At 52.7% G+C, this 142,361-nt stretch overlaps 1 protein-coding gene across 7 annotated transcripts; it reads right to left on the bottom strand.

The window, feature by feature from the left end:
- Positions 1 to 49,579: 49,579 nt before the first annotated feature.
- BCOR (BCL6 corepressor) lies at positions 49,580 to 132,113 on the bottom strand. 7 transcript variants are annotated; one of them, XM_074814555.1, is made up of 15 exons: positions 132,018 to 132,113; positions 88,623 to 88,752; positions 87,056 to 87,134; positions 83,316 to 86,144; positions 82,565 to 82,618; positions 81,930 to 82,113; positions 73,693 to 73,974; positions 72,940 to 73,293; positions 67,095 to 67,423; positions 66,494 to 66,763; positions 60,633 to 60,799; positions 53,491 to 53,636; positions 52,249 to 52,326; positions 51,889 to 52,039; positions 49,580 to 50,699 (listed from the first exon to the last, which is right to left on the bottom strand). In XM_074814555.1, the coding sequence occupies exons 2-15, from the start codon at positions 88,706 to 88,708 to the stop codon at positions 50,405 to 50,407; spliced, it is 5,304 nt and encodes a 1,767-aa protein (XP_074670656.1). In that variant the 5' UTR covers positions 88,709 to 88,752; positions 132,018 to 132,113; the 3' UTR covers positions 49,580 to 50,404. The 7 variants fall into 7 exon arrangements, with proteins under 7 accessions (XP_074670656.1, XP_074670653.1, XP_074670651.1 ...); XM_074814552.1 differs by lacking the exon at positions 132,018 to 132,113 and adding an exon at positions 108,109 to 108,153; XM_074814550.1 differs by lacking the exon at positions 132,018 to 132,113 and adding an exon at positions 107,489 to 108,044.
- Between the last annotated feature and the right edge of the window lie 10,248 nt (positions 132,114 to 142,361).

The following is a 142,361-nucleotide window of genomic DNA, read 5'->3' as shown; positions in this document are numbered from 1 at the left end:
GCCCATTAAGCAGCACTTCCACAGATCGTAACTGACTTTGGAATGAGACCTGGCTTGCCAGAAAAGACAGGAGCAGACGCAACTTCACACACCAAATCACCCACAGCCCTCTGGGAGGGCAACTGTTTTCATGGTGAGTCCTTCCCGGGCTTCCCCAGCTGCTGCCACTAGCAACCTGATGTACTTCACTCGTGTCCCAGGCACTGAACAAATACTCAGTGGGTGGAACAGAAAGTACCATCATCTCATGGTGATAGGCCACCATGTGCCTTTCAAAATGTGAGTGCAGAGACATTCTGGAGAAATGTGTACTGCTTGTGCTGTCCAGCTCTAGAGATAAATAGAGGACAAGTCTCCATGGCTGCCAGTCTGGCACCTTTCACGGGTAATAAAATATGCTCAACGCTTTTCAAGCTTTTCTACAAATAATCAGAACTGTTTGTCACTATGTTGAAGGAATTAGGGTTTTTAGACGCTGCTGGAATATTTAAATAGAGGCCTTTCTTTCAGAAGGGCATGAAATTAGCTGAAAAGCAGGGTTTGTGAGTTTTCCACTGGGCAGACAAACTAGCCAGAACAAACTAGCAGGAGGAAAGGTAGGCTCTCCAAGGGGGTGGATTTCCCTAAGTGGCGCAGGAGCACAAAGCCCACTGACCTTGAGCATGGTGGCTGCTCCTAAGCCTGCCCGTATTGCTCTGTGGGATGAAGGGGACAGAGAAGACACATTACAGTGAGTCAGTCAGCCTCTGGGACATGTTGTTGCAACTCCCATGGTGGCATGCAAGAAAGGAGAGGACTGAGGGCCAACCTGGGAAGAGACATTAAATCCTCACTGAGGGTGATGGTGGTGGGACATGAAGGAGAAGGTGCTGCAGAGCTGCTGGAGAATGGACTAAATGAGTAAGTGCTGAGGAAAAAGATCTGTGAGTTGTCAGCACAGAAACAATCACTGAAGTGTGAGGCAGGATAAAGATACCCAGGGACAAAGTGAGGAGCGAGGGGAGGCACTTAGGCAACGTCAGGAGCAGGAAAGGCTGTGGAGCACCTCAGGAAGAAAGCTTTTCAATAAAGGAGGAATGATCCACATCAAAGGCAGGCAACAGACTGGGAAGGAGGCTTCAGAGTGCCAGGAATAACAACTGTGCCTCAGCTCATGTTGTGTTCCCTCTCCCCCTGCAGCACCGTCCTCTTCTTTACATTTCATCTGTAAATTCTTCAGGGCAGGGACCTAGCCCTCCTTCCTGTCTAGCAGTTCTAGCAATCATTTGCCATTCACACCAAGAGTATTAATTGGATGAATGTGCATATGTGCTTTTAAATTCAAGGGGTGATATACCCCTGAAACCACACTGTCATTGATTTACTCACTGCACTGCCACTGCCTGCCCAAGAGTTCAAAACCCGGCATCAGATCCCTGCCCTCCTTCCCCTCCATGGATATTGGGAGACTGTATCAGAGAAGAAAAGAATACATCATGGGGAAAAAGAGGGAATGGTTTTGACTTCTGCTTTTTCAGTTTCCCAGGATCACCCTCAACACAGATGCAACAATCTCAGTACATTCAACCCTAAACACACATAAAATACCTTTGTAATTCTGCAGACCCTGGCTACCCTCTCTTCACTCACTTTTGCTCTCCTGCTGCCACAGAAAGCCCCCTTCCCGTGCTGGCTGTCTGCCTCCAGCAACTACCATGCACCTCAACTTCCAATGGCAACTTGCAAGATCCCAGTTCTTCCAGTCCCTGTCTATGCAGTAAAAGCTGTGTTCAGCCCAGAGAGTCTTGAAATATATTCCTTAATATTTATACTGTAGTTAGCAGTGATCCAGGAAGGAATTTAAGTGTTTCTTTGTGTGTCTCTAGCTCCAGTGGCACTTAAAGCATGTACATAAGGGCTTTGCTAAACGGGAGTGGGCCTTAATGCACACTTAATTACTTTGCAGTCTGGGCCCAAATGTTTGCCTATATTGCAGTGATCAAGCTCTGTCTCTTGATTTCCTGTCTGCAGTACAGGGATAAAGAGAACAGATGATGATGTGTGATGGAGACTCCATTGGCCTGACCTTGGGATTGCTGAATAACTCATGACTGGCAAAATCCTGGATTGATTTCAGTTGGGTTTTATGAGGCATGGAGCTGGAAAGACTGATTTTTTTCCCTCCTCATTACATGGCAATGACTAGCCTAGCCATGGCTCCTCATCCCACATTCAGTATTTCCCATCTCTGCTGGATGCCAAGTACTTTCCTCTATTCCTAGTGCCCTGGGTTTTAACCTTTTTTAATTTGTAGACCTTGCATATTTTCTAAGGTAGAAGTGCCCCCCCTTAGAAATTCAGTAGCCATGGGGGTGTCCACGCAGGACAGAATTTATGACAATGCTGAAGCTAGTTCTCCTTGCTGCTTTCCACAGACCCTTACAGGTCCACAGAGAGCAGACTGCCGAGCACTGCCCCTGGCTCCTACAAAGACTTTTGTCTGCACTCAGTTTCAAGTGCCACCAATGACCACCAGTATATGAAATGCATTTTTTGGATTTAGACTGGGACAAAGTCCCTGTAAACCAAAATTCCTTATCATTTTGCCTTCCCTGTTCAAGTGAACCTATTCTCCGCTCTCAGTAAATTCAAATTTTAACACTACAGATTTTCTGCAACAGAACACTGCCTTGATAACCATTTAGTATGTAGACTAGGAAGCCATTAATAGTGAGCAACAAAGAGGAAAGAAGATTACTGCCTTTTAATCTTTCATTTATTCTGTGGGTAGCTAATAATTACTTAGACGTTATGGCCAGTTACTATTACTTGCTAAGTTTCACAAAGCCCTGTTTCTGTAGCTGTCTTTGAAAACAGCAAAGGAAATTACGTATCTAAGAGAAAGCAGCAGTTTCTGAAGGTATAGTCACAGAAATCCTAGACCAGATAGTAAAGCTTTTAGACACCTATCACTCACTAAAACCAACAAAAATTAGACACTGTTAATGCCCTTCCAAATCTGGATCCTCATGACTACAGCACTCGCTGTTGAGTGTTATGATGGTAGAAACCTGAGATGAAATTAAAGCCTACATCTACTCACAAGGGGCACAAGCTGTTTCTTGTGGCTGTTTTTATTTTTATTTTTAAACCAGAACTGCAGGACAAGCCTTTTCTTCCCATTGCCGCATTGTTAATAGAAGCCATATTTTCAGCTCTGATAACAGTTAAAAAAGAAAAGTGTGGCAAACCATTTGTGACTTATTTGCTTAGTATCAAAAGCCATGGAATAAACCATGTAACATCTGTGTCTTCAGCTGCCGTTTTGGGGAGCAGACCCCTCCTTCCGCCAGCCAGCAAAAGAGGCCACGACAGCAAACTGGCATGTACAGTCAGAGCTGGAGACCGAAGGCGAGAGCTGGGTGCTGGGCCCCAGCAGCCCAGGCTATTTCTGGCTTTGCTACCGGCTGGGTGAGCATGAGCGAGCTGCTCGCAGCGGCGAGGCCGAAAGTCTTTGCTGGCACAAATCACCTGCTTTACATTCTGCGAGGGGTTTGCCGTGGCTTTGCAGAGGGTTTGCACAGCATGTGGTGCCCGATCCTCCTCTGCGCTCTGCAGGCTTAGCTGGAGCGGCCTGGGCATGCAGGTCAGTCTGGAAGAGTTCAGACCTGCTGGTCTTCCAGGTAAGCCACAAAATCTGCCCCTTTTCCTTGGGTTTTGACAAGGGAGGGAAAATACAAGAGTAGTGATTGGCAAGAAGCAAACTGCTGCTGGGTGAGAGCTTTATGTCATTGTCTCCTTTAATTTCACCATCACTACTATGTCAGTGAGTTTAAATATGAGCAATGGTGTTGCTCAGTATTGTCAAGGGCACACAGAGTCCCAGACCGGTATCTAAATGAAATCCACTGAAAAATGACTAAACAGGATTAGTACAACCTGAGTGCAGATACAACACACACGCATGCTCATGAATCATCCTACACCTATGTGCAGAGGTGTAACAGCCCCCATCAGAGACAGCAGAAGAAACTGGTGTTGGCATAACAGGATCAAGCCCTTCCTCCAGGCAGGGCATCGACTGTAGCCCTCTGCAAGGGCAAACACAGCCCTGTAAGGGTGCTTCCACCCAGGCAGCCACCTCCGGACAACTGAGCTACCTGGGGTGCATGGCTGGGCTGGCGTGGTGGGGGGGACTGACCCTTGATCCACTTGGCCCTGCTGCAGCCCGTCTGCTGGGGCTGGCTGTAAACACTCCGAGGGCTCCTGCACCTCAAAGCAATCATGCACGTGTGGGTGAAATCCCTCTCCGTGAGAACACCTGGAAGCCAAGGAGAGAGGAAGGAAACTCTCACAAGCTCAGGGTCCTGCGGCAGGCAGCTGCCCTCGATGTGGTCCCCTCAGGCTGCAGGCAGGGAGCTGGCATTGCAGGCAGAGCCATTCACGCTGGAGCAAGGCGTCTTCGGGGGAGGGCCCCGAATTCTGCCATTTGTTTCTCTTTTCGATCTGACAGGGCAAAGACAGATTTTATTGAGCTGCTGAGCAACTCGTGAGGCCTGTCTGCTCACTGAGGCTTTTCTGAGAACGTGGCTTGAGAGGTTTATTGGATCAGGAGATAATTTAGTATCCATTTTTCACAGCATGTCCATTCATATTAACCTGCCCTCACAGTCTGTTTCCCTCCCCGCTACCCCTGGCACTGGAGGGATAGGAGTGGAGGGAGTGCCTTGGCTCTGGCTCTTCACTTGCAGTGGGACCCCTGGGTCCCCAGGAGCATGGTGCTCATGGGGCATGGGCAGGAGTGTTGGGGCTGAATCACCTTATTGGCACAACTGCTCCCTTTTTTCAGGGTGGGAGAAAGGGGGCCCTGATGACATCTGTCAACCCACCCCCTAAATGTCGTTCTGCTACCCTGCACTATCTCCTCCCTGCACACATGAGGGGGTATTTCTAGAAGACACAGTAAGTGTAAGAGAATCCGTGCCTCCCAGACAAAGCCATCCACCCCACCAGTTAGGAGGCACACGAACATGCCTCTCCTGCCCAGCTGCTGAGGACAACCCACAGGGAGACAGGCAGGTCCTTGGCAGAGCTGCTCTGAGTTCAACATTGGGTGCGCCAAGTTTCCCCTGCATGAAAGCTTTCACCGCTGCACACCTGCTGCTTTAGACAACGGTATGAGTTCTCCCCAGGGATCATTTGAGGCAGCACCCTATTGCATCAGCCCACCTCAAGCCGGGACTGGAAGCCCAGCTCTTTCAATGTGATGAGCTGGTTGCCTTTTCGAGAGTCCCCCATAGCTCCATTTGATCCAAAGCTCACTTAGAGTTGTCACTTGGAGGGAACATCAGGGATGACAAGAAGAGCTTCTACTACTACATTAGCAATAAAGGTTAAACAGAGAAAATGTACACCCATTGCTGAATAGGAAAAGTGATTTAGTGACACAGGGCACAGATAAGGCTAGGGCACTCAATGCCTCCTCTATCTCAATCTTCATCAGCAACGTCTTGCAGGCCTCCAGGCTCAAGATGAAAACTACCAGCAAGTGGATAGGCATTGACTCAGGGACTGCCTGAGAGATCTTGGTCTCTTCAAGTCCATGTGACCCAACAGTTGCGTCAAGAGTGCCAGGAGAGCTGGTCCATGTCCTTGCAAGGCCACTCTCTAAGATCTTTGAAAGACTGTGGAGGTCCAGGCATTTCCCTGACAACTAAAGAAAGGCAAATGTGAGTCTTACCCATGCCTATAGGAAGGTCATCAAGAAAAGGGAACTTGGAACTTCACCAGTGTGTGTGGCAGGAAAACAAGAGACAAAGGGCATAAATTGAAACAAGAGAGATTCAGATTAGATGCAAGGAAAAAAAATTCCCCATGACAACAGTCTAGCAGAGGAGCAGGCAGCCCAGGAGGCTGTGCAGGCTCCATCCTGGGAGGTTTCAAGACAGACACAGCCCTGAGCAGCCTGGTCTGGCCTGGGGCTGACCTTGCTCTGAGCCTCCCAGGGTCCCATCCAGCCTGAATTATGCTGTGATCCCATGCTGAGTTGAATTGGACAGCAACAGTAGGAAATTAAAAATACAGAAATATAATCCTACTGTTGACACAAATAGCCCCAATTCTCCAGACTGCTTTCATTCTCAGTCTGCTCTGACTTATGCAGGAAGCCAGACTAGCTCTCAGCCAGGGCAGCAGTACAGGTCTGTCCTCACTACTCCTTTGCCAGTCTGAAGGCTTGAGGCTGCTTCTGCTAAGAAAAGAGTCAGATGTGTGCAAAGCAACTGCAGAGGCTGGCTGCTTCTGTGAGGAATCAGTCGCCATCATCTCCACTCCTTTTCCCAACTCCCTTTCTCTCTCTTCCCTCTCCCATTCCTCCTTCAGTAAAAACCCAAACAAGAAAGCAAGCCCCCAGGACTCATCTGAGGCTCTGAGGACTCATCTTACAGGCTCGATGTCCCACCTCTCCCTTTCTCCCTCCACTCCCTAAACCTAGAGGGACTTGTACCAGGCCACAGTCCCTCTCCTGAGGAGTAATGGCAGTGCCCTCCAGCAACTGCAAGTTGAGGAGCCTGATGATATTAAAGCTCATTTCACCCTCCTATCCTAGCTGCAGCTGAGGCTAAGCGCAGTTCAGCGAGCCATCAGGAACAGGAACCTCATCACAAGAAGCCCTGGTCAGAGCGGCAATTTTGAGGGAAGGCTACAGCAACCTCATGTTTATAAAAGATGTTTGAACTCCCCTCCTAAGTGGTCATGGAAGCTATTTTCATCTTCAGCTGCTGCAGATTTGTTCCTGGGATGGTGGCTGTACCGAGTGGCTGACACAGACCTGAGAATCAATCAAAAGTAATTGAAACAGAAGAGGCTCAGCAATCAACCTATTAGGTTGCTGGAGCCAGAAAAATGCTGCTATGAGGAGCCAGAGAAAGGGGAACCGACTTTCCTTCTGAAAACTTAATGCGAGGAAGAAGCTTTGACTGTGTCGTCTTTTCTTACAAGTAGAATGAAAATCTGTGGAATTCTCTCTCTGTATATTGTTGACCCCTTTAATGGGAAGGGGAGAAAGCAAAGAAACCATTAAACCCTTAGCTGTAAAAAATGCCATCTCATTCTCTTTTCTTTCCCTCATTCCCCCCTCCATATGCAATAAAATGATCCTTTGCTCTCAATTGTTGTCTGCTGTGGCAGTGGTTGGAATGGGATTTGTTTTATTTCACTTCACTGCTCCTCACCGGAGGACTTCGCTGGCTGCAGCAACCTATTAAGCTGGTTGCTGGCTCTCTTGTGTCATAGTGGGAGTTGCTGCCAGAGTCCAGTTATTTCCAAACGCCTGCATGAATCGGCTCCCACAAAGCCAGACCTCAGAGCCATCGACAAGAGCATGAGCTGAAGTGTTAGGGGGTTGCCAGCCTCCACTAATTAACAGTGTACACCCCTCCACCATCCCTCAGCCAGGTTTCACAACCTTCTGGCAGGTGCCCCAAGGGGATTTACAGTGGTGAGCTTAAATATTTTATCTAAATTATTAGAGCAAAAAAGAAAAATTAGACATGATCTTTAAAAAGGAGAAGGAAAGCTTAAGCATTTGCATTCATGATAAGTCATATGCAAAGAGAAAATGCAGCACTGGGAATTCAAATCTGGAAAGGACTGCTGTGTATGCCAGTAAGAAAAACCTTACCAGCCGCCTTCTCAGAGAGCTGAAGTTTGAAGGGCCACCCAGCCCTCTCTGCTACACAGGTAGTGTGCTGAGCTGAGTTACTTTGGTTACAGAAGATGTACTGACTTGACCCTGATACCAGAGAGTCTTGTTGACTCTGAATTCTGCACAACACATCCTTGGTAAGATGCAGTTATGAAATATAATAACCCCTGTTACTATCTGGATGAGTCCTCCCCCCACGTGAATTTCTAATTAATTTGAAGGGAGTGAAAACAAAGTTTCCCCTTTCCTCCTCACCTAGATAATATAGCATGGCAGGGAGGGGGGGTAAGATTTAGTATTATGATTTAGACTTGTATTTTGATCTGTGCAGTGGGAACAAACTAGGTGACCAAGGGGATTTGGCTCCAGTTCTGGGGTGACTAGAGCAGTTTTGCCTTCTTCACACTGTCTGAAGAGCCTGGATGCGCAATGTTGTACATGCTCCTGGCAGTCCCCTACACCAGGGACCTTTCCACGGGCTGGTCAGGCTGTGGAGAGGGCACTTATTTACAACAGTGAGGTTTACTCAGGGCAGGGTTCTACCTGACAGTGGTTTTATAGAGTCGAAGGGAAGTATGTCCTGGGCTCTACAGAGCAGTGCTCCAAGTTCTGTCAGTACTTACTGCCTTCTGAGGGTACCACTGAAAATGCCTAGCCAAACTGCAGATCTGGGGACCTTAGCAATTCACACCTGCATCTAGCCAGTGTCTGTCCAATGGTGCAAGCACTGTCTAGATTCACCATCAACCACAACTTAGGTGAGGGATGTCTTCTCCCTGTGGGCTTAAGCAATAACACGCCAAACACACCTTCAGAAAGACTATTGCTTTCATGAGACGTTTACATGAAATAGTGGGGGGAGGAAGGGGGCGTGAGAAATTAGAAGCTGAAATTGTGTCCTAACACTGCTAAGAGAAAAAAACTGATTTTTTTCCCACTAACCCCCTATAGCAGTGCTTGATCCAGTTTTACCTTCCTCCTAGGGAGCAAAGATGACAATGTCATGCGCTGCCCAGGAGTAATGCTGGAGCAACACGGGAGCTCATAATTGCAGAAGAGCTATGTCCTAAAGCAAGCCTCCCCTGCAAATGCTGCGTCATCAGAAATGCAATGCCCTTCTGCAAACAGCGTCTGAAAGAGGTGTGACTAGACCACAGTTTGGAGCTGGGACCATCCGAATTTTGATGCTGGTTCTGATACGTCCCTTACATGCACCTGGGGAGTGTTTAATAGGGCTCAGATGTTCAGAGGTTCTTCACAACTGTCACCCAAAGACCTTCAAATGCACCATGGGTACTTAAATCCTCCAAAAAAATGATATTTAACCTTCTGAAAACAGGCAGAAGAGGAATTAAGGTTAGTATTTGTAGTAATGTGCTTTTAAGAAGAGAATGGACTGAGTATTAGTTCTTCATTACTTCATGCAGTAGAAAGCTGGAAGATATGAAGATGAACAGCAGGATAGAACTAATATTAGTACTAGGAGTGTTGTTGGGTCATTTCTGGGTTTTTATGGGTACCTTTATCAAGGAAATGGATGGATTATATGCACCATGAAAGAATAATTCTGGACAGGTGATATTTGTTCCATCAAAGGGACACTGTCAAAGGACATGTAAAGTCCCCTAAACTTTCCAGGATTAGCAATGAGTGACCTAATATCTCCTCCCACCACTGGTGCCTAACACTTTACAGAAATTTATGCACAGAATGTGACAACTTGTCATGAAATGCTCAACTTCATGTATCCCATTTTCCTGTAGAGTTCTCTGCATAATATATAAACAGAGGGGGGTGGGGGAAATCTCTCTGAAAGCTCCTGCCAACTCACATCTAGTTCATTCTTTTCTTTTGAAAAGAAACCTATTCCAGATGGTTTATCATTAGAACTTTTTAAATCTCTGACATTATGAAAAAACAGGGGAGGGGGGGGGGCGGGGGGGGAAAGTAAGGTCAGTTATAGTACAGCCTGGATGCCCTCCTGAGAACTTTTCATAGTGAACCTGGGCTGCAGATGCACGTCCACCACCGGAACCAGTGGACTGCCCCAGGTCAATACAGCGAGCCATTGGATATTGCTGACAAGGCAGGATTTGGGCCAGCCTGTGACAGGGCAATCTGTTTTCCTGTCCTCAGAGATCTTATTCTTCCTCGGGCTTGGGCACCCACTGTACCACATGAGCAAATATGCTCAGACCAATGCCAGCAAGGTCCTCCTTGCTGTGACCTGGGCAAGCTGTCCATGTTTATATCAAGGCTACCATGACACTCTACAAACAATATAGTGAACAGGAGCTGCAGTATCTCCCCCTGAGCTGCATGCCCTCTTGGGTGTCAGGACTGCAGCCAGGCAGACAGCCAGCACGCTGAGGGATGTTTTAAGCAAGGCCTCTGAGACAAACCTCTGCTTTCAATAAAGTGCCACAGGATTTTTAATGCCCATGCACAGCAAGCAGCTGTTACCCAAAGGACATTCTCCACCCTAAAATTACATGGAAATTATTTGCCTCTGAAGCTATGTTTAGCCTACAGAGATTCAAACATATAATTCTAGGATATCTAGTTGTTTGATTAAAATGCTAATATAGCCACCTAACTGCTAATGCTGCCAACCAACCAGGCTCCCTAGGGCAGCGCTGTATGTTTGCTTTTCGTGTCTCACTCTAAGCCAGGGTCTCACCCTAAACCAGGGAATCGTGATCACTACTTTAAGCCCAGGGGTTCAACCTTCCCAGCACAGTGACTCAGAAGAGCAGTCAGCTCAAAGGCTAGAGAGGATGCGTGGAGATTTGCCCACTGCTTCATTCCAGGCAATTTTCCTCTCCTGCTATGAGCTCCCAAGCAGCAGCAGTTGTGGCAGGTTCCTGAGGAAGGTATGCCTGCTGAGGAGGCACCCCTTCTTCTGAGAAACTACAGGGTTTTAGAAGAAGCAGCTAAGTATGTGAATGGGTGCCACGAGCTTTCCCCCAGAACTTTTCTTAATCACCTTTTGTTCACTGTCACTACAAGGACTGGGAATTGTGCCTTCAACATTTTCCCTGTGAAGAACAGCTGTCTTTTTATCCAAAATCACTCTGTCCAACTTGATTTAAAATTCGTAGTTTGTCATAGTTAATTATTTCCACTGAAAATCCACATACCAAGATGCTCAAAACCAGTATTAAGTATAAAGGAACTCACTGCACATCATTTTAAGCTCCTGCTATGAACAAGTACCCCTTCATCCTATATCCTTTTCCCGCCTCAGGGTCTCAGCAAAGAACTATGCCCCAGCAATACTACAAGTTTTGATGATAAATAGATCTAAGTTCTTCTTCTAATGATTCCTGGGGTTTGTCACAGCTGCTATTCATTTTTTAATAGCCCCTTTTGCTGAGAGGGCACAGAAATGACGACCATCCCGATGGTGCCAGTCCTAGTGCTCCAGTCTGACAGCACAAGGCTGGCAATGCTCCGTGCTTCACAGTGTCTGTATAAGCTGCCTCATCGCTGGCTCCACAGGAATCGGGAGAGTCTGAGAGGGTACTTTCTCAGAAGAACAAGGAGGGGAAGGATGAGTGTACATGCCTGATTAGTTACAGGCAATTAAACACGTCTAGCTTCCCCTTGCCTCTCATCCCTAACCTCCAGCCAGTGGAACAGCTCACCTAGCAGAAATCCAGCACAGCCATCTCCCAGTGCATGAACCCTATATCCCCTCGCCTTTATAACATGGTGCCTGAACTCTTTCAGCCCCTGGGCATCAAGGCATTTACACCCACTGCACACCGGAGAGTGAAGTGCCTCAGGACTGTGAGGAAAGAGACCACTCCTTCCCTGCCAACCGATCCTGCCTCCAACCATAGGGCAACACCCTCTAACCCGTTTCCTGAAGCTGCCGTTGCTCATCTTGAACCACAGCAGAGGTGGCTTTCAGAGTTACAGGCTTGCAAGAAACTTCTGTCACCCTCTGGTTTGCAGGCACTTGGGCTTCCCTGGCTTCACACTGATTTGACCCAGGGCTCTTCCCTTACAGAAACATTCTGTCTCAACCTAATTTAAAAGCTGCTTGTGCTCCAATACCTGTCCTCCCTGACACTTTTCTTGACTAAGAACAGCATAGTCACAAGTTCTCCCCTAAGCTTGTTGCTGTCCTGGGTTGGGAAGGATCAGGATGCTTGTCCCCTTCCTCCTGTCCTCCCCGCCCCCGGGGCTGCCATGTAGCCAGCCTCCTAGGACCCTATCATCCCCTCCCTCCCAGGGTTTCTAGTACTGTGGCCAAGCTCTCCAACAAAAGTCACACCAGGGCTGGGTATCATCCTCACCCACGCTCCCCATCCTGCTTCTTCTGCCACTTCCACCTCCAGGCAACAGGCTCTAGACTGCTCCTGCCAGCGAGGAACGCAGCCTCTTGCTGTTTAAGGAAAGAGGTGGGTGGGAAGAGAGTCCCTCGTGCTAAGTGGAGAGGCAAAATCTGCAGTCAGAACTGCAGAAACTGTTCCTCCCCGGTGTACTTGTCCCTTCCAGGCCACAGGTCTGGCCTCCTCCCCAGAATACATTTGACCCTGCTGCAGTAGAACCTTCCCCACCTGAGACTCCCAGACCACCTGGTCCATTAACACTGACAGAAGAAAAGGAAAGGTGTCCAGTACTTCACTGGCATTACGCACCACCTGCTCTGTCCATTGAGCACCTGGGCATGCTTTCACACCCCAACAGATCTGCAGAAGGGGGTCACAGATCAGCCTCCCCCTGCCACTCCCTGGACTACTTTATGCATCGGGAGCCCTCCCTAGTCTGACAGAAAATCCCATGTACCACAGATGATCTTTTTCTCCTTCCAGCCACCACTGTTCCTACTACTGCTGAAGCTGTAGTAAGAGCTGGCAAGGCCAGTGCTTATTTCACTACAGCCTGAATCTCCTCTAAACAGGGTACAGGTACATGGATGGAAAAGATAGAAGAAAAAGGTCCATAGGATTAGTCTTACTACAGCATGTAACAGAGTGTGAACATGGTCACCACCAAAAAATCACTACAACTGAACACACTTTAAAGCTAAAATGTGTTCAGCTGTAGTGATTTTTTGGTGGTGACCATGTTCACACAGGCAAGAGCAAATCAGGATCAATTTTAACCCCTATGTTACCCAGTCTTATCATGTTACCAAAGACTTCGTGATACCAAATACTCTTTAAAGTCTGTGTTCCAAGATTTGGGTTACACGAGAATCTCACCTTGGTCTCTTTTCCACATATACTTCTTCATGTCTTCTTTCTGCCTCCCCCATATAGCTTCCTGACTTTGTGGACCTCAAGGTTTCAAAAAATAGACAGACACCCTCTTTCTCACTGAGTTTTTTCCTCTCATGACCAAGGGACCATCTGGACTTCTGATTTTATACTAGTTGGTCTCAGTAGTACTATAAGCAGAGCAACTCAAACACAGACAACAGGTGAACTTCCAAAATGCCTTTTCCTCGCTGACTCTGACCCAAAAGCAGTATCTAATGTTATATCAAATAACACAGCAAACACAATTGTGTTCAGATGTGAGAAAATATTGAACTGAAGGCAGACCTTAGCACACAGAATAGGGTTAAAAAGAAGAGATAAGAAGCTGAAAGCATCCTTACTTTTCTCTAAGGTCTCTCTTCATGCCCAGCATCTCACGTCATGGCCCAGATCTACCTCACACAGCCCAAACCTTCTGTCCTGCTCTCCCTGCATGTCTTTTTAGCCATCTGCTGTAAGTTACTTTTACTCAGAATAAAACCGAGTTTTACTCCAAGTTATATGCTGTCAATCCAAAGCATCAGCTCACTCTGTTTAACTACGGGCATGGGGAAGATTAGAAACTATTTCCATAAAAGGGTACTAGGCTCTTATTTGATACAGAGGTCAGAGTAGAGGACATGGTCTAGATTTGACCAAGACAGAGTTTAAAAGTGGTCTGGATAAATGGAGTTTCACTGTAGAGTAGACAGGGTTAGAGGTCAGCCTTTGCAGAGAAAGAAGAAAAGAGTACTGATCCAACTAGGTAATTTCTGCAAAAAGCAGACTTATTTATCAAAAACTGAATTGATCTAGCTTGCACAACATTAAAGCCAAAGAATAAAAAATAAACAGCACCTCCATTTGTCACATAGTAAAAAGAACAAAAGTGCACAACTGGGAAAATGTAATTTGGAGAAAAGTCCAATACGGAAAAAAATAAGGCAGAGTTGCACTAGCGAAATAAAACCAACCTGTGATTTATTAGCGACTATTGTGTGCTCTGTGCTGTATTTCTTTATTCAAATAAAGCCCTGTTCAAATTCCTCTGAGATGACTTTTCAGCAACATTTAGCACATTGCAAGGCAGGGCTTGAGGGTCACGAGTTCAAGAAAGGACTTGTGTTCCTCTGTCCTTCAGCCACCTGATCTGAGCTACAGACATGACTTATTCAGCTGTGGTGATGCTGCTGGTGGGAGGGAATAGTCTGCCTTGTGCATTAGCGTCTCCTGTAAATTATCTTAGGAACAAGACTGATACAGCTACAGACTGAAGCAGCGTTTCAGCTGTCCTAGGCTGGAGGGAAGCTACAGCTGATGACAAGAAAGGGAAAGAAGCAATGAAGAGAGAAAAATGTAATTTTGGAGGGCACGGCATGAAAATTTTAACTGCATTATTTGCACAGGCCAAACAGCAATAAAACACAAACGTGTTGGAATAGCTTATTCTCCTCTGGCTTCAAGCAATGCAGGAAGATCTGCTGTTAGGTCTCCCGATGCCACTTTCTTTTTTTCCCCGCTTTATTATTAGCCTCCTACATTTTCTCTGCCTTTAACGGTAAATTGCTTTCCAATCAGCATGCTGTGACAAGGCTAACCAGAGGCAGCCAGAGCCCGTGCAGTGCAGGGCCCAGGCAGGCGGCGACGACTCCTATTCACAGCAGTGACATCTCCATGTTATTTTTCTTACCTTCCCTGACCCTTTGAGATCAGGGGGCCCTGACCATAATGCTCAGGCAGTGAAAAAACACAAATCCTGCTGGACTTGCAGCTGGGGGAGAAACAACCTCAGGAACTGGGAAAGGAGCTGTCAGCCTTCATTATTAATATCCAGCTGTTAATATTTAATGTCATAAAACCGCGGCTCCCTCCGCAGCCTAGTCATCAGACATGCAGGGGTCACACCAGCCAGAATCCTTTAGACAGACGATTCAATGTCCCTGTGCTTTAGCTTCATGCCAGGACTGCTAAAGGTGTTCTAGATGTATTTGAGATGAAATGCTAGAAGCTTTAATAAAGCCTGAGATTTTAAAAAAAGGGAAAAGGAAAAAAAAGGTGGTTACGTTCCTGCCTTCCCAGCCAGCTCTGCTCTTCAGCGCTGACCCCATCCACTAAGCCAAAGGGCACCTGCAGCTGGCAAAAAATAAACAGCCAAAGCAAGAGCAAGTGTTAGCATAGCACAGACATCACCCACCGCTGCAGCTGAATCTGCAGGGCCAAATCGCTGCCCTAGGCTTGATGTCGTGGCACAGAAGAAAGGTTTGAACATGAGGTAAAGAGAGGGCCAAGGTTTAAATCTACTACCAAAGTCAGATGATGCTACATTAGGAAAAAGACCATCTAGTCCACCCCAATCTGTGTTCCTGGGCACTGTGGCACACACTGAAGAGTGCAAGGCAAAGTACGCTAGGAAATGCTACTGAATGTCTGATATCTCAGCAGATGAAGGGAGACAGAGAGAGGGCCTCTATCACAGGGAGCAGGCAAGGGACATTTTAGTGGTTATTTTCAGAGCCTTCATCCTTACAGCTTCACAGAAGGGTCAAACACCAATATTGCTAGCAGGCAGTTTCCCTCTCGGCAGGAGCGGGAGTGCGTCACCTTTGCTGGCACAGAGCCACGGGTCCTGTTCCCCCTGCAGATCCTGGGCTCTCCCTGCTAGCGGCTCTGCTTGCTCTGCCAACGTTGCCACTAAAGCTGCCTCGCAGTATTAATTTTTAAAGACTCCTTCCTCCTCCCGGGCATAGATTCAGAGACAGCTCCAGAAGCCCACACATACATACTAGCGCAGCGTAGCAGCCAAACGCGTCAAACGAGATTTTAAGGGAGAATGGGGGAATAAAAAGCACAGCCAGAATGTTTTGGCACACAGCACAAAGATAAGCGTGGCACCCCATGCTACATCTGCTACTCCTTGGCCTTCCCTGCCTCTCCTGTTTTCACCTGTAAGCTCAAGATTGATTTCTTTCTTTTTTTCACAGAGCAGTGTAGTCAGAGGGGCTGGACCACCCCAGGCAATGAAGAAACATAAGTAATGAGAATCCTCCAAGTATGTTAGTCAGCATGACATAAAGACAGCTGAGACGGTCCACAAAGAATTGGTCAGATCCAGCAGAGCTCATTAGCTCTGGCTTGGGGCTACTTCTGCCAGACCTGGGGTAGCATGAGGTCCCAAGTGTCTCCAAGATGCACTCTGGGCTCCAGGCCGCCACATCGGCCCAGCACCAGCCTTTACTGGCACTGTGGCTCGATACAGCACAGCCCCTAAGCAAGGTGAAGTGCTGCAGAACACTGCAGAGCACGATGCAGAGATATCCGAGTGGCTCTTCAGGAAACAACCTGGATGCAGCAGTGCCTGTACTGAGATGGAGCTATTAAACCTAGCTGGGCTTGAGCTGGCTTTATGCAGTGCCCTCGGGTGCCTCCTGCCCCAACTTGTGTTTTTGGGAACACAGTGCAGAGACATCCCAATGGCCCTGCCTACAAAGCCACCTCGGGTTTGCAGAGGTTAGTAGTGCAGACTCAGCACTCTGGGAATACATGGGGTCCAGGCCTGTTTTGGTCTGGAAGCAGATAGCTGTGATCTCGCAGCGCTGTGCCAGAGTCCAGCTCAGGCTGGTATGCGCAAGGGCAGCTCCAGCTTCATACCCTTGTTATAGATAATCCACAACCCTATTAAACTGCCTACAGACAGTGAGGAACTGGCAGCAAGTGGATACTAAAACAGGGTGATTATGACTGTAGTGGTCAGATGCGACGAGCAGGACAAGGCAAACATCCCCTTCCACCACACTCGGTCATGGTAAAAGTGACTATTTACAGATAGCGTCTCCTTGTCTATGGATAACAGTAACTTCAGACAACTCTTGCAAACTAGGACAACAAGTGAACTCCAGCAGTTAATTATAGTAAATATTTACATAGCGGCTGGGCCCTTCAAATTTAGAAGGAATAGTTAATGCAAGGACATGCCCTTTAACCATCCCATTTTATTACAAAAACCACTAGGGAGCCCAGCACACTAAGATTTGCAAATTAAGTGTTTGATATTGGCTGAGACATTAAACTACTTACCTAGTGCTATAAAATGCATAGGTACAGTACATCATTCTTTTTTCAGAAATTTCAACCCCATTTACTTTATTTAACTCTTCCTCTGCACTTAATGTTTTGTGTGCTACAAAGAAACACAGTACATAACCCTGAATAGACCTGGTGCCACCGCTTAGCAGAGCCTGACTTAAAATAAAACTGTTTTCCCTTTTGCTGTTACTAAATTTGGCATCACTTATGTAGATTCTATTGATGTGACTAATCTACTTAACATCCTTGATGTTCTCCTATTAGCTGGTTGCTTGGGAATTTGCCTTACACAAAAGATTCTGCTTCTGTGTCCCATCCCCTGCTTACTCCACAGACACACTGTGTAATTAAACCAGGTTCTGCAAGTGGGGTAATATTTTACCATCCAAAATGACTTGGCTTTCATGAGCATTGTAGCAAGTCCTGTAATAACAAATGCTGTGGATGGTGGGACTGAAGGTGCTGCTTGGTTTTCAAACAGGACATAGTTTTAAAAGGATCGCGGCCTAAGTTTGGGAACCCAAGTCAGTCACAAGCACCGTTGACTGGCAGGATTCAGATGTGCCTTAGATAAGGTATCATCTACACCAGGAGCAAGATGAGACACCAGCAACTCTCAGGAGACACCAGCTGTGGTCAGTGGCTGGAGTAACTCCAGAAATACCTGCAAAGCACAATGAGCTGATCGTCTACAGGAGCTCAGTGTGGAAGAAAAAGGAAAGGAATGGAACACAAAAAATCCCAGAAGATATTTCCTTTTCCCCACTACAAAAAAAAATGCATTCCCAGCTGCACAAATCAAATACAGGAAAGGGTTGCCCATGGTTGCATTAGACATAGTTTTAGGTGGTCCATAAAAGAGCTCTTCTTACTGAAATGTTATCCCAGATAGTATTTACTGCTCTATGACTTCCTTTCTAGAGGATTTTTGTGTTACCTTGGGGAGGAAAATGCTGAAAGGTATCATAAGTCAAGGTGCCAAAGTGTGCAATGTAAAATTAGCTGAGAAGAGAGGATGAAGCAGCCCAAGAAATGGTCAAGTTTAGCCAAGGAACAACTGCGGCAAAATCAGGAACCCAAAGCACTTAATGAATGGGGGTTTTGCATGCATCAGAAACCTTCTGCCAGGCTGGCTGATTTATGTGACTGAGAAGGCGCAGATGAACCCTCCCTCCTGAGCTTGCTCATAACATTATGGGGTAGGCTAAGAGGGTTACTCACCATTATTACTGCTGTTGCTGTTGTTTATTTATTAATGCATCTGTATCAGAGACCGTGGCTGATCCTGGGAGTCTCGATGTGCTACGTGCACAGGATTCAGAGCAAGAAAGAGCAGCCCCTGCCCAAGAGCAGTCCAGGTGCTCCCTTTCCCCAGAACTGGAGCAAGCTCCTGAAGCTGTCCCCAGGGACACAGACCCCCTTTGCACTGCCATGTTAGCCACTTATTATTTCCCAGCATAAATATGTTTTATAGAGAAATAAAGTCTGCAATTCTGAAAAGGGAGTGCTTTCACACACCCGCTTCTCATCTATAAAGGCCCATGATTTGGCATCTCAGGTTAGAGTATGAAATTATGACACCAGAATTGACTTTAGGAGTTTCTGATGCTTCCTTGGATGATTGCTTCTATAACTTATAGAGACAGGGGAGCGTTTGTATTCTACTGAACACATAAATTAATATCCATACATGAAAACGATGTGGAGAGAGCAAGACTTGGGTAGGGATGAGTTTTCTATAGCGTGTAACACCAAAGGAGGGCTTGTCAGCAGCGGTTTCTGTTGTATTTGGAGTGTTGTGGTGAGAGTCTGCAAATGTAATGAAGTAAAATAAAAACGTTTTATACTTGACTTTTTAAAGCATCTGAGAAATTTACGGTCTTTTCCATCATCATGCCATTTTGCGGGGGGGGAGTGCTACTAAAAATAAATACACATTTTGATTCTTGCTGGTAGATACAAACCAGATTTTCATATTTTCACATGTGCTCTGTATACTTTACACCATGAGCAGGGCAGGTTATTTTGCAGACTAAAGCACAGATGTAAAGGTATCAGAGTCTGGCCTTATAATGCATAAGAGATAAGATTCTACTGTTCATGCTTGCTAAAAGCTTTATTTTAGTCTGTCATGGCAGAGACAAAATTATTTGGTTTTGCTTCTTTCCTACATTTCTAACAGCAGCAATATTCTATCTGTTGAAATTAGAGCAAAATAGGCAACGGAATACTCCATCCCCTGCACAACCCGTGGATGTCAAAGCTTGTTAAATCCGTGTCAGCAAAGCTTTAAAAGCAGAGGGGATGAAAACCCTAGCCCCACTGAAATCAATGGGAAGCTCTCAGTGAGGGACAGGAAACAGGGGAGCTGGATTTCATCACGTCCCCTGACACTGTCTTACATTAGAAACACCAGCCAGGATGTTTGTTTCTCTCACCTCTGACCCAAATCTTTTTAAAATTTAAAATAAAATGTTATAGATGCAACATCAAAGAATTGGAGACACAAAGGAAACCTTGGCCTGCTCCTGGCCCTACACACTGGCGAAACTGTAATGCTGCGTGAGCGGAGACAGCAGGTAAGATGCTCCCACCAGCGCAGCACGCTGCCTGTCGGATGCCACTGCCATTAGGAGCAAGAGAAGAGCTATGTGACATGCGCTGGTGGCTGGACCAGATGGAGGCTTTGGACTCCACTGCAACATTTGAGTTCTCCCCAGATCTGGTGGCAAAGTCATATGCCAGTTTGTTAGTCTGGAGAGCTCAAAGCGATCCTGAGAGAAACCCTTATTCCACATAAATCGTCTGGAGCTGATGGATGGCAGGAGCCTCAACTATAAAAATCTCAGCCAGAAACATGATAAATAGTTGCATCCTGTTAAAAATAGGCAGCAGAGCAGCAGTCACATACATTGGCTGAGTAGGAATGCCAGTCAATGACTGAACTGCCAAGGCATTTTGGCGTTCAGCTTCAGAACAGGATTTCAGGCTCTTCTTGCAAATGAACAACCGCTGTAGTAACCTGGTTTTCAGTCCACATTGAATTTCCTCTGGATACCTTAGGAACTGGCAGAAGCAAGCCCAGAGGAATGTTTTGGTTGACTCTGGTTTTTATATATAGCAGGTATTGAAGCCAGCTTCTCCCAGCCAAAACCAAGCTTTTCCCTGTGGGCATCATTTAAATTTGTTTGCTTTACCACCAAATCCTTATTTTGTATAAAGTACTCAAGGGAAAAAGTTGCCTCCCTGCCTCCTCCAACAGTGTTTCTGCATTTACTGTAACAGTAGCATATTTGCATGGCGCCTACTGCATTGGAGGCTCAGACTCCCATAGTGCAGGTAATAAACAAATATTACTGTGAGCTTTCTGGAGCAATTGTCTCCCTCATAAGAACTTCTATAAAACAACAGTCACTAGATTACAGACAGAACAGCAAACCTTTTTTAAAAATTGTCTCAACACTTCTGCAAACTAAATACATCAGTCACATGTGGTTTGCTCTACATGCAGGGGAACTAATGAAACCTTGCAAATTTGGGTCATGCACCTCAAAACTTCCTCCCTATGACACTTAAAACTTTATCTCCACTGTAGCACCCCAAATCCCTCCCAAGCCTGTAGTCTCCAGCCTGTTACAGCTTCAGGTCTCTTCCATGTTTCTTAAACACCCAAGCTAGGTCATCTTTTCCTCTCCATGGCACCTACCTCCCGTCCTGTGTGACTCCTACCATGTCCACATATGCCCTCACACCACTTTTCCAGCCTTTCAGCTTGGCAAGAGACAGCACATGCTGTGACTCAACCAGAAATACATAGATTTGGACTGAGGAGCTGTCAGATGCCAAACAGTGTGGGTAACATCTTCTCTTCAGCTTTTCTTTGGTGGGAGTACTAATTGGTGTCTTCCTCCTCTAAGTACTGCCATCGTCACTGCTCTCTGCCAAATTTGATTCCATGCTGACCAGTGGGCTCAAAAAGTTCATAGTTGTGGACTAACAGATAAACAGTGTGTTTGTGTAACATTTGTGTCCCTAGAAAATGAGGCTGAAAACAGGAATATGAACTGTGTCTTGTTAGCATGTTACAGATATCCTTCTATATCCCAATATATCTATTGAACTTGCCCCTGAGACTCTGAGCAACTCAATGCTAAGCACTGTATAAACAGATAGTAAGGCACGGTCTCTACTCCAATTAAAGAAGACAAGTAAAGTATGAAAAGCTGTACTGTTCAGCTGTTAAAAATAATGTAATGGTTCCTGTAAATATGCAGTGAGGAATAAATTGCACATGAGCATGGAACACAAACATAGGGACAGCTTCAGGCTGGGGTCATCCACATCTGATCAGCTGGAAACAAAGATAGATCCAAACTTGTCCTATCTGAACCCAACTTTGGAAACATGCACAGCTTGAAAAAGGCATTCACGGTAGCTCAAATGCTAAATGCAAAGCCCCATCCACTAGTCAGGAGGAAATACTAATGAAAGGGGTAAGACTTAGACCACATCCCATGTACAGCATCAAACTCCCAACTTTGGACTGGTGACAGAAGCTTATCCTCTCTAGGACTCACCACTCTGCTCCACTGCCTCATCATTAACCATCCATCATATTTTCTTCACTATGGGTTCAGGACACTCGTTGGTAGGGGAGACACTTGTCTCAAAACTCCACTTGGTCCAGACTTGAACTTCTATGGGTGCAGCCTCTCCTCATGGAGCTGTTTCACTTCACATTTCCTTGGAGTAGAGACTGGCATCTTGCTCAGCTATAGCTCCAGGAGATGCCCTAGCCACGAGATCACAGAGTTAGCAACCATCTTCGCCCTAATATTTCATCCGTCTATACAGTTGTGATGGGTTCTGATTGGGATAGCCAATAGCTGGATGGTCAGGCCACTTTTCTAGGAAAAATGCTTAGATCTGCCCAAATTAGGCAGGGCGAGGCTCTGAAAACAGGTTTTCCAACTGTTAAGAGATTGCTCTAACCAATGGATGATGAGTGGAATTTGCCCACAAGCTCAGGAAGTAGCTAAGTGGGGAACATGGGCCTTCCAGCATACCTAACTAGATACCTGAATGCCTTAGCTGATTTGGCCCTTATTTTAAAGCTTTGCTACATACATGAACCAAATCAAACCATCAAACTGGAATTGTTCTCTGTCAAGGCACTGCAGATAAGCAGGACACTCAACCATCATCTTTCTTTCCTGCATCAGGGAGTTATGCAACTTTAAGCTGTGCTGATCAGGGCATACAAAACAGACTGAGCCCTTCCCACAATGTCCCTGGGCCATCCCAGGAAACTCTAGCTTGGCTCAGTATCAAGCCCCTGAAAGAGCTCATGTTGATTGCCAACATTAGCAGAACATGACTTGAGAACTAGGATTCCTGGTTTGCAAAATACTGCCATGATGCCATCCAGCAAGCAGCTAGAAGTTAACTACACACAGTGCAACAAAAATGGACATGTAAAGGTCCTCCTCACTGGTTAATATGGTTTGGGTTTTAGTTTGGGTTTTGGTGGGTTTTTTTAAAGGGAAGAGGTTTTGGGTGGGTGTAGAAGACTTGGCAATGAAGTATCAGGAAAGCAAGTCAAACTGAGAAGCAATAAGAACTTTATTTTTTACATCTCTTGTCTTGAATCCCAGCTTTCCTGCAACTAAATTTATGGGGAGAGATGTGGGGAGGGAAATCTGCACTTATTTATTTCTGGAAGTTAAGATGAAGCCATTATGGCTTGCACAGTATGTTTGCTATTATGAAGCTGCAAACAGTGCAACAGAAAGGGCATTTAGTGGGAAATATTGTCAGCTGGCAGTCTCGGGCACTTGAGTACCCTCCATAACATGCATAACGGAATCAATTTAGACCTAGTGAAAGGGACATTGTCTGATAAAGTAATTCCTCTTTGAACACAAGATGGCAGCCTTAAATAAATGCAACCCTGCACAGCTTTTAATCTTACACATCATTAAATTCCTAATTTACACATTATGTTTTCATGGGCCAACCCATAACTCATTAGTGTTGAACTCATGAGTTGTAAAGACCAACACACTAGACAAATGCTGGTTTCTTTATTCGCCTTTCTTTGGGTGGCAGTTCTCTTTTAATTTAGCACAGAGCCAAACTTCAAATTCAACATTAAGAAAGCTTTCTGATCTTGTGTGCTTTGTGCACCTTCTACCCCAAAGAAAAACCTCTCTGATTACTGCTCAGTACCCACAGATTTTACTGACAGAGGGTGGAGTAGGGGATGGGGAATACCAAGGTTTTTCACCTTGTTCAAGATATTGGAGTTCCTTGGAAGATATAGCTTTCTGAGGGAGGATTTCAAACAAACATTGAAGTCAAAACCAAAATGTACTACAAAAAGTGTAGGGTTTGGAGCTGTTCTTCCCACTTTTTCACAAAACTTAACACACGAAATAACATTTTGATCTCTTATCTTTCCATTCTCTTGTCCAGGTATTGCCTGAAAGAAGACAAGTCACAAACACCATCTGAAGAGGAGGGGCTCCATAGTGCTCCAGTACCATGACAATAGAAATAACTATACCAGAATGGGTGGTAATGGCAAGAGAAAAGCTACAATCACTTTCTTGGAAACTACGGGCCAAAAAATGTCAAGTGTAGAAGTCTTTGCAAGAGAACTGGTACCACTGCTTTAATATTGCATGTAAGAACATAAATGGCTATTGGAGCAGGTCAGGCCAAGGGCCCTTTCAAGCCAGACCCTGGTCTCGATTTCCCTATGCAGGCAGTGGCAGTGGGGAAGTGTGAGTCACCATGTGGGACCATGGAAAGCAGAGCAGCAAGGCAAGGCTTGAGGCTAAGCTTGCTCTTCCTGGGCTGGGCTGCCATTTATCATGGCCACGGGGTCATCGGTCTGTAAGAGCAGCTACTTTGAGCAAGCCAAGGTCCAGCAGCCCAGGGCCCTGTGTGCTCTGCTGGAACTGGGCTGAGGTTCACAGATGGCCACAAATGCTGCTCATGACAAGAAGTCCAGGACCATCCCTTTCCACCACAGTTGATCAAGCTGCTGGGGAAAGTCCATACTCCTCAGGAGAATATCCTGCTGTGCTACTGCCCAAGAAAAGCCACAAACCTAAGAGCAAGTAACATTGATGAGGAGAGAGAAGGAATATTCCCACCTCAAGTGTAAGCAGTTGCAGGATCTCCTCCTCATCCTCCACTAAGCCAAGTGGAGGCCATCTACAACACCAGCAGAAGAAATAGTGATGAAAGTCCCCATCTACTCTCTTGCTAGTCATGTCTCCAACAGCTCGCAGCGCTTGCATCACTGGGCACCTTACAGACTCTCTGACCCTTTTAGAGAATGACAGTGCTGGCACAAGTCATCTGCTCAGCATCCCCCTGTAGCTAACTTCTTATTCTTATAGGATGGATGTCTTCACCCTCATTCAGTTCCCCTTTTCTATTTGTTTTATTACATAATCATTTATTTTTCTCCAGTTTTCTTTATCCCTCCTTTCTCTTTTCTGCTGGTGGAGGAGAACATACAATTTTGTTTGTGATGAGTTAATGTCCACCTAAAGGGGGAAAGTCGGTAGAGAAAGCAACCAGGCAAAGTATCTTTCTACTGACACTACTTTCCCAGTGGAACCTCCCAATGAGCTTGTGGATGAGGGACAGTCAGTGTGTAGCAGTGGGGGACGTTCTTGTATGGCAGATAAAGGGACTCTGTCTCTTTACAGAAAGTAAACTAACTGGGGAAGAAGGTGGGCTTGTGATGTATGACTGAACATCAGCATCAGTTTTGCTTTAATCTCTGGCACAGATTTTCAGTATGACTTAAAATCATAGCGGGCTAGGGGAAAAGGGTCTTTCACTTGGAGCATTGTGATGATTCCACTTCATGCTCCTCCTGCAAACACATTGAGCCTTGGAGACCCAAGTTGCATTGTGTCCTTCCTCCACATCTTCCCCATTAGTGATCACTCTAGACATCTAATGTAACCCCCAGCAACATCTGTGCAACCTCATAAGGGCATAATTTTAAAACAATGGATTGCACAAGCATACCGGGAAGGAATGGATTCCTTTTGTGGTTAAAGGACAGCAGGAGGTCCTCAAAGATTTAGGTTCCATTCCTAGTTCTGCCCAATATTTTGAACAAGTCACTCAGTCTTTCTAAGCTTCCAGTTCCCCTTTATGAGAAGGGAACAGCACTTAACAGGGACAGCTATGAGGATTAATACGCGCGACAAGGAGGTGAGGGTTGTATTCCTAGATGCATAACAGTGAGTACTCTCCTTGGCTTGCCAAGTCTCCTATACTCCTGCCAGAGACGGGACACGGCCTCCAGAGGTGGCAATTACAGCACCGCCAAGTATTGCAGTGATGCGTGGCACAGGGCACGGCCACCCCTCCTTGGCAGGGCACCTCTCCAAACAGGGCTGAGCCGCACAACCGCTCCCGTGTAGGGCAGTGCCCCTGCAGGCAGCCCAACCCTGCCCACACAGCTCTGGATGGCAGCAGAGTCAGGGTGGATGGCAGGCTCAGTGCCCGCTGCCGTGCTGCCGCCTCTGCTGCCGTCAGCACGCTGGTGGGGCTCAACACAGCCTGGACTGGCCTGCACCCTGCCTGCACTGCCCCGCTGCTTGGCCTGCCTGCACCCTGCCTCTGCCACCTGCATCCTGCCTGGGCTGCCCACAGCCTGCTCGCACTGCCCTGCTCCCCGTGCCCTGCCTGTGGCACTGCTTACCCTAGCAGACAGGCTTACAGAGAGCCCCCCACAGCCTTCTGATCCCCCACACACCCTAGTTCTCCGCAGCCCCTCTCCAGCTAGCCCCCACCAACTCCTCCAGAGTCAGCACTTCCCAAGTGCCTGCTGTTGATATCCATATACACACAGTCAGGGTTATACACCTTTCCATGCACCCCATCACAGCTCACTCCCGTGGGCACACCCCACTTGGCCATATGGCCCAGCAGCCTCCACCTCTGCACACCTTTTCCCTAACCCACAGCCCCTCTGCAGCCTCCTGCATGCCCTCTTTCCCTCACACACGGCCTCTCTCATACAGAGGGCTCAGGTAATCCTTTACACAAGGGCCAGCCTCTGCAAGCCTCACCAGAATATAAACAAGACATACCCTTCAGCTACACACTGCCACAGACAGCACCTCATACCGTGCAAGGGGTTCCCTCTCTTTTGGCCTCCTTTGCATACCAGACTTACTCCACACCTTACATATACCCCTGTGCTCCCGAACACAGCCACACACAGCTGAAGCGTGCACACACCCATAGATCCAGAAGCACGAACAACAGAGGTACGTATAATCCATCTCCTACAGGCAAGGAGACTGTGGAAAGACAGCAAGGCGGTGTGATCAGACTGTTAGTGGAGGGAGGCCTAAAAACCCAGTCACGAGCCAGCGTGCTACCTTTTAGGAAATGTTGTTACCAATCTTGCAACTGCATTTGCCTCAGTCACACGCCAGCTCCATTATACGCTGTGTCACAAGGTCTTCATCTGTACTCACCACTTGCCCATGCCCCACTGACACTTACCATCCAGGCTGTTCTCAAATACCTCTACAATGGACAAATCCTATGGCAGAAACAAATGCTCTGAATTGAATATATGTCTCCACCAGTCTTGCTCTGCATATGCAAACACACAAGTCCTGGCTGCAGGGCTGTGCTGCATATCTCCCAAGCACTTCCTAACTAGCTCTATACCCATATACTTTACAGACAGTACATACTTCTATAAGTATTCCAAATATAGCCCCTGTGCTTCCACAGGAGTGACTTCCCAAACTGTGCAATTCAGGCACCATGAGTACATGCACACATCATCCCATATGGATTTTCATGCTGTCCAAGTCAATAGTGCTCTACTGGCAGAGCAAGTTACATTGTGGTTACCAAATCAAGAAGCAGATCCCTTAGATCTTCATTAGAGGTAGATGCAGTCTGCCCAGAATGGAGACTCAGACTGCTGAGGGCTTTATTCAGCTTATTCATTTGTCCACTTGTATTTAACTAATTAACAAAAAAAATTTGTAATATATATTTCTATTTTTGCAGCAAAACACACACGAGGATCCCATTGCATCTAATGCTGTATGAAAATAGATCAAGAGCTGTCCCTCACACCAAACAGAAGCAAGAAGACACAACAACCAGTAAGTACTAGAGATGATAGCATTATGCAGAGCTGTTCTGTTCTCTCCTCTTGCCTTACCAGATGAATTAACTTTCAAAATCTCTTATCATTGTTAGCACTGCAGTGGGCTGCATTATGCATTCCTGCACTTTGGAGACTATAAAATTATTTTTTTTTCTCTCTCTGTCACACTGGTGGCGTAATGAGCTCTGCCTTGGTTTTCCCTGGCTTCCATCTCCAGTTTTTGGCCATGGGTAGTGCCTTTGGTGAGATTTCACCCCACTTTATGCCCTTTCTGTTGTCACAAGGTCAGGTCACTTCCTTACAAGTGACCTTCTGTGGTCAAGGTTGTTTTCCTTGACCTGTTTTATTGCCTTTTAAATGTTTTAGTGTTTTGACTGTTTCTCAGGTTGAGCACAGGATGTTTGTTGCACTGGTAAGAGGTTAGTACTGTGAAGCCTAGGGAGTGATATATGGATGGTTCATGCTTTCTTTTGGATTTAATTTTTCATCCTCTAGTGCTCTGTGGTGAAAGGAGTGTTTGCTGCTTGCCTAGGGAGGCACCTGACATTTAGACTTTATCTTCTATAAAGGCTTGGGCCAAAATTCTCTTCTCTGACTTTGGGAATGGCAGAAAAGGACACACAGTTGAAGTGAAGAAGGAGGCAAAGAGGGGTTGCGCCCTTCTGATCCCAGGCTGCAGTAAAGAACCGCACAGCCCTCTGTCAAAAATCAATTGCTCCAACATAAAGGGGGTTTTCATTCCCCAGGCACCTTGCAGTTTGCCCTGCAGAAACTCCTCATTCCCATAGCACTCCTGGGCCTTGTGGTGGAGAAGAAGAAAAGAGCAACTTGGGCTATAGTGTCCTGCTATGATGTCCTAACCAGGGGAGTGTTCAATGTCTGGTTTTGGAGCTTTCACAGCCCCTGCACATCCAAGTAGAAGACAAGGGCTGAAGAAAAGGGAAAGAATCTTCTCCTTGAATATTTTGTGCTCAAGCTCAAAGCACTGAAATGCACAGGGTTTCCTTTCTTTTTTTCTCTTTTTTTTTTCTTTTTTTTTTTGTGGCTGAGACCTAATTTTGCATTGTCCTAACCTGATTTGGTTGCCCCTGCCTCTGGCTGTAGCTCATGTCCTGAGCCAGTAATGCTGATTTAACAGAGACAGATCTGACAGGAGCAGACAGAACAGGAAAAGGAGACCTTTCTGGAGATAACCCTCCAGTGTAAAATAGATAGGTGTGTGAATCTTCCCATCTCCAGGGTCACTGGGGAGCAATGATCTCTCCCTCCAGAGCTCTTGCTTTCCAAGAACTAAGCACACTGGCTTTCAGAAACTCTCTCCTTAGCTGCTTACAGCTGGTTTGCTAGATGGGGCTAACACCAAGAGATGCTATGGGTATAGCTGGTCTTCCCATAGCTCTTCATTCCTGACTCTCCCCTACCCTGAGCAGCCACAGCAGCAGAGGACAGTTCTGAAGGGGAGGGCAGCTCTGTGGGGCATATGAACAGCTGATCATAAGTCAAAGATGTCAGGAGAGGTTTCTTCTGTGAATGAAAGGTTGAACACAACCATCATGTGAGGTTAGTTTGTACTTCCTGTGCCCACACCTGAGCCTTCCCAATCACTCAGATATCTGAGCTGCATTGACTGACAGTCCATTAATAACTAAAAAACCCCCTTGGCACAGTTGCTAAAAGAGGTATGAACTTTCTGTAAATGGCACTGTTTTATAGTTGTTGGAGTAAATGTTACTTAGCTGGTTTCCCAATTTTAGATAAGGATTTTGTGTCTTCCTTGATGTGCTCAGTGTGAGAAAGGATCGGTACGGTTGCGTTTTGTGGTTGCCACTGCTGGCCTCCCTGTGGATAAGTAGTAAATGCTTGCAGAACTGTAGGTTAAGATCTTCTGCATAAATCTTTTATTTCATCAAGTACGAATGACTGTAAAAGTTAGACCTGAAGCTTTTACTCCTGTGCAAGAAGGACAGAGTTATACTCTGTCCAACTCTTTTTTATCAGAAATTTCACTGGCGGGTTGTGTCTATGAGGTGGATTCTTCATAGTACAGAAAGGCTGGCGAGCTTTCCTTGTCATGCTTTGAAAGGAGGCCTGAATGTCCTTGGTCTGATAGAATTTAGAGTGTGTTTAATTTCCATGTCGCTGAAATAAAATAGTATTTGTTTTAGAGATTTTGTGAAATACTGTTGTTGTTTTCTAGGCTGACCTTTAGAGGCTCTGTATTGCCGCGGCAGTATGTTGCTATGGGGATCACCTCACATGGGTGAGAGCACAAACCAGTACATAAAGATATACTGGGTGCTTTATGCTGCACCTATTCAATTGGTGGTGTACAACTGGAAATTGCTCCTAGAAATCTGGTAGGCTGACTCATAAATACACAGGGAGAGCTTGCTTCAATTTACATCCCTTTTTTCCTATGTTTTCCTGTATTGTTTGGTGAGGGTAACTTTTCTGTAAGTTAGTTACTTATTTTCAGTGGTGTCACACATTTTGTTTTCTTCTAGCAAATACAACTTGCAGCAAATTGAGGATCAGTCCTGGAGGAGTCAGATTAAGTCAATGGTTTAAGCTATACATATCTATGATGTTACTAAGTACTTTCTTCTTTCTTTATCTTTTTCTTGTTTTTTGTATTTTTACATCACCTGTAAGGTAAAAGTATGTCAGTGGTTAATTCCTCCTGGAGAAATCCAATACAAATTCAGAAATACTTTGCTGTTGGACAGATGGCTGAAAGGAAATGATTAATCTACTAACCTTGGATTTAGGAGATATGGATTCAAGTCCCTGCGTGCTGCAGATTTTCCACGTGACACTGATGCGTAAATATCCTAGAATATGGCCACTAGCCTCTGTGCTTGAGTTTGCAGACTGTAAAATAGCATCACCCTGTCTCTCAGGGCAAGGTGAGAAGAATGAAGGCACATGGCCTCGGCTGGGTAATCCCAGCTTCTTTACAAGGGAGGCTGCAGGTCCACGGCAGCAGCGTGAGCAGAAGATGACTGGGACAGTACCTGAAGTGTGTGTGGGAGAGAAGGTGATGGCAAAATATTTTGTTGCAGTTCTGGGGTAGTGTAGACATATATTACAAACTGAGGCTGTTGGATGCTGTGAGGATGGGTACCATACCAGCACCTGGCAAAAGCAAGGCTATTTTCAGGAAGCTAGACCATAATTTGCAACTGCTTATGCTGACACAGATTTGTCTATAGTTTCATGTCTTGAGGACACTTCTGTTCTGTATGGGCATAATTAGTGACAGTGACCATCTCCCAGGGGAGTGTCTGAACTGGAATGCAGCCAATCTGAAGACAGAATATGATAAGAAGGCTACCTGGAGAAAACAGGCACATCCTCCTAATCCCCCTACCTGTTCTCTTTCTCCATCCCCATATCCCATATGCAACCTCTTTGATACAGACCCAAGTATTTATTAGTTCCTCAACTATTCTGAAGGACAGACCCGATGTTGCCAAAAAGCTCTCTCCTTCTTTGGCACCCTACATGCAATATGAGACACACCATAGCCTGGCTATAGGCACCACATCCACTCTTCCAACACCACCATACAACTCTAATGCACCAGTTCCACAAAAGGAATCTTTGCACGCGGGGCGTAGTTATTAAACACATGTGATGGCCCCTCTAGTGACTAATCTATAGGGGAAAATGGTTCATGTTTGTTGCTACACACACTATCTTCAGACCATCCTAAAAAGCAGAGACAAAGGCATACAAACCCGGTGCTCCACATAGTCCCTCACACATCTTCCACAAAAGCACTCCCCACCAAAATAGGGCTTCTCTCCACCTTTTTGATGAAAAATTCATCATCAGAAGTATCTATTTGTTTTAAGTGAATCCAGCAACCAAACTGCTGTCTTTTGCAATTTCCTGAGCCAACCCCACTTCTCTACACAATTCATCATTGCTTTCTTTGTGCAAGAAACATTCAAAGACATTGAGTACAGGCCTTAAAAGTACACATGCCTGCACATGGCTGTCTCTACACATCCTGAGGCTGTATAGGCTGAATTCTCTAGGATTTGGAGCTTGAAGGAGGAATGCATCCAGCAGACATGTCGCAGGCAGGGTCTGCGAGAGGTATTGCCAGGGTTGAGTGTAAAGGTTGGTGTGTTGGAGAGCAAAATCGCAAACATTCCCCAGCAACTGGGATCGTGGTCCATCTCCAAGAAGGGCTTCACATCTGGGAAGAAATTGCCTGCGGGTAATTGGGTTTGCTAGAGTTGCCTCTCTAATTAATAAGTGATTTGACTTGGAGATTGGAAATAATAGTTGAAATGATGGCATAAGCACAGGGGCATTGGGGCTGCTGCTGCTGTACTATTAAGAAAGGACTTTCCTGCACATTCTAATGACACTATATGGCAGTTTGAGGAATGTGAAGTTGTTTGCCCAGGAGACCAACAATGTGATAATATTGGCATATAACCTTCTAGTATTTGAGTAATTAGTTGCTTAGCTACTTTGGATAGGTCATTATTTTGCAAACTGGAAACATTTGCAAGTGGTGATATTTTCCTGGTATGGTGAAAGAGCTAAACCTATTCTGGCAGTGTTCAACTCCTAGAAATATATATGCATAAATTGTTTCTAATGAGACCATCTGCCTTTTATAGCCCCTTTGGAACTAAATAGTACCCAAAGACCACTCTATCTTTTAGATATCTGTGGTCAGAAAGGCTGCTCCTGGCAATAACAGTATATAGTTTTTTGCAGATAGAGAAGCTTTTTGATTCCTACATTTCAAGACGTGTGATTGTGTGTGTATGTGTGCGCGCACACATAACACTGCTTATATTTGTTAGAAGTATTAGAAATTACTGTCCCAAATCCCTTAACAGACAGCATCTGGTAACTCATCTGCTAAATTAGTATTTTCGAAGGTAACAGAAAGTCCGATCTTGTACTTACAGGGCTGGGGGGAGCTTTGCAAAGGTTCTTCACCATGTCAATACTTTCCTGCATTTGCTCATGAATAGCATTATTTTAAAGGGATACTCTCATCTCAAAATCACAGCTGAGTTGCTCAGACTCAGCATCTCACACTGAAGCGCTCACATTTTGACTCGGTATAAAAACTGTGCGACATGCAGGGCGCTGTGTACTCACAGCTCCCGCGGAGCTCAGCCTGTCGCCCTGCTGGCGGGGGACGCACAGGGGCTCGGCACCTCTCGGTCTCCAAGCAGCTGTTGTCCTGGTGCCTGCATTAGGCCTAAGGAACAAGTTTGTTCTTTTACTGGTGTTTATAGCCATACGCCAATTACTACAAAAATAATACGGTAACCTGTAATTCAGTGCTTGCCTCCTCCTTGCCTTCTCTTGGCTGGAGCCCACCGAGGGAGAATAGAAGAGTCAGGTGCTTTTCTTCACGGCAAGTTTTCAGTCAAATCCCCTTTCAAGTCTTTCTGTGGCAACACAGACCTTTAAAAAGCCTCCACTGAATGTTTGTTTGTTTGTTGTTTTACTCTGCAACCACGTGGATGTATTGGCATTAGTCTAAGGCTTCGTAAAGTCATACTCTGTGTGGTTTCTCTTTAAATACTCCCTGCGGTTTCTGTCTGAGGAGACGGCCCCAGGTATGCTGGCTCTGTCTGCACCGGGGAGAGCAAACCGGTCCCACAGTGTTATAAGCAGCGCCGAGGGGCGATAATGTCAGTGTGACAGGGCTGCATGCAGTGCTGTCACCTGGGTATGTAAAAATACGTGGTTTTGTCCCGGTGACTTGAACACGTACAGCATCGGCTCTGCTTGTCCTGGAGGAGGAGTCTCCCTCCTCCCGCACAGCCCCGGGCCCACAACATGCCCCCTACAACGCCGTCCCTCGCCCCACTCCTGTCATGGTGGCAGGCCCTGCCACACCCACAGACGCCTGGCAGGACGGCCAGCCAATCACAGCACATGCGCTGCCCAGCCAGCCAATCGCAACACCACACATGCCTCAGGTGGACCAATCTGGAGGAGGGTGGGGCAGGGAGGGGAGGCGAGGGTGGCAGGGGGGTAGTCATGGCGGCTGCACCACGGTGGCAGTGCCTGTGCCCCCGGGTTTTGCCCCCTGGCAGCTTGTGAGGCCTCTGGCCCGAGCTGACTGTGGCTGGGCACACTGGGAATGTTGGGTATACTGGGCAGACTGGTGAGCGAGTGGTGTTCACTCAGTGAAACGTCTGGTGAAGGAGACGGCATGCTGGGCCCGCCTGAGGGAGGAGGGAGAGGAGGAGGCCAGGCACATGGGCCATGGAGCAAGGACACAGCACCTGGCTGTTGAACAGGGTGGTCACCCAGGGACTGACCCTCTTGAGGCAGCTCCTCAAACTTCTTCTCTCTGAGGAAGTCCTTCCCCTCAGCGTGTGGCTTCCGCCTCTCTAGAGCCCTCAGGTAGACAACGCAGCTTGAACAAGCCCACAGCCTGGCTTGGAGGGGCCAGGGAGAGACAGCAGGTGAAGCCAGGCAGCTAACTCGCACCCCACCCCAGGGAGAGCAGCAGTGAGGGCAAAAGGAGCCAGAAAACCTAGTGTAAGCACAGCCTTGAGCCTTTTTCTGGATTAGCTCAACTGAAAGCTGTCAGTGCCCCTAGGACGGCACATGGGAGGTGTTTTTCAGGGTGTACCTGGTAGGTGACCAGCCTTGAGGCAGTCAGATGTTTCCGTGATACTCTGTCTTGAATTAAATATTATCTGCCAGGTCATGTTAATTAACATTCCATCTGTCATAACACAGCAGGGTAGTGAGCTGAGGGGGGGGAGGATAAACACTTTCCTATTCACTACCTGCTGTTAATTAGTAGAGAAATTAAATAATAAAAAATAAAAAAAGGCTGCACTCTTTTTAAGGGCTGGTGAATCAGTGCTTTGTGTTAATTCAGCTGCTTTGGGTGAATCTAGGGTCTCAACTATATCCAAGATTAATCCAGGACTTTAGTCAGTGAACCTAGTGCATATTCTCGTCTTAATTACAGCCTGACAGTAGCCACGTTACGTACAGCTCAGGACAAATGCACATTCAGGAGTCTCAGGGTTGGAGTTTTTTCAGCCATCATCTCTGCACCCCAGGAAAAAAAATCTCTCCCTTTGAAATCTCACTTGCCCTATTTCCTCTCAGAGGAAAGTTTTTCTGGGAAGTTTGATAAAACTCCTTTGGTGTTTTTGGAGCTGTAGTGCTTTGAAATGTATCTGAACTTTCCTTTAGAGAACTTTTTCTCTTTTTTCCCTTTTTCCATTCTCAGCTCAAACACACTCCACAATTGCTTGGCCTTGTTGTGTACCTGTCTGAGGTAGGTTAACTACCATAATAAGAATATCAACGAGTTAGTGTCTTGTGCTGGTTTTTTTTTAATGTGCTGAAATCCCATTTTCTCTTCTCACGTCAAGTGTCCAGTAGTCACCACAGAACTTGTTATTTTAACTTACTTTACAGGTAAGCATTTGTATGCACCATTGCAAGGGATAATAGAACACACGGGAGTTCTTATAAGGTAGATGGCTCTGCCCCAAGTGTGTCCACCACCACAGCCATGCCAGTTGCGAGAGCACGTTAATGTGATCCTGCCTCACGCAGGCACGTTCACATCAAGCTAACCAGTCACAGTTAGCTTGATGGCTGCTGAAGCTGCTTGTTTTGCTCTTTAGAAGGGCTGGTTTTGTAGTTTTATCTAGCCAGCTTTACGGCTACATCTGCATTCACAGTAGAAGCGCTTTGCCAGTACAGAACAGCAGTATTCCCCTACCTACAAAGCACCCCAATGCAGATACTGTGTGACTCAGCGCTAAGAGGACAGCTCTGACAAAGAGCTCGGTCCCTGTTAGCCTTTGTTGCTGAGATAGTGGGATTTTCAAGATACAGGAGTGGGGAGAGAGTTTACTTGTCTTTTGAATATAATGGCTGGAGTTAGTTTTGGTATTGTTTCTAGTGAAACACACTTTAAAGCAGAACTTTGTTTTCTTCTTGACCAGCTTGTTTGTTTGCAAATACGGAGTCTCTATCAGCCGGCCAGGTCTTCTGCAAATATGTGTCTGGGTGTGGTTAAAGGCCATCCGTACACAAAAGTTACCATCTGGTTTATAAACCACAGCCCTGGGGATCAGAGGGGGACTTCCCTTGCAGCTTTTGTCAGAGCTCTGAGCAGCCTTCCTCTGGACTGGGTCACAGCTCTGAGCTGTAGTAATGTCATCATGCATCTTTGTGCGTTTCAGTAAAAATGAGCAAAAGTTCACATCTTGGTCAAGAAAAGAAAGCAGCCGTTACATTAAATCAACATGAGCAAATTGTTTCTGTTACATTGAGAATGGTGTGGCCAGCATCACTGTTACGTACATGAATGAAATGTTATGCACATGAAAGGACACTCAACCACAGGCAGGAAAAATAAAAGTTCAAAAAACTGCAAGATGTAGGCAGAGCAGAGTCCACAGAAGTGGATGATCAGAGATGGACAGCAGGTAAGGAACAGGGATGAATCTGTGGGAAGTCCAAGACCATGTCAGGTTTAGTCCTTTTCATTGTAATTGTAATTGCTGGTGTGACAGATCCCCTGGAGAAGGAAGAGAAGTGGCAAGACAAATGACTACATTTGTTTTCATAGGTTTGGGCACTGAAGGACAGAATCCAAATTTGCAGAGTAGTTGCTGTCTTGCGATATTTCTCAGGGTAGGGACACCAGTAGGAATTTTTACTCCTTACCATCTCCAACATGAGGTGGACTCACCAGAAAATACTTACCAGAGTGTGACTAATATCAGAAGTGGACAAAGTTATTACATTTTAGAAAACATGCCTTCTTTGTGCTGCCGTGTACCTTGTCTGTAACCAATCCAAGAGTTTGAGAGGGAGAGAAGTACATGAATGCCCTTGACTACTAGGTGGGTTCTTGGACATACACTTCTGGCCACGCTTGTGACGGGGGCCACCACTCCACCTGCAAGCAAGTGCTGCGTGCGTCCCTGCCTGGTCAGTCTCACACTGGGCAACTGAACGCTGTCAGGTGAGTTTTGGCTATTGGACAGGGCAAGATCCTAAACCACTGTCTTCAACACCTCTCTTAGCAAGACTTACATTTCAGGCAGCGAGAGAAGCAAAATGTTTTTACACAGAGTGCACGTACAGAGTTCAGCTTTGCTTGTCAGCCAATTGTGGCTATCTTAAACAACGCAATCACAGTCCCACTAGCAGCATTAATGGGAAAACGTTCTTGCAGTCAGCTTTCTGAAGGTTACACTGGTAATCTTGCATCTTCTACCCAGCTGTAGGTAAGCTGTGAGGGGGTGGGGATCTATGTGTGTGTGCTGTGTGTATCTGCACATAGGGACAGGGCTTTCCTTCAGTTTTTCTTCCTCAGGTACTCCCTTTTGGACATGAAGAATGTAATCAGAAGCTTTTCCAGAGAAAAATTGTATTTATTTCTGGCATCATAATGAAGTCATGAGGGAAAGTATCTTCACCCCCACCTGCCAGTGCAGACCACACTCACAGATTGCTAGAAATAGCCATCCCTCCAATAAAACCTGGTGTTAAAATATTATGTAAAGTGCAATGATTGGCAGGATCCTTTCTTTGCGCTCCCCTTCTGCCTTTTCTTCCTGTTCTTCGGTTTCAGATCTATCTCTGTAGTGCTGTTCCAGCCCTTTATGATTTTATTTTATCCTCTTTGAACAAAGACTGTTTTCTTTTAGGACTTATCCCTCTTCCCCAGACTATTTTTACCAGCTCCACCTCCTCAGTCTCTTCCCCCTCTGACTCACTGCTGGGAATCCTCTCTTGGATCATTCCTCCTTCCCTCGTCCCCACAGCGTCACTCCTCCTCTGCTAGAGGTCAGAGCACGCTTCTCAATTCCTGGCTATAAAAAAAGGGATATCTTGGAAATCCAATGCCTGGGGGTGGATCGGCAGTTGCTCCTTCCAAAAGCAGAGCAAACAGGCTTCCCTGGCTTTCGCAGGGCTTAGCCAAAGTTCCCATCACTTGTGAGGCTTCTACTGGGAAAGGGGAAGTGTCCTTAGCGGTTCTGCTTGGTCCCTCTGCATTGTCCTTCCGATGCTAGGCATCTGTCAAAAGGGACTGGGCACTGCACAGAAGCTGCCATGCTATTGACCCCTGCATGGTCAGAGACAGCTTCTCCCTGGAGCTGACCGCCTTCAAAGGCAAAACTCTGCCCCTGCCTCCTGACATTGCTCACGCAGAAAGTTGTTCTCCTTGGCCTGTTAATAAATTTTTCAAAGGCAATAAGTCTCCACTTCTTTTAATAATTCATTTTCATCTGACCAGATTCCAGGTGGGTGTTTAGGCTCGTGCTTTCTCCTGGGACTTTGTGGATGGCAAGGAGCCTGTAAACCGCACCATTTAAAAACTCCGGTGCTCACACACCTGCCCTCAGCCTCCCTCGCTGCCCGGGAGCTGCTCTTTTGGCTGGCTGCAGCCGCCTGTCAGCAGAGGCGCTCGGGGAAGCTGTGTCTTTAAGAGCTGCATCCTTTCCCAATGCCATGCCTTTGGGGTTGTGCTCTCCCTGGACAGACCTTAGATTCCCTCTCTGCAGGATGTCAGCTGTCCTCCTTGTCTCCTCCCTTCAGTAGGATGGCTTCCTCTGCTCTTACTGTGATAAGAGGTTTTTTTCTTCTCCAACACACCCTGGGCTACTGCCGCTCTGCATTTTTCTGCTTTGATACCTGCATTTATGTTCTGATTTCTCTCTCTCTCCTGGGGCCATACTGCTTTTCTTTTCTCACCCAAAGCAGCTCTCCCGTAAAGACAGGTATAACTAATAGCGCCGGGCTTCGTCAATGAAGCAGAGTTCAATTTACCCTTTGCAGAGATCGTATGGAATCGGGCACAGGCAAGAAACGTCGGGCTAAGATTTATGTGGGATTGTTTGTCTAAACAGATTCCCTACTTCCTTATTTCCATGGAGCAAGGAAGCTGCTGACATCTGCTCTGTGCCTGATACCACTTCCGATTCCACCAGTAGAAACTTTTCCCAGGAGACAAGAGCAGGTAATTTCCCAGGCTGGCAGGGTTTTCTGTATCAAGGGCTCTGTTTCCACCAGGGAGATAGATAGGTGCAGGGTGTGGGTTTGCTATGCAGCTCGTGGCTGTGCACAGCCTGTGTGAGCCGTGGAAATCCTTTGCTCCAGGCAGCTTGCACATCACTTGCTCTCCAAAGGAAGGGGGACACACGCAGCTTGAGGTCAGCCCTCTCAGACCCTGCCCATGGTGGGCATGAGGGCAGAGAAGCTCTTGTTTTGCTCAGGCATGGTGTGTTTTGACATCCCCCAGTCCTCCCCAGAGAGAAACCCCACTGTTCTTTCCATTGCCACTATTGTGCAGGTCTGATGTGAGATCTGATGCTCCCCTTGCCCGAGCTGTGGCAGCTCTGTCTCCTGCGGGATGGCGTGCAGCTACTGGAGAACAAGCAGCATGTCCAGGGCAGGCTGCCCGCTGCTGGGCGCTCCCTGGGTTTGGGGCTGAAGGAAGACTCCAGTGAGCCACAGACCCACAGAGGCTTTTCTACTCTCAGGCTTCAATTAGAGAGAAAAACGGTTCTATGCCTAAAAGTTACATGGTTTATGGCTTTTGAAATGTGTGCTAAAGCTCTTGTGTATCACATGTGGCCCCCTGCATGGCTGTGCAAGCGTCCTGGGATTTTACTGTGCAGATGCTCTTGCCTTCAGATGGAAGGGGATGTTGAAACTAATGAAAAATAGACTGACTTTATACTAGCCCTGAAACAAAATAAATTGAGGGGAGTGTGTTAACTTTTGTTTGATTTAGCTTTGCCAACTTTCAAGACAGCTTTCAAGCACCCAGAAAGTTTTAGAAAATGTTTAATCTAGCTCAGACAATTTCCTGAACTCCCTAACTGGACCACCCCATTTTCTGAAACACTGCCAAAAGGCCTTAAGTTACTCGCAGGCTCCGGCGTGATGCTCTTTCACAACTTCTTGCTGTCCTCTCACCCCCACCCTCAAGCCGTTGTGCGCGCCTTAATATAGTCCAGAAAGAGGAACCTCCTAGACCTCACTGTCAGTGCGTGATGAAGCAAGCCCTGCTGATAGCCACTGATGTGCCTGGCAAACCACTGCCCCAGCACACTCCGAGGCTGAGCACGGCACGAGCATGAACTCGCAGCCTGCCTGAGCTAGCCTGCCTGCTCCAGGTGTGCCTTGCCCACCCTCCCAGCTCCCCCTCCCCAGGGTGGGAGCCTCTGAGCTCAGCGCCTGTCCCTAGAGAGCCCGGGAATGCTCCCTGTCATGGGCATATGGGACAGTGGTGTAGTCTTTTTCACCCTGGCTCATATGCCAGGTTTGCTGTCCTGCTGTCCTGATGCCTCATCCTGTGTCTAGCAAAAAGGAGCAGGGCCTGTATCTCAGGGTCACAGGACAGAACCTCCCTCACCACTGCACACTGTCTATGCAGCTGTCCCGGGGCAGGGAGCAAGGAGGGGCACACATGGCTCAGAAGGATGCTGCGCTAATGCCAGAGCCCTTAAACATGAAGCTTTCAGACCTTAAAAATTATTAATTTTTCCAGCAGAGTCAGAGCACAGCACAGTTTTAACAGAGCTGCAGATCACTGGGGTTCTAGTCACTCTCCCACTGAGCAATGCTTGCTGTTTGGGGGCTTATCACCATGTGATAAAGTTTCCTTCTGAAACTTAGTTTCCGGCTCTTCTCCTGGGCTTCCCTCTGTTATACACCCACACCATTAGCTCCAAATAAGGGCAGAGAGCTCCCTAGAGTTCTCCACCACCTACTCATCACCCTGCTTTCCTTCCTCCCCTGCCCACTTTCCCTGTCCCCTCTTGGTCACAGAAGAGATGGGAGGACAGGAAAAATTGGCTGGTCTTTCTCAGGGATTTCTGGAGGGATTTGCTCTCTTTCTCTCCCCAGACCTGACTGGCCCATCTTTAGGATTTTTACCGGAAGAGATGTAATTCAGCCACAAACCCAAATGAAATAAGTTTGGGGGAAGAAGATAAAGACAGCAGTAAGAAAAGTGATGAATTAAACTGCTAGGGTCTGTCTGCAGCTTCTTGCTGGCTAAAACTGGCAGAGCTCATCAGAAGCCATCCGAAGCCCATGGGGTCAGAGCTAGCCCTGCAGCACAGCCCTGCTGTGGGATGCTCAGTCCCAGCATGTGCAGAAAGGGGAGTGGCATTCCCAGCTTCCCAGGCATGGCTGGGGGAAGCGATGAAACTTCCAGGGCTCATGGCTTTCCTCCTGTCTCTGCTGGGAAGCAGCTTTGCTGCAGGGGAGACACTGCCAGTAGGGAACAGCAATTTTCTGAAGGCAAATTTTGCCAGGGGCAAGGTCTTTCCTGGGGGCAGAGCCATCCGGGACTGGTAGGGCTGGGTTTCAAGTACTCAAGATGGCTGGCTTTGCTTGGGTCTTGTAGATGCTGTGCAGCTCTTAGGTTAAAACTCCTGCTTCCACTTGCTGGAAGTCTCTCCTATGAGCATGATGTCATACAGGGTCTTCCACAGCTTTGGAGTCAAGGAGTTATTGCTCAGATATAATTTCCCTATCCTTCACAGAATTATTGCAGGAGGTAGAGGATTAGCAGGTACGCAAATCACAGTGGGTGGGGGAGGGAGGGAGAGCTATGCTAAAAAATTAATAAATGCCACAGTAATATTGCTGTTCAAGTTCTCTGGTGCCTTTTTAGGAAAACTAATGTGTTTGCAGGCCTGATGGGAAGAGGGAGCCAAGCTTCCCCCTCCTGGCTCCTGTGCTGGGTAGTAATAGGATCTCCTGCACAGCTGGGGCTAGGGATGAGCACCCAGAACCCCCCTGCACACACACACACGCACACACTGTGCAGAACTGCAGCATCTCCCCGCATTGGATGCTCAGGGCTGCTGCATGCTGAGGAAGGGAGACCGCAGACGACAGCAGGAGGACAGCAAAGGCTCGCTGTTAAGCCAGCGTCCAAGTGAGCGAAGGAAGGGACTCCCCAGCATGTCCATCCCTGCTGGGACTGACTGTGGTCTCTGACACTCTGGGCTGCATTGAGACCTCATGTCATGCTGCAGCCACACGCCTGCTCTTCCCGTCTGGCTGTCATCTGTCAGCGTGCAGCAGCCTGGGGTGAGCAGGCAGCTGAGTCCCTCCTCCACCCTGACTACCTCCCCAGTCACCCTGTCCCAGCTCCCAGCCCCCTGCCTGGGTCTGATTTAAATGGGAGGCAGTACATCTGCACCCCCACCGCCCCTAACCAAAAAGAGGATGCATTGTTGGGGGGGCGCTAATGGCAGCTAGAGTGACTTGAATAAGCCGCTTAATGCCCAATCTCAATTTCTAAATAAATCTGCTTTAAATTACATTGATTCATAATTCACGTATTTTTATTTGAGCAGTCAGCAGTGCTGCAAAACCTTCAGGTGCTTAAGGTGTTTTGAATCTCCCCATCCAGTCAGATGGAGGCACCACTTGCAAAAGGCTTGGGTTTAACCCTTGAATCCACCAGTCACTCAGCCAGGATGGCCCAGAAGCCTGTCTCCTGTCCTCTTACCGGGACTATCTCTTTTCCTGGGTCTTGTACATCATGGTGGCCACTATGATTGCTGTGTAGATTACACAGCATCTCCAGGTTCCCCAGCTGTCATGGTGGGACACTTAGCATGAATCTGGGTTGAGGATATTTTGGACACTGGCTGTGACAGTACACATCTCTGGGAGTTTACATTTTAACGTTTGTACCAGGAAATCAGCTCTCTCAGTGTCACAGGGTTAGACAAATACCTGATAAAGAAATAAACCTGTCAAATAAATTTACTTTACAAAAAGACCAAGCCCTGCAGAAGTCTCTGTTGTGTATTTTAAAAAAATGCCTTACGCCTTCACAAACAGACTGCCTGGGATACCGCATTCCTCTGCACTTGGGAGCTGCCGGCAGCAGAAGAGGGGTGCGCTTACCGGAGCGTCCTTGGGGCTGTTTTGCTGCCATTCAGCACCAGCTGCTGAGCAAATGCGCTCTCCTCCGCCTCCTCCTCTTCCTCTGGGGCTGGCTCACCTTGTTCTGGCTCCAGAGCAACACTGAGGGCCCCACTGAGCACCGAACTTGCTCGAGAGTTACCGTGAGTGAAGTTAAGGCAAACACTGAGAGGGAAAGACTATAACGTTGTTAGAAACTTAGCCCGATGTTTGAAGCCCTGGCAAGTCAAACATGGGTTGAGCACAAGGCTGCGTTTGCGAGATGATCTGTAGCTATAGAAATAAGCCTGGGAAGGGGCTTTCTGGATTTCTCCAGCCTGCGCTGCCCCAGCCACAGCTCCTGCTGCACTCACAAAATAGCACAATCCTGAGTGCTTGGGCAGCAGTGGGTTGCTTTCCTCCTGACGGCACCTGTTTACTATTAAATAACCTTGAAGACAGAGATGCGGCTTTGTGTCCACAGAGACAGGAGCTGGTCTGAGCCACTGGTTTCTCCAGAATAACACACCCTCCCTTCTCTAATGTTTCCCAACAGCAAGAGTTGTTGCTGCTACCCAGGGCACTGACTCCCAGACTAACAAGGCATCTTTTTGCTGCGGCTTATTTGCATCTCTTTGTTGACTTTGCTAATCAAGCTCACTCCTGAGCCTTTGAAAACAGTAGTAATCAAAGGCACACTGCTTCTTCGGGCATGGCAGCCATTTCAGGAGAGGTAACCCCTTGGGGACCAGGCACTTTTGGTCACTAGACTGTTAACAGCTGCATGGGAAGCTGGTGGATGGGCTGAGCATCCAGGCTCCGGAGGCATATGCTCAACCATCTTTCTGAGCCAAGGTAATGCCACACTGCCACCAAAAGGGCAACGCTTCGTTGCCCGTCCCTGACCCTTTGCCCTGCTCCCACAGCCAGGCAGCACTGCCACCTCCCCTTGCAGGGGACTGGGGTGCTCTCCCACCCTGTACCCCCCCACCCCGAGAGTCTCCTGGGTCTGGTTTCTGCTGGGTTAGTGAGTACAACCAGCTCATGGGGGTGTCAGCTGGGACCACTGCATGCAGCAGCAGCGATCCTTGAGATGGGCCCCGCTCTATCACGTTGCTGTCATAATCACCACCCTGCTGAGCTGGGCCTGCAGCAAGGCACCCCAAATCCCCAGGTGCTTGAAGCAACCAGTGAGTAGCACAGGTAGGCTCCCTGGGCTGGGGAAGGCAAGTTGGCCAGAGCAGCCAGGCAGCTACAAAGCCACCCTTGTGACATGGAGCTGGGGGGCAAAAAAATGAACTCCATTCTGCACCCAAATCCCATCCCGTGCTTAACTCTGCCCATGGGTTGGCACAATTCAGAAAGAAGGGGTTTTTTTGTGCAAACTGGTGTATCACAAAGGTACTTAAAACTGTTATTTCCCCTAAGATGTTACAGGGGGTTGGGGGTAAGATACTCAGCTTCAAACCATTTGCTTCAGTTCCCTCAGTGCTTTATGCCACCAATTTCAGCATCTCAGCAAGGGATCCCAAGCCTGGCCCCACTGAGCAGTCAGATACCAAACGCTCATTAGATTCCTGTGGTGGTGGAGGAACTTCTCCTAAACAAGCACCCACAGACCACTGACCTAACACGTGGCAGTTGCAGCCCAGGTCTCCCCATTCCCAGAGCTGGGCTCTGTGATTAACGGCAGCGGTTTGAGAGCAGCCAGGCCAGGCTGTCAGAGAAGAGTCCCTTCGGCACATGTTGGCTCCAGTGCTAAATTTGCATACTGTATTTGCCAAGGGTTATTAGTGTTGATCAGCTGTTAAATAATCTGCCCTTTTCATTTCAGGAGGCCTGTCAGGACTTGCCTTAGTGTAGGCTTTACTTAAACAGGAGCTTTATGGCATATCAGAAAAGGGTTTTCATTAGGGAGTCTTTTCCTTGAAATTTCGACAGCTACAAATACTAAACACTGTCTCTGACATCATAAGCATCTGCCACATGTGCTGCCTAACCCTCTACATCCTCAGTGCATGAAAATGGCTGCAGCCATGGAACAGTGGAAATCGAGATATGGCCCCATTGGCACCCCTCATTGTGCCAGCGAAGGACTTGAGAGAAGTGATGAAGATAAGGACAGATCCCACATCAGAAAATTAAATTATCCCGTTGGAGAAGGGCACTGGGAGGTTGCTGTATACAGGTTTTAAAAACAGCCTCACCCTGCTCTGCACCTGCAGGGATACAGTCTTTGGGGTGACTTACGGCTGCGTTTCACCATCCTCAGTTATAGCTGTGTCTCTTCAGGGCCATACACCCTTTGCAATTAGCCAGCAACAGGAGCTCCTGAGCCTGGGGAGGCTGTAAGCACAGGCCAGTGGTTCAAAGGGGTGGCTTGTGACTCATAAGCAAACAGCAGGATGGGGTAAGAACCACATTTGGCCTCACGGTTAGGCAACGCCGTCAAAGCCCTCGGGAAAGCCAAGCCAGGAAAAAAAACTTGAGGACTGAGGGGAACTTTGCAATAACCAGCTGGTTCCCACACATGTAATTACACCCAGTACCCTACAAATTGTTAAAAGAGCCAGAAAGGAATGAAAAATATGGATGCAGCAGGGAGCTGAGGAGGGTTTTCATATGCATACCAGCTAGTCTTGAATAGCCCAATAGAAAAAAGTTGTGCTACTTTGTGGGCAAAGGACCTTCACCATTACCAGCAAGTGAACTAAAATACTTGCCTGCAGGACAGCCCCGCAATTCACACCTCCCGTTCCTCCTGCCTGTAGATTTTGAGCAGCTATTGAACTCCAAGGGCTTTTCCCCTTGGTTTCTTTGGCACAGGGATGCACCTTCCCCACTGCACCGGGCCAGAGAGCTGCCCTCTGCCTCCCCAGGGCTGAGCTATGGTTGGTGTCAAGGCGGTACCCACAGGGAGAGCCTGCCAGCGGAGATAAGGGGGAGCGGGGGGGGGGGGGGGCCTGCAGAGCCACGATGACCACATTTCCCTCAGCAAGGCCAGAGAGGTTCAAGTAAGATGAGAGGGCGGCAGCAGGTATGGCATCAGGCACAGTCTTCACTTCCTCTCCCACCACTCCTCTGGGGGAAAGAAACAAAAGCAACTATGAAAACCAAACAATTTGACTGTAACAAACCATAAAAATGTCTGCCCCTCGCTCACCTTGCTGGTACAGTGACTTGGTTGTGCCCTGCTGGTGCTGCCTGTGTTATGGTCATCAGGCAACAAAGCCAGAAGTTAGAATTGATTAATTGATTTGTACATTAAATAGGTATTCCTGCTCAATTATTGGCAGGTTTGTTAATGGATTACTATTTAAACGATTCTGATATTTTAAATTACATGTTATTTTATAGATGCACATTTACTTAAAAAAAAAGAGCACCCCTTGCATCTATTAACATATTAAAGAGAGAATAAAACATCCAGGCTGATATAATGCACAATGTGGCATTACTCTGGGTGCTTCCTAAGCTAGGGAAATCTTATTTGTTTAATAATAAGTTGGTCATGAATATGCAAATCTGCATCAGTGCAGTACCTCACTGCTGTCACTATTAATGAGTTGCAAATTAATGTGACAACAAAAGGAAAATCTATTTAGTGGCAGATTTGTGGTTCATACCTGGCTCAAGAGAGCAACCATCTACAGTCGCGTTGGTCTGCTGAAGCAAAATGTGCACGTGGTGTCGACAAGGTTTGCTTTGGGGCTGGCAAACCAGAAACAAGCAGCTCCTAATGACCCATTACACTCAACTTGTAGGAAAACACAATCTCTTCACTCTGCAATCATGGTGAACCCATGCAAAGCACACTAATGCGTGAAATGCAGAACTAGCAAGACTGATGTAGGTGGGAAGACAGTGTGGACATCTAGACATGGTACTTAAAGAGAACCTCCTCTTCTTCAGATCTCCTTGGGGATTTTTTTCCCCTGACAACGCTACAAGCTCACAAAGTGAAACTTGTGGGATTCCAATCATTTTCTTCTGCCCCTCCTTCTAGCAGAAACACAACGGTGAATAAGCACATTGAGAAAAGACCTAATATATGTCGTCATGACTGTGGCATTCAGCTCTTCTGTCTTGTGTAGTGGTGCCAAGCCCTCTCCTACCAACACTGGACCCATATTGAAATGAAAATATGATGTTCTGCAAACAATTTTAAACAGATATGATACTGTTTTTTTCAGTTAGCTTGCATCTGTACAAGTTTAAAGTAACAATGTGTGCCTTTTTCCTGTACAAACTGAAGAAATGATACTGAATGTTTACCAGCAGCCCTGCAGAGCCTGGGAATGGCAGCTGCCTGCATTTACCATTCCGACACCTTGTTCATATTAATGCACAAATGATGGGTCTCATCTATAGTTTCGTTATTTAGCACAGAAATGAAGGGAGGAGTCAGCTTCAAACTCTTTGATTCATGGAGTGAGCCTGGCCCCTGGGAACAGTTTTTAAGACAATTTCCATTCTGCTCCTGTGATCCTGTAAACTAGAAGCTGGGTCAGGCTTCCAGCAGGCATCTGAGCACTCCCTTTAGCAGATTGCTCCCCAAAGAGCACAAACAAGGACCAAATGCCTCCGGCCCTTGCTTGCCACTCACTGTATCAGTGTATTTGGTACAAGTCTCCAGCTAGACCACCAGAGCAAAAGGGGGAGACAACAGCAAAGCAGAAGAAAAGTGTCCAGAGGGAAAAATAACCCAAATGAGAAACTCCCAGCGTTGACCCCATGATGCAGAACCCAGTCCTCTTGGGTAAGGCAAGAAGGGAAAGGAGGAGTTCAATTTTTTGCAGTCCTCAGCAGCACTGCTTATCTTGGGTGAAACCTCACAGCACTGACCGTGCTGTGGCTCCCCTCCTCCCCAGCCCCACCAGGCAGTCAGCCTGGAGCCAGGTATTATTTCCTGGGATTTCCCAGCCAGCACCAAGTAAAAGTTTGTCAACGAAAACTCCCTTCAATGAGGCTCACCTGTCTGCTCTAGCTGGAGATGGGGTTTTTTCCATATTCCACCGATTCTCCAACACCTCCACGGGGCAGCACAACCTCCCAGTCAGGCAAACCCAAGTGATAAGCAGGGGAAATTCAAGGAAACGCCTTGGCTTAGGCCCCAACAGCATCAACACTGCACTTTCACCTTGCAGAAGGCAGGACATGGGATTGGCAGGGTTTTACCATCCCCAAAGGCTGCGTTTCTGTTTCCTTATTTTTAACTAACCTGGAACAATGCCAGTGGTGTGAAGTGAGTATCTTTGGCCCACAAGAGGATGCACAGGAAAGTGCTTTAAAGGAGAGCAGTGTGAGTCCAGAAGCTGAAATGCTGAACATCAGCCCCCTCCCAGCCCTGCCCTGCCATGCTGGTTGGAGATAGCTCAGTCCCTTGGCTCTGCACCATGCAGGATTCAGCCAGTCCTGGTGCTGGCAAGGCGACCAGCGTTTCAACTCCCATGCCTACACTCGCTCTCACAGAGTTCGCTCCCTGCTGGCATGCTGCCATTTCTCCTTTCCTCAGGGCAAATTATTCCCTGGGCTTGCCTACTGCAAAACCACATGCAGCCAGCCTCTCCTGTGAGAGTCTCTCCCAAACTGCTCAGAATAGGGTCAGCCAAGCCAGCCTCGTGCACCCAGCAGCACAGGACTCTGCCCTCCTCCTTTGCCAAACCCTCCATGCCGTCTCAAGCACCCTCGCACAGCAGTCTCTTTAAAAAAGTACACCCTAGTAGATAAAATGGTTGTGTTATGTCAAGGGACAGCACTGTGACCAGGTGTTCCCCGCCAGGGCCCTATTTTTAGAGCACAGACAGGCCCCAGGGCAGGCACACGCTTGCGTTACAACAGCATGAGGCTGTTACTGTATTTGAGCACAGATGCAAGCGCCAGCATGGAGAAGGCCCAACTGTACTCGTTGGAGATAGTGGAAAGCTGACTAAGCGGAGATGTTTGGGGAGCACGTGCTCAAGATCATTTGAGGAGGAGCTGGACGTAAGAGGAAGCCACGTCAATCTTGCTTGCCTGCGGGGCATGGCGAGAAGTGAGGTATCTGCCACGCGCCCCTGGAAGTGGTACGAAGCTGATTTATGCTCAGTTCAAACCATCCAAGCATTACACAGCTGATCAGATAAAGGTGTCTGTAACAATTGCTTTTAACATTCTCCCTTGCCTTAGTTTTTCTGGCCTACCTCTGCTTTCTGGGAAAATCAGGGTGTAAAAACAGCCGGCACTGGAGAGTAGGGATGTCCGTGTTTCAGTTCCTTGCAAAGCTGAAGGCTGGCTTAAAAGGAAACCCAGGGTGTGTGTGTAAGCTGTACAGGAAAGACCATCATCCTTCTTATCCAAAGTCTGGAGAAAGATGTCAGTGGTTGTATTAGGACTAAAAATTCCCTGTCCTGTGTTGAAATGGGATTTCGGCTGTCAGCAGCAGACAGCTGTTGGGCCCCTCTCCCACCTCTTGGCTCAGCTACAAAACCACCTTACCTGCAGAAGCAGCCCCACTGTAAGCCACGCAGCACAAATGTTTGGCAAAAGACGGCAACACATCACAAGGCATCAGCTCTCCATCTTTCCCTCTGGGACACCTTCAGGAATGAGGTGTCCTTCTCCCTTACCTTCAGGATGAGGGTAATTCACACCCTTTCTTAAGCTCCCCCAAGAGCACAGATTTAACCTGCAGTAGACTGTCCATTAATGAAAACCTCTGAGCCTTACTGCTCCAGAAGGAGAAACTTCTTCCCAGATGCTTTTCTCAGAAGGACCTGGTGCTCTGCTCGAGATCCTTTTGGTGGGTGTCTGGGCCCTCATCAGGAGAGCAGCATGATTTAAACGTCTCAGCTGAAGCATTTGGCTGTCACAGGACATACTACTGTTAAAAACAGCCCCAAAGCAAAGACTTTGGGTTCACAGTAGAAACTTCTTTCCACAGGGAAAAGGCAGACCCAGTCCCTTGGGAGAGGGCCTGCCCAAGCCCTGGGAGCCCAGCCTCTTAAGATGCAAGTTCGCAAGCTGTGTAAAAGTGGCATTCTGTTCACTGTCCCTTCAGATCCCCGCCAAGGGTGCTCCATAGCCTTAATGCTCCACATTACAACTAAAGCATTTACCCTGGTACTGTTTTCCTCCCCTCTGCAGACACCACTGAAAAGAGAATTCAGTCGATTCAACTTAAAATGATGACAAAGGAGGAAAAATAATTGAACCTATTCACAATTCTTTAACTAAAAGGCAATGCAGAAAGTATTGTGAATGCCACTTTTAAACCTCTGTCCTACAAAAGGTGCCTGTCTGATGTTTTCTTGTAACCTTGAATTTAGAAAGCCAATGCAGATTCCACCTCAGATTTCATCAGCTGCTTGCTGGCACCTGTGCCAGCTCTGCTTCGCTTCAGGAACGGCTTGTGGAGCCTCCTTTCATAAACATTAATGAGTCGGAGCTCATTTCGCAACCAGGCACGGAATTAACGGGAGTCACTTTAGCCCCTTCATTTCTCAACAGTTTTATTGCCTTTAAGAAAATTTTTGTAAAATATAAATACAAAGGCAGGAGATTTACTTACAAAGTTAAAACACAGATCTCAAACATAAACACACAATTCAGAAAATTTAGTTTATGTACAGTTTCAAGCAACTTCAACATATGTTAGTTTTTCAATATTTTACAAGGTACAGAAAAAATAGTTCAAAGTCTTCTTTAAATAAAGAGCATAAAATGTTTAAACATATATAAACAATCCGGTTTGATGTGTGAAAACTAAATTTCACAGCTTTTAAATTAGGATATAAAAGTTCTTACAATTAGTTGATGCGTATGGATATGGTTTAATTTATATTACAAACTATTGAATTATATTCAATAGTGCTTACCTGGCCAAAGCAGGTAATTCTGTAAACAAAAAAACAAAAATAATATCACCAAGTGCCTTACTGAATTCTATCTCCCAAACAAGCCACATGACTTTGATCACATCACCTAGAAAAGTATGTTCTGTGTAATCAGTGCTTTGTATGAAACAAAGTCAATGTGTGGGTGTGTTCTTTAAAAAAAAAATGTGTTCCGAGTAATAACAAACTTATCCCAAAGCCTGTGTGCATTTAAAGAAACATTATATAACAATTTTGTAAAAACTGATTGAAGTTAAAAAAAAATTCTTCCAAAATCCATCCAACTGGAATTCAGATCTCTTATATAAAGGAAAGATATTTTCATATTTAATAGTGTCCTTTCTTTACAGAAACAATTGCATTTGAACACATATACATAAAGAAGTAACTGTATAGAGCACTGTACATTAAACGGCCTGATGGTTCACCAGAGGATGTCGAAGGGAGGTTCCTCGTGCGGATGCAACCAGTGAAGCGAGGAGCCGAGCAAAGTCTTGAGTTCGCTTGTAAACTCTACCAAGTCCAACAGCTCTTTGCTCTCCGGGTTAAAAGCTTCAAGGTCCGTAGCGCAACAGAACAACTGGCTGAGGGAAGTCTGTTTGTAAAACTCTGCCTCCGTAATGGTGACAACTTCCAGATTGGGGAAGTTGCAGCGGAAGATGCGAGATGACATTTTTAGCCTCTTCACCACGTCCGAGAGCAAAAGCCAGTTTCGTGGTCTGTGGAAGTGAAGGAGAAAGAGGCTCCAATAACTGACATTAAGTCACCAGCTTCTTGACTCTTCACCATATTGCTGTGTGACAAACCCTCCCCGACTGTACCCGCACAAACAAACCCCCTGAAATCAATGCCATTGCCCAGGGGGTCAAATATAACAGATGTGCAGGCGCATACATATTTACTCATAGTACTGCTGCCAGCAGCTTTGGGGAAGGAGGGGGACCAGGCGTGCAGGGGCACTGGAGCCTACAAACCTAGGGTTTGTGAGCGCACGCACAGGTCAGCAGCCATCCCGACGGCTGCTCACACGGTTAAAGGTTTGCCGGGCTGAGCCCAACTCCCATTTAGCAAGTTATGAAATGGCCTAGAGTTACAATCAGAAATTTCAGCACCTCTGACTTGCAGAGGTCTCCGTACTAAATACAAGTCAACAGAGGGGGTTTTTCTCAGATTAAGAATACAATTTTTTAATTCAATCTTTGTACTTGTCCACTTCAGAGAACTTAACTTACATCCATCACCCAAATAATAAAAACATGCTAAAATCCACACTCCAGCATGATTAATATTTAAAACTATTTTCCCAACACCCAACAGCTGTCATCAAAACTGGTGCAAATGACAAACGGTAACTGTTTACGAAACTAATTTTTATCTTGAATATAACTGATGATAAAATTTTCCAGGTCTTTGTTTATTATCAAGTATCATAGTATCTTCTGCAAGATGTTTATTTGTTTGACATGACTCAGGGCTTTAAACCAGTTTTGCTGCAAAGTCTAGAACAGCAGTAATGGTGTCATTTTGTCATCCACAAAAGCATGTCCACTCAGCAAAACAGAAAAGCCCATTAAGTAAAATTAAGAACACCTTACAAACATGATATCCAAATTTAAGTGCTAGAAGCACTTGTATTTTGGGATGTTATACCAAGATGCTTGCCTGGGATGAGGGAAGGAATCTCTGTTCAAACGTCATGTGTTCAGCTCAGGAGTATGGCACTCAAAACACAGCCCTTTCCCCCTCTCACTTCCTATTAGCTTATTTCTAAAAAGCCTGGCAGTTACGGTCTCGCTCTCTCATTTACGTTAGATAAATGCAAATGCATTTCCCCACAGACACAAACTGCTGCCATCCCAAGCAGATCATCTCAGCTATTTTTACCCCAAACCCTGCATTTGTTCTTACCCCTGAGAGAGACACACTTGAATGTTGTAACATGGCAAGGGAGGCTCATCCGAAAATTCAAATTCAAACACATCGCTAAAGCCATCTTCATCTTCATCACCTGGGCCAGGAGGATTTGCCAAGATGTCAAATCCAGATTCGTCTTTTGGATCTAAATAAAATTGAATACAGGTGCTAAGTCAGCACTGAAGAGACTGTTGCAGGTCTTGCTTTTTCTTCCAATAACGTGATCTGTAAATAAAATCAGTTTGCTTCCTTCCTAGCTTCCTCTACCATAAAAACAAAACAGCCCCCACCCCCACGTGCCACATGTTTTGAAAGTCTCCGCATACAAAGAAATAAAGGGTAACATTTGCTCACCGCACACAGAGCTGCCATAGAAATCCCAGTACAAACCAGGGTCATCAACACTTCGACCTTGCAGGTCAGTTAAATACTCTGGAGAGGAAAAAACAACAACAAAAACATACTGATGAGAACAAAAAGCTGGCAAGTTTAGCAGACTGTGTGTCATACAGCCTCACTATGTATCCTCCATATCTTCCATCAAAAAAACCCACACCGTATTCCTGATGCACATGCTACAAACAACAGCATATACACATACGTCACTCTCGCAAATATTCCTGGAATTCACTTTTATCTCCCATCGCATCTAATAATGACCCACCACATCAAATAATCAACCAAGGTCTAACAGGGACAGACCCAACCTTAAGCTTCATAAACTGAGGGTGGAATTTTACTTTTGTGAAAGATAGTGTGTAACACACTTTTAGCCTGCCTAGTTATTCTGGACACCAAACTGGGGGTGAAACAGCGACCCCAAAGAAACTGATGGAAAAGGTTTTTCCACACAGATACGTTCAGAAGATCTATTTCTTTTCTACAGACATAATTTAGGAGATTTGCTAGTTGAGTTGATGAAAAGATACTGGGATTCAAGACGCTAAGAAGTCCAAGATACTCGACTTTACTGTGCTTTCTACACTGCACCATTTAAACAGGTAAGTGGATAAGTACTTAAACTCACTGACTGTGAACACTGCAAACATCTTCAGAGATAAGTTATTAGGAAATAAAAATGTCTTTATAAAAACTAACAGGAAAAAAAACTAAAACCATGTTAGAACATGGACATGTTTAAAGACAAGTGCCTTTAATACAGTTTTAGAACATTTCAGATACAAAATGAGACAGAATTTGCAAAGTAACAGCTCCTAGAAGGATAAAAAGCAAGACCATGGGAAACATAATTATATTTAACAAACAGCTATTCACTTTGGCAAGTTTCTTGTTTCCACTTCAAGCAGAAAACTTAAGGCACTGAAACAGCCTGCTGACCTACCTACCTATCAGATCTGACACTAGCATAATCCTCATGACTTATTAAGAGTTTCGATCAGAAGGAGCCCCCATGCATGGCTATGCTTCCTACCTGCAGCCACCAGGTTTTTGCAGGCAGAGAGGGAGCTACTGCAGCCTACCCTAACGCTCCTTGGCGTGGAGCCATCCCTGCCAGGCGGCAGGGACTTTGCGGGGCCAGGGAACGGCCCCCCATTTGCCATGACCATCAAAGCCCCACGCAACGTGGCCACAGACCTGTGAGGAAGGTCTCCATGAGCTCGCTGTGGGTCATTTTCACAATGGTCCTCCCAGAGTAGGTCGCAAGCGTTGGATCAGCACCGTAAGACAGTAAAAGGCGGACAATTTCCAAGTGATCGTTTTCAACTGCATCATGGATTGGTCTAGGGAGAAATAAAAAACATCATGGTGTTACATTTTGACTCAATCGTATTAAACAAATGTGTTTGAAAAGAAACTTCTTCGGATCAAAGTTATTTATAGCAAATAACACTATTAATACAGCTGCCAATCACCTCATTGTCAGTTTTACTTGCACATCATCCCCTCCCTTCTTGTCTTTTCACAGTTGCACTGCTCGGGGCAGATATTTCTGTTACATCTATTCATTGTCGTACGTATTTCGAGGGCTAGTAAAATAATTACACCACTGTAACAGAAAGCAGGAGTTTGCATGAAGCCTCACAAACATAATTTTGCTGCAAGTCACTCTACCGTTCCAAATCTCTGCCAATTTAACAGTGTGTTGTGGAGTAAGGCTCATTCAGCCTGCCTCTGGGCAAGCACGGAAATCAGTTACCCAAAGCTCCTAAATTATGTACACAGAAATAAGTTATGAAAATTTGCTGGGAATTAAACTTCTGCACTATATCCTCTTTAAATAGTACTTGTGAATATATTTGCAGCACAATTCAACCCTTCTACTTGGAGAATAGAAAAACATGTTATTTTAAGTTTAGTCCACCCAGAAGTTAACACATTTTACATGGCATGAGCAATCTATACAAGCTCAGACATAGATTTTGTGAGCCTACAGAAGGATTATTCATTAATACGCATGCCTGCAATTCCAGGTTTAGAATTCCTTATCGCTAATTATAAATCGCATTAACTTTTGCCTTTAAAATTGATTATACGTAACGGGGAGTTGTCTGGAAGTAGAACATATTACCCTTCAGACTAATGAAGATGTGTTAAAATCCCATCTTTTCCTTAGACGGCGATGAGCAGATGAACTGCCAGTGATCATGGCAGTTCAGCTCAACTCTACACACCTCCTCCTTTAGGCTGTCAACACCACTGCCCTCCAACAAGCTTTTGAGAGCTTGAAAGCCTTGTTAAAGGCAAGAGAAGTAAGGAAGGACTTTAACTAGGATCACGTATTGCCCTCCAGGAAAGCTTTCAGAATGACATTACAAGGAGAAGTCATCTGGAAGCACAGACAAGCAAACTCCGTCTACTAATCTGCCGAGCAATGCTCAGCTAACAACCACGGCTGAAACTCCCTCTGCTAGGAGGCCACGTCCCTTCTGCCACACGCAGCCATGTCCCCTCTATGTCATCACCACTTTGGTATGGGCTGGCATCCATGTGAGCTCAGGGCAGAGGAGAAGCAGATTAAACCAGTCAAAAGAGGAAGGCACACCACTGTTTTCCCATCTATCACATAGCGCTGCTGGTAGGAGAGGGACTCAAATCCATCTCAAAAAGAAGTATGTTCCAGGTGTGTTTACTCCTACTTGGAGTAGGCTGTGACTTAGGGTGATTAACATCTCTCACATGTGAAGCACTCTCGCTTGCCCCCATCTTGCTGCAAAGCTGAATGCAGTTTTGGTTTTGGCATATGGACACTATATTGACATGAGGAGGTGCACTCGGAAAGTTTGCGGATGGAGAGATGGCGTATCCCACAATGCCTGCCTCCTGCACACCCCAGGTCACCAACACAGAAAACAAGCAGGTGATCCTCAAGCTGCTGAGCTACCTCTTAGACCCCCGGCACCAGAGAGCACAACATGTGCGTGGCTTCAAAGCCTGATGTGCCGCTCTCTGGAAAGCCACTTTCAAGTTTTAAGACCAGAGAGGTCCGTGAGGATCACTTGCAAAGGGTCAGGATATCCCTTCTCAGTTTCTCAGGGAAGACTCTAACACAAGACTGAAACTATCTGATGCTCTTGAGACATACGGTGCTGGAGACATCAGCATTCCCCGGGTCCCCCACAAGCCTCACCCTCCCACCTCCACCTATGAACACAGCTCTTCCACACAGGGACTCCTGCAGCATCGCGTGTCTACGCAGCCCCCAGTGCATCCAGGACCCGGCCGGTGCTACATATCCCAGGCGATACCAACACAAGAGGTAACAAATAATAGGGGTGCTGACACGGAAGCTTAAGATATATCGGGTGTTTCTGGCTGTCAGCAAGCATCTGAGGCCTGAGCTGTTGGGTCATGACACTCCGAGCATCCACAGCAGGAAAGATCAGCCTCACTGCAAAACCTCCTGTCCCTCCCTGGGCATGAAGCATCCCTGGCTGAAAGGCACCAGGAACAGATGAGAGTTACGGCTGCTGCCAAATGCTGGGGATGCTTTTTCTCCCCCACTCCCTCACTTTACTGGAGTCTTTAATTTTGAACTGGTTTCCATTTTATTTCAGAATTAAGATTCTCTGGCTTTGGGGAGGGTGGAGAGTGTTGTGGGTTTATTGGTTTGTGGGTTTTCTTGTTTGCCTTTTTTTTTTTTTTTTTTTTTTCCCAAACTGACTTACCTAAGTGGCTTTTGAAGCAGTAATGAATTCAAGATGATCCCTTAACTTATTGAAAACAGCATCACCACCCAGTGTTTCAATCAATTTAACAACACCCAGACAAGTTTATAAAGGGTGCCTGGGCGTTCCCCAGGAAGGAAAAATTACAGCACATGGGCTGTAACCCCGGGATGGGACCCCCTCTCCCTTTCCACGTGTCACCCATCCTGGCGTGGTGGTGCAGACAGGGGCAGGCAGCAGGGCAGGCAGACCCATCTTTGTTGCCTGCCAGAGCATAGGGAGGCCGCTCTGGGCATGAAAAGGGACTTTACAGAGGCAAGGGGAAGGAAAGGCGCAGTAAAGCCACACGGAAGAAGGAAGAACAATAAATAGAAGGAAGCAAAGGAAGGAAAGAAAACACTGGCAGGGAGGGGAGGGGGGGGAAGGAGATTCCCCATAGATAAGGCAGGGGAAAAAAGGCAATAACAGAGTGCTGACAGACTCTTTTACTGGCTAGCACAACTTCTTGGCAAGCTCACGAGCTCACGAGCGGGACCATGCAAAGGCACAGCTACTTGTTTGCTTCTCCCACCAGGGCTGGCAGAGGAGGGAGTATTTTTCAGTCTTGGCAGAGTTTAACCATCCTCTATGTAGGATGCAAAAGTGGCTACTGGAGTCAGCAACTTTTTCAGATGTGAAAAAAAAGGATCCCTGGGAGTCCTCTACTGGGCTGCTTTGCCCATATAATCTTTTCCGCCCTGAGCATCGTGGAAATAAACATTCTCTGTCCCTAATGGTACAGTTAATGGTAGTACAGCTTGTTTCTAAAACAAACCCTTCGAAAGGCCCCAGAAGGATCTGGGGACATTCGAGAGCTGCAATATCCTACAGGAGACACACATCTCAACCCTCTCTTGTGTACTGTCGCATTCTTCCTACTATTTTTACCGCTACTGGAGTAGGAAAACATTTCACTGGGGGTTTATCATTCCACCACCAAAATTATAAACTACTTAGACCAGTCAGGGTTTGCTCTCAGCCTTTCAGGCACCATCAGAATTTTCCTCGCTGCAATAAGAGGTCTCGTAACTTGCCGAGGAATACCATATCTTGGTGTTTTATTTTTACTTCCATCTACTCTATTATGCAACACTGCCCCACGGAAGAGGCAAGGCACCAAGTTGCAGGAGGGCAGCTACACCGGCTGCCTCTTCTTTAACGCAATTAGCTGCTGGAGGGTATGGCTCTGCCAAGACCAGCTGAAAGGACACAGGAAGAGAGCCATCTTGGCATGGGCCTCCCAGGGAAAAAATAAAAAAGGCTGAGCTCATCAGCCGCCAGAGAGGAGGATAAAGCAAAACTGGCTGTGGAGAGCAAATCTAGAGAGCAAACTCTGAAGCAACGGAGAGGCCTCGCAAACAGGCAGGAGATGCCTGTATTTTAGGCATGCATCTTCGTTTTTAAAGCAGTGCAGGTTCAGCTAGGGCATGCTGCGGAGGGAAGAGGAAGAACAAGTTGATAAGACCAAATACACCGGCAACCATCCTTGCTAATGTCAGGCACTGGTCCTTGAATGCCCCTTGTTGAGCTACTGCACTTACCCGGGTCCTGTCAGGGAAGGAAAGCGCTTCACCTCTTAAGCACGGTCTATTATTATTTATGGGTAAGACGATTAAGAGCCCTTAGTGACTGTGGCACCTCTGAGACAGGTCTTAAAGATCTGGCCTGGTTCTACAATAATCTTTGATTAGCCACTAATTCAGCAGCAGAGTGCTTGTGTATTCAGGGTCTGCAGGCGCTGCATTTGGAGACCCGCGATCAGCATGGAGTTTAAGGTGAAAAAGATAGAAGACAGCCCTATTGCCCGGCCAAGATGTGCTGTGAATAGGTCAGACAGAGGGACATCGTGCACTACAGGCAGCGGAAGGTGTGCAAGCAGGGCCCCAGTGCTGAGCTGAGGGTGAAGGGAAGGACTACACCATACCTACACCCCCACAAATGCCCTCCCCTCCTTCCCTGCCACTGCAGTCTGGCACTTTGTTTTTGGCTTCACCAAGATTTCTGATAGTATCAGGAACCAGAGGCTGAGAGCCTACCTTATCTGCTGAACTCATGACAGACTGGCTTCATAGGTACATAAAAGGCAACACATAAGCATGAGGATCAGGTCTTTGCTTCACTTTCAAAACTTTAAACACACACATACAAAACCACCACATTGATTGGAGCACCTGCAGCACTTCAGACAGGACTGAAAGGAAAGATGCATGGACTCTGCAGAACTTTCCTACATCCTTCACATTCATATGGACATTTTGTTCAGCCTGAAGCCATATTCTCACTGTCACAACTTTTCAGAGTGTTCTCCAAAAAGTTGACCACAGAGACAGTAGGCAGCAACTACCTTAGACCGAAGCTTCAGGTAGCTGGGATCCAAGTGAAAGAAACCCCAGGCTGCCACACTAACAAACACCGTGTACGCAGTTACATCACAGCTCATGCAGTTACATCACTCCTCTATGCAGATTTATGCTAACTGGCTGAACAGAACTAAACACATCCACTGTTACTGTCTGGAGACTTGAGAGCTTCCAGCACAACCAAAAATATCTTTGGCTACTGGGCTTCTGAGGTGGTGGCAGGGACAATAAGGCATATTCAGTATAATTAAAAAAGCAGGGAAGGGGGAGAAGTCTTTGATGGTGGATTTGTTTGGGGTTTTTTCATTTCAAGGTTTTAGTATCTTTCCAAGGGGTGAAGTGTTCAGGAATTCGAATTTAAAAAGCATTCACAGTTGAGGAAGACTGACACTTCTTTCCTCCTAAGAGTTAAAGGAAAAAAATTTATTGAGACTTCAAGAGAGAAACGGGATTTGTCTTATGAATGTCATGATTACAGAGACACAGAAGTCTGGCCCTACCAAAAGGCAGTGAGTAAACACCCATCAGAAGTTCCTTACAGAAGCATCTGCTCTCCGTCCTGCCCAACTTCGGGCAGCTACACCATCTTTCATCTGTATGTTAGATGTGTTTTGGATTCATGCTGCCCGTTGGGCAGCTTTTCAAACAAAAAATAAGTCTGCCATCAGAAAAGAAAGGGAACCGCAAGCCGAGTTCTGACATTACCGTCTATGATCAGATCATTATCATGTTCATTTCTAAAATGCATTTTCCCCAAAACAACTTTTCAGTGTACACAAGCCAAGTTTCTTTCTTGAAAATCCGCTCCATCTGTGAATCGAAATCAAAGGTGGACTCTGAACTGGTGGGTGATTAAGACTGGTCAGAAACTTCCTGGGGTTAATTTTCTATATAGGTTATTCCATCAAGTGAGACAAAAATAATTTAGGATTCTTTCTACGGCAACTCGCCAGTGTTGCACAGATCACATATTAAAGCTGGAGACAGCAGAAAATGCGGGGCTGTTCATCAGCCCAGAAAGCTGAGACTTCTTACAAAGAAGTGGGAGATGGAGAAGGAATCTGACAACCCAGCCAAAGTTTTAATGTTTCTCCAGAAACGATTCCTTTGAGCTGTGATGGGCCGGTAACGTCCGACTATCATGAACAACTAATGGACCATCCTAACCGGCCCTCTTGGGACTTTTGTTTTCCTGACTCTTCCCTTCCCAAGTTAATAAATAAAGAGCTTAAAAACAAAAGAGGCAGACTCTTAGTTATGCTAATTTTACCTCCCAGGCTATTTGGATGGTGATAGTGAATTCGATAAACCATTTAAGATAACAAGCGGGGGGGGGGGGGGGGGGGGGGGGGGGGGGGGGGAACACCTTCGCAGAACACAAAGTGACCCATCCCCAAAATGCATAGACTGGATAATGTTCTGCATATGCTGAGGACAAGTTACCCCAAAGGTCAGCCCCGCAGCGGTGGTCAAAGAGGTACTTTAGGAGATGCACAAGAAGCTTAACAAAGGTGCTGAGCATCATTTCTATCTCCACAAAACAAAACAGAAAAGCTCACTATCTATTCTGAGAGCACAGGGACTAAGTACCCCCACTATTCTGTGAAGGAAACTAAAAAAGGCTAATTCGGGATAAAAAAAAAAAAATCCAAACTATCAAATGAGCAGATAGTTTAACAGTTCAGCAAAACAACATTTTTATACAGCATATATAGAACTCGCACACCCAATTGTTGCAAAAGCCTTAAGTGCTTTTAAAAGTAACCCTGCTAACAAGGCAAAGCCCGCTCTTTCGGCACAACTCAAAGCGCATATGAGCAGGGCTGCAGCTCAAGTATCAGCTCTTCCTGCCCTGCAGCTGGCAATTTCACAAGCTCTTTAAAAAAACATAAGGCACAACTTCTTAAAATTCCCAGAAGAGAAAAAAATTACACTGAACTCGAGTCACAACAAAAATGTGCCCCCACCACGTTGTTAACCAGAGAGCGGAAGAGGTCACCGAGTCCTGCACGCTCCTGCCCAAGGATCAGCAATAAGGAGGACACCGTGCAAGAGGACCTTGGCAGCGTTACCTGCTTTGGGGGACAAGGGGAGGATAAAGGAGAGGCATAAAGACAGAGGGAAGGGCCGCTTCCTCCCACCATCGTGGCCACAAAGAAACCGCTGCCTGGTGGCAGCGACCACCCGATGTTGGGCCGGGGGTGCTGCTCACCTCGTTCCATCCTGAGCGCTGCAGTTGACGTCAGCCCCGTACTCGAGGAGATGCCGCACGATGCTCAGCCAGCCTCTGGCACAGGCCTCATGCAGGGCACAGTAACCCGCGTTGTCACGATGATTCACATCACACACCTTGTTTTCCAAACAATACAGAACCACTTCCTGGAAATAGGAGGAAAAACAGATACATCGAGTTATTTCTGGCTGCGGAGATGCGCAGATTTCTCTTCTTGAAGGAAAAGGTGGGGGCAGAAAAAGGCAAAACCACAAAATCCCTGTGATATGCCTATGTTACTCTCTTTGAGACAGGTCAGTCAAAAGGAAAAGAAAAGGGGGAGCTGCTGAAAGTCCCATTTCTTCAGGAGACATAGCAGAGACCATGACTTCCCACGAGCAGACTAGCTTACGCGAGGCAGCACCAAGAGCTCTGCGCCCCACAGGGACCTTCCTGCAGCCCCTAACATCAAGAATCATCGCAGAGGGGGAACATGCAAATTCCACAGACAAAACTCATAGCTTTCCACTTCTCAAAACTTCCACGCGTAAAGCTAGCGGGAAGGTTTTTACTCTTACATCTGCATTTTTTAGCAGAAAATTCTGCAAGCACAACAGCAGCACAGCCGACGTCAGTTTGATTTTAAAAAGAAAAAAGCGCATGACCTGAAACAAAACACATTTAAGACACACAAAGGACGGTTTGCTATTGGCAAACAAAAAAAAGCCCGGCTCTATCAAGATCAGGGAAATCCCATTTTCACCCACCCTGGTTTTCTGCATGCAGAACTAAAGCCAGGCGCCAGGTTCCAATAACGAGCCCCGCGCCGTGGGAAGCCATGTGAATTTAACACAATTCATCTTACAGTCAGATATACCACGGTTGAAAGCCTAGGCCAGACTCAGCTCTACGCTGTCATGCGGCCTTGAAACAATGACTGCTCCATCACTCAACCAAAAATTTAGGATGGTGAGAGTCTTCCTCGATTTGTGTCAGATGCAAAAGGAAAAAAACAAACACATTTCTAAGTGATGCTGTATGTATAAAATAGCCCCCGCGTTCCCAGGTTAGTGGCAAGCCATTAATTTTGCATTTGCTCCTCTCGAAGGCTGAATGACATCCTTGCAAAACCAGATACGGTGTGGAGGGGAGGGGGGGGTGTTTGCTTTGCCAAAACAAGAGAATAAAACAACTGCCAGGTGCAATTCATTTATTGTTCCCGTTTCAAAATCTACCAGAAAGCCCGCAATAATCTGTGCTCTGGGTATACCTGACCCGAGAGCTGGTATCCAGGATACAGCATGAAGCTGCTCTTTTAGCAGGCCCTCACTAACCAGGCTAAAGCGGGGAGCTAATCAGCTGCCCGTCCCAGGTGCCAGAGCATCCCCCTCCTCACCTGCCACCGGGACAGAGCAGTCCGCCGCCTACACCCGATGCACCCACCGGTTTAACCCGGGATCCCCACAGTCCCACCTCTCACTGAACAGGGGCTCTTAATGTTTCTGCTAATCAGCCCAAAGGCCAAAAATCGTTCCAGAACAGATGCTCTTTACCCTGCAACTCGCTCAAGCCCGTAAGAAAGGCCTGTGCAAAATTATACCCCAGAGGTATGAATTTTCCTTCAAAACCAGACCACCCTGCCAGGCAAATTAGCAGATGGATATAGGTAGCAGAAGCGGCTGCTGTATTCAGCTCCACTTTTAGCATGCAGTTACCATTTAAATAGATTGTGCAACTCAAAATAAAAGACCTTTCATCTATTTTTGTAGAAAGGAAAGGCTCGTCCTACAGCGGAATACCTACTACTGGACAAAAAGGCTAATTTTGTCGGGCAATTCTGTGTTAAGAGGCTATAAGAAGAATGTCATTAACCACAAAATGTAACCATAAAGACCATAAAACTCTACATTGTTAATTAATTAAATGCCTCATTAACTTTTTTTAACATGATTTATTCAATTTACAAAAAAATTAGCCATCACTGCCGAATATAGGAACATGTGGTGCCACAAACACACTTTCAGTTTCATAAGCATCTCTTGCTAATGTTAGAGAAAGGCTGTGAAAGTGCCACGGGGCAATTTAATGCCTGTTCAGGTGCTCTGTTTAAACCAGCAATGTGAAAATCACTCGCAGTGAATCCAAAGAGTCAAGCTAGCACATCACAGCCAAGATATGTGCTACTGTCGCTTCAGCTGCCTGCAGTTTGTTAGCCAAATTGCAAACAGCAACGTTAAAAGGCGCATGCAAATATGCATGCTCCATCCTCATCTACAAAGAGGTGCCCTTCGCTTTAGTCTCTCCCACCTGTGCTCTACAGCAGCTTCTGCCCCTTTTCCAAGGGAAGGGGTCAGCATCCCCCTGAGCATCCTCCACGCCCTGGGCACACATGCTGCCACCGAGAAGCACTAGTCCCCTCCACCCTTGGACAAGGCCCTTGGCCTTGGGTGAGGCATTATAAACTGAACCGTAAGGCTTTCCTGCAGCGCCGTGCCAGACCCCAGAAGTGATGCTTGTTCTCAGGCAGGGTGAGGGAGCCCAAGGGGATCTGTGCAAAGGCAGGATGATTCTCAGGAGCTCCTGTAAAAGGGCAGGATGATGCTTGAGAGCTCCTGATCCTGCAGCAGTGCCACCCAGGACCAGACCCTCGTGCGAGGCATCCCCAGGGTAAACCTACTCCCCCTGCCTGGAGAAGCCTTGTCTTCATGAGTGTTTAAACCCCCTGGAAACACCATCTTTCCCCTACCCCTATCACACACCACACATTCCTCTACTTTCACTGCCTTTCCAGGCAGGATTTAATTCCAAATTCACCAGAGAACTTTCCAAGTCCAGACACACACCAAAAAGCAACAAACAGCACAAAGACAGCCAGTGTTTCCTCTCCCATCAAATTCATTACGCAAGCCTTTTGTAATTTTTTTCCCAAAAAGACTTTACGCTCCCTATAATTCCCCCTTCACAAAAAGTAAATTACAGTTTTAAGACTACTATTATCTCAAGTCATTTGTTTCAAATGGGGAAAACAGAATGGATTTCAGAGTGCCCATACACTGGGATGGGTTGCTAATACCCTGATGAAGCAAGGCCTGGCGCACAAGCCTAGCGAAAAAAGGCAAAGCTTTCCACCAGCTTCGGCAGGGTTTTCCTCAGACCATATGGATTTCCAGAGCCGAAGACTGTTTGCCGCACTGTCTTAAAGTAGCCTTGTTGGCTGCAGCCCTGCAATTTATCTGACCAGACACAAGCCACATTTGTCCTTCGACACTTCACCCTCGTGTCAGCTTTTACACGCAAAATCATAACTGCTTGTGTCCTTCCTGCAACTATATGCGGCACATCCGTTCCATGTGATTGAGAGTGGGGCAGAGGCATGTGAGCTAGCAGCATTTGGGCTCCCCATGGGTCCAGGAGCGATACATACAGCTTTGCCAGCACCTTTGCATGCCAAAGGTGCCAGCGCTGCCTCTGGGTTTGGGGTAGGATCTCTGCACGGCCGCAGGGCACCCCTGCTGCAAAGGGAGGCAGGCTGCCAAGAGCAGGCACGAGCTTATCCGGTCTCAGGGCAGAGCTGTCAGTGCGGCTCTGCCCCATGCAACATTCCTGCTGCCCTCAGGGCTCACTGCTGCCCCGCACTGCCAGCCACCTCCAGCTCCAAGTCCTGCATCAGCACTCAGCGTCCCTTTGCAGGCTGTGGCCCTGGTGATGCAAACTCGTCCACCTCCCCTGCCACCAAACTGGCAAGGGGCCGCAGGGCTGCCTGCTGCCATGCAGCAGCCGTGAGAAGCCCCCATGTACCCATGAGCACCCAGCACTCCTGCTTCAGCATCAGCCCCCAGCCATCATGCTGCAGCCACCAAAGGTTGCTGCCCCGCTAAAGGGGACAGCAGAAAACAGACATGTGCAGCTGCCACAGGTCACAGACCAGCAAATTACCTTGACCCAGAGACTTTTTTTTTTCTTTAAAATAGAGGAATTTGTAACTACTTGATCATTCTAATTTTTCTGGAGACAGAGGAAATTCAGCTTTCTATTAACTGCAGTAGTCTGGTCACTAGCAAGAAAAACATCACAGCTACAGAGCTTCCATGGCTGACCACACTATCACAGCTCACCACAGGCCAAATGAGCCCTGACAGGGTGCACAGCCACCCACCGCTCTGAGCCTTGAAAGACACAGACAATGCCAGACCCCGGCAGCAGCTTGGGCACACGGACCAGGCTCTCCCCTCTGCCCTGCACTCCCCCAACAACAGGACCCACTGTTGCACTGTCAATGCTGGATGAACAATCAAGTCAAACAATCATGATATTTAAGCCTATTAAAAATGTGGTGGTCACTTTAACTTTTGGGTGAATGCAAGTCAGAAGATCAAAATCCCCAATCAGCTGATGATGGTAAGGCATGGTGAGTACACATGGTTACCTCAGGGACCCAGGACCTCCACCCTGGTGAGCCCAGACATCACCTGTTTTCTGCAACCAGCCACTAATGGCCAATGCTGCAGAGAGTTCCCGCTATCGACAAAGCAGAGATCCCTTGGCCCTGCTTAAGCAAGACCTCAGCCCATCACTGAGTTTCAGAGCTGCTCCCATTGAGTTGTGCTCAGTGGAGCGCACCAGGAACAGAAAGCAAAGCACCTAAGTGTACTCACCCCAACAGACACCACGAAGGAAGAAAATACACACCAATAGCTTGGAGCACACACTACAACACATTTTAATTTTGGATCCATAGGAAATTTTAGGTCCGTAAGAAATTAAATCATTTAAATTATGGAGATCACCATAGCAACGTTGTAACAACCACTTCTCCTCCTAGCTAGAGCTGAAGTGCTCTGGGTTATAAGAAGCCTTTGTCTAGGGTAAACAAAACCTTTCCAAGAAACCCTGCTGCCTTCCAGAGCTGGAGAAGGCCTCTCTCCACACAAAGCTCTCCAGTTACGGAAAGGCCTCTTCAGCGCTTCAAGAAACTCCTGAGGCTGGGTAGACCCCACCTGGGCCCGGGCTGATGCCACCTTCCAGGACGAGCCTCAAGCCCAGCTCTGAGGTCCAAGCAGTCCTCTCACCACCAAGGCAAACCCTGCAGCCATGACAAAGGCAGCAATCTCTCTCTGCAATGAAACACCTCGTCGCAAGATCTGAAGTTGAGCAACAACGATGCTCATACCTACATGCCCATATTTCCCCAATAAAAGCGTGCTTCAAAACACCAGAGCTAGGAGATTCATTGGTTTCTGATTTTTGTAGCAACAGGGGGGCCGTTTCATTAGACAACATTGTTCCAGCTACGCTGAGCAGCTCCAGACTCCAAGCATAAAGCATGCAGAGTGTTCCTACGATGCATCTGATCATGCAAGAGGACACTCCAAGCGTTACATCCTGTGTCACATACCAGATATTCCTTGGAGAAAAGAACAAAAATAAAACCCTCTTCCTAAACTACAGGCTCTTCACAAATAACAAAAGCAAAAATCGTACAGCTCACTAAAGATCACCATAAAGACTTTAAAAAAAAAAAAAGACATTAATTCTGTTTGCAGATGGTTTATGCTTAAACGGAAGCAAGGGTTACCGATAAAACTTTACCCTTTGCTCGTTCACGTGGGATGCTTCGTCCCCTGCATCCCCACCAGCTGACCCCGCAGCAGTGGGGACTCATTCCCACAGAGACCTGCCCCCAGACCCTGCTCACTGGGGAAGGGAATGCAGCAGGGGAGGAGGAAGGGGCCTGCAAATTTCAACAACCAAACTCACAAAGCTGCTGCTTCGCAAAATTTTAATCTATAAACCTGGAGAGAGGGTTTTAACTTTCGAAACAAAAAAATCCATCATCCCGCAGGGCGCTGAGGGACCCTTACCTCGTAACCAAGGCGTGCCGCCCGCTGCAGCAGCGTTTCCCCCGCATTCTTATTGACAATAAGCCTCCGCGCTTCGGGTGGCATGGGCCGGCTCGGGGTGGTCTCCTGAGGGGGGCTTGCGATCGGCAGCTGCGAGGGCTGTGAGACGGGTAGTAATGAGGGAGTCTGCTGCAGGCGATCATACAGCTTCTGCTCGTATGACTTGGCTGGCGAGGAGTCACAGTCTGAAGTAGGCTCTGGTCGCTTCCTGACTCTCCTCGTTACCGTGACCTGTCAAAACCATTATTGTGGGGTTTTTTTTAATCCCCGTTTTCACAATACAGCAATGGGATTATATGTTGCCAGCAAAAATTACACTCTTCTACTTGTATTTAATTTTTTGAGAAAGACCTGCTACAGCTTTTAAATGCAAGATGCCTGACCCCCTGCAACAGTGCCTTTAACTCGGGTTAAGAAAAGCAAGTACAAAATGTGCAAAGCATCCACAGACAAATGTGAATGCAATACCCGCTACCCTGCATGCATGACAGCGCATTAGTTTTAAGCAGGCTGGCTCTGCCTTCTGAGAGGCTGGTGGACAATTAAGTCTAAATAAAGATACCTTATCTTCAGCATTTTCGATATCTGTGGTGTCATCCCCTGTCAGAGATGACCTCCTTCTCCTCTCCTGCAGTGCCAAGTGTTTTGTTTTACACTGACGTTTCCCTGATGGCTTCTCACACTCGCTGTATTTCTGCAGCAGAGATGCATGTTGGAAATCCTCCTCTTCGTCTGTGTACAGCCCATCTGTCTTCCGGCTTTCTTTAATTTTCTGCTGTTTGGCAGCCAACCTCGAGGCTGGAGTACAGCTTGGCTGAGCCTGCCTTTTGCTGTTTGCATTGGTGGATGAAAGGCTCTTCATGTGCGGAGACACTGGGAATACGGGCAAGCCTAAATGGGAAGGAAAGGCATTACACATTGCCCATGGAAAACACATTGCTAGCACTTAACACAAGCTCCTCAACTGTTTAAGAGATCTACCAATTACATTTTCAAATCATTAATATTTTAAGTGTTCCACATTCAAATTGTAAATAGCATCTTGCCAGTTAACGTTACGTTAACAGTCGTAATGCTCTGATAAAAATCTGCTAAATAAACTGCCCCACTCCGGGTGCCGGGGCACCACGAAGGCCGTATAGGGTGCTGTGCCATGCCGTGCCAGCTCGGTGCTGCTGCAGCCCAGCCGCCGCAGGCAGAGCGGAAAGCTGCCATGGCACCGCCTCGCTGGGGGAAAAACTCGCCTCCTTACCTGGAACAGCTTTATCTGAAGGGGAACCAACTCCTCCGGCAGCCTGGGCCTGGCCGGGCTTGTCCGCCCTTGGCTAGGTGTGGTCGCAGGGCAGATACAGCGATGGCGGGGGAGGAGGGGAAAGCAAGAGAGGCGGGAGCATGGATGAAGTCTTAATGGGACAGCACGGGGCAGGGGGGGGAATGTTGAGCTTAGCCCCAAGATGGCAGTAAGATGGGGAACATCTCCTTGGCAGCATTTTTACGTAAAAAACAAAACAAGAGAAGAAAGGCTACTTAAGGAGCTGTCCCTACAGAAGCCCTGTGCAAACTCTCTATCAAAAAGCACGAGGATTCTACAGGAAAAGCAATGGGCTGTGTTCTTCTGAGGACTCTGTCCAGACGTGAGTCTTTCTGTGAGACCAGAAAGCCCTGAGACATCGGGGAACTGAGGCCAGTGCTCTGCCGCCCGTGGCAGGATACTGGTAGGGCTGGGTTTTCTCCAGGGGTTAGCTCTAACAAGCTGGATCCCACAATCTGGGCCACATGCAAAAAGCATGGTTACTTTTTTTTTTTTCCCCCAGAGTGCAAGCAGGTTTACAACAAAACAAGGACAGGAAAGTTGACTTTTTATAGTCTGAATTTCCCTTGGGAAGAGAATTGAGGTGACCTCAGAACCAACTCCTCTGCAGAAAAATTAAAGGTTGCTGGAAAGGAAGGGACACTTCAGCCAAACAATACCACACCACTGAGAGAAGGTGCGGAAAAAACCCTGAGCACTTGAAAGAGACTCCTTTGCTCCGAGAAGTCTCTGAAGTGATGCTACTTTCAGAACAGAAGAGATGGCAGGAGCAAATAAGGCAGCTGCTCAGAGAAGAGACCTTTATTTAAAGAGACTCAATCCAGAGCCAGTCAGTAAAAAAGAAAATAAAATCTAGAATCCTCTTGGTGGGCAGCTTCACACTTTTGTCTCCCTTTAAATAGATCTGTGAAAGCAACTTGCAGAAGGCTTTCTAGATTAAAGATGAAAACAGAAATCCCTCGGTTCTTTCGAGCCACTTTGTAGAAAAAGATGCATACCACGGCTTGCCAAGCAGATGTCAGGGAATTTACGGGACACATGATGTGCAGATTGTTCAGCAAAAATCCAGCAAGTTTTTTAGGCTTTGCAATCCTGAAGGAAGGCGCCTAGTCGTAGGCTGAGCCTATGGATGCAAGGCTGTCTTTCGAACTCTGCAGACAGCATGAAGTAAGGACTGTTTAATTCTCCTGTTTCCAACTAACCTAATTGGAGTAGCATGTGAAAAGCCCAATTCCAATACAGAAGTATCATCGTTATCTACTTAATCACTTACTAAAAAAATGGTGAAGGTGGAAAGCAGCAGCGATGAGGTCTGGTGTGTGCAAAGGGAACTAAGAAACTGCTGCATGTAGAAAAACTAGAATAGAAAGAAAAAAATTCACAGGTCTAAAGAAGGACAGAAATACCAAACGGATGGAGGAAAAAAACATGGGAAGAGAAGTCTATCTCAAAGAACTGTAGCCTCTCCCACACAGGAATGCCGAAGCAATAAAAGCAGAAATTTAATCACCACAAAAATTGTGTACTCCAGCCTGCAAGCTCCACGTAAACTCTGTGCTCCACTTTGACCTCCACAGTGGTGACAACAGGCACCAGGCTAAACATCCACTGCAACCAAGAGATCGAAAGTAGCAACACTACGTCCAGGAGCTTCGGGATCAATAATGTTGCAAGAGGCCAGCGCTATCCAGAAGAAGCCAAGCATCAGCCTGGGAAATGCAAGACAACATGGGCAGAAAAAAGGCAAGCGATTAATCCTGGAATCCCACCCCATCTTTCTGACCACTACATACATGAAGGGAGAAGAAAAACAAGAGTGAGCAGGAATATCCCCAAATATCCATGGAAAAAAACAAAACCAAACCAAAATCCCAAAAAAACCCAGGCCTCCAACTGATGTGGGTTGTGGTGAGTCTGACTCAGAGCAGGACTTGCCTCCCTTCCCGCAGAGTGAGCTGCAGAGAGGTCCACACGGAAGAGCAGCTGCTGCGGCGTCACCTGAATGCTCGCTTGTTCAGCTCCCACCCTGGCAGCTGCCTCCTCCTGCCTGCCAAGCCAGCGGCCGCCACGCTGCCTGCAACCCGAGGTGGCTCCGAGGGGCAGGCAGTGGCTTTCCCAGTGGGTGAGAGAGATCCTCCCAGCTCCTCTCCCTGGGGCTTCTGTTTCCCAGCTGCCCGGGTTTTCTCCTCACGCCGGGTGAGCGGCTGCGGCTCCCTGCGGGACTGTCAGAAGAGCTGGCTACCGCACCGCCAGCAGCGCCAGGAGGTTATTGCTCAGCTGGGGCCCCAGCAGAAACTGTGGCTCCCACCTTATCCACGGGTCCACATGAGTGGCACAATGCCTTGAGGTTGCAGGCATCCCCACGCTCACAACGTGCTGCACCCCAGAAAGCCAGCACGGGCAACATCACCTCGTGAGTAGGATGAGGCAGGGAGGGCCTTGAAATTATTTCAGGCAAGCTCTCGTGGTTCTGACCCACAAGTGAGGCTGCAAGGAGGCGACAGCCAAGGAGTCACCAGGGGAACATTTCCAGCAGTCACCGCTTGGTCACCCAGCCAGCAGGCACTGACCAGGGGACAGAGGGGTGACAGCCCAGTGGCAGCTTGCAGTGTAACACATGACTCCTCCCAGACTAAAATCCCGGGTTGAGCAAGACTAGAGCAACAAGCCCAGAGGTCAGCACCCTCCATCTTCCTGGAGATTTGCAGGCACAGGTGGCAAATCACCCTGCTGTTAGCCTAAGGCTTCACAGGCATAGGGGCAGATGTCAATGCCCTGTTACAGCCTGATTCTTGGGATACAACCAGCCTACTCCACAACAGCGACTGCCACATTCACAGGTAGTGCTTGGGCACTGGGAACAGCTGTTCCCAGCCCCAGAGTAAAAAAAAAAAAAGCTGCAAGCGACAGGGTATATTCTCATATTCACAGTATCTGCTTGTTTAAGAAAAGTTTGAGGATTAATCCCAGGCAAGAAAGACAAGCTGGAAGTCTCCACCCCCATGTGACTGTCATGCAGAGAACGTTCTGTTGCACAGTGGGGAAAAATGTCCTTGTCCTAGTGAACTACGAAAAAGGAGATTCAAAGTTTTACACTTCAGCAGGGCTGGAGGAGCATTAGCAAAGTGATCTGAACAATCTCCAGTGCCTCTGCACAATGAACGATGAGGCATAATTTAGTCAGGTTTATGGTTTTATAGCATCTTCCAAAACCAAGATGTTTTTCATAACCATGGGGCAACTGAATCTGAATGCCTTCAGAAACTGTGCCTAAATCAGAAGACACCTATTCTTCTTTCCCGAGGTCATGCGTTAGAGAAGCCTGTCACTGCCACAGGAAGCACTGCAAGGGAAAGCTAGAGAATCCTTACACAATGCAGCTTCTTGTTAGTGACCCTCGTTTAATCTCTACAAGGTATCTCTTTCTGAAAGTACAAAGCAGAGCAGGTGATGGGCAGGGATGTTTGAGCCAACACCATGCTCGCCAAGGCAGCACATAAAGCAAGCGAGTAAGAGTCAAAGCTCCTTTTAAACTAAGTTTTGATCTCCTGCTCCACGAATCCTTTTGGAGAACATTCCCCATCAATAAGCATCAAAGTTTGGGGTTTTCTGCCCTCAAATAATCCTACTGAGGGGAAAGATGGGTGAGGAGCTTTAGGACAGAACGGAAGCCGATACTTTTGCCTGTGACCATTTTGGTGATGCTACCCAGGAAAACTGTCACTGGTGCAGGATGGCCTGGACATGGTCCTTTCCACAACATGGGACAAGAGGATCCACTCTCCTCATGCTTCTCTCTTTTGAAGGGATCTCAGATAAACTACAAGTCAGGCCAGCTGGAGGGTGAATGTCTACCAGCTTGATGAAGCTCCCAGGTCTGTGAAGGAGGAAAGAGCCCAAACGTCCCAACTCAGAGCTTCCCCTCCAAGAAAGAGACTTTCCTCAAAAGCAGGCAGAGGACTTGGAAGGGTAAGAGGAAACCAAGGAATAAAACAAAAGTATTTGCAACCTTCTACCTGAAAAGCCGAAAGAGGAGATAAGGGCTCTCTGCTGCGCCCAGGAGACAGGGACTCACGACGAGGTGCAGGGGACACATGAGGGGGACGGGATCGGCCACGTGGGCTGCGTGCTGCCCTTCCCCACCGGTCCTCCAACCAAGCTACGGCAGCAAACATCATAGGGAAGGGGAAAAGCAGCAGAGCAGACAACATGCCTGGGGGCTGAGGACAGCAGGGACAGGAGAGTGATCTGTCTATCCCAAGGAAAATCTGGCAGATTGCCTCCATGGGCTCTCCCTCCAGGATAGGAAATAACCAGAAAAGGGTGAAGAGGATGGGGAAAAGGAGGAAGAGGAGTGAGGGGGAAAGAAGCAGCCAGAAACAGGTCAAGAAAAGCTGATGTGCTTTGAGGAAACAACCCCTTAGGACAGAGCCACTGGGAAGATCTCTGCCAAGGGGCTGGGGAGTGGGGCCACAGGGGTTTACAGGACATGCTCAGGACGAACCAGCAAGGCATCCTTTTCGGGAGGAGGAGGAGCTTTGCTCTTGAGCATATGCCCTGGGAAAGGCAGGGAAACCCAGCAGTGCTGAGGGTGCTGGAGGCGTTGGGTTCCCAAGATCAAGAGCTGCTAGCTGTGCTGATGCTGTTTCAGAGGGTCACAGTCCCTCAAACCCTATATGTGGTTAAACACTCTTACACCAACTAGCAGCCTGTTTGCTCCCTCCCTCACCCAGAAGCATGCCTGCGTTGTACACCCCACCCCCCAGCTCTCCTCTAGAGACATTAACTTCATCTTCACGTTATCTATGAAAGAGTATTTAAAGCCAAAACACACACACACACACACACACACACACACACACGCACAAACACATAGTTACACACACATACACAAACACATTTTCTTGTCTGCCAAATATCAGCTACGGTGCAATTCTTAAAGAGCAGGTGTCAGTCCTTATACAAATGGACATCTACAGAAATATATATATATAATTGAAAAAAAAAATGCTCTCGACAGTTCCTTAACATCGGTGGCAGCATGCGTCACTGTAAATGCTAAAGCCAGCTGGTTTCCCTAGTAGTCTCTGCATACCTTGTTCATTGTCACTTGTTTTGAGGGACTCTTCAGACCAACTTCTATTGCTTTTGGCCTCTGACCTTTTCTTGGTGTGCCTTTCTTCTGTGAAGTCTTTGACCTTTGCAGTGGCCTCTGGCTGAACAGCCTCAGCTAAATCTTTCCTGCTTTGCCGGCCCAACTTGCCGGACGGGGATCTCTCTGGTGACACCTGCTGCTCCCATAGTTCCCTAAGATGCTGCAGGTGACGCTGCTTTTTGGGATGGAGCCCTGTTAATTCAATGCACACCTTCAGGTTGGTCACCTCATTACAATTGGGCTCTTCTAAGTGGTTAGAGGAATTGTTTGTCATTTCCCTCTCAGGCCAGTCATCTAATGGAAAAATAACTAAAAATTAATCAAAAAGCCCCCTCAACTTAAAACAAAAGCTACATTTCACTTTCGGGGCATATAGTCTCAGCTTTACCACCACACTATGCATTTTAAAGGTTCGCTCATTAAGGGTTACATGCACTACAGTAACTTGCACTGCTGTGGCTACAGTGTCCAACGACTAGTGCTTTACCCTTATATACCAAGTTTTTTATATATACATATATATATATACACATATATATACATACATATATATACATATATATAATTTTAAGTGAAATGACAGTGCTCACATTAGTAACTATCAAGTTCAAAAATGGAAACACATTTAAGCCAAAGGGACGTTCCTTTCACAAGACATTCCTTGAGAGAAACCAAAGCAAAATGCTGTCTTACCTTTGGAGCTCTTCTTCTTTTTTGCTTTTGATATAAGTTCATCCTGCAGTTCGTCCACAAAGTTTTCATTTTGGCTGCCATCATTTTGCACTCTCTCACCAGAGTGTTTACGCTTCCTGTCCAGACGTGGACATGGATGTTGGCCAATATCTTCTGTTGGCTGGTCTTCCGCTTTTTCATATATAGAATGTCTCTCTAAATAACATTTCTCATTTGAGAGATCTTTTTCCTCTGGAGTTTCAAGAAAGTGACCTTGGTTGTTTTCTGTACTAGTAAAGTTACCTAAAAATAAAAAAAAACAAACACCACAAGACCTAGTAAATACAAAACAATTCATTGTGAGAAAGCTATGTTCTCTGATCTCTTCAATCTCAACTCCATCATGATTTATGGCTCATGAGGCATGCAAATAAACACAAAATTGTACTTCAGAACAAGTCTCCTCTGGTCAGCCTAAGGGAGCAGTTTTCTCAACAGTTAAGTACAAAACCCCCAAAAATACAACACCTTGTTGTTTTTACGTCAATTTAACAAGTACAATATTCACAATACTTGTATCCATAGAAACCTCACAATACGCTTTTTTAAATAAACATCTTTAGATATCAAAAGCACAGACCCTTTTCAGAAAGCAACCTTGCCCCCCCAAACCACAGCAATAATCCAAGCTCCACTTTGCAATGACTTTGTTTTCAAAAATACCTTCTGACGATAATAAAGTATTAGTCTTTCACTAATTCCTAATCCTTCCCTAACTTCTCGCATTGAATTGCAGAGTCTGACTTAAAAGCATTCATTCCTTCTTCTAGAGATATAAATGGGATACGGAGCACGCACACACGTACACGGGAATACCACTAAGAATAGCTGTGATATTTTGCAAAAAGCACTACTTGAATCCAAGGTTATAAAAAGGCTTCCTCACTTCAAGAAACCAGCCAGTCACTGTACATCACGTGATCTTTGTCACCTCCTTTTAAAAAAGACCTCAATTTTTTCAGGGAGTATTTCCAGCAGCAGCGTGCGGGTGAGCTCTGAAAAGCTTACTAAAACTAGTCTGACAAATTAGCCACAAAAACACCCACGTTGCCATGCTCGCCCTAACTTCAGCTTCCCCTCTCCAGTACTGTTCCCCCAAATTTAGAGACAGCTTAAGCAATTCTAAACGGATGCTTGACTTAAAATTACACTTAATCATCATCTCGAATAGGTTTTTTTCCTTGGGTTTAACCAAACTAGCCGAGGCACGGTTAGGCAGACATGAGGTACAGACTGCAACACGGTTAATCAGCTTCCTATTTACAATTCTCACAAACAAGTTGGTGTTCCCACGCATTTTAGCCCTCCTGGCTGACCAATACTCTTTCTGCATGTCTGTCGCTGTACGGCAATCTGTCTGTATGCTCCATCCTACTTCCTTACAGCTCAGCGTCCCTTTTCTTCTTCCTCCTCCTAGCCCTCCTTGCCTTCCCTTCCTGCAATACATCTGCTGGTTTCCTACCTGGACTCCCGACAGCTCTATTTCCCTTCCCTCCCCCTGATTCTCCCTGTCCTTACTCAGCCTCCTCCCCCATACAGCCTGGCCTTCAACTTCTGCTATTCCCCCTCTCCAGGGCAGGCATTTCTCCCCTGCAGCCCCGTCTCCCTTCCTGTCCCCCCTGAGGCCCATCACACCAGCATCCAGGCACTGGCAGCCTCTGGATGCAGCCCAACTCTATCCTACCTTATCTTGAGAGCACCTTCCTACACTTCTGCCAACACCTTCTGGTTTCATGACCGTCCTTAAAATACCTGTTGTCAGCAATGGAAGGTTGAGGGGGGAAAAAAAAGACTTCTCTGACAAGATTTTTTTCTTCACCACATCTTGGAAATGGCTCCAAGTAGCACCTAGGGTTCTGGAGATGTTTGTGGGCACCAGAAGACACCCCAGCATAATTTTTATGCTGCTTGGGAAGCTGCCTGCAGGACTGCTTTATAAAACAGCAGAAGATATTTGGCCAAGAAAAATCAAAAAAAAGTTGACTTTTTCCAGGCGAGTGGGACGCTCGGGCCATTCTGCTATTTGGCGGTGCTCCTCTCCACAAGGCCGTCTGGCCAACACCTGCTCCCTTCAAGACTTTAAAACACAGTTTGTCACACTTCTTCCAGCCAGCAATGCTGACATGTTCCAGAAAACAGGTATCTCAGCTTAGCATGACTATGCCTCTAAATCACCAGTGTCCCCCCGAACCAGAAAGAATCTGGCAACATCCTATGCTTGCACATCTGGCATGAAGATGCTGCCCAACAGCTGTACCCTATAACCACACCCACAGCACCGGCAGTCCTGTTTCACACAGCATAAAAGAAGCTGGACCAGCCACATTTTAAGCATCACTTTAGAAATGCTTCTATCGGATTTCATTTTACATTTTTAATGCAATCTACTATTTTTCCCCCTTTCATAAGGAAACATTATACTTATATGCTCAGTTTCCCCGAACAGATCAGGTGAAGGCACTCGCCACCACACTCCTGCTGTTTATAGACTTCGTGTCTCCAGCAGTACCAGCAGCCACACGCCACGGTTCACACCGAGAGTCGCTAGATCAGGACAGCTTTCCTGCTCCTGACACTGTCTGGCCTGAGAAAAGGCAGGCATATCCTGACCAATTCCCAGAGAAGCTTTCGCAGGGTCAGAGGAAGTAGCAGGCTGTAGGGGGGAGTTGATGGTCTTAATCTTTGGGGCTTGCAGGAAACAGCAAGCTAATTCCAGACTGCCACCACTGAAAGCAACCCGCTGCAGATTAATTCCTTCTCTGTCTGCAGGAGGACTTGGCAGAGGGATGCCGAGTGCTGCTCGCTCAGATCGTCCATGCTAAAAAATAAAAAGGCGGGGAGAGACATTTGCTGTAACCTCCCTAACAGCTTGTCACTGTCGGCGTTTCTCCAGAGCTCCACATGCCAAGGAGAACAGCACACACCTACTGAAGTTTATCCAAAAAGCCCTTGCTGCCAGCGGCTCTGCAACACCTTTGCCTCCGTGCTCTCCAGTCACATCCGAGGGGGACCCCTCAGGCGACCAGAGCTACGTCTCCTCGGCCGCTGAGCCAGAAATCCCTCTCAAGGACTGCCCGCTGCACACACGTCTCTGAAATCCGTCTCGCTAGATGCAGTTAAGACCATTAGAGAAGCGACATCTCCGCACATTAATCTGGGTTGTGTAATCATCCTGCATCGACATGGGAAGACAGTGACAGCGAAACCAGGGAGCTGCGCGGGACACATCCTTGCCTATCTGCTCTGCCACCGATGCTCCCCGCTTCTTCTACAGCTGGATTTTCACCACAAAAGAACAAAGGTCAGTTGCTGTTCGGGACACGGCATAAGCCACAGGTTGTCAGGCTCTCTACGCAGCCTGCACAGACACATCGCATGCCCAGAGGTTTTTCCCCTTGGCACAGTGGCAACTGCCTCATGGAGCGCAGGCTCCATTAATATTTTACCACCGGATTCCACTCTGTCCTCAAACTGTTTTGCAAGCAATCCCAAATCAGACGCAATGTCTCCCCAAATTAAGATATAAATGTCAACGTGAGGCACAGCAACATAAGCATATCGTGCATGCCCAACAAGGACAAGGAGAATTTATTTGCTTTTGATCCCCCCCTCCATGTATCTACAACATCCTTTTCTCCGCCTGAGGAAGAAAACAACAACAAAATACTTGGAGTTTTCATATCATCATTATTCAAACAGTGACGAGATAGCCAGAAACACAGGATAAATGCTGAGTTCTCATAGCAACACACCTCTATGAGTAAGGAGATTAAACTCCTAAACGTGTTCCTTCCTCGAGCCTCCAGCATTTGCCAATCTCACACCAGCTGTGAGAACCAGCACCAACAACTCAAACCATTTCTCACTGTCTCACCCAACTAGAAACAAGGAAGAATTAAGAAGATGCTTCTTCCCATATGGTTCCTGCCTGAAGCAATATCTCCTTAGTGCACGGGTTACAATCTCACAAGCAACAGTTACACGCATACACAAACATGCTACCCAAAAAAACTTTCCTTCATTTTTCCATCTTCCTGTTGCTGTCAGCTGCTTGAGATCAGGCCCTCCCATGCAATGCAAACAAGGAAACACATCTTAGTGTTTAAGCTGCAATTCTTTTGTTCAAATAACATGGCAGCTAAAAACAGCCTTTCCTGTTCCCTGGAGCAACCTCTCATTGCGCTCACTTATGCAAGACACCCTTTATTCATCCAAGGTCGGTAATGACTATCCAAATGCTAAAACCTAGTATTCAGCATGGAGATCACAGCAACAGCAAGAAATTCCGTAAGTCACCTTCAGCATCTAGTTCTGAGTATCCCATGGGGCAGAGGGAACCCAGATGATTTCATTTTTCCAAGTACCTCCGCTTGGGAGCTTTTGACATTTGTTTCCTTCTGCCCAAGCCTACCCCACTGCACAAACAAGCAACTGCCATTCTCCCCGCACAGACTTTTGGTTTTTTTCCCTTCCCTTTTTTTTTTTTTTTTTGCACTATGTCCTGTGGCAAGAAGGTAATAACTGACCAGGGCAAAGGACATGTTTACTGTCTCCATCTTTCATTTGTTCAGATATACACGCAGCCCGGCCAGAAAAGAAAAGCAGGGGATTACCATGCAAAGGGACACCAGCACCTCACCCAGATGCTGAAGATCACCTCTAAAGGCTTTGGCACATTACACCATTCACTTTCACACGTAGAAACTGCTTTAACTTTTTCCCCATGACCTCATGCCTTAAGATCCGGCTTTTAACATACCAGGTTTTATTTTTCCCAGCTAAAGCTAAAACGGGTAGCGTCTTCCTCCTAGAAAATTAGATAAACAGGTAAAATCACGCTTCCCAATCAAGAAATTCACAGCTTGTAGAATTTATTCAATCTTGCACACGCATGATTTTCAATACCGCTAGAAGAGCTTTGTTATGAACCGACATGCGATCATCACATGCCCGTATTGATGCGCGTGTCCGTGCCAATAGCTTAAATCACTTGATCTCTGAACAATCCTATGACTCATGACATATGCATCCCATAATTTATCATGTTTGTGCTATGAAAATGCACCAGAGCAGCATCGCCTCAGCAACATTTACAAGTCACCTTGGCAACAAAGCAGCTTCGTGGCTGCTCTCAGAATGCCCGGCAAAACCTAAATGAGATGGGAGAGAATTAAAGCACTTCTAGTTTACTCCTCGGCTTTAATTGCTCATTAATTAGCTAACACGGCTACCTCCCTTAAATCAGGCCTTTTTTAATTAAAACAAAACAAAACAAAAAAGACAAAAAAAAAAAAAAACACCACCTTTTTTACCCTTCTCCAGAAGGCATGACAGAGCTTAAGAAGACTCTCGATACGGCAAAGCCATGCACCGCCAAGTCAGAGGAAAAGTTTAAGGAATCAGATATTGTGCCTTCATTTGTTTCCAAAAAAGTGCGTACACATGCTATACAGCAAGGAAAATGAGCAAGTCCCAGAGCAAGCTAAAAAAAGGAGTTTCCATCCCATCAGATCCCTCCGTAAGCATCACCTGCCTGTGTTATTTAGCCTTTTGTTGTTGTTGTCACCGTCGCACTGGTAGATTTAGAGGAGCCGAGGGGACGAGCAGCTGCCAGGCCCCGACTGGCTCCTGCGCTCCGCGCCAGGCAGCCATGGAGGAGCCCTGCAAGCCGGCTCCGTGACACAACCAGTTTCGGTTGCGGTTTTCCTCTTCCCCACTGACACCGGGCAGGTGAAGGGCTTGAAGCAGAGGTCACGCCTAACAGCTCGCCAGTTTTGCTCCTAAACTCCCCGCTCGTGCACATAAAGGCACGCCGCTTTGCTTTTAGCCGGCGCTGGATGAATGCTATGTAAAACAAGGTGAAACGTCTTTTCAGCAGTAAGATCGCTTGCAGGAGGCAGAAAGGGAAACGGAAGAGGTTGCAAACCATCAGTTAGTTCCCGTTCGAGAGCTTTAAAGCCAAACGCACCAACAGTGTGGTTAGAAACTGGAGGGAAAGGGAAGGCAAGAGATGAGTAGCCCTGGCTTCCCGCTGATGATAAATGAAGGGGAAGAGCAGGCAGAGCACATTGCCCCTTTGCCAGTCGCTCGGCAAGAGATGCATCAAGACCGCTGGTGGCTCAAGCCCCACCAGAGCCCAAGCCACTACACTGGAGGCATTCAAGAAGTGTGAAACTCAGCTTCCTGATTTATCAGCTGCTATCCCAAGGGGCAGGAGGTGAACCACCACGATAAAAAACTTTTACTGAGACCTGAATCTGTACCGGTAAGTATTTGCTGCTGTACAGGCGGGCATACAGAAGAGGAGATCCCTTAGCAGAACAGATCTGTGCTTTTAGGAGTTCAGACATTTGACCAAACTCTGAAATAGCCTGTTAAGTCAGAGCTAATTAGTAGAGGAGAGGAACAAACTAATATAAGACTGACCATAATTTCCTTGCTTCCAACAGTTATTTAATAGTCTCAAACACATTTTAGCCAGCAGATTCAAGTGCCAGAGACCTCATTAAATGATGAATTTAAGGACACACCATATCAGCCTTTTGCAAGGATGGGGGGAGGGGGTGTTTTCAGCAAACAATCATGCTCTAATGCTCTTCCTCCCCGCAGTCCCCCCGTCCCGGAGCAGCATGCCCCACGTCCCCGAGCAGGCTCTCACTCGCTCCCCTGGGCCCATCCCTGACTCCACAGACCACCCTGCCCTGCAGCCAGAACAAGCTGGCAAGACCCCTCTGCTGCTGCTGCTCTTTACACTTTCCAGCACACCCAGGGTGGGATTTAACAGAGGGCATCACCAGGGCACCCTGAGCTCTCTTGAGGAGCAAGGGAGGCTGCAAGGGGGAGTGCCGGGGCGGCCGCCTACCGAGCTCTCAGCTTTAGCACAGGGACTGCAAAGGCAGCAGTGCCTTCCTCCCCGAAGATGCCTCAATATAGCTTGGAGAAGGGAAAGCCTGCTCAGCTTCCAGCTGCTCAGCCTGCCTCTCCCCACACTTGTACCTCCTCCTCTTCCACAATTAAAACTTCCCCTTGCTATTTTGCCAGGCTGATTTTTGTTGAGGCTGTTATTTCAGTGACAGCAATACCAGAGTAACTTGATTTAGGTAAGTAACCGAGCAAGTACAATTGACCAGCATGCTCCCTGCCAAAAGCATTAACCGAAGACCAGAACAATAATTCAAAGTTACTAAATTACCTGAATGAAAATTTCTACTAGCCCTACTCATGAATCTCTACCTATGGAAGAGCACACTTAACCACTGACTTACACAGTGCACATGGGCATGCACGCGCGCACACACACACACGATGCAGTACACAGTGTGTTTCCTCTTGTTTTGCAATGCTTTCAACACAGATTTTTTTTCCAAGTTGTTCAAAACAAAGTAGCAGCAGGAGGAACTGATCCATTCCTTAATTATATATGTAAAAGACTGGAAAACTGATGGAAGTCACGTGCTTACCAGGAGTTCAAAAAAAAAAAGTGACTTCATCTTGCTTTTAGGACAATGTTGCTAGCACACATTTTCCGTAGTCCTCTAACACCTTGTCACAGCCTAGAGGGAACAGCTGGGGAATTTTGCAGCCCCCCACCTACCTGTGAGGACCTGTGTTGGCCAGTCGCATGCACCCTCCCCGGCCACTACAGCAAGAAGTCACCCAGGCAAACTAGCTTCTCATCGTTTGGAGTCTTACAGCCAGCTTTTAAGGATAAGTCAGCCTGGCAGATCACCTCCTTTCCCACTCCCCATCACCCTTCTGTCCTCCATCCTTGCTTTGCCTGCAAGCTGCAATATTGGCATCTCCCAGCACTGCACCAACTACAGGAAGCCGAATCCCTTCTTGCCTCTCTCTCTTCCCCCATCTCCTTTCTGCATTTAAAATATAACCTTGGACCTTTGCTTTCACTGCTTGATGTAGTATCCCATCAATTAAAAGGACAATCTCTCTAAGACTAATTTTGGTGACAGTTAATTACCTCCTGAAAAGCAGGTACAACTGTAACCTGTAACTTGCAGACCCCAAAACAAGCACAGAAAGTACAAGCCGTGGCAGCTCTGTACCTGCAGACGCTGAGGTCAGTGACTTTAACCAACAACACCAGGAGAACACAAAGATTACACTGCCCGCGCAGCTTTGCTGCAAGTTGCCACGGCACAGAGACACGTACGCGCTTCAGAAAGCCATCTAAATTCGCTTACATCTGTCATTGTCATTTTGGTCAGCAATGGCATCTTCCAGAGCGACAGACTTTGGCTTCTTTTCACTGTTTCCTTTCAAGTTTTCCCAGTCTGCCTGGCTGAATCTGCAGACCTCTGAGTCTTTGGTAGCTGTTTGGCCTTCTCTCTCTTTCATCTCCAACTCTGAGAAGCGCATCATTGCACGCTAGAAAGAGAATTGATATGAAAAAAAAAGTCTTGCGATAAAAGCTACTTCATTTACCTTACCTTATATGAAAGCATTTCCAAAGAAAAATCGGCTCAGAACCAAGGTTTCAGATAGAGAGCTAGGGGAGGAGTTTAACACACCTGACTTGTAAAACAGTATTCTAGCATCTATATGCAAATAGCCACACAATTCTTTCATATGTAAGTGTGTATATATATATATAAAAGATATATATAAATGTATATTGTATATAAAACAAAAACATTCCATTTTGGAGGTAAAAAAGAGACAAAAACAAAAAGAAAAAAAAAAAAACAAACAAACAACACAAAACTGTACAATGAATAAAGACGACCATGGCCCACAAACTTCCCTTTGTGTATTTGGAAATGAAATTTAACTCAAAGGTTTATGTAAGAGTCTAGTAATAAAAATTTGAAGAACTGACCTCACAGTAAGCAGCAGGTAGACATAAAATACTGTCCTCTTGTAATCCTTCCATCTATGTAATTAAAATGGGCACTCAATGGATCATTTAGATAATTTCATCCATTTTTATAAGCATAAACCAATTCTTTTCTTAACAATGCAAAACAATTTGGTTTAACTCATCCCTTCATTAAAAGTAAAATACCTTAAGGATATTCCTATACAGTATCTGTCTGTCATCCCTCAGCATCAACCTCAATACCGCTCCTACTCTTCCCTATGCGTTTGCTTGGCGCAAACGTTGCCTGAGACCCGCTAATACATGGCTGCGACTCCTCTCCATCAAACGGCACGTTTGGCATACTAATCACAACTTCTGGGTACGCTTTGCTAGCTGGCACTACAGGCCAGCTGAGAAATTACAGCCATCGCAAGCGCCAAGGTAACATGCATGCCTGTCCGACTCCCCTCCGTAAGTGCACAAAACATTTCATATGTACATTAACATTTTTATCAGATCTTAGTAAAAGCCCTTTAAAGCTTACTAGCGCGTACATACGTAAAAGCCATACATACTATTCTTTACATTGCCTCACTCTCATTAACAAACTTACTTTGCTATTAAAACCGATTCTGGCAAGTACGCCCTAACAAAAAAGTTTCTGATTTCCCCACCTGCGTTGCTTCTCTCAACTTTAAAACTTGACTGTGACTTGCAACAGAGAAATAATGACAAAAAGCGCGGCGGTCGTTGGATCGCGCGGACTCACCTGCAACGCCCGCTGCTCCCGGCTGAGCTGGCTGGAGTCTGCGTACAGTTCGGTCGTCACACACTTGAATCGATCACCTACATAACCAGCAGAGTTTGCGATCCTCTTGGCCAACTTAGACGGCTTGGGTTTCAATATTTTGCCATCAGCAGATTCTGCGTCGTCAGCTCCGTCTTTGGTATAGGTCTGGTTGGCGTCGATGCTCGGTGGCGCGGTCCCCATGCAGAATGGCTTTGCGTCCTCCTGCACCTTGCCAAAAGCCAGAGCTGGAGCATCACTCTCATGAGCGCTTTCCAAGAACGCGGGCGAAGGCTGGACCGTCACTCTCTCTTTAGGCTGGTTCACAGATAACTCTTCTTTCCTTACGCCAAAAACCGATGAACTCTGGGCTTGCTTGAAATTATAGGTTTCATGAAGATCATTATTTCTTCCAAACTCCTCTCTCATTACAATAAAATCTCTGTGCTGCGACGCCTGCTCTACCTTGTGCTTTGTAGGGTCATTAGCCTGATTACTGCTTTCTGCAGCAAAGCTGGCTTTCATTATGTTTGCTTCGCTTTTAGCCTCTTGCTCGTCTCGCAGAAGATCGGGGAAGAGGTGTTTGTCACTTTTGGCCGAGTTTTTACTGTGGCCAGAGCTCTGGTGCAATTTCACACTCTTGTCACCAGGTACTTCGAAATGCATCTTCCCACTGCTCTCCAGGAGCTCTGGCAACCGGCCCCGCAGAGCCGGATCCTCGTAGCGGACCCTCTCGTGCGACCGCGACCTCCTCTCCGCCTTCTCCTCCTTGTTGATCTCCAAAGCCGAATGCTGCAGTAGCATGGGGTGCACCATCCCCATCCCCAGCGCATCCTGGTAGGTCATGAACTCCCCCCGCCCCGCCGGCAGGCTGTAAGGGAGGCCGGGTTTGGGAGCCAAGTGGCCGGGGTAGAGGCTGCCGTTGGGCAGCAAGACAGGGTGCGGATACACGTGTCCTTTCGCATGGAGGGAGAGAGGGCTGATGGCTATCCCCTCCGGCACCGGGTACGGGAGGTAACTCCTGGGGTAGGGCAGAGGCGGGGAGCGAAACGCCTCATTGGGCGGCAGGAATATGGGGCTGGAGGCCAGGGCGGTCTCGCTCGCCTTGAAGTTGGCTTCCTGGCCGCAGGACTTGGCCACCTTATTGCTGTGTTTTGCAGGGGTGGCGACGGGCTGCCCGACATGCTGTATGACTGAAGGGGTGCTCTCCGCAGAGCTCCTGGCCGTCTTGGCACAATCTATGTTGGCGTTGGGAGCCGGCGACGCTGACGCTGGCCGCCCCCCTGCCAACACCGTCCCCGAAACGCTGCCAACTGCCGCCTCCGTGCCACCCATCCTGGGGCAGGAGGAGCTCCGCTGCTGCGGGATCACCCAGTCCAGCGCCTTGTTTTTCAACTGGACGCTCTTCCCGCTCTCCTCGCCGGGGCTGGGACCAGGAACGATCCAGGAGGATGGCGCCGTGCTGATAATTTCAGGCCTGTAGATGGGGCAGCCATTCCCAGGAGAAATGGTTTCTTTCTGAACGATGTCGCTGCCGGGCAAGTGAGTCCCCCCTCCCGCCCTGCCATGCACCAGCACCGTCGGCATCATTTTCTTACTGTGGTCCGACTTGCCAGCGGTTTCCGCGTCAACGACTTTCGCCGACAAGTCCAGCGGTTTGTCGGTGACGTCTTTGGTCGGGGTCTGCTTTTCCAGGAGTGGGGGGGACCTGCCATCTTTCCGGTCATGGCCAGCTTTCCGTGCGTGGGGGGCGGCTGGCGGGGGTGCCTCCCCGGCATCGCTGCCTTTGGGAAGCTTCCCATTGGAGAGGCGGGAGGGTGGAAATTCACCGCCAACATTCACGTAGGGCTTTGGGAGGGTAACGGCGGAGGAGGGGGATGTGGTGATCCTGGGGAAGTGTTTGTGGAAATCGGCATAGGCGTCTCCCACCTGGGCGGGCAGGGGGAGGCGGGGGGACGGCCGGGGCGAGTGAGGCAGGAGGAGCGCAGGGTCCGCTGGCATGTTGGCAGGGGCCGGCTTGGCGGCAGGGACCCGGGGCTGCTTGCTGCTCTGGATGTGGGGGTAGGCATGCGCATCAACAGGGTTGCCAGGGCTGACACCCATCTTCCACGACAAGCTCTTATCCGGACAGTGCACCAAAGGCGGGATCGCCGGTGAAGCCGAAGCAGTTGAGAGCCTCATGGGCGATGCCAGCGACGAAGGGATGTGGGGAGCAACGTAGTGGGAAGGAGGCAGGTATAAAAAACGTTCACCGTTTGTACATACGGGCGAGTAAGCCAGGTGCTGCGGTAAGCTGTAGGTGGACTGCTGAGGTAGCAATGCCTTGTACATGTTCAACGAATACTTATTTGGTGAGTCAAGGAAAGGGTATATGGTGGGCGTTGCGCCCTCCATATAGGGGTTTACCCAGGGGAGCCTTAGGTAACTAGCACCATTGACGCCGAGGGGACTCTGCTTGTCACCCGCAGCTCGGTCCAAACCCAGCGTCTCCCCCGTCGGGACAGAGTTTTTTTGTATTCCAGGTGGTGTTTTGTATATAGCGCTGAACCCGTTCGGGGCTTTTCCAGAGACAGCTGCGTTTTCTACCGCTTCGGGTGGATTAGACTTAAACTGTATCTCTGGATTTCTTTCAGGAGTAAATCCAAGCCCGGCTATTGAACTCGTAGCATCCCGTGATTTTTCCGAGCCGAGTCCGCACAAGCTGGAATAGACAATACTACTGGGGACTCTGAGTCCTTCTCGCATGAGTCCAGACCTGTCCATACTCAGAGCTGCAAGACTGTCAATGCGATGGGCTGTAGTCGCATCCACCTTTACAGAACAAGAAGTATGTTACTCTCACATTTCACTAACATGACTACCGCTCAAGCTACAAATACATCAGCATTTTGGAAGAGAAACAATACCAATGCAAACACACTGTTTGTTGTGAAAACATACAGAGGCTGATCCTGCTGGAAAATGGGAGAACAGGAACCTACAGAGCAATACATATCACTGCAAAAGTCAATACAAATCTCTCTGGATCCAAAATTCATCAGCTAGAAACAAAGGGGTGGAGACCCACAGTCCAAGCAGCCAGAAGTGGCACAGAGACGATGCTCGGTGGCACTGCTCTCGTGCGGCAACCGGCTCCTCAGCCCCAGCCCCGCCAGAGCAAGGGAAAGTAGGCTGTGGCATGGAGAGTGGGAAGAGAAGGGCAGAGAGCCTCTCCGCCTCCTCCTCCTCCAGGACCTCTCCCTCCACCACAGCTCTGCTCTGGAGCTCGCCACTGCAGCAAGATTCATGGGGCCAGGCGTCTGAGGACGCAGCACGAAGAAAGGTCCACTGTCAAATTTGTTCCCCACATACACTCAAAAGAAAGAGAAAACCACCAACTTTGCTGAAACGTTGATGTACTTAACGCTTACATGAACTATTCTTGTTACACATGCTGGTATGCTGCGTGACATTCACAAGAGCGCTTAAAGTAAAAATATGACATCATACAACAACACACACTACAAAGTCAGCATCAAGAGATTAACAAGATAAATAAACAAAGCCCCATTTCACTGTTTCACAGAAACAACTCGCATGTGCCCAAGCCCAGGTAGAGGTACAACAGAAAGGTGTTTTAATCATTTCTCCAAATGGATCGTGTAATAACACCCAAGGGTAGGAGTCGGGGTGGGGAGGACAGGCACAGACTCAGCTGCAGCATGAAGCTATTAACTTCTTACCACACTGTGATTCAGGTGATTTTCCTCCCTCAACTCCAGTCTGCTTTTCGGTGCATCGCCATCATTAACGGGAATTTTCCTATTAAAAAACAGAAGCTTTCTATTTGAAAACATCCTGCGCATCTCAGATCAGTACAAGATTATATCACCTCCATATTTTGATTCCCCTAGAGAAGTCCCATATACTGTATTTATCCTTCTGCATACCCATGCACAGCAACTCCTTTAGAAAACTAGGACCATTTGAAAATAAGCATAGAGGGTTTTGACACCAACAACACACCAAGCATATCTCAGAGCAGCCTCTTCCAACGCAAGTGATTTTTTCTTTTTCCAAGGAGACAATATCCCATTTTAAACATACCCTGTTCATGTACCACCCATAAACGCTGTCAAGGATAGAATCAAAACACACACGCTAGTATCATATGAACGTCAGCTGTTCCATGCTAAAGAGGGAGCTGCACATCTGTGCCATACCAGTGTTGCAGCACTGGGACTTGTTATCACAGAAAGCACCGATAAAGAATATACCTTAGTGCCAAATTTCAAATCCCAGGGATAAAAATCACTGACATGCAGCAGAAGGAAAGTTTCAGCATTACCCAAAAGAACTCCTTTCAATCAACGTGCTTAAAGGCACATCATCACCTTAAAGCAGAAATGCAATTTTAATGTATTTGTTTTTAAAAGATTCACCTTTCCTGCAAGTAGCACGTAGAATTATTATCCCTAAATAACTGGGAGGAAAGTGGGGAGGAGGGCGCAAAAGCAAGGTGAGACGTTTGGTTGCTTTCCTTCAGTTTATGTTCGCAGATAGTATTCCCTGCAAAGACCAAAAACTTTCCCCAGTTTCTCAGAGGCTTTTCACACAACAGTGAGAACACAGGCTCAAAGAGAAGATGGAAAAAACACTAAAACCACACAAAATTGGCACAGAGAACCACAGGTGTACCTGCAGCTTCTGTTCAGTGGCATTTCACTTTTTAAAAAGCTGGAGTTTAAGGGAAGAGGACACCAGCCAGTGCCTGCATCGCCCCATTGAAAATTATTAAAGACTAATTTTAATCATTGAATGAATGATATTCAGCAGGAAAAAAGATGGGGAGGAAGAGCAATCCGCTTGTGGGAGACAGAAAAGCTGCTGTTTCTATTTCACAGGACAAGCTGGGTCCGAAGGCAGGCAACGTCAAGTCGCCAGCAGGAGCCCCTCTGCCGTAGAGAGTCACAGCAAAAACACGTGCACTGTTTGGTTTAATTCCCCTTCTCAAATACAAAATAATAAATTAATTGTAAAAGTGCGTTTAAAGGCTGCTTTGGGGAGTAATCTCTTTAAAGGGCGTCCCCGCTTCACTGACCCAGGTTGCCTGTTAAATAGTAAATCAGCGGCTGCTCTACGGCTCCCAGGCACGTCTTGTTTCTCCCCGCGTGCCCTCCCTCCAAGCTGGGCTGATCTCGATGCAAGGCGGCAGCTATCTGCTCCAGTACTAGGGAAACGAGCAAACTCCAAGACCTCACGCTGCAGAATTACAGTGTGGTTTAACTTGCCAGAAGCTTAAATATTTACCTGTCTTCATTAATTCCACACATGCGGACCCTTTCATTGCTCATCCAGCTATGAACGTTGCCATACAGGGGAGTTGCAGAAAGCATGACGTCTTCTTAAAAATCGACGCTTTTCTTCACGGTTTTATATTCTATTAAAAAAAAAAAAAAAAAAAAAAAAAGAAAGAAAAAGGAAAAAAAGGAAGTTGAGCAGATTTGTCTAGGAGGAAGTGCAAACATCACAGTGGAGCAGCCAGCCTCCCTCCGGGTAATTAATAATGAATGCAGGATTGGTGCGGGGAGTGAGCTGCCTACGTTAACCACTAAGGGAGATACCCTGCAATAAAGGAGCAAATTGAGGGCATTTATAGGTCAGAGGAGATGGATCTTTTCCCCAGCGCAGATCCAGAAAATTAAGAATCATTCCAGGCTACCAACAAATAAAAGTTTCTCCACTGCATTTCATTTCCACAAGAAATGACTCAGCCGGCCAAGTATACACCAATGCCCAAAACTTCATCTCACACAGGCTGAACCAAGGAGGGAGACCCCACGGGCTGGGGGAACGTGCAAAACTACCCCCAGGCGCTCCCGAAAGCCCTGCATTAGGAACTCACAAGAGCGCATCGCAAGAACAGCCACATACCGTGTGTATTAGCTACGCTGATTGCTGATAAAGCTTTCACACGAAGAGACGCTGTTACAGAAGGGATCTAAATAAAAACCTCCCCTTTAGCGTCTGCACATGACTAACTTGGAGAAAGGGGTTAAAAATAGTAAGTGGGTTGGCAGCTCCCCACCCCTTGATTTGATTAAGCACCAAGCCCTGGTGGCTTCTGCATCGGAGCTGCTGCTGCTGCTGCTGCTGCTGCTGCTGCTGCTGAGAGTGCTTTCAGTAATTCAATGATGCCTGCTCACTCCAGGGAAAGAAATCATTAGCGGACTCGCTGGAGAAGTATTAGCAGTCCAAGAGGATCGGCGCCGTGTGCAGCCAGAGAGGCAGGTGAAAGGTAACCGCATTTTCGCGTCCAGCGGCGGAGAGGGAAAGGCTTGTCCTCCCCTCTACCTCGCCTAACGCCACCTCCGCTCACATTAAATTCTAGTTTGCTGCATGAGCGAAGTGTCAGGACAAGCTGCGTTTTATTAACAGGATTATCGCGGCGCATGATTTATTCCAGTGCAAGATTTTAATTGCTCTTCGGAGGTTGAGTCGTTTCTTTTGACTGAGCTTCAGCCTGCATCCTGCTGCTAAATGCTGGGTTAATAAGTAGGGGGAGCCTTTAATGCACAGGATATCCCCCAGCTCTTCCTCTCTCACAAAAATAGAAGCCTTTAAGCGTGAGGCATGATACTCCTTTTACACACACGCACACACAAACCAGTAACGGGCGATTGACCACTGGGAGTTTAATGCCTAACGTCTCCCAAAGCATCCATGCTTCCCCAGCAAACTCATTTCCTTTGTCAGGCTACAAAATATGCAAATGATCACTTTGGCATTTAATGGGGAAGAAGCCCAGATTCGGCCTTTAACACAATACTTCACACAGGTTCAGAGAGGTTTAAGAACTGAAACGGCAGGAAAGCCTTGTTCCCCAACACTTTCTTCTCCCCTCAGAGAGGCCTTTTGTGCAAAACTCCACGTCTGGAACAAATGTATATTAATGAAACGGCGTGTTGACCCTCCTCTCTCCAGAACGGTTAGCTTTCCCTAATGAAGTCCGCAAAAATCGCTGCGAGGAAACAAAAATCCGTGGAGATTAGATATCGTGCTATCATTCAAAAGGAGTTATTTCACTGGAAAGACGGTTTCTGGACAGATTTACTGGTTTCCAGATGCGCCGCTCGTAATGTTTTCAATAGAGGCAGCAGCAGCATGGAGAGAGTGATTTAGGGTTTTACATAAGGTTAGTAGCCGCCCTGTGCGCTGCCTCGTCCATGAGGGACGGAGGCTGGCTCGGAGGAGACGGGCCTCAGCGGCACACAGCCCCACGCCCCGCTTTCCTTGGGGGGCACAGGAGGCCAACCCACACCGCTTCTCGGAGGGGCCACCTGGTTTCCTCGCTGGAAGTGTATCGTTAAGATAAGGCACGGTGCCTGAATTAGAGCCCGTCAATCCCCTGACGCGTGCAGATGGCGAAAGGCCGAAGTTGCACGGGCGGCTGAGAGCTTCCCCGGCCAGGGCTGGTCAGCTGGAGGCCCCACGTCCCACCGTGCGGCACGGCCGGAGCAGGGCAGAGCCCGGCCGGGCGCGGGGAGGCGGTGGGATGTCCCTGAGCCGGGTGGGTCAGGGCCCGCGCCCCGACGGCTGCCAGCCCCTTCCCCGAGGCCGCCCCGGGGGCACGCGTGGGTGCCGTTGTAATCGCCGCCCTGATGAACTTCTTGTGAACTGTTTAAAAGTGGAGGTCTGCTGAACGAGCAGCGGCGCCACTGCCAGCCATAATTTCATTGCAACAAGCAGCAGACTTTTAACTCTTCGCACGCCCCTTCCCTCCTCCTCCTCTCTCTCCCCGCAAGCGGCCGCCCCGTCGGGGCCGGCGGCTCACCGGGGACTCCAGCGGCTCGGCCAAACGCCGGCAGTTCCGCAAGCCCTCAGCGTTGAGGGGTAGCGGGGGGCAACGGGGGGGTGGGGGGCACCACTCCTACTTATACCCAGCTTCCGCGGGGGCAGGCGTAGCCGGCCCCGTTATGCAACCCAACGGCGGGGGCTCGAGCGCCCCAGCGCACCGAGGAAACCGAGGACACGTCTCTCCCTCCCTGCTCCTCCTCCACCCGCCGGGCCACCGCGGGCCCCCCCACCCCACCCCCCCCTGTCAGGGCGCCCCAGGGCGCCCCAGCCCCCCCCCCCCCCCGCCCGCCCTGGCCGCTCCCGCTGCGCAGCGCGGCGGGGCGCGGAGCGGGGCTCGGCCGCCGGAGAGCGCACGGCATTTCCTCCGGGAGGTGTCTGGCCGATAAAGCCATTTGCGGCTAAATATAGACGGTGATGCACGGAGGAGGGAGGGGAGGGAGGGGAGGGAGGGGAGGGAGGGGGGGGGGGAGGGGGGGGGGGCGGGGGGGACGGGTACGACTCGCAACGCACAGGCGGTTCCGCAGCGATGCTGCCGTGTGAAACCAGTTGTGAAAAGCGCCAGCAAGCACTAACCTGCTTCCCGGCGTGGTGCCGAGCGGGGCCCCGCCGAGCCGAGCCATGCCGAGCCGGGAACACCCCCGGCCCGCGCTGCCCGCGCCCCGCGCCGCCGCGGCAGCAGGGACTCACACCGCGCTGTTTGGGCAGCTGATTAAAAAGGGAAACGTTTGGGTCTCCCTCGCAACGTCAACAGACTTTTGGCAGCCATTGACGCCAGCAGCAGCAAAGTTTTGTTAACACGCTCCTGGCGTGGAAACGAGAAAAACCCGATGCCCGCGGGGAGGGGGGGAAAGAGGAGGAGGAGGAGGAAGACGCCGCCGCTTCTCCGTGCCTCCGGGGGAAAGAGAAGGGGAGGGCAACGCAGCCCGGGCCGGGGCAGCCGCCTCTCGCCCCCCCGGCCCCGGGGTGCCCGGCGGCGAGTGTGCGAGGTGAAAGTCTCGGCGGGGAAACGACGGGGGGGGGGGGGGGGGGAATGGGGGGGATGGGTGGATGGAGAAAGCCCGGCGGGGTCGGCGGCTGCAGCGAGCCAGGAAGCGGGGCGGGAGGAGAATTGCAGCGGCGCACGAGTTCCCTTTTGGCGCCTTTACTCTTTTCCACCTCCGAGCTCCGCCTGGCAGCCCGCCAGTTTCCACTGCACAAGCCACAGAGCCGGCAGCAGCAGCAGCAGCGCAACGGCAGCCGGCAGGGAGGGCTGCGAGGGGTAAGGAAGAGAAAAAAAAAAAAAAAGATCTGCGAGTGCCGGTGGCACCGACGGAGCGGCAGGCAGGGCGCTTCGGCAAACAACCCGGCCTTTTGGAAATTAAAAACGAGGCAATAAATTACCCGGCTCTGATCCCTACCACCCCTCTCACACACACACACACACACACACACACCGGTTCCAGGCCACTGAAAGGATCATTTCTAGATTTGTGAAAATCCCTGCGAGACGAGTGAAAAGTAATCGGGGACTCGTAGCGATCTACTTCGATTAACCCTCAACCCGTTCATCTGGAGCTTGATTTAAAGGGCAGCCTCGTACGGTATTTATAAGCTTAAATACGGGCAGTTGCTTATGAATGTGTTTAGGTACCTCGTTTATCTTGTACCTCCAACTTACATATTTACGACTTATAAAAAACAACGACCTGTGCCACGGCTAAGAAGGAGACTTTAAAGACACTGTATTGCTGCACCATATAAATGCGCCGTATAAAGCTCTGGCAGCACCCAGCGATCTAATATTAGACAGAGTGTTTAAAGAACAGGGGTGGCTGCGCTTTAAAAAAAAAAAAACCCAGCGTGGGTTATTTTTTGCAATCTCCACACGGCATCACCGCTAGTGACACGTTTTGTAAACCAGAGGAGGAAGCTGCAGACTAAGTAGCCGCCGCACGGATCCGCGGATTAGAGAAGAAGTTTGACCTTTACCCGGGACGTGTGGCATTTCATTTAACCATAAAGCTAAGCACAATGCGCCAGCGAGATCGCTAAACCGATTTAAAATACATATTGAGTCATGCACGACAGTACTGCATTTCGGTTTAGGCAGCGTGCAGGCAGCGCAAGGGGCTCGGCGTCTATTTTAAGGCTCCTGCCGCAGCCGCCCCCCACCGTCGTCCCCGTGTGTGTGTGTGTGTGTGTGTGTGGTGTGTGTGTCCCCTCCGCGGCTCCCACACCGTCACGTGTCGGACGGCGACCGGGACTTTCTACCGTGTAAACACTGCACGTCGGAGCCGTCCGAGGGCAGGCAGGGCCGCCGAACCAGCACCGGCACCGGCGGGGCATCCTCCCTCCCCGCCGCCGGGCACCGGCCCGACGGAGACACCCCACTACCACCCCCCAACCCCCCGCCCTCCTCCGCCCGCAGCGGGGCTCCGGCGGGGGCGGCCCCCCCGGCGGGGGCGGCCCGAGGGAGAGGCGGCCCCCGAGCCCCCCCGCGCCGTCTGTCACGCCTTGGACCCTGCACAGACAGGCGCTGCGCCGTAGCGGCAGCGGCGCTTTCCCCCTTTCCCATATGCTGCGAGGCGAATCATTGCATCGCTCTCAGCGCCGGCGGCAGCCAAAAAGGGAAAAAAAAAAAGTTTTCAATTAATAATAAGCCTAGGAACTGGGGAAGGGGGCGGGGGAGGAGGCCAATAAGGGAAAGTTAAAATGGCTGGCGATCCTTCAAATAACCCTGGCCGCCTTCCCCCAGAGCCCAGACGGCACTGCCTGCCGCGGAGTCCCGGGGGAAGCCCCGGACCCCCAGACACATGCCTCCGGGGGGCCAAAGCTGCTCCGGCACACGGCGATGCCCACACCTGAAGGTTACGGGACAATTGCAGGGCGAAGGCCCTCGCTCCCATTTCCCCCCCCTCCGCCCAGTGAAATCGCATCGAGGGGGTGCGATAGAAAGGCTCAAAGGCTACACACCCCGGGGGGAGGCGAGGCGGCTGGTACCCAACTTTGAGGCATCGCTGCATGAAGGATTTCACGGGGATTCGCGGGAAACACCGACCCCGTCCGCCGCACCAGCAACCCCGCACCGCCGCCCGACCCCGCGACCCCCCCTCGCCGGCGTGGGCGATGCCTCCGTCCCCCAGCGCACGGCGGGGGGGGGGGGGGCAGGCTGCTCTCTCCGGAGGGGCGAGAGGGGGGGCCAGGGGCTTCCTCCCCTGCCCGCCGCGCCGGGCAGACCGGCGGCTCAGCCTGCCGCCGCTCCGGCCGTGCCGGGAACAGGGCTGGCGGGGGCCAGGCGAAGAGAGAGCCGCGAACCGGCTCTGCCGCAGAAACCCCCGGGCCCCCGCGCAGACGGGGCCCCCCGGCGAGAGCCCGGCCTCCCTCCCTCGCCCACCCGCCGCGGCAATCTCCCTACCCAGGCCGCCCGCGCCATTTTAGACACACACACACACACACTCGCACACACCCACACTCGCACACACACGCACGGGAGCGAGGTTTCCGCTGCTGCTGCCAGAGACAACAGGCAGCAGCCGAGCCCGGGCTGCGAAGGAGGAGCGGCGGCAGCAGCGGGAGAGGGACACACACACACACACACGCACGCACACCCACGCACCGCGGGCCGGGCACAAATGTGCGTTTCAGGTAATTTAAGGCCGCATTCCCGGCGCGGGGAAGGGAGAGCGCAGGCCTGCGCGCCCCCACCCCATTAACCCGCCGCGCACTCGGCATCCCGGGAGCCTTTCATTGTTGCCTTTATTCCGTGTGGCTTTTGCTTTTCAGGAGGGGGATAGAAAGAAAAGAGAGAGGGGAGGGAAAAAGAAAAAAAGGGAAGGAAAAAAAAAAGAAAAATACCACCAAGCCAGCCCCTTCCCCCCGCCCGTCCCCCATTGTTCGGCCGCGGGAGGCTGGGCGAGCGCAGCGCCACGGGCTCGCCATTCACCGGGCTCCGCCGAGCCCCGCCGTGCCCCCCCTCTCCGTCTGATAGCTCGGGAAACTTAGGGGGCGGGGGGGGGGGGAGACTCCCCGTCCCCCCCTATTGTATACAAAAGTCTCGGCGCTCCTGCGAGCGAGAGTTGGGCGAAAGCCCGCGCTCACTTCCGCAACGTTATCCTTGCAGAAATACCGGAGCACGGCCCGTTTCCTTCCCCCGGCCCCCGCCGCACCCCCGGGGGGTGGAGTGATTAATGGGACGTACGCCCTTGGTTTCCCTCCGGCCACCCCGGCGCACCGCTCCCCGGCGCGGAGCCGCCGCGGCACGCCGGGCGGGGGCGGCCCCCCCACGCATCCGTCGGGGACGTTGGGAGATATTGATCACGGACGACTTCATTTTGCATAATTGCGGCTGACAGGGCCTGTGGTTCCCTCATTTACGGAGCAACAGCTTCGAGGGGCTGATGGATGAGGAGCGGCTCCCTCCGCTCTCCCCAACCCCCCCCCGCCCCCGGCAGCCCCGCCGGGGAACGGCGGCTCCGCGCCTCATGCAGCAAATGGCCGGCGCACAACAGCGAAATATTAAACTTAGGTGCCTCTGTCTCTCGCTTTACCTAGCTCGGCCGGCCTGAAAGCCTCCCGCTCCCCGCAGGGCTTTGTCTGCACAGCCGCGCCAGGGCCGGTTCCCGGTGCACAGGGACCTTCGGCGGCCGCGTGGAAAGAAAAAGTGCTTGGGAAGTTGGGGCTTTTTCTTTTTTTTTTTTTTTTTCTCCTCCTCCTCCCAACAACAAACAAACAGCTCGCTTTCTGCTAAACAATGCATAAAAATTAGCCTCGCCCCAAAGTTTATGTGGGGTTTACGGCGCTAACGTTTCTCCTCAATGGGAAAAAGCTTTCCCGAGCACTTCTGGAAAGCGCTGGCGACCCCTCGGTTACGGAAGCGGCGTTAGAAACACCTCAGCAAACGTTTCCACAACTCTGTGTCCCAACCTCACATCACCTCTCCGCACCTTGAGAAGAATCGCGCGTCCAGGGCGGGCGCAGCCAGCAGCCAGCGCCGCGCACAGACCGGCTCGGCAGTGCGGGGGGGGGGAAAAAAAAAAAAAAAAAAAAAGAAACCCGACAAACAACGCTCGGTTTTTCCGTGAAAAATTGCAAGAAAAAAAAGAGCAAAGAAGTTGCCGGTGGCGGCGGTGCCCCGCCGGGGAGGAGGGCAGCGCGGGGGCCGCCGCCGGCCCTGCCTTCCCATCCCGGCCCTCCGCGCCGAAACAAAGCAGCGAATCAACGGCGATGCAGATGGGCGGCTATGAATTTTTTGCTGCTGCTTAGAGCTTTAATTACTCGTTCTTGATCCGTGGGACTACGACACGACACCGCCAAGGTTAAAATGCCCTGAACAGCTCAGAGCAGATGTGAACGAGTTGGCAGACGCGCAAATGAGGTCTGCCTCTAAGCATGATAACAAGTGACTAATACATTGCATATCGCTGAAAGAAAATTATTTTTCTCTAATTTGCATTAGCTTTTTTCCCCCCCCCTTTTTTTTTTTTTAACGCCAGCGACATTCCCTCCTCAGAGGCAGCAGCATAATCCTGAAAATATTACTCCGTGACTTTAAAAGATTTGGAAGGAGGCAGAGATTGCCAGTGTTTTGGCTATGCAGGCTTGTTTATCTTTCCGCCTTTGCTCCAAGGCAAAACTAGTTTCGCAAGCAGTATTCTTGCAGAAAAATGGCACATGTCATATAAAACACCAGTTTATAGGAATTGATGCTAAAATTGTTGAATGACTGCTGCCGCACTTTCGCCACTAATAGCACAGTGTAATCCATAAAGGACCAAGGGGACGGTCAAGGCCAAAAGAGAAAGAAAAAAAATAGATCGACTGAAGAGAAACAGATAAAGGCAAACCATCGACCAAAATTACAAAAAGGGGGGCGGGGGAGGAAGTAAGTATCTCCCCTTCCTACCCGCTTTCCACCCCAGAGCCACCTCGGCAAGAAGACAATATTATGTGGAGGTCACTTACTATATAAAACACAGCGATTCTCACAGGTAGCAAAACTGTGTCAGGTACAAATATAGGCCGGAACCCAGTTCTCCAAGTTCCCTCGACTTTCCAGAGGCTCTCCTGAAAGGGCCGGGAGATCACTTTGGGTACCGGAGCAAACTTCAAAAACAGGCAGCATTTTATATCCTGTGCTCAAAAGGCAAACACCCAGGGCCTCAGATGCAGAGGCTTTGAGGAGAAAATAGCCGCTCGGGCTATTTACGCAGGAGGAGTCTTTCACCGAGGACCTGCTCCAGGGGTGCCTGCGCATCCGGGTTATGGGGGCTGCGTCTCAAGAGATCACAACTTCTCCTCCGCCAGCACATGCTCGGGAGGGCAAACACCCACCGCAGCGCGCCCTGCCCTGCCCGAGGCCAGCAGCGGCCCGGAGCGGAGCGGGGCTGTCCCTCTCCTCCCGCAGGGCTCCCGGGACGTTTCTCCTGCCGCTCCCGCAAATTCACCGGGGCCGCCGCAAACGCGCCGCCGGGAGGGATTTCCCAGCGCCGAAGCCGGCGGGGCTCGGCCGCGGAGCCGGGCGCCTCTCCCGCAGCCTCCCTGCGCTTGTAAATCAAGCGGGGAGGGGGGGGGGCGCGGCGGCTTCTCCCCGCCCAGCGGCATTTACTGAAGCGGCGCCGGCGGCGGGGCAGCGAGGCTGGGCGCCCTGCCGCCGCCCGGGATGGATGGATGCCCGCCGGGCCCCGGGGCGCCCCGCCGGGCCCCGCAGCGGCGGGCGGTGCCTCCGGGAGCGGCGGGGCGGCACCGGGGCTGCTCCGGCCGCAGCCAGAGCTTTTGTGTGCGAGTGCCGGCGAGGCGCGGGCTCTTCGCGCTCCAACAGCTGTCACATTATTTGCACTGGCTGTAAACAGCCTTCGCCTCCCCCCCCCGCCCGCCACAGAGTTAAATCCAGACTAACAATCCCCAGTTAGAGATCAAACCAACAACAGCAGCATTGTGTCTGCCTTCGCTGCTTTACCATCAACTACTGCAGCTGGTTTACTCGAAACAAGGAACACCCTCTGCCCACCTCCCCCCGCCCCGGGGCCAGAAACGTGCTTCTTCCCGGCGGTTGGTCAGGCGGAGCCGGGCGTCTCCGGGGAGGGGGTGTGGGGGGGTGTTTGCTCCACCAGGCCGATGCTGGTAGGGTCCCGAGCGCTGCGGGGCTCCCCCACAGCGGAGAGGGGTTTCCAGCCCGCTCTCCCGCCCGACGAAAACCCTGATCAGAAGCTGAGCTCCCTTCTCGGTCTGGCTTTTAGGAAGGGCGAGGGGGAGCCCCGCGGTAGCGGGGAAAGCCGCGCCTGCAGCTGCGCGGCAGCACACGGCGAGCACACGGCGCGCCCCCCAGCAGCCCCCCCCACACCCCCCCAAACTCGGGAAGGCCGCCCCCCCCCCCGTACCCCCTGCCCTGCACCCCCGCCGCAGCACCCGCAGCAAACCTCCCGCCGCCGGCCCTGCCCCGGGCAATGACCCCAGCCCCGCCGCGCCGTCGGCGGCAGAGACCCGCTTCCACCTTCAGCCCTTTTCCCTCCCGAGAAAAAAAAAAGAAAGAAACCCCCTCGATAACCTAAAACACGAGTCCAGCTTCACTCACGATACAACCGTCTGGCAGCAAAGGAGTGTGCTGAGCACTCTCTGCGGGCCTTTTGTTGGGCACAGCTGGAATTTGAGTGTAAATGCCCATACCTCCTTCCCTGCCCTCACTTATTTTTGTATCGGCAGCAAAGTCAGAGGGGAGGTGGAATTTACTGAAGAGAAGCAAGGGAAAAATAAATCAACTCGAGGAAACCTTTCCTTGCCCAGTTTGACTCCTAGCAGTACCCAAATTGCACATCCCTAAGGGAAAACCAGGACACGGCAACTTTCTCCGAAATTCGTGTACCGCACGAACTCCTGAAGAGGCCAGGGGAGCTGGAAGCACACTTTCCAGGTGCGTATATGCAGTTTGGGAGCTGGCATCAGCAAGGGAAAAGAACTGATTTTACTGGAAGCGCATCTCCATCTTGGCCTGACTCCTGCCAAAGGGCAACGCTCCCCAAGCAGGTACGGTGCTGCACATCAACGCGATACGTCTCCAATTGACTTCCGAATCGGATTCACCGACAAATGATGCCAGTACATACTCGCAGGTCAGTATCATCGACTATTCATTGCCTATACGTAGCTAGAAATCTGCTGGCCTGGTAAAAACCACTGCTAACAAAACAATGTCAGCAAAGGCTGCAACACACTCTTGTGAGAGACCGGCGATTCGTGCCTACTGAGGCTCTTTCAGCACAAAGGCTTTTAGAGGAAGAAGAGAGAGAAGGGGGAAAAAAAGGAGGGAGGGCTCTCGTGTTTCAGGGCTGCTGTCCCCTGGGAACCAAGAACCAAGTGTAGCTTCAATCAAATGCTGACTTCTCCTCCGGGAGCTCAGTAGGAAACCTGATCTCACTAGCTCATGCCTGCCTCCATGCATATAGGCTGGGTTTTCTTTCATACCAGCAATTTGTATAAAGAGGAGAGCCAATACAGTTTATTGCGAACGAGATCTCACAGTAACGGATCTAGAGAGATATTTCTGTAGCTAAAATAAGACAACCTTCAGCCGCCTGCTCAGGGCAGGCCTCGCCGCAGCCGCCCCCAGCTCCGCACGCATGGCTCCGCCGTGGGCGCCCCTGGCGCGGCGCGGCACGGCACGGCGCGGCACGGCACGGCCTCCCACGCATCTCCCCGAGCCCTGCATCCTCCCCAGCTAGCAGCAGCCGCCCTGGGTTGGGTTTTTCTGCAATGCCAGGTTACACTTCCATTAAAACGTTTACCCGGGGAGATCACTTCCTGCTTGCAAGTATTGTTCCGGCTTCCCCTGCTGCTCCCAACTTTAGCCGGAGCTATCTCTCTCCTTGCCCACCGTGGCATGGAGCCCCTGGGAAGCATCCACCCACCCCTCCCTGCTGGCCCTGGGCTGCCCTGGTGCAGCAAAGCACGGCACAGGAGGTCCACGGGGGGAAGAAGGCCGGTAAATCCTCCAGGCAGGCGGAGCTCAGCATAACTTTGCACCGGGCTGCTTAATTCTGCACGGGGCTTTGCTAATCCACTTTGTGCTTGGCTACTGAAACGGGAGGAAAGGAAAACACCTCACGGGGTGCACGACCAGGCCAGAGCAAGATGAGCCAGGGGGACCTGCAGCCTGTGGGAAGGGCTTCCCCCAACGCCCTGCTCAGCCTCCTACTGCTGTGGGCAAGCCGGAGAGGCTTAGAGCCCAACCCAGCATGCCGGGGCGTGGGAGCAAAGGGGATTGCCTGGGGATCAGGGATCCCTGTAGGATCTCTCCATAGCCAGGAGCTTTCACATGGAGAAAGTCTGGCTGAGGGAATTTACACTGAGAAAGAAGAGGAGCTCAGCCCATCCCTTCTCCTGCCATTATCGAGTTCTCTGTGAATTTCAAGGAGAGCTGAGAAGACGCCCCTCCAGCTTTGATTTCACTTCTCTCTCCCTACCTGCCACCATGCACAAATGCTACGCTCAAGCTGTGGCTATATGAGCCCCACAGAGCTCTCCCACCCCCTCCAGGAGACCCCCGGCTACAATGCCGCCCCACTCCTGGGGAGCACGGAGGAAACACAGAAGTGGGGGAGGGACAGGCAGCCCCACAGCACCTGGCCCACACAAGCACAAGGACAGCCGTTGGGCTGCCCCAGGCGTGGGGTCTGCTACAAATACAGGCGTACTTCTGCTATCAACTGTGCCAGGCGCCAGCTACTCCGATACTCCCGTGGAGGAGGAGATCTGACTTTTATAACTGAGGATACAGGCCCAAATGTTTTGTAATATGCAAATACTGAGACGTACAAGGCCCCTAGGTGAGGTATTCCTGACCATTAAATGAACAAACACACGGGGGTAAGAGCAAGAGCTACTCCAGCTGAAAATGAAAAGCAAAACATGCTCTGAGAGAGAACGGGCTGGCTGGCAGTGCTGGCATACTGCAACCCACCGTGGGCCGCACAGAGGTGCACCGGGAACGAGCCCGCTGCGGAGCTGCGCCGGCACAGCTCCAGGCCGTGGGAGATCGCTTCGAGGGCAGCGGGAGCCACGGAAAGGAGAGCGCGTTTGGCTGGGAGCGCTCTCGCCCCTCCTGGCCGAGGAGCAGGCGGAGGAAGCACAATGCCAGGCTTTCCCGGTGCAGGCTCGGCCGCGGAGCGCAGCCCCGAGCCTCCCCCTCTCCCTAGCGCTCTATTGAACACACTCAGCTCTTTATACGAGCCATTCCCAGCGTGGCTGGTGGATTCTGCGCTTTCCACTTTAATTGTCTTATCCAAATAAAGCTTTGTTTTCCTTAGCACGACAATCCCAACATTCAGGCCGAGATTTTCATTGGACAGAGGAGATATTTTATTCTCCGATTGTTTAGAGAGTCGGGGCTTACACGGAACAGCCCCGGCTTGTGTGCCTCCGCTCACAATGGGGTCTTTGCAGCCCTGGTCTCGTCATGTAGATTCATTTTCCGGAGCGATCAGGATGAGAATCATTTTTCTCTGAATTTCATAGCTTTCCAAGTCTACCCTAGACTTTAACAAGTCTTTTAGTTTGCACCTAGACAATAAATTTAGTTTAATTTAGCTTCCGGTCTTTAATTTTAGCAGGTCTTCTTTTTGCATGCAAATCAATATGGCAATTACCATCTAAAAGCTCGCCCAGCCCCAGGTCAATGTAAATTGATCATTGTCCGCCTTCTACAAAATAACACCGGGAGTCTGTGGTGCATAATGAGATTATACTGGAAACTGTCTTTCAGATCACAAATTATATTTCATGCTGTCAGGATCTTCTCCAAGCGGACTTCCTTGCATGTCTAATCACACGGCACCGAATCTATTACCTCACGAGGTAGGTTTGGGGTGCGAGGAGCATTTGCGTGCGGAGGGAGAGTCCCAAATAATTCAGACAACACTTTAGGAAAACGGGCGGGCGGGTACTGAAGCATGCTTTCACTCGCTAACTTTTCCAGCAGTGAAAGAGAGGAGGGGAAAAAAATCTCCGCTCAGCCAAGAACTGCTGTCCAGCAAACAAGGAAAAATGAATTCCCTGCTGGAAAGCAGCAGAACTTTCCTAAATCCACATTTGCAAGGAGTTCTTGGCCTCCTCCTTTCCGTCCCCACCTCGTCTGCTTGGCCATTCAAAGGAGCGCTGGCTGCCCGCGCTGCAGACCATCCCCCCCGCCAAAGACATGCTCCCCCGGGAGAGACGCCCCTGCCCGCTGCAGCCTCGGGACCTGAGCGCCTTGGGTCGGAGGGAAAGGTCGCTCCGGAGCAGCGACTGCTGTAAGCCGGTTCCCTGGAAGGACACGAGGATTAACGGGAGCTGCTCATGGGCCGGGGAACTCCCCCTGCCTGCAGCCCAGGCCGCCGCGCTGCCTCCTGCACGCGCAGGCACAGGCAGCGGCACAGGCAGCGGCACAGGCAGCGAGAGCTGCTCGGGGTGGTTACAAGGGATTAGGCCGGCTCCCCCAGCCAGCCGGCTCAACTCTGCCGCTCCGGTTATTGCAAAAACCAAGAATGAGGGGAGCAGGCCCGCTCTGGCCATCCATTATTTCTAAAGCGACACCAGCCTAAGGAGGAAGTATTAAACTCGGCTTCATGCTGCTCTCTCTGAGCCCGCACTAAAACGTGATCCATTGCGGTGTTCAGGGGAAAGATAGCGTATCGCATATCACCTGTGCAACCCAACTACGCTGCAGAGTCCCGGCAAGAGCCCACACCTTTGTCAAGACATGCAGAAATCAGAGCCCGCTTCTCCTCTATGCCGAGCATGAATTTACTCCGAGTCACATTTACTCCCAGGGCAACGTGCCTGCCAAAGCTACGACCTGAGCTGGAGCAGGCCTTTTGCCCATCTCCGCAGAGGCCACTCACTGGTCAAAGTTGAGAGACCTTTTAAACGACAGCCACAGATTGCTAAGACTACTTTGGTATGCGCAGCACTCATTATTTTGGGCTGCAGTGGCCCGAGTCCATTTTCTCCACAAACGGAGACCCGAAAGCATGTCAACAACTCTGTGCGGTCTCACAGCTGCACAGATCCACAAAGTTTGCTTGGGCGGACTGCACAGGAGCCCCCAGAGCTCAGTCGCCTTGCCTCTGGCATCCCTGTTAAGGGACCTCAGCTTCTTTATCAACCTTAAAAAAAGTGAATTATCATGGCCTGGGGGAAGAGGAGGGAAAAGGGACGACAATTTCGAGCCGCCTGAGAAGCCGCAGCTCTCGGCACACCCTGGTAAAGGCAGATACTGTGCGTGACACGGAGCCTGGATTGTCCACCAGCGCAGGAATAAAGCCAAGGCACCAGTATTGTTTCAAGACCCAGTCCATATTTGGGCATTCAGTTCACACGTCCTAAGTATTGCTTTAAATATTAGAATAGAGACATTAGCCAATGTGGTTCTTAATGAGCTCAAATGGGAGAAGTCATTGCTGTGGGGTCTCAGATTACTAGCTTGGTCTTGCTGGTCTTTTTGGGGGGCGTGGGGGGGGGTGAAGAAGAGAGGGAAACCCTGCTGAGTCTGTTTGCACTGGTCCCTATTAGATATGCAACAAATCTGCCATTTCCGGCGTTGCTTCTATCTAATTAGAGATGTATTTAGATGTGACGTGTAAATAAGCGCTGAGCTGCCTGCTGCCCTGGCTGCGCGGACTGCTCGGGAGCATTTCCAATAAGGCTGTAGCGCCCGGAACCAGGGCTCAGACAAAGAGGAATGGCAATGGTCTGCGCTGCAGGCGAATCCAACAAAACCAGCTTTTATCTAGCGCTCTAAAGCCGTAACTGCTTTTAATCTGTACCGCCCAGGCTTGCACGCCACGATCGCATCTCATCCACCGAGGCCGTCTCAGTACAAAAGGAAGCGCACACGCACCCGGGAGCTGCAAATATCCACCGGCCCGCCCGAGCCCCAGTGCAGAGGCCCCCTCCCCGCCTGCCCTGCGCTCCACGAGGCGTGCGTACCCCCGTGGGCTCCCGAACACCCCGAGGCGGGTACGCCCGGCTCCTGCGCGCACGGACACGAGCCCGGGGGCTGCCCCACGGCGGGAGCACACACGCGGGCCCCGTGGGGCGAAAGGCGCCGAGCCGCCGGGGGGAGAAGTTGACGGGACCTGGAGACGGCCGCTCTCCGCGCCCCCCCCCCTCGCCCCCCGCGGGACCGGGAACCGGGAACCTCCGCCGCGGGGTTTCCACTGCAGCCCGAGGGAAGGGGGGGCACGGCGGGGCCGGGAGAGGCGGAGAGCCGCCGGGGATGCCCCGCCGTCGGGGCTCGCCCGCCCGGCCACCCCCGGGGCCCCACCGCTCCCGAGCCGGAGGGGCGGCGGCTTCCCCGGCCCCGCGGCCGCCCGACCCCGGCTCCGAGAGCTCCTCGGAGTTTCCAGAGAGAGGAGACTCCTGGGAACGAAATAATCTGGAGCTCGCCTCGTGAACTCTTTTCCTGTTGTGGGAAACGGCTCTTATAAAGCCATCAGATGGACGGGACAGCGCCGGGGGCCCGGGGCGCACTGCCCCGTCCGTCCCCCCCCGCCCCGGCAGCATCCCTGCGACCGCTCCTGCTCCCGCATCCTTCCAGGCCGGAGCAGCCGGTCCCGATCCCCTCTCGGCTTTAAGGGTTAACAACCACCGTCACACACCAAAAAAAAAAAAAAAAAAAAAATTATCGCGGTGACCTTTTCCTCTCCGACTCCCCCACTCTCCCTTTCAGGCTCCGGTTCCTGAGCTCGCAGGGAGCCTGAGCGGCTGTCTAGACCGATCTATCACAGACGGACAAACAATACCAGGAGAAGCCCCTGCCCGGTCCCTCAGCCTCCGCCACTCACCTTAGAAATGGCGAAGAACAGAAAAGTGACCGCGATACAATCCTCCCCGGTATATTTATAGCCTTCCACACAGCCCACCTTCATGCCTGACAAATGAGATTTTGTCTGCTCTCTCAGCGTACGCTCCAATAAACACACACACACTTCTTTTTTTTTTTTTTTGGTGCCTGTTTGTTTTTGGTAACATTCCGGGCTGGTCCCTCCGACCTCGGGGCGGGCGAGGGCCCACCACGCCCGTGCGGGAAGGCAGGTTTGATAGCCGGGGCGGGAGGGGCTGGAGCGGGGCGGGAGGGGGGAGGGAGGAAGAGGGGACCCGACCGCTCATCCACACGCAACCTCCCAACCTGGAAACTTCAATGTCCGTATTCATCACGCCCCTTCGCACCCAGCCCCCCTCACCCGAAGCGCTCCCTGGTCCCTGCCAGCCCTCCGGGTTGCGTATTAAAGAGGTGTACGGGGCGAGGAGCCGGAGGTCCAACGCTGCAAAAGGCTGGGGAATAACTAATGAGCTGTGCAGCCCATTGATCCGGTGCATACTTCCTAATTAACTCTGAGTCACCTATTTGTGACAGCAATTCAAAGAACTGCACCAGGGATAAACTGCAACCCCGGCGCGCGAAGGCAACCCGGGGCGGGGGGGGGGGGGGGGGAAGGCGCGGGGTTGGAGGGGGGGGAAGAGGAATTTGCTCCTAATCCTCCTAAAAGCAATTAGGGTGAGCGCTGCGCTGGCTACCTCTCAGGAAGAAGAAAAAAAAAAAAGGGGTAGGAAAAAAAAAAAACAACACCCAGCGGCTCCGAGAGCAGAACCGAAAGGAAATGAACCGGTGTGTCGCAAGCGCGGCGGCACCGGGCTCCAGACAGACAGGCAAGCACCAACCTCTCGGGGACGAAAGTAGGCGAGAGCGGCGGCCGGAGGAAGCGGTTCGTCGGGCAGCGGCGCGCACAAAGCTGCGGGAGAAGCGCGGGCGAGGAGGGGGCAGCGCGGGGGGGCGGCGGAGCCACCGGCGGGGTTGCCCCGGGGACCGAGACCCCGCACCGCCCGCCCGCTCTCGCCCCCAGCTTTGTTCCCAAGCGGCCCTGGCCGGGAACGGCTCTCCCCGGCCGCCCCCCGCAGTAGGGCCACGGGGAGGTGACGGGGAGGGGAAAAAAAAAAAAAAGTTAATAGAAACCTTTGGAAAATCCGGGCTTTGCTACGGGGCTACGTGGTGCGGGCTGGGCTCCCCCCGCCCCCCCCCCCCCCCCTTTTAATACAAACACGAATACAAAAGCTGCAGGCTCCAAAGAGCAGATGAAAGCAATGAACGGAGTTTCTGGAAAAGATTCATTAGTGGGAATTAATGCTGCGAGGAGCTCCGAGGCGATACCATTAAAGCCAGTCCCCACACTTTGTCAGTTTTTACACCGCTCACTACGGTCGGGGCGCTTTTTTTATTTTTTTTTGCCGGGGGAGAGGGGGAGGTGCTCTTCGCCTCCCTCTCGCCCCCCTCCGCGATCACCAAACCCGGGATCCGACAGACATCGCGGAAACGAGAGAGGGAGGAGGGGGGGGGGGGGGGAACACAACACACACACACAAACATCGAGCAAGAAAGAGGAACGTGAAGGCTCCGCAGCCCTCGCCCCCGGACTCGCTCCGCGAACATCAAATGCATGCCTCATATGCTGCGCAGAGCCGCCCCACTTGGCCCCGGCTTCACAAAGCAGCCTCCGCTGACTCCCCGCCCGGCCAGCCCCCTCCGGCCGGCCCTTTGATGGCAAGCCCCGAGCCTCCCTCCGGCTCGTTCTCCCAACTCCAAACTACATTTTAGGGCTGACTAAACTTCCGTGTCACGCCGGACCTCACGCCAGCACAGCTCCGCGCACGGGAAAGCCCCGGGCCGCCCTGCCCCACGTGCGCGGCGGCGCCCGCCCCGCCGGGGCGGGGGGGGGGGGGGGGGGGGAAGCGGCGCCCCAGGCGCTCCCGGCGAGGGGAAGGCGGCCCGCGGCGGGACCTCCCCGCCGCTCACCTGCCCGCCGCCCCCGGGCCGCCCGCTGCCCGCGGCGGAGAGCGCGGCGACCGGCCCGCCCGGCGCGGAAGCCGTCCCCGCTCCGCGGGTCGGCAGCGGCGTCCCCCGGGAGCCCCGCGCCGCCGCTGCCCCGGCGCCTTCCCGATCGCGAAGTGCGAGACGACGGGGACACCACCACCAGCGCCGCCACCCCGCACCGGAGCCGACAGCGCGACCGGCAGCTTCCCCCCCACCCACCCCCGGGCCGCCCCAAACAGTCATCTTTACGAGTAACTGCCTCCAAACTTCCCCTCCGCCACCGCAGCCCCGCAGGAGGGGACCCCTCTCCTCCCCCCCGCGCCGCCGCCTGCCCGCCGCTCCCGCCCGAGCCCTGCTGCCCCGCGCCGTAACTTTCGGCCGCGGCGCCGCCGCCGTCCCCGCGGCTGGGCGAGGGGAACCCCGCGGCCGCCCCGTCCCCGCAGGACCCGGCGGTGGCGGCGGCCCTCCCGCACGGGAGGTGTTCGCGGCGCGGAGCACTGACCTTCCTGCCGCGCCGCGGGGCTGCGGCGTGCGCCGTCCGCGCCGCGGGTCCCCGCACCGTCGCCTCGCCCTGCCGCTCTCCCGGGAAAGGGCAGCCCCGTCGGGGGTGGGGGTGGGTGGAGAGGCGAGAAAAGTTTCCCGATCCCCCGCCCCCTCTCCGTGGGTGCGTGTGCCGCGGCTTGCCCCGGCGCGGGCGGGCCAGGGAAGGGGTGCGGGAAGGCTGGGAGCTGCAGGGCGCGGAGGGGGGGGGGGGGGGGCAGGAGCGCGGCCGCTGCCGGCGCCGACGGGGCAGGTGCCCGCGGGAAGGGCTTTGCTTCTCGGCTCGGCTGGGCTCAGCAGCGGGAGCGGCAGCCCGCGATGCTCATTCCGGCTGCCGGCTCTGGTTTGGCAGCGCCATGTTGCTGGCTTGCTCCGGGCGAAGTTCCTGCGCTGGCGAGCGCGGCGCTCCCCACATCTCGCCCGCGCCGCCGTCTCCCGTGCCCTGGCCGCCGCGGCTTTGTGTGTGTGTGGCTGGGGATTTAATTCTCCTCCTCCTCTTCTCCTCCTCTCTCTCTCTCTTTTTCTTCCTCTCCCCCCCCCCCCTCCCCTCTTTAGTCCGCCGGGAAAGCCGCTCTTCCTCACCTTGCCGCTGGGAGACCGGGCTCCGTCTGCTGCACGCTGCGCTCCCCTCGCATCCCCCCTCCCTCTCTCCCTCCTCCTCCTCCTCCTCCTCCTCCTCCTCCAGCCACCGCCTCCCCTCCCTTCCCCTCCCCCCGGGCAGGCGCTGCACCGAGGGAGCCGCCGCCAGCAGCAGCGGCAGCGGCAGCAGCAGCAGCGCCGCCACCGCTTTTTCCCTCTGCAAGTTTCCCCCTCCCCTGGCTGCGTTTCCCTGCCGAGGCAGGGCTCGCCCGGCCGCTCGCCCGCTCCCCCCCGCCCTCCCCCCTTGCCCTGACTAATTGATTTGCCCCCCCCGCCGCGCCGCCAGCTCCCCTCGCCTCGCCTCGCCCGCTCCCCCGGGCTGGCACAGGTCGCTGCCAAGCTGCGGCGCCCCGGGGGGGGGTGACGGGGGGGGACGACTCCGCGCTCCCCGGCCGGCAGGGAGAGAAGAGCCGCCCCCCCGCCCCGCCGATACTCCCCTCGCTCGCTACCCAGAAGGCCAGTGGAGAACCGCAATTACCATAAAGCTCCGCTCACTCCGCTCCGCCAAGCTGTCAAAACCCCGGCGGCGGCGGCGGCGGCGCTGCCAGACATCGTTGCGAGGCTCCGCGGCCGGTCGCGCCGCGCTGCCGCCCCCCGCCGCCCCGCTCGCCCCCGGCCCCTCCGCCGGACGCCCCCCGCCCTCCCTCCCCGCTCCCCCCGCCGCGCCGCGGCGCCCGGGATCCCCCCCCCGGCGGTGCAGCCCGCGCCCCCACCCAGACCCGGGTTCCCCCCGTCGCGCAAGGGCATCCCCGCCGCCCCAGAACCCGCCGAGGGCTCGCAGCCACCCTAAGCCCCCGCAGGGGTCACAGCGCGCAGGGACCGTGTCTCCCGCAGCCTCCCACCCGTGGCGGGGGAGGGGGGGGATTTCCTCCACCGCCCGGCCCCAGGGCCCCTCTCTGGTCCCACCCGCCGCCCACAACTTCGCGTGGTCCGCGGCTCAGCCGCGCTGGTTTCCGCGCTTCCCCCCGCTCTGCTTCTGCGAGCTCGGAATCGGGATGGAAAAAAAGCCACTCGTTTGTCAACGTCTGCATTGCGCGGGGCGGCGGGGGGGGGGGGGGGGGGGGGGGGTGTATTAAAGCGCGTTTTCGCCTGATCCGGCTTTGGCAGCCCTTAACGCGCTTTTTACCGCGTGTGAGCGGAGTGGCAACCCGGGCTGGGGTGGCGACCGAAGCGCCGTTTCCCTCGCTGGCATTTCTACGGCTGCTTGAAGATTTCTGCCCGGGTTGAGGAGCCCTTTAATCTCCGGGTTGGTAGTTATCGGCTGCATCTATTTACTTTGGCAAGGCAACTTTTGGCTCGGCGAGCTCGACTCGTAAATTTCACGTTCATAACGCCCATCCCCGCCGATACTCCCGGGCTTGGTCCCGCGGCGCGGAGGCTCCCGGGGCAGCGCGGAGGCTCCCGGGGCGGCCCCGCGGCGGCCGCGGCCCCCGGGTCGGGCGGGCCCTGGGCTCCACAGCTCCCCCGCACCGCCCGACGCCTTCCCGCCGGGGAAACGGGAGTTTTTGCCACCTCGGCGCCGCATCGAGCTCTTCCCGCCGCCGCTCAGTGTGGGAGCGACTGCCAACCGAACGCCGGGCGATTAACGCGGACAGTTGGCCCCGGGGGGGATTTTAATCGCCGCGTTCAGGAGGACCCTGCGCGAAAAGGCTGCGGAGACGCTGCGAGCTGCAAGAGCTTTCCTCGCCGACAGCACACAGGCAGCAAGCAGGGCGGTGAGCGTTCAGCGCCGGAGCAGGGCTGCCGGGGCTGCCTGCCTGCTCGCCGCCGCTGCTGATGACCTCTGAAGATGGAAAAGCAGGAGTTCCCCAAAGTTGTCCCTAACAAACACCCCCCTCCCCCCCCCCAAAAAAAATCCAGAAGTTTTTAATCGAGAATCTGAGCCATCTCTGGAAAAGAAAATGCGGGGGTCGCCAGATGCTCGGGGAGGGGGGACACGGTGTGCACCCCCCCTACACACATACGCACACAGCCGGGTCAAGGCCAGAGGGTTGGCATTTCATGAAACTGCCATCACGGGGCTTTGGGTTTTCGCCACGTCTCTCTTTAAAAACTGGCCTGTCTCAAAGCAGAAGTGAAATATCCACCGTCTGAAACCCGAAACTCCAGCCGCACCGCTCGACTTCCTCACAGGGGAGCCCGGGGAGCCACCGGGCGCGGCGGCTGGCCTGCGGTCCCACCGTACCGGCCAGCGGGGCACACGGCCCTGGGCAGCGGCCGGCTTTCACCCCGGTGCGGTGGGCCACGCATCCGAAAAGGCTCCCACACGTTTTTTTAATCTCCGATAACAAGCAGAAGGACACCTGGCCTATTACGCTGTAAAGCTATTTTTTATAAAGATGTTTTAGGGCTAGACATTAAAAGTTATTAGACTGAACACACGTGAGTTACAGGCACACAGCTGGAGGAATGGCCTCTGTTGGTTTGGTTTTCTTTTTTTTTTTTTTCCCTTTCCTAGGGAAAACCTCATTAAAATTGCTTCTTTCGGTAGGAAAGCAGAACTAGCACGTCTCCCGGCGAGGTGGCCACAGCCGCGGCCTTACGGCTGCATTGAGCTGGGCTTTGTCTCTCCCCGCAGGTCTGGAGCCGCGGTGCCACCGGCCCGCACTTGCATCACAACAGTCGCCCGCTTCCCTTCCCCCGGGCTGCAAACTCCGGATCACATGTGTGCGCCTACGGCGTGGGGCTGGGTGGTTGGGGCTGGGTTTTTTGGTTGGGTGTTTTTTTTTTTTTTTTCTCTGTAATGACTTTAAGTTATCTCGGGGTAAACTCGCTCCACTTTTATTTTTAACCGTAGTTAAACTTTCTTTCTTTGTGAACGCAGTTTCCTCCGCGGCGGGGAGGAACAGACTCGCGCTTGTTCGCCTCTGTGCCTTTTTTGTTCCCCGGGTCCCCGAGCTTTGCAGCGGGAGGCTGGCGGCTCCCGGCGAGGACATTGGGGCTTCAGTTCGCTCCTCCCGCGGCCTGGCTCGGCCCGGCTGCGCGCCTGCCGCGGGTGCGGCGGGCACCGCCGAGCTAACCCCGGAAAATTCAGAGCATGCTCTTGCCTTGAGGATTCCCGGGCCGCCTCCCCCCGCCTCCCCCCCCCCCCCGGAGGGAGCTGACCCCCGGGTCAGACCGCTGCACACACCGCTCTCTCCCCGGGAGCGGGGGGGTGGGGGGAGCTCCGCGCACAGATGCTCGGGGCTCGGCGCTGCTGCGGCGGCTTCTGCCACCGAGGAGCCGGGCGAGGATGCGCTCGCAGAAACTGCTGCTCCGATAATGCGAAGTACTTAACCTCCTCGTAAAGACAAATCCATTGTTAATGGCAGAATGGGCCTCTCGCAGGAGGCTTCCAAGTGGGATGGCTTTACGCCGGCTCTCATTTACCTCCAGCGCCGCCTCTAATTGGAAGCTTCCCCCCCCCCCCCCCGCCCCCGGCCCGCGCACCTCAGAAAGTTGGGGGTTAAAGCTCAGGAGCGGCGAGGCCGGGCCCCCGACCCCCTCCAGACCCCGCTCCCCTGACCACGGAACGGCAACCGGAGCACGCGGGTCTCCCGGGCACGGGAAATGAGAGAGAGGGGAGATGGGCGCTGCGAAGGGAAAATGAATTAATGCGAGCGAGGTGCTCAGACAGCCTGGTGATGAGTGCTAGGAAAAGCCTATAAATAACAGATCACTGTCCTAAGCTCTGAATTGCCCTGCTTGAGTGTGTCTTAATCAGACCTTTATCATTGCTTATTGTAAGGCTGTTTTTAATGGAAGTGTAGAAATCTGAATAACAAAACAAGACAAGCCTCAATTGGCGTTATACAGGGTCTGCAGCGCTTTCAGACCTGACACGGTGCCAGCATATTGTTACACCGCCATGCGAACTCCCCGTGCAATCAAGGGGGTTTTGCATAGCAGAAGTACTATAATTTTACTTCGTAGTTCAGGGCTACTCTGTTGGCAGGAGATCCATTATTTTCCCTCCCTCGCCCCAGAAGAGCCCGAGACGCGCTCGGTTCACGGACTAAGTGCCGCTATCTTTCTTACAAAGGCGAATGACAAATCTCTCCGGTTGTGTTTGCTTTTGCTCCGCACCCGCTCCCCGCTCCACAAAAGAGCGGAGGTGCCCGCGGCCCTCGCGGGCCCCGCTTTGCCGCTCGGAGCGGGCAGCCCGGGAGGGAGGACAGGCAGGCATCTGTCCGGGGAACTCGGCCTGCCGCCCGTCGCCCGGTGGGCTCGGCCGGGGGAGCACTCGCCGGGCCCGGGCAGAGCTCGGTGGGGAAGGCGCAGCGCCGAGCCCACCGGGGCGGCCGCGGGGGCAGGGGCGGGAGGCACGGCCCCCACCCCGGCCCGGGGAAGCGGGGGAGCAGCCCGCCGCTGCGGGAGGAGGGCAGGCCGGCTGGGAGCTGCCCCCTCCACCTCTCCCGCTTCCATACCTCGGCCATTTTGTCTGCTTGCGGCGCGCCCGTGGCCCCGGCCGGTCCCCCCCGCCCCGTCCCCTCGGGCAGAGGGCTGCTGCGGGGCGCTGCCCCGGGCGCAGGGGCCGGGGCGGGCCGCGGGGGGGCGGGCGGCCCGGCCGGGCGGGCGGAGGGGGAAGGCGGGCCGGCGGCAGCCCCGGCCGCTCCTGCCAGCGGGGAGATGCCGCCGCCAGGCAAGGCCCTGCAGGGGAGGGGGCGTGCGCCGCACAAGTCTGGAGAGGAGTAAAAATAGCGCCGGCGGGGTTGTCGCTTTCCTCGCCCCTCACCCCCCCACCCCCTCCCCACTCCAGCCCGGCGGGGGGCAGCGGGCGGCGCGGCGGGGAGGGCGCCGGGGGAGGGCAGGAACCGAAGCCAGACAAAACCCCGGCCCCGGCCGCAGGGCCGTGCGGGCGAGGTCGAGCCTTCGCCACGGAAGGGGATACGCGGGAGCCGGGGGCTGCGTCCCCTTTTCCCGGTGGGGTTCCCCCAGCCCCGGGGGGCGCGGGCTGCGCCCCGTCCGCCGTCGCCGTCCCTCGGCGGCCTGGGAGGAGCGGCAGCGAGCGGCGGCTCGGCGGAGGCACGGCAGCCACCACCACGCTCCCGAGTTTAAATATAATACGACGGCCGGGGGAACCGCCATGGTTTGAAGGTGTGTTTGTGCAGACTACAGCTTGTATGTTAATAATTGGATACAGTCGATGAATCACCTCCGTCCTCCTTCTGGTTTTGTTTTTGTGTTGTGTTTTGTTTCGGAGGGGGTGGGGAGAGAAAGCGAGGAGACGATTCCGTGGCTCGGCGCTGAATACCAATTCCGCGCCCGGGTTCATAAACACTGGGGTTATTCACTCCGCCCCAGAGGTGATAGCGGAGGCCTCCGCCGCCCTCCGCGCCCGCGCCCCGCGGCGCGGCCCCCGGGCTCGCCGGCGTGCGGAGCGGGATTTGCGCCCCGGCTGGAAGCCCGGCAGCGGCGGGTGGCTCGCCGGGGTGCATACATATGAAATGAGAGCCTGCAACATCAAAGCGGCAGCGGAGCGGGGGCAGGGAGGGGCTCTCGGTGTGTACACGTGTGTACTTTTCCAGAGAAAAGCCCCTAATTTTTCAAATCGGATCCTTTTTTTTTTTTTTTTCCCCTCCACTCGCATGGCAGACACGCGGAGAGATTCTTTAGTCCTGTACTTAACACTTCACAGTGTTTTTAGCAATTAAGGCGAGAGGGGGGTGGGTATAAAGATAAGCCACTTTTTCGCCCTGCAAGTGTGAAAGATAAGATAACAGTAAGCTGGGGCAAAACGTCTGCTTACAACCTCCCCCCAGCGATTCTGATCGGTCACCTCTTATCGCAGAAAATGTTCATTTCGAAAGCAGTTTCAAAAAACCATGGGAAAATAAAAGTATTTTCCGTTTAGAAATGCCATTTAACACCCCGTCCTCACTTCATCTCCCTACGCCGTGTCCCCCCCGCCTTCCTCCACCACGGTACCCAAACCAGGGCAGCAGCCGCTTCCTAGCCCGCCTCTCGGAAGCCGAATCACTCAGGTAATCAGAGGACTGAAACCTGCCAGGCGCCGAGATTAGCTCCGCGGCTCTCCCCGGCCGTGCCCGCCCGCCGCCCCCGTCGCAGGCGGGGGACGCGGCCCGCCTTACCGGCCCCTCGTTGCCCGTAAAGCGGGCCGGGAGCTGTGCTGGGGAGGGCCCCACGCCGGCACCACACGCCGCAGCGGGTGAGGCTGAGCCACAAGCCAGGCTGCCTTTTCCAGGTCGTTTCGCTGCAGCACCCCCGACGGCATCGGGGCGGCGCGGCGGGGGCGCCGATGCTCCCCCACCGGCCAAGCTGCAGGATCCGCTGACGGCGGCCGCGCTCGGCGTCGAGTCGCTTCTGCTTCCTCCCCCCCCCCCCCGCTTCCCTGAGCCCCCCCGCCCCCGGCCGCTTCCTACCCCGCGGCCGCCGCCGCGCCCCGCCACCCGGCAGGCACAGGCGGAGGCCGCGGGCGGGCACAGCGCTGCCCCGGCCCTCCGCGGCATCGGGCAAGGCTCCGCCGCGCCCGCCCCGGGGCCCGCGGGCAGGATGCGGGCGCCGCTCCCCTGGGCAACGGGGCTCGGCGCGCCCACGTCCGCCACGGCCTGGGCTACGCGCTGCTTCCCCGTCCCCGGGGCCTGCCCCCCCCCCCCCCCCCCCCCAGGACCGGAGTTTTCCCCTCCCGTCCTTAAGCCGTCGTCACCTGCGATAAGCCGAGATGCCGAGTAGCAAAAGGCTTCCCGACACCTCCTCGAGGGCAAGGCGCGGCCGCGCCGTGTCCTCGCTGGCCTGGGAAAACCTCCGCACGGGCCTCCATGCGAGGCAGCGGAGTGGGCATGTGTGGAATGGGTGGGCAGGCGTCCCCTCGTCCCCCGGCAAAGCCGCATCCAGGGCCCCCGCACGGGAGCCGGGATAGCGGGGACCCCGCGCAGCCCCGACGTGCTCGGGGCCGGAGTGGAGCCCGGGTGGCTCGGCGGGGAGCCGAGACGGTGGGGGGGCTTCCCCGGGCTCGCCGCATCCCCCGTCTCCTCCCGCCACCTTCTCAGAAACCCGTCGGTGCCGTGCTCTCGAAGTGAGTGGGTCAGCAGCTGATGACAAGGGGAAAAAGGAAGAAGAGAGCGAGCGAGCGAAAAAAAAAAAAAAAACACCACCCTCCCAAACCCTAGCCTGGCGCGATTACTCATCCCCAGAGTTCCCCTAAGTCAGAGAAACTTGGCGAAGTCCCAAGGCCGAGCCGTTAGCACGGTCTGAGGCTCCCCGGGCACCTTCCGCCGCGGGGCCGGGGCCGAGGGGCACGGCGGGGGCAGAGAACCGGGGCCGGGGCCGGGGCCGGCGGGGAGAGCCCGTCCCCATCCCCGGAGCTCTTCGCGCTCGAGTTACTGTGGAGCGTTTTATCTTCACAGTCACATCGGCAGCTAACGAAGCTCGGCGGCTGCAGCCCACACGACTTTGGTTCTCTGCATTTATCCTTCAATAAAAGCCGATTCCTTTATTAGAAACAGGAGACGTGTCTCCTACCGCCCCTATCAAATCCCAACTGGCAAGGCGCAGCCGACACCTCCCCCTCAGCCCCCCCTGCCCGAGAAGGGCAGGCGGCACCACCCCACGGCCTACGCCCCCCCCCCCTCCGGACCCCCCACCGTGAGCATCCCGCTCTCCCTCTCTCCAGCCCCCCCGACCAGGGGGAGCCCTCGCCCCTTTCCACCGGGGCGGCCGACGCCCCCTCCCCGAGATCCCCCCCGGGCAGGAGCAGCCGAGGCCAGCCGGCCCCTCGCCGCTGCGCGCCCCCCGCCCCAAACACCCCGCACCGGCACGGGCAGCCGCCCCCCGCTTCCCTCCGTCAAATCAATCGCCCCCACCAGGCGCACCCACACGACTTTCGTTCCCCTGCATTTATCGTTCAATAAAAGTCGTTTCCTTTATTAGAAACAGAGGAGACGCTTCTCCCACCGCCCTCACCTCATGCCCCCTCCGCGGGCGCAGCCGGCGGCCCCCCCTCCACATCGCCCCCCGCCGAGCGCGGTCCGCCCCACCCCCACCCTCTCCCACCACCGCCGCCCCCTAAAAATAACAATAACAGTAATAACAATAATAACAGCCGCCGTCCCCAGCAGTCGCGGCAGCCAGCCCCCCCCCTCCACCGAGCCCAGCCACCCCCTCCCCTTCCCTCTCAAATCCCCCATCGCTAGGCGCAGCCAACCCGCCCCCCCCCCGCCCGCCTTTCCCCAGGCGCAGCCAACGACCCAGCAAATCCCCTCGCCAGGCACGGCTCGGCCCCCGCCCGCCTCGCAGCCCCCCCCCGCCGCCCCCCGCCCCCCACCGGGCACCGAGCAGGTCTGCGCGGCGGCTGCTTGTGCGGCTCCGATCGGCGCTGCCGCCGCCGCCACCGCTACCGGGCGGGGAAGGTTTCCCCGGGCGCCGCCGGGAGAGCCGGTGCTCGGAGGATGCCAACCCGCCTCGCCGTGCCGTGCCGTGTCCCCCCCCTGCCCCCCCCGCGCCCGGCGGAGATCTCCCCGCCGCGGAGGGGCCGGGACGGAGCGCGCTCTGTATCGCATTAAATTAATCTCCCGGCTCCGGAGGAGGCAGGTGATTCTGCCCAACACAATGAGGGGTTTGAGCGCTGCGGAATAAAGCGCCGTTCATGGGGCCGTGGGCGGCCGGTGCCCGGCTCCGCCGCGGGATCGCCGGCTCCCGGGGGAGCCCCGGCGCTGTTCCCCGCCGCCGGCCCCAGCGCGGGGAGCTCCGGCTCGGCACACCCCGCCCTGGCCCTCGGGAAGGAGAAAGGGAGGGCGCGGGGGGGCGAGCAGCGGCCCCGGCAGCGGGGGAGCAGCAGCCCCTGGGGATTGGAGACGGGGGGCTGCAGACAGGGCCGTCCCCCCACACGCCGTGTGTGTGTCCCCCGGGGGGGGCGGCCTCCTGGGATGGGGGGTGAGCGTCAGCCTCCCGCGGGGAGGCCGGGACCGAGCGGCGGGGACGGCGCTGCCCACCGGGCCGGGCGGCGGGGAGCCCCGGGCGGCCCCCGGGCGGGCGGTGCTGCCCGGGTTCAGGCGGTGGCAGGCGTTGTTTTCCTCGGAGAGCGGCGGAGGAGGAGGAGGAGGAGGAGGAAATCTCCGGGTTTTTAATGAGGGGGTGCAGCAGGGCTGAGCGCTGGGATTACACGGCGCGGAGACAGAGCTGCGGGCTGTGTGTGCGCGCAGGGCTGGTAGTCTCCGCCCGTCTGCCTGCTAATCGCACGTTTTCCGCTGTTAAAAAGAAACCGAGACGCTGTGGCCGAGCGCAGCGCTGTCTCTGTGACTGTGACATGAAAAGATGGCGCTCTCTCCCCTCCCCCAGCCTCCCTCTCGGCTTACACTTCCTCCCCAACAGCTTTTGCCTTCCAGTTTTTTAAAGCCCTCTTTTCTCCCTTCCTTCCCCCCTTCTCCCCGGGCCGGATACCACCAGCTTCCCAGCCGATCGGTGGGTCCCTCGGTTGCGACGATTTTATTTTTTTTTCTTTTTTTATCTCTACCTCGCTATTTTCGCCTCTCCCTTTTCTCGGAAACCTCGATCTCCCTCTCTTATTACTCGCTCTTTTGTGAACTTCTGCGGCTAATGGAAGGCAGTTTGCAGGAGGCGGGGGGGGGGGGGGGGGAGAGGGAGGGATGTGAGGAAAAGCGGGGAGGGGGTTCCCCGGCCACTTCTTCCCCCCCCATCTATTTCCTCCTTCTCCCCCCAGGCAGGAAAGCGAGCCGGATCGGGGGGTGCGTGTCGGGGGGGCAGGATGGAGGCTCCGGGAGGTGCCTGCCCGCGTCGGCGACCTGGTCGCGCTGCGGCTGCCCCCGCCGCCGCGGGAGCGCCCGCCGGAGGCCGGGGGGGGCCGCGCTGGGGCGGCGCGGCGGGAAGCATCCCCGTCGGAGAGTTTACCTGTCTAGAAGTGTTTTACGGTGCTGCGAGCACGAAGGTGGTCCCGGCTCCCGGAGCGGGTCCGCGGGAATTGGCCGCGGTCCCTCTCCGAGGAAGGAGGGCTGCCCCCCCGCCTTCCACCTCGCTCCCCGCCTTCATCACCAGACCGTTCCAAGTGCTAAGATTGTTTCCCCCCCCCCCCCTCTTTTTTTTTAAAGCCTGTAAATTAAATTCAGCGCTACTCTCTCCTATTTTAGTGTCTGTTATGTTAATTGCACTTAGCGCTGGGGCGCTGCTCACCAGGGATGCACGAAGGCCTCGGAGATTAACCGCAGGCTCCTGCTCGGACTTTTCTCAGCCAGCAGCGAGTTGCGAGGGGCTGCCGAGGAGTTCGCACGATCCCGTGTGCTTTCGGAGCGTCCTGCTGCCAGCCGGCCGCTCCAGATCCGGGGCCAGCGGCTCGTGGCTGGGAGGTCAGGGTGGCAGCGGCTCCCTCTGTGCCCGCAGATCTATTTGCGTAAGGATTTGCATTGCGGGAGGACAGGTATTTTTCCTCCCCGTGGATGGTAAAAATGCAAAATTAGCGCGACTGTTTCTAGGCAGAGACGCCACGATTACGTGATCTCGCTGAACCTGTCGGTTGTGCTTTCTGGAGCAGCAGGGAAACCGGACACCTTTACCAATGACTCCTGGAGCCGTTCTCCCGGGCGCTCGCCGTATTTATCGCCATCTAACCCCAGGCAGCCCGCCAGTGCCGTGTCGCAGCCCTTGCCCTGCCCGGGGCTGTCCGTGCGGCCGGCGGCGCCCCGCGGAGTTACCCGGTCTGGCCGTGGAGTACTGGGCACGAGTGGCCTTCCCAGACGCGTCCTTTCTCCAGCGCCTACTTCATCTATTCGTTATCAGGGGACGGCGTGTGGAGTGACTGAGCCTAATAAGTTGTCCACTTGTTCATTTCAGGAGCATTGATTTCTGGTTCCAAGGCACTCTGTTCTAGCACTGGCTACAGCTGCGGGGCTTTTCGCAGCTGGTCTTTCGCCTAGACAAATATCAGCGAGAATGTGAGCGTTATTAGCCACATAAATAAATCATTAACGTGCACACAAATGTTGTTTTAGCATAACTTCCACGGAGAAAATATCCCGGCGGGGCACGGCGGAGCGGCGCGTTGCGCGGGGCCGCCCTCCGCGGGGGTCGGCGGCCGGGGGTCGGCGCCCCCCCGGCGCGGCTCCCCCGCTCCCGATTGAACATTAACGAGGCCGGCCCGCCGTGGCACGGCCGCGGAGCCTTGCCTCGCAGACCTCTGTCTGCTCTCCCGGGCCGGGCGGGGACGTCGGGCGCTTTTCTCCCCAAACGCGGCGGCACTAACGAGATTACCGGCCGGCCGGCCGCGGCCGAGTCCGCCGAGCACCGGGCCCGGCCGCTGCGCCTCGTTAAAGCGGAGCCCACGGCAGGAACGGCGTTTGCCTTCGGCCTCCCGCGAAGGGCCGCGGGCTCCCCCCGAGCCCCGGCGGCGGGGAGCGGGGAGCGGCAGCCGCCGCCGCCGCCCGGGCCGCGCTCGCCCTGCCCCGCGGAATCCCGCGGGTGCCAGCAAAGCCCTGCCTGGGAGCCCTGCCAAGGCGGTCTCGCTTTGATATTCCGCACCACGGCCGCTCCTCCGCTCGCTCTTAATCACGCAAAGGCGAGCTAGCTCCGCCGCTCGCCGTAATAAACACCGAGCGCCTTTCGCCGGGCTCCCAAAGTAAATATTGTACCGGGGAAGCGGGGCAGCGCTGGAAAGCTGAAATCGTCCACTTTTTCGCACTTAGCAACCGAACGAAGGGTTGTGCGCTCCCTCCCCGAGCCAGGCTCGGTGTGATTTACTTTCTGGTTGCGATGCAGATATTCACTTGTCAGTTCAAGGGCAGGACAGAAACTGTGCAAGCGGAGTCTTGCGAACGGAAATCTCCCATTTACGAGGTTCTGCTCTACCACCAAAAGCCACCCTCCAGCACCTTTGTTCTGCATGCAGCTGCTTTTATCTCCCCCCCCCCGTCCCAGCCCATCTCCATCCGACGCTTCTTCCACCGTCTCCTCAGATGGATTCCCAGTCTTCTCCCGACTGACCCTGGGGGAGGCGGCGGGGGGGGGGGTGGGTGCGTGGGGAGGGAGTCCGGGAGAGGTTGACGCTGAATGACAAGGCAAATGATAAGAGCCGAAGCGACAGCAAAAGCAAACAGAAGTGGTCTCGGCTCCCTCGCAGGGCCCAGCCACGGGAGCTGTGGCTGTGCCATGAAGGCAAGGTTGGCCCCCGCAGGCAGCCCGGCTTCTCCGGGGCGAGATAAACACATTTCGGTCACGTGGCGAGCCTATACGGTGCCATGCTCCTATTTGCCTTCCCCGCTCGCTTTTCACAATAACATGCCATCCGCCAGCCAGCTCCGAGGCTAACCTCACCTCCCTGGCGACCGGCCAGCCCGCCCGGGCCCGGCCATGCGGAGGGAAGACGCGCTCCCCCCACCCCCTCCGGGGAAGCTGCACCCCGGCCTGGGTCCGGCTGCACCCCGAGCCGGGGCTGGGGCAGGGGCCGGCTGCACCCCGGGCTGGCGGCTTGGGCGGGGACGGGCTGGACCGTGACTCGGGTCCGGGGCAGCGGGAGCAGCGGGAGCCGGGGCCGGGGTTGGCCACATCCCCAGGACGGGGCGCGGGGTCCCCGCGGAGCGGCGGGGTGGGGTTTCCCCCGGGGACGGCAGGCGCGGGGCGTGTGCGGGCGATGTCGGTTTCGGGGCGGCGGGACGGAGCCCCGCAGAGAGACCCGGGGGGGGAGGGGGGGGGGGCGGGACACCCGCGGCGAGGCGCCAGCTTTGCCGCCGCTTTAAAATGGCTGAAAAGGGTGTCCCCGGGCATCCCCTCCCCGGTAGCAGCAGCGGCGAGCCCCGTCGCCTCGAGCACCGCGGCCGCCTGCGGCAGCAGCCCCGGCTGGTTACGGGAACAATGAGCCACGGCGGGCGCGCCCGGTGCCTCCCCGCTGCCGGGGCCGGCCGGGGGTGCAGGCGGCGGGGGAAGGCGTACGGGGGGAGCGGGAGGCTGGAGCTCCCCCCACACACACACACCTCCCGGCGGAGCGAACGTGCCGTTTAATCCCTTTATCCCCGCTCGCTGGTGGCGGTGCGAGCCGCCGGGCCGGGAGCCGCCCGCCAGCCGCCCGGGGAGGCGACGTGCTGGCTCCGCGGCGCAGATGTCGCCGGGTGGGAGCAGGGAGCCGGCCCCCACTGCCCCCCCCCCCCCCCCAACAACGGCGGCAGCGGGGGGGGGGCGGGGGGCACGGCCCCCCCGGACCCGGACACCGCTTGGCCGCGCACCGGGGGCGGTTCTCGCCCTTCGGAGCCCCCGGGGGCTGCCTGCCGTCGGGCACCGGAGTCGTGCCCCAGCACCCCGGCCGCGGCCCCCGTATCCCCCCCGCTCCCGGGGCAGGCCTCGCTGTCTCCCCGCGGGGGCACGGTCTGCAGCCTCCCCTCTCTCCGGGCCTCCCCGGGGCCCCCGGACAAGGCGAGGAGCGGCCCCCGGTGCCGTGCCCAGGTTGGGCAGCCGCCGCTCGGCTGCCCGTGCTCCGAAATCCGGCAATTATGCAAATGCCCGGGATGCTCTCCCCTTTGATCTGAACTTCCTCGGAATGATCGCTTCTCGTTACGGAGCATGAAAACGCCTCTCGGACGTGTAAAGTGAACCACAGAGCTCCTTTCATCCCCTTTTGTGACCGGCACCGGGCTCGCCTCTGCAGCCCCGCATTCCCCAAACGCCGGGAAAGGGGACCGAAAGGGGCTCCCGCGGGAGGCGGCGGGACGTGGGAGCAGCCCGGGCCGCCGGTTGTCATGGCGAGGCCAAGCGTCTTCCCAAGTTATGTGCGACTAATGGGTTTGTGCCCCGCTCGGCTCCGGGTTCACCTTCCCCCCTCCCGCCGCTCGGCTCCCCGCCGACCTCCCCGCCCGCCCCCCGGGGGTGGCGGCGCCCCGGGGGTGGCGGCGCCCCGGCCGTCCCGGCCAGCAGCTCGCTGGGCCCCGGGGCCTCGTCCCGCCGGTTCCCCGCCTGCACATCAAACGCTGCGGGGTTGGGGAGCGGAGGCGGAGGGAGGGGGTGAGCAACTCCCGCCGACGGCAGCGCAGTCCCCGAGCGACTTGAAACTCCATCTTTTGCTGCGCTCCTCACCACCTCTTGTTTCAGTTTTGACAACTGAGACTAACGAGGCACTGAACGTATCATAGGTTTAGTATGTCCACGCAACCGTGGATATGATTTTCAAGGCTCCTGAGAGCCACGGCTGGGATTTTTTGTTACTTCCCCCCCCTTCGAGGAGATATTAAGAAAGTTTGTGCTGCCTTAAAACTACTCCTCCAGTCTAAGAAAAACATTCTGACCATTCGCTGGAGGCCATTTTATGCAACTTTAAGGAGGTTAATAGCTTGCGTAATTTCAGGAATACCAGGTGTCTCCTTAATACCTTTTTCCCCTTTCCCTGCCATTCATCAGACAAGCCAGGAGCTCTGCAGGCCAAGCGCTCCTGTGACAGACAATGGATTCCCACCTATCCGAGGGGCCTGCACTAGAAAACGGACAGACTTCTTCCCTGCTCTGCTCATGCACGGTGCGAAGCCTGCAACGCATCTGTGAGACGAAGGGATGCATGTGAAGGAGGGCGTGGAGTAAGGGGGCTACCCTACGTGCGTAGGTTGCTTTTTTTATTTTGCTGGAATTTGCAGTTTCGTCTAGAGAAGCACTGGTAGATGTGGCATTAATGAAATTATGCCACTGCAAAACAAAGCTGAGCAAACAGGAGAAGAAGAATTATTTGAACTGTTTTTAAAATGTTGTCATGCTTGTTAACAGCTGCTTAACTCTGGTGCCTAACAAGCTCTTGGAAAAGAAGTTTTATTAATGAAAAAAAAAGCAATCCCCCTGCTTGCTTACAATTAAATGATGACAGCTTATAATGCATTCCTTCAAGACCTCCAGTAATATCGGGGCTCAGGGGACTTTAAATACCTAATTCATACATTTTTTTAAACCAAGAACGGACCGTTATGATCAGCTGGTCTGACCTGCTACATATCATGGGCCAGTGAATTTCAGCCAGACGTTCTTGTATCAGACTCATAAATTCTGGCTGAGCTTTTAACCTGGCATCCAATCTTGCTCTGAAGATTTTTAAGTAACAGAAAACCCACTGCTTGCCTTAGTTGTTCCAGTGGTTATGTCCCCTCACTGGTTTAAAAAAAAAAAAAAAAAAAAAAATGGCACCTATTTCTGCTCAGAATTCATAGAGCTTCATTTTCCAACATAGGATCTCATTATGCCTTTGTCTGCCACATTAAAGAGATCTCTACTATCAGAAATCTCCCCATAGAGACACTTAGGGCACTTAAAGACTATGATCAAACCAAGTCATAGCCTCCTCTTGGATAAATTAATAGATGGGATTTCTTTAGTCTTTTGCAATAAGATGTGATTCCCAGACCCTGAATCACTCTTGTAGCTCTTTTCTGATCCCGTAATAATTTGCCAATACACTTTTAACATGCAAACACCACAACAGAGCTGGACACAGTATTCCAGCAACGGTCTCATTCATGTCAGAAGCGTTAATGGCATCATTAAGTTTACTTGTTTAAAACCCTATGCAGATTACCTTTATAGATAGCCTTAGCAATACTGACTTTATTAAAACCCCATTTAAAAAGTCGCCTGTCTTCGTGCAGACTGGTGTTGTTCATCAAATTCACAACGCTGAGCGTTGCTTGACCAAACTGCAGAGCCAGCTTAGTTTTTCTAGCTGGGGCTTTTTCAGTGCTCCACCAGCCCTAGCCTTCAGTAGGGCTTCATATTTTTTTTCTTTTGTCTGTAAGAAGCTACTGCTGCATATTCTCACAATGGCACTAGCCCTGGCTGTGCACTAACAGAGAGCTCTGCGCGTAGACAGAGCTCCACTACACCATTCCCTCTTTTCCCTCTTCCTCTCTTGCCATGCCAAAGCTCCAGTTAAGTTCCAGCAAGACTCGGGGTAGTTAATTTCCTTTCAGTGGTCATGGTGGGGCTCAGTTATGAGACACTCCTCCCCAGATAGTTCACAGACAGCTTCCATGAGGTCTTCTTCAGCCACGGCAAACAGTTTGCTTTCACACATGAGCCCATTCCTCATCCACCCTCACCTGAATGTCTGCTCCAAAAGACAGACATTAAGCAGGGTAGAGCTCTCCCACTACATACTGGATGAAAACATGTCCTCTGATAAAGAAATAGGAGCTGCCCTTCCTCTGCCTATCCTGGTGATGCCCATCCATCTTTCAGTCTATCTATCTCAGCTTCTGAGGTAGCCTCCCTGTGCAATGGCAGCGTGGAATGGTGGGATCTCGGAGGACCAAGGTCCATGTATTACAGAAGCACTAACTGCACTGCTCCAGTACCTTCCCAGTTTCCGATCTTCCCGAGCTACATCAGGAAACACTGCATGCAGTGAGTGCCATCGCACTGGGTGCTGCAAGCCTGGACTCTGTTCTGCATGAGAGGTGGCCTAAGTTGTAGCTGAGATGCCCTGGAATATTTGGGTGAGACTGGCTCCCAAAAACCTCAGCTGTAGCTAGGACTGCACTGTGCTGGGCCTCGTGTAACAAGGGTGAAACAGTCTGTGCCCCAAAGATCTCCCTCCATATCATGTGTATCCTCAAAAGCAGAAAATCATGTAGGACAGACATAGTCTTGGAAATGGCTGGGCCTCAGCTTTATACACAGTCCCTGTGCTTTGTAGCAGGACTCATAGCTGAGCAACAGTCCTTTATTTTTTTTCCTCTCAAACAATAGATCTTTTTCCATAGTCCCAGTTGGAGATTCACGTTAATCATGACATCGTGGTCATGCATCAGACCACAGGTACTTTTCCCACCGAAGGCAATCAGACTGGCCCACAGCGTCTTCTAGCTCACTCAGCTCCCCAGGCTGTTCCCACCGACATCTCTGCCGTAACAGAGGTCATGGCACATGCTGGAGACCGGGTGGCCATAGTGGGCCCGCACCATGGGCACCTTCTAGTGGGAAAGCAGCTACGACCTGCCCAGGAAAGCTGTTCCCCACATAGGAGTAATTCTTCATCTGCACAGAGCTGAATAAGGGACTCGTACACCACTTATTCTGCTACTGCCCCCAGGGACATGGTGCCAATACAGTGTAAAGCCTGTGTAGCTACACTGTTTACCCTGGGGTGAACTATGATGAAGTTCACGTTATGTTAGAGGACCTTGAAGCTGCTACAGAAACACCCGGAGAGGCCCAACCTGCATAAACCAACACCAAGACGAGGGCAGCACAGGATTAAGGGTTAAATTGCTTTTGCATATATGCCCCACCTCACCTTCTGTGCCATGCAGTTACACCACAACTACCCCTTTAAGCTTAAATTATCCACAATAAAATTATTTTTCCCATGACACATGGCACAGCCTTCACGTCCTAGTAGTAGCGGCCCTCCCTTCGTCTATACTTTCCACATGCCCTCGTTTTACTATGAGTCAAACACACTTGCCCTCTCTTCCTATGACTTACACTTTCCTACCTCAGAGGACACATATATCAGAAGATATATCTGATGGCCCAGTTTACAGATATGTTCTTGTACAATTGGCATCACTCCTTTCCAAAACCACTGCTAGATAGCCATCGGGTTCAAATCAAATTCTTCCTTAGCCCCAACCATGAAAAAGCGAGCACAGAGAAGTCACCTTTGTTATAACAAAACACCCTTGAGTTGCACTTAATTCTAGTAAGCAGCACATTATCCTCACTCGCTGTACCAAAATGCAATTTATAATTTTAAAAAGCAATAATCATTCAAAACATCAGACCTGCAGCTTTGAGGCACTGCAGGATGGGATTGCTTTTCTTCTTTCTAATTTACCTGCAAGCGCACATCGCCCAGCCACTCGTGACGACCTGCTCTTTCTTCTTTCCAGGCTGCTGCAGCCAACAGTATGTGGGTCTGGGTGACTGTTTTGGGGTCTGCTCTCCTCTAACCCTCCAAGGGGTTTGTCATTAGTTTTCATGGAGAGCAGAACGAGGCTGTATGTGGAAAACCAATATTGACATTTCCTTGTTTAAATATCATACATCAGAGGGGGGTCACGGGAGCCAAGGCCACCAGAAAGGGTTCCCCCACAAGCTATTATTTCCTTTTAAAAAGCACCAGGGACCCAGCAGCCTCCACTGGGCCTCACACCCGCACGTCTGCTCTTCTCTGCGAGCTGGCTGACTGCTGCCGGTGCCACTTAGCAAATACAGATGCTCAGGTCTTTTTCTTTCACCACGGGTCTCACTCATCCCTGCATGGAGGCCTGGTACTAAATGAATGCCTCGTTTAAGCTCTCTTTTCAAGGCTATGCGAAATACACACCATATCCGCGCTCACCTCGGTCTTTGCTTGCAAAAATCTACAACACTTTCCTATCAAATTTGAAACAAATGGCATTCAAACTTCTTTTAAAAATTAATTGAACCAATACATCAACAACTTTCATGTTTTCAGAGCCTGCGTGGCCCTTGCCTGGGAAATTAGAGCTGCGGGAGGGTAATTTTGCATTTAAATCAATGGAGCTCTCTTTCCTGACTAGGTTGCCTTCACGCTTTGTAAAGCCAAGCAGCACTACCGGGGTTCAGAAGAAGGTAGCCCGTTAGCTGCCCTGCACCTATGGCACACCTGATCTCCCTGGCAGGGGGGTTTCCTGGGGGGCTGTGGGGGTGCAACCCCACCATTAGCACCACCCAGTGCAATGTTGTTGGGGGGTACTTCTATGCCCTACACACCGGTTCCCTTCTCCTCCCATTCATCCAAGCAGCATCTCGCCTGCTGTGCCTTACTCCTTGCGTTTTCCCCCTGTTCCCCATGTGAGAGCACTTCACCCTGAGAGCGGGTAGGCTCTCAAGGTGAGGTTGGATACTGTGCTAGGAAAAAGAGTGTTGGGACCGCTCGGAAAAAGGAGCAGAGAAAGCGACAGAAGACATGCCTGACCCTTCCCAGGGACGGAACAGCTGTAGGATTTCTTTTATCTAAACCCCTGAACCAATTTGCCACTAAAAGAAAGGTAACCCACATTATGTGAAACAAAATTACACTCACATGAACACACACATACAAACGCACACTGTTCTCTTCCAACGGCAGGACACAGACTTGGGGAGCAGTGACCCCAGAGAGCCGTGGCAAAGGAGCCCATGGCTGAAGCCAGGAGCTTGCCTGCCTCCCTGCACCACTGGCATTGCTCTCCTGGTCATCTGCTGTTGTAGTTTTTACAGTTTTGCTTCTGGTTTTGGGGCAGGCAGGAACAATCTGCTTTCTGCGCCTACAGAGTGCCCAGCACACTAAAGCTGCTGTCAGGTAACACAATACTTGCGAACCTGGAAAGATAAAGTACCACTGAAATTCAGCGCATGTCGATCCCTCTATTTATCTCTATGCATCCTGAGCCTTATCCTAGTCCAAAACTTCTCCCCGCTGTTTTGTGTTTAGATGACAGGCACAGTCATCGTTAGAGGATGCAAGGCAGAGCCATACCCTGAAGAGCTTACAAATCTAAACAGAGCCCAGACAGGGAGCATAAACAGGTTATAAGAATATGAAGACATCGTTTCGGTGGTCATGTAGAGGTCTTTAAGAGTTTCCAGTGACAGGACTTTTGAAATAATTTTTCCTCTTTTCAGGAGCCTTCTGGAGGCAGCGAGATGTTAGGAAGCGGTGAAAAAGAGATGTTGCGACTTAACAAACTGTTACTGGGCGAACGTCAAAACTGTAAGCCCGGCTGCGAGGAGGCCTGCAGGCTGGCAGGGATGGGGCACCTGCAGCCCACTATTGCTGGCAGGAGAGGGCTGGGACTATGAGAGGAGCCTGGGGTGCACCTGTGCTCCAAACTGAAGCAGCTTTCACACCTTCCTGTGAACCTGCCAACTGCTCCAAGCCATCAGGGTTTGCCGGTTCTGCTTTGGTAGCATTCTCCACTGCTTTGTTTCTGAGGCTTAGCATGCCACATAAGAGCACTTCCAAGGAGATTTAAAATGCCTTCGGGGCAGCAAGGGACAGCAGCAGGAGGACTATCTGAACCACTTTGGTCTGAGACATTTGGACTTAGATCCATCCAGGCGTTAATTCAGTGAAAGCCAGACAGGATCAGGTTGAAACTGGCATTATGCACTGTTGGAAGCAAATCCAATTCACATAGTTTTAAGCACATGCAAACCATTTTCTGTGGGGACCTGGCGTGCTTTACAAGAGTGCTCGAGGGACCAGGTGACTTTTAGCATGGTGAATTTCAGCAGTGTAACCAAGGCTTAACGCTGTGGCCATAGTCCTCCCTGAGGTAGGGATAACTGCAAAGGCCAAGCCAGCAAGTTGGAAAGGGTTTTTTTCCTTTTCCGTTGCCACTGTCTTTTTTTCCAGTTTCTTGTTATGTACACTGCTTGAAGAGAAAAGCGCTGTATCTTATCACCATGACACAAGCCTGTGTTTTTCTCTCCCTGCTACAATGTTGGAGGCACCTAGCGAGAGAACAGCTCTGTGCAGAACCTACAGGGAGGTGCAGAGACCCTGGGGCCATTTTTGCCTACTGCTCTTCAGGTTGCTCAAAAGTTTCAGTCCTACCTGTGAACACCAAGGCCCAGGGCTAGAAACAGCAGTGGCGTCCAATGCCTATGCAGCATCTCTCCTGTCACAAGGCAGGGACCCATCAACTACACCCAAACCCCATCAGGCCCCTGGGAAATGGGCTCCAGCACTGGTTTGCCACAAACCTTGCCCCAAATACGGAAGAAGGACCTTGTCTCAAGCCAACCCGAAACGGTTGCATAGACACACATACACACATGTATCCACTATTGTCTCATTCTTGTGCTCTTCCTTCAGGTGCTTCCTTGCCATGGGAGGGGGTGTCCCCAAGCCCTCTCTCCCATGTACCTACAGGACTGCCTCCCAGCCACAGTTTATATTCAGCTTTCTGCAGACACTCTGACATCTTCACACACACAGACACAGAGGGATCTTTCTGAATGCTGTCTGCATGGTCTTTTGCTCTCCTGCTCCCCGGCGGACCCGGGGCTCAGCCTGCCCAGACATGTGCCACACCACACCTTGTCCCCATGGTCTGCCCAGAGTCTCTCGCTTCTTCCACAGCTCCGACACCAGTCACGTCTGCAGCACCAGCGCAACCGCTTGCAGTGCAATGAGGGCACGTGAGTCATTTACCTCCTAGCCAGCCCTGTCTGCTGTGCTCCAGCGGGACTGGCACAGTGCTCTCACTCCCAGTTCTTACGTGGCGCTCAAAGGTACAGGGCACGTTATAGATTTTTGCCTCTTTTCAGCTTAGCAGAAGTGCTTTGTACTCGCAGGCCTCACTGTCTGCTCGCTGCACAGGCTGCTGGCTTGCTGCTCTCCCCCTTCACTTCCTCTGCCGTCCCTGATGCGTTAAAACCTCCTCCAAGGGCCAAGACGGGTGGGGGGGGATGGGGGGGACGACGGGGGGGGGGGGACGGGCAGAAGGAGAAGGCAGGCTCTGTGGGGCGTTGGGGCTGGGAATTGCTCCAGGGTGTTGGTGACAAGCATGAAAGTAGCTCGCCTGCTCTGCAAATGCAGGGCAGTCGGGAGCAGGGGGTCGCGGGCTGGGAGGTGTCACTTGCATGACCCGGGGCTGGGGCCACCACCGGGTCGGGGGGCAAACCACCCTGGTTGGCCCCAGTCGGGCATCCGCGGGGCCGGGGCACAGCTCACTGTGGAGCCAGACATCGCTCCCAGCCCCACGGCCTCCTCGGGGACCCGGGCGCGTCTTACCGGGACGTCTCCCGGCCAGCTGGCCCCGTGGGACACCCGGGGCAGCCCGGCCCCGCTGCTGCCGGCCCCCAGCCCGACGGCGCGGCCCGACCTGCCTCTCCCGGGGCGGCGGGACGTGGCCTAAACCGGCCCGAGCCACAGCCCCGGCGGTGCACGCCAGCCCTGCCGCGGGGAGAGCCCGCGATGTCCCGCCTGGCCGAGGGTAGGGGGGGGGCTCCAGAAAATACCGAGTGCGTGCTTGGACTGCATCAAAGGTATTTATTTTGATTGTCCCTTGGCTATAACTTCCATCGTTCCCCTTTGTTTTATAGCTGCTCAAGTTTACTTGCAGAATTAAGACAGATTTGGGGGGGAGGGGGAGGAAGGGGGTAGGAAGCCTTTGTTCTCCGGAGTGTGCTTGTCTTACTTTTGCATCATGTGGCCTGAGCGGCACCCCCCCCCCCCCCCCCCCCGCCCCGACCGTATTTACTCTATCTCGAATGAGTCCTTTGAAGGAGAGGGCAGAGTCGTCGTTAACCCTCTGCGTGCCTGCTGGGCCCTCCGCCGGCAGATCCCGCCTTCGGCGGGGACGCCGCGGGTCCTGAATCCCAGCCCCTTTGACGGGACGGCATCGGGGTGTGTGTGTGTGTGCCCCCAAAGAAAACCCAGCAGCGCCCACCCCGCGGCCGGTCTCCGCGCCAGCCGTGCGCACGGGGAGCCGGCGGCGGTGGGGCCTCTCGGAGAGAGCCCGGGGATACCCCCTTGATCACTAGCAGGCTAGCCTGCTTAACACGAGGTTGGAGATGCCTACAAACTCGAAACAGCTGCCGGGCTTTGCTCTGGCCTGCCTGCTAAAATACGCCGATCTCCTTTTAATCTGTTTCATATTCACAAATTAAGCACTTAGCCTAGGTAATAAATCATGAGGCAGTTTACAAGGCTAGCAGGAGACAAACAAGTGGAAAGGGAAAACAATTGCCTAAAAGTGCAATTCAATGTATCTGGAAAGACGCGCTCTGAAAGCCCGGCCCGCGCTCCCCCGGGCGGCGGCAGCACCCCCGGCCCCGGCCGAGCCCCGCCGTCGGCGGGGGGGCCGAGCCAGGCCGAGCCGAGCCGCTGCTTCTCTGTGCCGCGGGGCTCCGGTCGCAGCCCGTGCTCCCGCCTTTGTCTCCCCGGGTACCGGCCGCCCTCACCGGCTCCACCTGGGAGAGACTCCCGCGGCCTGGAAATAATGTTTCGGGCTGGCGATAACCTCCTCTGGCACACACACCCCCACACACACCCCCCCCACCACCGGCCCGGCCTCGGCTGGGGCGGGGGGTGAGGAAAGGGACGCTGGAAAAAATAAAGTGCGGGCTCGCCTTACACCGAGGCCGCTCGCAAGCGCCCGCGGGGACGTGGCGCTCGCCGGTGTCCCGGGGGAAGGCAGCCCGGGGAAGTGCCACCGGGCTCCGGAACGCACATACCTGGCCCCTTCACCCCGGCGCTGCCGGGCGCGGGGAGCTGGGGGGGGGGGGGGGGGGGGGGGGGGCAGCTGGAAAGTAGCGCTTTGGCTACCGGAGTTCCCCCCCGGCCCCCTTTCCGGGATGGCCGGTGGAGGGGAGCACCAGGGCTGGCGAGGGACCCCCCGCCTTGGGCCACTGTCACGCTCACCACGCGAAGGGGCGGCGCGGGCAGGACGGGGCTGCGGAGGGCAGGGCTCAGCCCCAGCCCCGCGGCTCCTGCGGCGGGAGAGGGAAATCGGGAGGCGGGCGAGTCTGCAGAAGTGCCGGCCGGGCGCTGGTAGCGGGGGGCCGAGGCGCTGCTGCCCGCGGCGGCAACCCGGGGTGCCGCGGCGCTTTCCCCGGCGGCTCTTCCCGGGAGAGCTGCCAGCCACCCCGGGGGATGCAGCCGAAGGCCCCAAGACAAAAGACCCGGCACTAAGACCCCTCCTGGCAAAGGCGCAGCCTACCGAAAGTATTTCAGTACAGACTTTTCCACCACCCGCCCCCCCCCCTCCCCGCCCCCGGCGGGGCTCCGCGCCGGGCCGGTGGCTCCGAGCCGTGCCGAGCCGTGGCAGCGGGGCCGCAACGGGCTGCGGGAGGGGGAGCGAGCGGGGGAGGGCGTGCGGAGCCGGCGGGGGGGGGAAGGAAGGTCGGCAGCATCCCCCGGGAGAGGGGCGGGGGGGGGGGGGCAGTGGTGATTTAAAGGGACTCCCGCGAAAGGGAGCGACACAGACCTGCGGCCGTCCGCCGAGCGCGATCTGCCGAGCTGCGGGTGCGAAGAGGCGCTGTCAGGGGCTATTTATCTCTCGCCGGAGCGGCGGCTCCGGTCCCCGCATCGCCCGCCGGTAACAATGGCAGCGGCCGGCGGCTCCCCACGCGCCTGGGCGGCGGAACGGATGGCGGAAGATGCCGCCGCGCTCCGCTCAGACGGGCTCGCTCACGCATCCCTCTTGGCCGCAGCCTCTCGCTACTGCCGCTCCGCCGAGAGCTCTGGCCCGCTCCCCCCCCTCCTCCTCCTTCCACCCCCCCCCCCCCCCCCCCGCCCGCCCTTCCCCAATTTTCCATTTTCAGGACTTTGGCGCCGAGCCAGAAATGTCAGGAGGGGATGAAACTTGACACAGAGATCTCAACCCAGAGCGATTTCCTCCTCCCCCCCACCCCCCACCCGCCTCAACCTCCCCCGCCTCCGTCCCTAGCCCCTAAGTTAACTTGAAGATAGTTTGGCCATATTTCAGTTTGAAAAGAAGGGGAAATTGCAGGTCACTGGTGCATGGTCGGGCCGGGTGCATTTTTTTAATTTAAAACGGTAGACACCGAGGCCTGAAAAGCATCTGCAGCCCGTGCACTTTAACTGCTCTTCCCGGCCGCGGCGCGGTTAACCCCTGTGTGCCTCGGCCGCCCGCCCAGCGCCGGCGGCATCCCCGGCCCGGGGGGACTTGGGCCCCGTCCGGGCAGCGACCCACCCCCCCGCAGAGCCGCGTAGAGGGGCCAGGGCAGCGCACCCGAACGCTGCCCCCCACTCACCCCCCCGCGGCTTCGTCACCAAACTTCGGAACTGGGTCGTACCCGCGGGCAGGATGAGGCCCCCGGCGCGGAAGGGTGGCCAAGCGACAAGCCGCTCGTTGAGGGGACACCCCCCCCCCCGTTGAGGGGAGCTCCCCGCGTCCGCCGCCTCGGCCCGAGGCAGTGCTCCCCGCGGAGCCCCCGCAGCGCCGCCGGGGCAGCGCCGGGACCCGGGCAGCGGGAGGGATGCTCGGCTGCTCCCTCAGCCCCCATCCCGGCCCCCTCGGGCCGAGACCCCCCCGGAGAGCTCCCCTCGCCCCTGGCCAGCTGGGCGTGCTGATAAGGGCGGGCGATGGGCGGGGGGCGCGGGGGGACGGAGCCGGGGTGCGGGAGGGAAAGCTGCCGAAACGAGGAGCGCGGGGAGCGGAGCCCGAGCGAACTCCGGGGACGATGCCTCAGCACTTTCGCTATTATGCATTTCCAGCACAAGGAAAGCTAATTCCTCCGCTGAGGGCCTCAATCAGGCATTTATTTGACACTCATGATGCATGAACGGCTAAACACTAGTCTAAGCGGAGGATCAGCCGCTAGTTTATAGCTCGCGAGGTTTTTTTTTCTGCAGGTGAAATATGTTGATCTCTGAATGTCACGTATTCCTGGGGGGGGGGGAGTGGGGGGAGGAAGGGAGAAGGGGGGAGAGAAAGAAAACAAGAAGAGGGGAGCGTGGGGGAGATGAACTTCTTCAAGCTCTTCTCCCGCACACCCGGGAAACTCTCTGGCCGGGAGTTTTGGCTGGCACCCCTCCCCACGGCCCTCTCCTGACCCCCGGACTTCCCCTGCTGTTTTCTTCACCCACCGTCCCCTCGCCCCTCCGCGCTGCGTGCTGGCCCGGCTGAGCCCCTCAGGTATCCCGGCCGGGCCGGGCCGGGCCGCGCTGCGGGGCCCCTCCACGCCGCGGCGGGGAAACGCTCCCCCGGGGCCGTAACATGGAGCGGGGAGAGTCACGGAGACAACATGGAGGGGGGAAAAGAGGAGGAGGAGGAGGGGAGAAACCATATGGAACAGGAGGGAGGGAGGTGACGCGGAGCGAGCGAGCCAGGAGAGCAGGGGAAGGAGCGGGGAGCCGGTCGGCCGCCGGGACCCGGGGCGCTGGGGCGGGCGGGGGTGGCCCCGGCGGGGGCTGGGAGGCACGGCGGGGGGAGCGGCCGGGCCCTGCTGCCCGCCGTCCCGAGGGGCTGCGCTTTCTCCCTATCTCCCCCGCGCTTTCCCGGGCACTGCTCTTTATTCTCCCCCCGTGGAGAATATTCCCCCCCCCCCCCCCCCCCCTCCTGCTGGCCTCTTTTCAACTGTTGTTCCAGGACCGAAAAAAATAACAATTAAGTAGGAGTCATGTCTTGTGACTTGCACAATCTCTTCTAACGCCTGAGTTCAATTTTACACAACATTTAATACAAATATTAAAAATCAATATATCAAGGGGGTTGTTAATGAAATGTTACAGTGAGTGTGTGTAACCAGATAGGATTTCGGTGGGAAACGTGTCTGATTTAGCAAAAGCTGAACGCGGTTGTATTCTTTATCCTCCTGCTAAAAACAAAAGATAAAGGTGTTCATTAAATCATATCAAATCGAATTAAACTCTATTGGCGGGTCCTTCCAGCAGAACAGAAGTCTGAAAAGCAGGGGATGGAAAATGAATCTCAATGCATCTCTTGACAACGGAACAGGAATCGGAACGCATTAAAAATAAATCAGAGCGCTGCTGTAGGTCACAACACAAGGATTAGACTGTGCTGGAATAATGGGACGGGAGACAGAGAGGCAGAGACTACCCTGCAGGTACACCCTGGAGCTAGAAGGGGAAGCCAGATTTTTTAAGCGATAGGTCACTCCAGGTCTGTAAGAGACAGTCTTTGCCCCTTTCAGGCTGATTTTTCATCGCCCCTTCGCTGGCTCTCGGGACTGCAGTGCTCCCCAGCTTCTCGGCATGTTGCCAACTCAGCGTTTTGCAGGCTGGTGGCTTTGCCATTCGTGTCCCCCCCTCCCCGGCTCTTTGCACCGCTCCCCTTCCTTCAGCCTGGCCAGTTCCCGCTCTCCGTGGCTCGGCTGAGCCGCCCTCCGCTAGCCCGGCCTCCCGCACTCTTCAGCCATTCCCCGTGACCCCTCTCAGCCCTTGCAGGAGTCCTTGGGAGACGTCTGCAGAGCGATCTGCCAAAAAGCTGGCAGCTGCCCGGGCGCCGAGGAGCGGGAGCGCCGCTGACAGCCGCCGCCGCCGCCCGGCCCGGCGCCCGGCCCGCTCGCAGCCCCCCTTGTCTCCGCGCCCAGCTGCGAGCCCTGCGCTGGGGGGGGCCGCCGGGGCCGGGGGGGCCCTGCCCTCTGCCGCGGTGTGGCCGGGACGATGACGGTGGAGCTGAGCTGAGGAGCCCAGGCCGCGGCCCCGGGGGAGCCTGGGGTGCGCGGCTCGCCCCCGCGCCTCCTCCCGGCGTGCCGGGGCCCCAGCCCGGGCTGTGCTCCCCTGCCCCCCGCTGCGCCGGGAAAGGGCTGTGACCGTCGGGGCGGGAGTTGCCGGCCTCTCCCCCAGCTCTCGTCCAGCTTCCCCAGGCTTGGACTTCGCTCTCGGCTCTCCTGCCAGGGCTCCCTTCGCCCTCCTCTCCTGAGGGCACACCGGGCCAGTCCCTCCCTCCCCCTCCGGGGCGGCGGGGCTCCCCCGGCCCGGTTCGTCGGTCGGTGCTGGAGAGACAGCTGTGCCCGCCGAGTCCCACTCGGGCAGGGGGTCTGCACACTCCCTGCTCGGGTGGGGGCTGCCTCTCGCCCCGTGTGGGCCTGCAGGGACAGCACTGCAAAGGGGAGGGAGCTGGGCTGCTGGCGAGCGGGGCAACTGGACACACCCCCCCCCCCCCCCAGGCCTCCCCCCCCACCCGAGGACGCAAGGCGGCCAGTGCCGCTGGGGAGGCCGCGGGATCCGCGCTGCCCTGCCGCCCGCGGAGCCGGGAGCGAGCGAGGCGGCGGCGGGAGGCAGCGGGGAGGCTGAGGCGCGGCAGCCAGGAGCGCTCGGCACCGAGCCCGGAGCGGGCGGCGAGCGCGGGAGCGCGGTGCGGCCAGCGGGGCCGGCACCCCCGGGCCCTGCCGGACCCGGCGGCGGAGCCGGAGCTCCGCGAGCACCACTGGAAACCCGCCGGCCCGCCGCTTCGCGATCGGGCGGCTCCGCTTCCCCCCCCCCCCCCCCCGCCTCCCCGGGGCCGGCCGTGCCGCACGGCAGCGGTTAGGGCGTGCAGCAGCGCCGGGGCGCGATCAAGGAGGGCGGCCAGCTGCCCTCCGCCCGCTGCCAGCCCGGCGGCACCGCGCCCGCTAGCCCCGGGCGGCAGCTTATGCCCGGCCCCGCTTCTGGCCCGGGGCCGCGGCAAGCCGGCGCGCCGTCCCCGGAGCCGCGGAGCGGGGCGAGGTGGGGGGGCCCGGGGGGGCCGTGGATGCTCCCCGCCACGGCTCCGTGCGCGGCTGGGGGCTGGCCCCGCGGATCGTGCCGCGGGCTCCCCTCGCCGGGAGCGCCAGTTCTGCTCCGACCTGAAGTCGCAGCTCCTCTGTTTGTTTATTTCCCCGGCCGCGGTGGCCGGCTGCCAAGCACGCCGACCTCGCCTATTAAAAACCCATTTTTCTTGCCCTGCGCGGAGCAGCAGTTTGCTCGCCGCGCTCCGTTGTTCCGTTAAAATAAAGCGCTGCAAAGTCTGCTCGGGGTTGCCGGAGGGGAGGGGATTGGGGGGTGATTGGGGGTGGCGGTGGAGCCGTGGCCGCCTGACGCGTCCCGCCCGGGGCCGGCGCGGTCTCCCGGGGCGCCTCCCGCGCCCGCCGCCGCTGTGCCCCGGCATCGCGGCGGGGCGGGGTGGCCGCCCTGGCTCCCCGGCCGAGCCTTTTCCTGCCCTCCGGAGCCGCGGCCTCTCACCGGCGGCCAAGCGGTAGCGGGGTCTGGCTGGGGGGCGGCGGGCAGCGGGGCCGGGCGGAGAGGCGGCGGCGGGCTGGAAAAATCAACACGCGTCGGCGGTGGCGGAGGGCAGCGGCTGATCCCATTAGCCGCGCCGAGCCGGAGCCGGGCTGAGCCGGAGCAGCGGGGTCACCGCCGCCCCGGGCGCCCCGCACCGCCGGCCGGAGCGGCGGGAGGGCGATGCTCACCCCGACCCCCCGGTGACCGCCCCGGGCCCCCCCCCTCGCCTTTATCGGCCGCGGAGGCGAGGTCGCTGCGCACCCCCGGGGGCGTGGGCCCGACGGCTTTGTGCCGCGGGGCGCGGGGGGCCCGTTCCGCCCCGCCGCTTTGTTCGGCGGGACACGCTCCGGTCCGTCCGCCCGGGCCGGGCCCCGGCTCGCAGCTCCCGCCTCACCCTTGGCGCTGCCCCTCCTCTCCGAGCCTCCTCCGACACCCGAGGGCGGCCTCTCTCCCCTGCTCCTCTAGGACGATCTAAAAGTCGTCCGAAGCAAGCTGCTTTTAGCGCAGATACAACAATAAAGTATATACTGAAATAAGTCTGTGGTTGGTGAGTTTCCAGCGATACTTAATGGCACTCGCGGTAAACAGTCCCTCTCTGTGCTAGCGGGGAAAATCATCCAGACACAAGCACATTCCACCCTCTTTAGGGCTCCCTGGCTGTTATTATAGTTATTGCATTACTCTGGTGTAAGCCTTTTGTAACTAAGCTTCTATAAAGCCCCGCTTACAAGCACCCTGATTAGAATTTTCCTTGCCAGTAACCAAAGGCCACCCGCTTTCCAGTGCTATACAGAGGGAGCCGTCAACAGCCACCCCTCTGAATGTACGCTTTGTTCCTGGCAACAAGGAAACGAGTGGGCTTCTATTGGGGAGAATGCAACCCTTCTTTTAAATATCACACAGCGAGAGCTGATGGGGCACCGGGCTCCGGAGGGGCCGCCACGGCGGGAGAGAGGCGCGGCGAGGCCACGGGAGCGCGGAGTGGCCGAGCCCTAACGCTACCCGCGGAGCGGCTGCCCCTCAGCCGACGGCCGGAGGATCATCTGGCTGATCCCGGCTCAGGGGCGGGCGGGGACAGAGCCGGGGCCTGGACAGGGAAGAAAAAGGAGGGCACCGGAGAATGGCTTCCCAACGGCGCACGCCGCTCGGGCACCCCGGCTGCCAGCTCCCCGGGAGCGGGGCGGCCAGGCCCGGAGGGGGGGGCCGGGACCCTCGGGGGGGCCTGCCCGGCACACCAGCACCCCTCTCCCTGCCGCCCCTCCGGGGACGCTCGGTGCTCTGGGAAAGCAAACGCCGGGCGGGTTGGGATATCGCCCGGGGTGGCTGCCGGGCTCCCCCGTCTCCAGGGACGAGGAATGCCCCGGCGGCGGGGCGGGAGCCCGGCTGCCCCGGGGCGCCCCGCTCCCCCCGGGCAGCTGCAGCCCGGCCCGCCGCGCCGGCAGCGGGCAGGCAGCGGGCGGGCAGGGAGCGGGCAGCTGGGTGGGCCCCCCCGGCGGGCTCCGCGGCCGGGCCGGCCATTGTGAGCGGCCGAGAGCCCGTCTCGGCGGGTGTAAGTCATGACTGGGATATGTCCAACATGGATGGTGGTGACATTACTGAGGAGGTGAGAGCTTGGCGCTCAGAGGGCCGAAACGCTGGGCTTTCGCTTTCATTCAGGATGTGTGTAACACAGAGTCTTTTCTCAGCTCGCCTGATTTTTAACTTCCTCTAAACCTCGCTCTCTTCTTTTTTTTCTTTGCTCGGAGAGAGCAACGAGAGACCGAGAGGAAACACGCTGCTGCTGTGCAAAATGTGGACCATGTGTGGGAACTATTTACTCAGAGTGCAACTGCAGGCACCAGGCGAGGGGCTGGCAGAGCTGGGGGGCGGTGGAGAGAGAAGCTACGTCTCTCTCGCGCTTTTTTCCCCCCCCCTCGTCTTCCCTAGAGCCAAACCACGTCGCTCTGTGTGTAACGGTGCGTTTTACTGACTTCTCGCTGGGCGCGTGTTGTTTTTTTTTTTCTTCCAGTCCAAGGCTTTCGCGATCTGCTTTTGTGTTCACCCACCTCAAGCCTCCGCGGGCAAAGGGTTAAATCTTCGTAGCCCTGCAAGAAAGCAGCTGAGTTTCAACAAAAAAAAAAAAAGAAGAAAAAGGAAAGAAAAAATGGAGGGGGGGGCAAGAAAGGAGTAGGAGCGTGAAGAAGCGGGCAGAGAGGGCTGCACGGTCCCCTGATCGTCCCTTTTGCTGCTGTAGTATAATGAAAATAATTAATAATAATAATACCCAGTCTTTCTTTTCTATTTGGCTGTACCAGGAAGTGCCTCTGGCCTTGAAGCTCCCTATTACCTCTCTTCCTCCACCCCCCCCCCCGTCCTTTCCCTAGGAAGTGAGAAGAAAAAGGTCTGCAGCTGACAAATATTATCCATCCTTTTCATCGATCGGAGCATATACAGATGTGATAGCTTGATGTACACTGCAAACCGGCTGATCCATCGCTTTCTCCCTCTCTGGCTGGCTCTGGTTCGGCCCCCTCCTCCTCCTCCCCCTTTGTTCTCCCCCCCCCCCCCCCCCCCCCCGCCTTTCCCTCTCTTTAAATAGATTTCAAGGCGCTGCCTGTTGGAGAGCAGCTCTCCAGAGAGAGCGAGCTATTGCTTCCCTGCCGGTAGCCTCCCCCCTTCTCCGGTTTCCAAACAGAAAACAATCCCCGGCCCGAGGAACCTGTGCTGAGGCTGCAGGAAGGAGTTAACTCGGCAACGAAGAGCGAGATAAGGAGGCAGCTCCCTGCACCATCTCCTTCGAGCCTTGTGTAAAAAAAAAAAAAAAAAAAAAAAGATGAAAGAAAAATAAAAAGAAAGAAAAATGCAAATCGGGGCTCCCCGTCGGGCACCATCACGTGGGGAAGGGGCAGTTTGTCCCGGGCCAGTGCCCGACCTGGTTCCTGGCCCCGGCGGAGGCTGCCCGGGGCCCCGGGCTGGCCGGCGCGGCTCGGGGCGGGTGGCTGGCGGCGCGGAGCGAAAGGGTTAAGCCTCCCCTCCACCGCCCTCCTCTCTCGCCAGAGAATAAGCGCTAGCACGAAGCGTTTCTGGGGAGGCAGGCTGCGAGCAGGCCTTTCGCCCGGGATCCATGGCTGCCACCTCGCTGCCTGTCCCTGAAGTGATGACCCGCCCCCGGTGCCCCGTGCGGTCACTACGGGCTGTTAACAGGCACTTGCCATCAGTTTTTCGAAAGGTTAGCCGAGGTCTCCGGCCTTCGCAGACGGGAGGCATTACGAAACCGCCTTTGTATCTGCATGCATTTACATTAAAAAAAAAAAAAAAGGCGATGAGGAGGCGAGGGAGCAGCCCCCCCCCCCCCCCCCCCCCCAAGGCGGGGGAGCAAGCTGGGGCGGTGGGCTTGGGGCTGTCCCCGGGCGGGTATGGGGACCCCCACGGGCATCCCCTTCCGCGGAGGCACGACACCGCCCGGCAGGCAGCTCGCCCGCGGAAGAGCTGGGGTGGCCCTCGCCGTCAGCCCCCCCCAGCCGTGCCCGGTGCCCGCCCGGTGCTGGAGAGAGCCAGCCGGCGGCGGGGCTGCCGAGGCGCAAATGGAGTGGGAGGAGGGAAAAGTGCTACCCGGAGAGCTGTTGTGACAGATGCTAAGCTTTGCCCTACGCGTGCTGGTGAGAGAAGGAGTTAAAAGCAAGCTGCTTTTTCGATCGAGCTGCTTCCCCGAGCGTCGGAAGGAGCGGCTTGCTAGAAAGCCGTCCATCAGCAACCAGTCCAACCTGCCCGTGATAATATGCGATCAACACCAAATCACCCCCGCTAGGCACGATCCATCATCGCTACGATGCGATGGGCCCTTGTATGGATGTGTCTACACGGGGGGCGGGCGGGGAGAGAAGGGGAGGGAGCGGAAAAGAGAGAGGGAGAGGGTGTGTGGATGTGTGTGTGTGCGGGGGGGGGTGGGGGGCGCATCATCCACCGGAATGGGAATCGCTGCCTCCCCCGGCTCTCGGCGAGCGGAGCTGCCCGAGCCAGCGGAGCCGAAAGTTGCTGGGCCGGGGCTGCGCGGGGAGCCTGGCACCCGGCCCCGCCGCCGCCTCCGGCTGACATCAGCCTCCCCTCCCCCCCTCCTCGCTCCTTCTGGGCGAGCTTGACTGGCGTAAAATTAATAATTAATAGGGTGAAATTGATTAAAGGGCTGGGCGCGCGATGGGGGCGCTCGGAGAGCCCGAGCCCTTCCCCTTCCCGGCCGCTCCGCATCCGCCTCCCCGCCGGCAGCGGCCCGGGAGCGGGGACTGGCCGCCGCCGCCGCCGAGCCGGGGGAGCTCCGGGGCAGCCCAGCCCGAGCAGGAAGGAAAAGGGCGGCGGGGACCGGGGAGGGGGAAGAAGGCGGCGGCTGCAGCAGCAAACCCCGCTGGGTGGCTGACTGTAACCGAGATCGGCCGCGCTGGCAGCGGCGGCGGCAGGCGGGGGCTGGCCCCGGGGCTCGGCGCAGCTGGGTGTGTGTGTATGTGTGTGTGTCTATGTGTGTGTGCCTGCCTGCCTGCCTGCCTCTGTGTGTATGTGCGTACAAAGCCGGGTCCCGGGAGCTGCCCGAGGGCGGTGCTCGACGCCACAAGGCCAGCCTCTCCCCACCCCCCCACCCCCCGTTTTTTCCCTACCGCGATCAGTCTCTGCCACGGAGGGAGTGGGGAACCGCAGGGGACGCGGCCGGGCCAGCGCACGCCTCAGCCTCCAGCCCCGCGGAGGTGGGAAAGGGTTAAATGTTGGAGGGGGACGAGGGGGGGGGGGAGAAGGACGGGGGATGGGGAGCGAGGGGAGGGGGGCTGCCGAGCACGGCGCTGAGCGCAGGGAAACCACAGCGCACCTGGGCTCAGCTCGGGAGCCGGAACGAGCCGCCGCCTCCTCCTCCCTCCCTCCCTCCCTCCCGCCCTTCCTCCAGCTCGGTGCCTGCCTGGCCCGTATCGCGGCTCTATCTCTGCAGCAGCGGGAGCTCAGCCCCTCAGTTCCTATCAGCTGCTCCCTCTAACCCCAGTGACCCAGATAAGCGCGGCAGCCTCGCCTCCCCCCCCCCTCCGCGGGCCCCGGCCCGGCTTCCCACCAGCCCCCCCCCCGCCCGCCGCGCCGCCTCCCGCTGCTTCCCCGCGGGGCTGCGGGGCCGCCTCCCGGCCGCCCCCGGCCCGGCCCGCTGCCCCAGCGGGCTCCTCCCGGCCCCGCGGCCCCGGCCCCCGGTGGGGGCAGCAAACCTGGCTCCGCGCCTGCCCCCTCGCTGGGCGCTTCCCCCCCCTCCCGGGCTGGGGCGGCGCTGCCCCCCCGGTGCCCCTCTCGGACGGCTTGGGGTCATTGTTTGCCAGCGTTGCGCCAGCCTGCCGTCAAAATAATAATTAAAAGCAAAACAAACACGCCGATCCGGTCTTTCCTGGACACGCGGGTCGGAGCCACCGCAGCCCAAGTGTTGTTATTCCCGGGCTGGAAATAGCCCCGGCTCCGCCCTGGACAATCGCCTGTCAGAGGCCTCTTCTCTCCCTTCCCCGGAGGCCCTTCCCTGCCCTGCTTTATTTACTTTTGAAGTGTCTGGATTGATGGAGAGCTGCGGACGGCACTTTCTTCCCCCGGCTCCCTCCTGCACCAGGGC

The sequence above is a fragment of the Strix aluco genome, chromosome 2, assembly GCF_031877795.1.
Source record: "Strix aluco isolate bStrAlu1 chromosome 2, bStrAlu1.hap1, whole genome shotgun sequence".
Taxonomy (NCBI): Eukaryota; Metazoa; Chordata; class Aves; order Strigiformes; family Strigidae; genus Strix; species Strix aluco.
This window is presented reverse-complemented; position numbering and strand designations above follow the sequence as displayed.

Bases quoted from the DNA above. Each gene is read 5' to 3' on its own strand.
- BCOR (XM_074814555.1), bottom strand. From the start codon at position 88,708: ATGCTTTCTGCAACTCCCCTGTATGGCAACGTTCATAGCTGGATGAGC. The intron at 86,145-87,055 runs GTAAGAAGTTAA...TGTTCTGTAAAG, and splicing joins ATCACCTGAATCACAGTGTG to GTGGATGCGACTACAGCCCA. The intron at 53,637-60,632 runs GTGAGCAGCACC...ATTTCTCCCTAG, and splicing joins AGCGCTCAGGATGGAACGAG to ACCAATCCATGATGCAGTTG.